At 40.9% G+C, this 144,179-nt stretch overlaps 1 protein-coding gene across 3 annotated transcripts; it reads left to right on the top strand.

The window, feature by feature from the left end:
• The first annotated feature begins 25,294 nt into the window (after window positions 1-25,294).
• Kiz (kizuna centrosomal protein) lies at window positions 25,295-128,738 on the top strand. Of its 3 annotated transcripts, XM_028754985.1 has the most exons (14): window positions 25,295-25,452; window positions 30,086-30,148; window positions 32,931-33,093; window positions 41,114-41,194; window positions 56,972-57,617; window positions 58,609-58,912; window positions 92,863-92,944; window positions 98,845-99,010; window positions 99,686-99,748; window positions 105,810-105,875; window positions 108,521-108,607; window positions 111,667-111,763; window positions 126,885-126,928; window positions 128,597-128,738. In XM_028754985.1, the coding sequence occupies exons 1-14, from the start codon at window positions 25,325-25,327 to the stop codon at window positions 128,698-128,700; spliced, it is 2,094 nt and encodes a 697-aa protein (XP_028610818.1). In that variant the 5' UTR covers window positions 25,295-25,324; the 3' UTR covers window positions 128,701-128,738. The 3 variants fall into 3 exon arrangements, with proteins under 3 accessions (XP_028610818.1, XP_028610830.1, XP_028610823.1); XM_028754997.1 differs by lacking the exon at window positions 41,114-41,194 and having other exon boundaries at window positions 25,308-25,452; XM_028754990.1 differs by lacking the exon at window positions 99,686-99,748 and having other exon boundaries at window positions 25,308-25,452.
• The last annotated feature ends 15,441 nt before the right edge of the window (window positions 128,739-144,179 follow it).

Here is a 144,179-nt window from a genome sequence, read left to right as displayed (position 1 = left end):
TTTTTGTTTTGTTTTTGTTTGTTTGTTTGTTTGTTTTCAGGTGATCTTAAAGAGCCTAGGTTTGCTTCTCAGCCCTGGGAGGAGGGAATCCTTTATTTTAATAAAGAACATACTGAATCTTTAAATCTTCATTCTACCTCTTGGCAATTAAAATTTCCCCAAGACAAAAGATATATATTTTCTTATTAATCTTTAGTGAGAAATTACCAAAGTTTGTGGGGTTTTTTTCTTAAATTTAAAACTATATTCATTCATTCAGTTAGAGAAAGAAAGAGAACACATGTGCCGTGGCATTTGTACGAGGTCAAAGGACAATTTGCGGGAGTCAGTTTTCTCTTTCTACCACACGTGGCTAGAAAATTGGAATTCAAATTGGCAAGCTTGGTGGCAAGTGTCCTTACTTGCTGAGCCATCTTGTGGACCCCAAGATGTTTGTCCTTTAAGTCACCAGATAATACTCCGTACAACGGCCCTGATATTTTGAAGTGCTCATGAGCATGAGGAGGAAGGGCTACTTCTTTCTTATTTGAACTTCACACAAGAAGTTGGTTACCTTCACACACACCGGACCAACTTCTGGTTATGTTCAAACCTCTCTCCAAAGATATACCTAATTTAGTAGACTGTTAGGCAATACATGTTTCACCACCAAAGAGCCAAGCATTTAAAAGGGCAACCCTTCCAAACTTACTAATTTAGATGGTGTCCAGAAAGCTTGTCTGAACAAGGTTTCATGAGAGAAGAATCTCAACTTTTCATGTTTCATGTCTTTTCTCACAGTCAAAAATATAATGTCATCTGCCTTCTTATTTACTAACCACCCTTCTGCCCTTGCTGCTTTAAAGGAAAAAAGTCAAACATTTAAGGAAGATAAATATGCATTGTAAAAGAACCCAAAGGGGTAGGTTGTGAGTATAAAAATGAGTAACATCAGAGCTGGAGATTAAGCAGTTGAATTTGTTGGTGTTTAAAATTAGAATGGCTCCCCAGAGAATTGATAATGTTCCATTTAAGAAAAGAAATGTGGGCTGGAGAGATGGCTTAGTGGTTAAGAGCACTGACTGCTCTTCCCAGAGGTCCTGAGTTCAAATCCCAGCAACCACATGGTGGCTCACAACCATCTGTAATGAGATCTGATGCCCTCTTATGGGGTGTCTGAAGACAGCTACAGTGTATTCATATATAATAAATAAATAAATCTTTAAAAAAAAAATTTAAAAAAAAAAAGAAAAGAAATGTTTTCAAATCATTTGGGGTGACTAAAGAAGTCTGAATCAAAGTCAAAAATTAATAATGATAAAACAGATACAGATAGATACCCCCCAATCAATAACAGAGACAATTTGTATGCATATAAAAGCCTTCAAGGTCCCACTGTATCTACAGTTCTGTGAAAGAAACCTAATGAAATGCAAGAAGAAAATGTTAAAAATAGAAATGGATGTGCCTAGTAGATATACTATTGTCCTATTCATATGACATGATGACTTGTTTTCTGGAAAAGGAATTCTTCAATTGAGCCCAGGCAAGCATTGTATTCATTGTAAAGTTGTATGTTTAGACCTATAGCCTGAAGGGTATGCCTGCCTTTAAAGCTCAATGCTACCAGGGGCTCATTAGAGTAGCCAGATAAAGGTCTATCGTATTACGAGCTCCACACTACTCAGAACTTCTGGGTAGTTTTCAGTAGCTTCAAGTACTTAAATTGTCAGCAATGTGAGAAATAGAAAGTAGAATGCTGAAGGTATGAGGTGTGTACATCAAACGTGTGGAAATGTATAGACGGAGATAAAGACTCTTTGTGGAACCTCCTGTTATATAGAAGTCAGTGCAGAACAATTCCAGGGTAAATGCATATGTGTTGTAAACAGCTGCAGTGTACAGGTTGCAAGAATTAGAGCAGTCTGAGTCTCATTCAAGATCAAATGGTTCCTTTCTAGACTTTATATCAGGAAGAGGCTCTGCTAAGGGTGGCAGGAGGATAAAAGCATAATGACAACCATGACATCTTCGGTGTTACAGACAGTAACAGTGAGGGGTTCCTGTCTAAATTGGGACTGCGTTTGACATAGGACAGCATCATCATATAATGGCTGGTTCTCTATTTGGGCCAACTTAAAGCTATTTTGGGGCCTTCTCCATTTGCCTTGTATACACCTGGGCTTTTTGAGACGCTCTTTTCAGGACACTGGTGGGTGAATCATGGTGGGAAGGAAGGGGTGTGTTCAAAGACAAACACAGGGACAAATCAGTCAAAGCCTAGAGAAGCCAACATAGCTCATCTACTCTCTAGGCCTGCAACTTTCTGTGTGCGTTTTAAAAAATAACACATAGGTAGAGAGAAAAATGAAAGATACTGGAAGCAACATAGTGAAACATTAATCTCCATCTCCTCCTCCCCCACACCTTGGTTTTCTTCTAGTCCATCATTCCACACAACTCTTCTCTGAGGTCTAGCCATGCAGGTGTAGAGGGGTTAAAGAAACATCCTACACCTCTCTGCACTCTCCCCAACACCCCAAGTCTTTCCTACACACAGTGTGCCCTTCACTCTGTCTGATCCCCTGCCTGTTTAGTCATCACAGGCGGAGTCTCTAACAAATGACCTGCCCTAACACTGTACACCCATCCAGGCTGTGTCTTTTTTTTTTTAAGGGTTAGGATTATTACTCAGTGATAATGACTTATTTTGCACATTGTCTTCTGCTGATGTTTAAAAGATAGGACATTTGTCAGGGCGGGAGCCTGAGCCCCTCAGAGGACTCTAGAAGACCCTGCCAAAACGTTTCCAAACTGAATAGTCATTGGGCAACCAGATAATTCAGAAACTATTTGTATGAGCTGTTTATCAAATTATTAACCGCACAGATGTTGTTTGGTTGAAGAGCAGCTGAATCCCCTCTCTGGCAGCCTCGGAGACAAAGGTCTCCAGGAATAATTGGAGATGTGCACGGAATATTAAATTAATTTACTGCTCTTAATTCTTATGCAAATTCTGACCTCTGATGGCGCCTATCAATTACCCCGCGCGCAGTGAAAGCGAAGGCGACAGTTTCTTTTCTTTGCTTTGCCTTTTTTTTCTTTTAAGAACTCGAAAAAGGAAATATTTGCAATAAGCAGACCGTAGGAGCTCTGCGTAACTGAAATTGTTTAATTGAATCTCCGAGTTTTAGGGATGTCCGTGGAGGATAAAACCCCAGGGTGCAGAAGAGGGGTGCGGGGGGAGGGGGGCAAAGGAATTTGAAGGTTTGGTTGCACTACAGAAAAATATAGCATGGAGTAGGGAACGATGCCGTCTAATAAAATGGGAATTTGCAGGCTGACTGGGGCCTTAGTCCTCAAGTCCGGGCGGACTTTGGTGGTGACTTGCAAGCCGGTGACAGAACAGCGCACTTCTACAAACCTACAAGCAGTGTCCAGTGCCTAGGCGCCTTTGCATGATGTCTACTGGACCGCTGTCTGCAGCGGCGAGGGCTCCCTTTGCTGCTTCTTTGACTGTTTTCTCATCCTTAGCGCCCTCAATAAAAATAAATAAATAAATAAATAAATAAATAAATAAATAAATAAATAACACTTTTAAAAATTCTTTATTTGAAAACCCAAACCTCTACTCGGTTCTCTCACATTCGGCGCCACTGAAATCCCGGGTGGGCCGAAAGAAGATGTAATTGTCTCCTGCTTGGACACCCAACTCGTTTCCCTGAATTGAGCAAATGCCAGGGCTTTGTCTGCGCTTGTGGCTTAAATGCGGTGTGCTTTCTGCGTCCGGGTGGTGAGCTGTAAAGACTGAGGTCTCCAAGTCTTTCATCATCGTTCTAATAAGGAAAACCAAATCGGGCGCATAATGTCATCAGCCCTGGCCCGACCTCGCGAGGACCTCCGCAGCCCGAAGATGTCGCAAGCGGCCCCCGGTGCAGCCACAACGCGTCGCCTTTCAGCTCCTGGCGGTCCCCACAAAAGCCAGACAACAATATCAATTAATCATGCAGCGGGCAAACAAGGAGATTTATCCCGCGACAAACAGCCCCACCGAGAGCCGTTGAATGGGCGTGATTAGCATGTGAAAAGACGAGCAAAACTCCGTGGTTCAACAGCTAAAGAGCAATTTGATGGGACTGGGATGGGGAAATTACTTGATTAGCGTCCGTCGGAGGAGAGCACGGTTAGAGCCCCTCAGCCTGGAATCCAACTGCGGAACAAAACGCGCTGGTAAACGCGGCGACCTGGAGGGACAACGCACTAGCGAGGGTGGCGCGGGGACCGACACTGACACGCGAGCGACCGTGGGGGGCGGTAATAGTGGGCAAAGTGGCTGCCCTACTTAGCCACTCCCCAAAGCGACAGGAGCTGTGACAGCTGTCCCACCTAGGCTCACAGGCCTGGACCGGGCGGGAATGACTTCCCCAGCTGATGTTGGAGGTCGGCCCTAATTTACACTCTCCGGACTCTGGCCCAGGAGAAGAGTGTTAAAGGCGTGTGAAAAGGGAAAGGTCCTTCCACATCCTCTCGGGAGTCTCCACCGGGGCTCCCGGGGCGCAGTCCGCTGCTCAGCAGCCTCTGCCAGCGACCCCAAGTCAGTTGCTACGGCGCGCGGCTGTTCCAAAAGAAGCTCTGAGGTTCAGTTTGCACAGACAGTGTGCCTTAAGACCGCTTTTCCTGAACCGCGGAATTTAACCGCTCTGTTCCAATCTCTTAGAAAAGCTGCCCTTGTGGCCTTAGCACTTGGCAAAAAGGAGGGTGCGTGGGGATGGGTTCTGAAGTCCATCAGGAAGAGATGGGGAGTTGAAAGGGGGCACTCCAATTGAGAATGACCGGCCTGGAGCCTCATGGGGTGGGCGAAGTGCGGCGCCAGAGACTGCACCGCCGCCTTAGTGTTAAGGACCGCCTGGAGCTGGCGCCAGAACTCTCCCTGGGATGTAGGGGTCAGTCTCAGACCTGCCCTGGATCCGGATACGCAAGACTGGATCTAGAGGCTAGGGAAGCTGAGTCCCACCTCTTTCTCCTCAGTTCCAGAGGGCAGCATTCAAGGCTCACAGGCCAGATTTTTATTGGGGGTACATTGGGGCTCCTGGATAGACTTTTATTGATGGGGAAGAAAAGCTGACCTGACAGAATGCTACGGAGCTACGAGGCTAAGGGTTCTCAGAACAAGGCCAAATGCAGAAGGAGAGCACAGTGAAACCCTCTGCTCCCCCCAACAGCCCATCTTAGCTGGACAGCTCACGTTTTCCCAGACACCACCGACCCTGCCCCAAGCGCCAGTCCAACACCGAGGCTCCTGGGACCTTCCCTAAGGGCTCATACCCATACCTCCCCTCTCCCTGGCTCCTCCCAATCCCACCAAAAGGGAAAAGCTCCCCAGTGGGTCACTAACCGCCTAGTATAACTGGCCCACCAAAAGGCTCCTTCTTGCTCCTGCCAGCAAAGGGGATGCGCCAGGGAAAGCCTTCAGGACTCTGCCTTCAGTTTACCTAGGAGAGGAAGAATTTAATCCACCTTCCGGAAGTATGTAAAAACAAATCTAACAAAGCAAGACTCCAAAGGACATGTTTGCCAAAACTGTCAGTCTTTAAAATACTCTGTCCCTTGGCAAGAAGGAGCCAAGAACTCTTTTTTCTTCCTTTCTTTCTTTCTTTTTCTTTTTTCTTTTCTTTTTCCTTTTTTTTTTTTTTTTTGGAGTACGTGAGGTGGGGACGGATCGCCCCATCCGCAGAACAATTGTCACTCAGTTGAACAGCGTCAATTAAGCCAGAGCAAAACGGTCAACTTCAGAGGGCTTAATTTTTTTTCTAAATGTCTATGGTGGTGCGTGTTCAGCGAACTAATGTTCTCTGCTGGCTTCTGGTCCTCTCCCTCCCACTCCACTAGGGCCTGATGCCCTAATGCAGCTTCCTCCTTCGGCCATCTAAGTGGACCCTTGGGGTCCTGGACCCCAGACTGGCTCTAGCCGCTAGAACAGAAAGAGTAGTGCTGGAGAGCGTGAAGCTTTGCCGGCGGAGGCTGTAGTGACAAGGCTCTGAGGAGGAAAGACCCGGGTCTGGAAGGGTGAGACACCGCTAGTGAAGCCCAGGCCAGTAGCAGTTATCAAGCACACTAACCCTTCAAGGCAACCTAGCAGGACACAGAGAACTCGCTGTCTCCTGTCCCGCACTGGCTTTCTCTGGTGAACACTTAAGCACCTTGTGACTCGAAGCGCTTCCTGGGGCGACCGAAGCTGTGCATTTTAATTCCAAAGTCAAAGTTGGGAGTGGGGGACAAGGTGGAGACTGCTCAGGGTTGGTTTTATAGTTATTTTTGTAAGTTTTGCCGGGTACCCACAGTATTGGCCTGAAAAGCAAAAGAGGCCGCTGCAATTTATTCCAATGGGCGGTTTTTAAGAAGCTGGCAATTTGAACCGGCTGGGTGTTATTTAGTGCAATATGAAATCAAATGATCCTATTTCTCAAATAACAGTGTCTGTGAGGAGAAGTGAATCCTCTGAAAGGGTAATTGTCTGCTGATGGTGTTTCCCATTATACCCGATCTTGGCCTAAATGATGCTGGGCAGCAGGGCGGAGAGTGAGGGGTGAAATCAAAGCACGCCAACTCGCGCTCCGGAGGAAGAAAAGGTCCCTCTAGATCGCTTACCCACAAGTCTAGCGAACAATGCGGCCGATTGCATCACCGATTTGAACGCTATTCTGCAGATCTCCGACATCATCAAACTGAAGTGATCTTGGGAATAAGAGAATAAAACTGACTCTCCTTTCGAAACTTTAGGAATCCTTAGTATCTTGGCATTGTTGAGTCAACAGATAACCAGGGTAATAAAAACCCAGCTTGCCACGCTCCCGCCTCCTTGTCCCAAGTTAATATTGAGAACACAGTAGTTCTTTCCAAGGCACATTGGCTAGGCCTTTCCCTCAGAGCCCACATTAGTTCATGCCTCCACCAGACAACAATCTGCTGTGTATGGTAGGGAGAGAAAGTTGACACAGGACTTTAAAAAGGATTCTCTGTAGATCCAAGCCACTGTTTCTGTCAGAACCCGATATGGGGTCAGCTGTGTCTGAGTAAAGCACAGATGAGAAACAAATGGAAGGAATGGGGTTAGTCACTGGAACAAAAGTGTCACACCGGAAACTACTTCTTAGCCTTAGGGCGTGACAGTACCCCAGAGTCGAACAAAGGCAATATTCTGGGCTTGCCTTTCTTCAAACTTCTGCCTTATCTACTGAGACAACAGCTTTGGCCTGAAACCCTCTCTAATTATTACTAACACACCTTGAGGGGAGTGGCCTCTTCAGAGCCTGAGCCCAGGACAGAAGAGCGGCCTTAGGACGAAGGTCTGTCCAGGTTTTAAGCCACTTAAGGCCAAGGACCAAAGCAGCTTCCAGGCCCTTCACCTCCCAGGCCCCTTCACTTTCCCACCCTTCAGAATTTTCCCCTTTATCAGCCACTCCCTCCTCCTTCAGAATTTTTTCTTCCTTGAGGAAGAATATCCTGCAATTGTGAGTCTACATCTTAGCTTGGAGGCATTTCAGGCCAAACCTCTGCGTAAAGGGTTTGTTTTTGCTCTAGATGGGTAGGTTTCTTTTAATCTTCTTTGAGTGTGTATAATGTGTCATATGTACATTTGCATGCACAATAAGATACATACATATACATACATGCATATAGCACTTTTTTCTACATCGCGACATATTTACACGTGTGCTTAGTTATTAGTGATTTTCTCCCCTCCGTGGTGCTATTTTCAAATGCTCAAAGAAATTAGGTGAGAGGGATGTCATTTTTCCATATCTAAGGAGATGTCCTAGGAAGCTTTCAATCTTTACTCCGAAGGAGACATAGCCACCACATCTACAGCCTAAAGCATAGAACACCAGGGCGTTATTCTCAGTCTCTTGCCCTTTCGTTCCTGGTTAAATGAAAGGAGGCATCCTGGTTTCCACCCGAGGTCCCCACCCCACCCCCACCCGTTACCATTTCTGGGCTGAAAGTTCAGTCTAGCTAGGGCCCTTCTGCAGTTCTAGACATGGTAATTTGATTTTTACCCTTCTGCTTTGGCTCTCAACACATCCCTAGGAGGCAGTTTCTTAAGATCTGGTCTGCTCCACCTCTGGCTAAATGGTAAAGCCTAAAATAGGGTCAGGAAATAAGAGGTGGCGTTCTCCGTCTCCCACCAGCTGCCTCTCAGGACCCTCTGAGGCTGCTGTTCCCAGCGGGGACACTTAGTCCTACTGAACTGCAAAAGCCGCTAGCCACCTGCCTCGCCGGAGGCAAAACTGTGTAGCTACAACCTCCGCCCTTTTACTCAGCTCGGCCCTGCGCTCACTCTTCTTGGGAGGTAAGAGGTAGTCACATCCGAATCTCAGCTGAACCCCTTTTAAAATGAAAAGAAGCCCCTTTCCCCCACGATTCCGGTTCAGTTCCCCCCAAACAATTAGGAACCCCCTAATTTTGTTGGAGTCACTGCAGACCCCGCACATTGGTACATTGATTGAGGCGGCTGCACACACCTTCCAGGTTGAACTCGGGGCTGGCGTGAACACCGCTCAACCCTAGATTGGGCCAGGGTTTGAGGGCTCAGGAAGAGTGGCTTCGGGTGGGTCCCACCCGACGGCCACCAGGCCTGTGTATAGGAAAAGTCACTCAAGTTCAAGATGCGTGGGGTCGGCGGCCAGGTGGAGACCCACAAGCTCCAGGCCCCGCGTTCCTTCTTTCCAGGAGTGTCGTAGCCCTAGAAACACCCTAGACTGCTGCAGAGGGAAGGAGATTTAAGATCTGACACTTCCTGCCTGAGACCGCGTTCCTGCGACCAGCTAGCTGCTTTGCCATGAGAAAAGAGGGCAGCGTTGACCCATGCTACCGAGTGTCCATACCTCCCCTCCCCTCGGCCAGCGACCCCTTCCCCCACCCGGGTTCTTCCTCCCTCCCACTCCCCAGATCCACTGACCTTGGGAAGGCGCCGACCCACGGTTGCAGAGCCTCTCCAGGCAACCTCACAAGCTGGAGTGTAAGGCTTGCGCGCTGCCGGTACCCGTTGCCTGGTCCGTATCCCCCACCGCGGCCGGTAGTGTGCGGAGCTCCCTTCCCCCACGCCTTATAATTTAATCACATGAGATATTAAATGATCAAGCCGCTCATTAATCATCACTGGAGTTATTGGGACTGAGCACGGCGCCTTGTGTTTTGACAGCCCAGAATGGTTCACCCAGCTCCAGATGCGTCTGGATTTGGGGGATGGGGGCTCTCTAACCACACTTAAGATATACGCAAGCCCCACGCGGATTGATGGAACCTCTTGCTTAGGAAAAATTTTTGGGAAAGCGTAGTCCCAGCTTTAAAGTTCAGCTAAGAGTTTGTTGAAAGCCCAAACACATTATCCGCAGCCCATTTTCTTAAAATTTAGATTTTAATTTGAGTGATTTACATAGACGATAGTCGACTTCAATCAATAGTATCCTTATTTGCAGTTTTTCAAGAGGATGAATTTGACCGAATCCCCGTGTCTGCTTTACTCACTGTAGATAGTGTGAGATTGAGGTGTCTGAAACACAGATGGTGCCATTTGGTGAAGACATTTCCAAGGATGGTTTTCTTAACTCCGGTGCGATGAGGCTGTCCTGTTTTTCTGAACACTACAAGCGCTAATAAAGAAAAATAAATAAATAAAGATTTTTCCGTTAAATATCTATTTGGGGGTTTCATTTTTAACCATAAACTCATTTTTATTTTCATGCTTCCCCCTTTCCTATTTTTATTAACTGGATCTTTTAAAATGAACAAGCCAATCAACGTTACATTATGATGTAATTATACATACGAGAAACAAGTACCTGCCTATCAAACGTTATCTTGGTGCACAGCACTGTGGGCCAACCCATCAGCATTTAGGCTCACACGCCTGCAGAAAGAATAGACAAAAAGGAAGCCATCCCTATCTTGGGAAGGAATACCAATCTATCAGCCAACATAGACATTTTAAACTAGTCTGAAATAAACTTTTAGAAGAAATCTCTCACACCTAGTTTCCGTAAACTGAGCCTGGAGTGCCAGGAGGGACCAATCTCTGTAGATAGAGGCTACAGTGAAGCCAGGGAGTAAAGTTTTCTGAGCAAATATTAGATCCAACCAATTTGTTTTCTCTTTAAAAATATGAAATAGGCCAGATGCTGCGGTGCCTGTCTGTAATCCAACACTTGGGAGGTAGAAACAAGAGTTCAAAGTCGTTCTAAGCTGAAAAGCTAGTTAGAGGTCAGCATGACCTACAGAAGACCTTGTCTCAAAAAAAAAAAGACTCACCTAAAATAAAGTAATAAACAAAAATATAAAATAAAACAAATGATATGCTCAAAATCCTTAGAAGCTAAATTAGATTTAATTTTCCTCCCAGTGTATGGGGTCAATTCAGTAAGCAAATAAGTACATAAATCCTGGTCCTGTGGTTCCACTTTATCACAGAATATCATCAATAATATTAAATGTGTCTAAGACTATTCATGAGATATTTTCTTTTCTGCTACTCTGTTGTCTGCATTTCTCTGCTCTGCTCACTAACACACAAAGAGATAGATAGGTATCAAAACTGAACACACACACACATGCACTGCTAGGTGAAATTCATAAATCCTACAGAAGCTAGTGCAGGGGAAAGAAAACATAATAGGGTCTGTTTTTTTTTTTTCCGTAAGCCAATGGAGAAAAAAAAAATCTCGACTATCTTCATCCAGGCAGTCATGCCAGCGTCTGTTCCGAATGACAGGGACATGTGTTGTCAGGGACTGAGAGATCACGTTGTATCCTAGGAGTTAAAGTGTGCTGTTGGCAAATGCCTGTATCTGAAGACTTTGTTCTAAACATAGAGACTTTGAACATAACCGGAATGAGACGGCTTGGTACTATCCTCTTCTGAAATGTGGACTGAGGACCTCGGTTACATAAAATGCCTTCAAAACAATGGAAACACAAAGTTTAGTTGACTACAAGCTTAAACATGGGAAAAATAATTCCATTTATTTGTTCATCTTGCCTTTTTTCCCCCTTTGTTTTGACTTTTTGAGATAAGGCTTCACTAAGTAGCCCAGACTGGCCAAGAATTAATGATCTTTCTACCTCTCTGGTCCTGGAATTAAAAGTCTGCACCACCATGTCAGTTTATATCGCTGCTTTTGCACACATTACCGACTGTTCCTGGAATGCCAGAGGTGTGTTTATGGAGTATGAACTTAACACCGGGACTTTATGGAGCTTGTTCACAACTTACAGCCAAAGCAGGAATTCACAGTTGTCCCTTCCTGGCCCAGTGCTCCTGTTTAAGAAAGCTAGTTGTAAAATTTTAATCAGTTCTGTTTTGAAAACTCTCTCCCTCTTTTGTTTTCTGAACCTCTTTCAGAAGGTAAAAACTACCAGGAAGTAGCCTCACTAATGCAAGTGGCCACAGTCAACCAGCTGACCGCTGCCACAGTAAAAGCAGTTTTCCTGAACAGTTAGTTCTACCTCAAATAAATTCCTGCTTGAGTTCCTAATGGACTGTAGATTTCAGCTTTGTCAAGCCTTGCATTCCCAGGTGCCAACACATTTAAAATATATATGCTTACTCATACACAATCATTCTTCAATATCTCTTAGATCTTTATTAGACCATCCGAAGACCAAAAGGAAAAAAAAATCCATGGGTATCCGACTGCTATGTAAAAAGTCATCATGTTTACATATAATCAGAATACATCTTTATATACTTTATTCTATGTATTTATTTGTGGGGAAGGGCTTCAGTATGTGGTTTTAACTGGCTTGGAATTTGTCACATAGACCAGGTTGACCTTGAACTTTCAGTGATTGTTCTGCCTGACTCCTGAGTACTGAAATTGCAGACGTGTAACCCCAAGACCAGCTTTTGGCCTACATTTTAAATCACCTCTAGCAAAATTTTTAAGTAGTTGTATTTGTATACTTATGCGTTTATATACTTAAGTACTTAAATACTTAAGTAGCAAGAATTTAAGTAGTTGTTACATTGTACTGTTTGGGGGTTGATGAAAAGAAAAACAGGTCTGTCTATACATGTTCAATAGAGGCCATCTTTGTTGGCCTAACTAAACACAACAGCAAAGGTATGACATTTTTACAAAAATACTCAGAGATTCAGCAGATAAATGTACTTGCTTCCCAAGCCTGGAAACCTGAGCTCTATCCCTTGAACCCAGGTAAAGGTAAAAGGAAAGAACTCACTCTACAAGGTTGTCCTCTGACTTCCATGTGGGCACTATGGCAAATGTATACCATGCCCCTCCCCAAAGTAGGAATAAACGAAATAATGAATGACTGATTTCTATTCTTCTATTCTCAGTTGGCTAAATTAAAAAAAAAAAAGTAATGTAAAACCCAAAGATTCAAAGGGATGACTGTTTCTCTCCCTCTCCCTCTCCTCTTTCCCTCTCCCTACCCCTGCTCTCCCCAACCCCCATTGAAGGTTGGTTCTCTGGCATGGCATGGTGGTGCATACCTTTAGTCCCAGCACTTAGGAGGCAGAGGCAGGTGGATCTCCAGTGAGTTCAAGGCCAGCTTGGGATCTACAGAGTGAGTTCCAGGACAGCCAAGCTACACAGAGAAAATTTGTCTCAAACACAGAAACAAAAACCCAAATCAAAACAAACAAACAAACAAACAAAACAGAACAAAAAGATTGCTTCTCTGATCTGATAAGAACTTTGATAAGAGCCATGGGCAAGACCCACCTAGCTGAACCTAGTGACAAAGAACCAATGATCAACCTTGGTCAGAAATCAGAAGGGAAGTGATGTTAGCTACCACACCCTGCACCCCATGCCTGTCTCGTGTCTCCATAGTGATTTTTCCTACACTGAACTTTCAGCTCTCCCCAGACTTCTTCTTCCCAGAAGAAAGAAATGACTTTTAAAAGTATATTTGTGTGTGAGTGTGTGTGTGAGTGTGCCCAAAGATGATGGTATCATAGTTTCCAACATGTAAGTTAGAAGTATATTCTTACAGAGAAATTCATATCTGAAATCATAAAATTAGCTAAAGAGAGAGAAGAAATTAGCCAGCTAATTGGCTAATCAGGAGGCTGTGTCAGTAAAATTGTAAGTTCAAGGCTCATCCAGGCAACTTAGCAAAAGCTTGTCTCAAAATAAAAAGATTTTTAAAAGGCTAGGGTTAGGCCGGGCGGTGGTGGCGCACGCCTTTAATCCCAGCACTTGGGAGGCAGAGACAGGCGGATTTCTGAGTTCGAGAGTTCGAGGCTAGCCTGGTCTACAGAGTGAGTTCCAGGACAGCCAGGGCTACTCAGAGAAACCCTGTCTCAAAAAAAAAAAAAAAAAAAAAAAAAAAAAAAAAAAGGCTAGGGTTGGGGGAAGCAACATTTGGGATGTAAATTTAAAAACATAATTTAAAATAAATAAATAAAAGGCTAGGGTAATAGCTCAGTGATAGAGCTCTTAGCTAACATGTGAGAGTCCCCAAGTTCAGTCCCCAGGAAAAAAGGGAGGGGGGAGGGAAGAAGGAAGGAAGGAAGGAAGGAAGGAAGGAAGGAAGGAAGGAAGGAAGGAAGGAGAAGGGAAAAGGAGAAGAGAGTAGATAGGAGAAAGGAAGGGAGAGGAGAGAGGAAGGATGAAGAATGAACTGAATCATAGAGACCACTGAGTTACTGTTCTAGCATTTTCTAGAGACTGAACGTGTTCTGTGTGTTTTTCAATAATTAGTTGGCTGAGTTTCTCTCATTTTGTATCATTACTTCCAGAGTATAAAATTATTTTGTCTCATTTACTTCGTCTACATTTTTTTTCTTTCTTTCTTTCTTTGTTTTTGGGGGGGGTGTAGATTCTCATGTAGCTCAGTCTGGCCTCAAACCCATTATATATCCAAGGATGGCCTTAACTCCTGATCTTCCTACTTCCTCATCCTCCCAAGTACTAGAATCACAGGCATGTGCCATCATGATCAGCTTCCTTTCCTATTTTAAATTCATATACTTTATATGAACTTAGAGTTCATATACTTTAGTTCATATACTTTAGTCTGGAGAAGAGAGCTGCAAAGAGTGTTATTTCTGATCTTAAGCCAGAAATTCAGCAGATCTGTGACATCTTTTGAAGCCATGGGAGGGCAAACATAAGGCTGGCTCAGGTTAGCACTTGCTGCTCATGTTCAAAGTCCTCCCTCCAGTGTCCAGAATTGTGTCCATTAACTTCCTCAATACAAATCCTAGGTGTGGTGGACACCTGAGATTAAATCAATAAATTATAGAAACCCCATAATAAGTCTTTTTAAAAATATTTATTTTTATTTTCTGCATGTGTGTTTTGCCTGCATGTTTTGTGCACCGTATGTCTGCTGAGGCCAGAAGAGGGCTCCAGATCCCTTAGAACTGGAGTTACAGATGACTGTCAGCTTCCGTATGGGTGTTGGAATGGAACCTGGGTCCTCTGCAAGAGTAGTAAGTGCTTTTGACTGCTGAGCCATCTCTCTAGCACCCATAATAAATCTTAAAATGGTCTGATTTCTTTCTTTTTTAAAGCTTGTCTTGGTGAGTTTCTTTTCTAGATCTCCGCATTTCATTTCTATATGAATTTTATAATAATTTTATTAGTATCTCAAAAAAACCTGCTGGAAATTTTACTGGGATTACATTGAATATTTAGTTTAATCTGGGGATATCTCCTCCCTCAGCCATGTTGAATAACAGGATCATTATTTTTCTCAACTTATAAATCTTCTCTCTCTCTCTCTCTCTCTCTCTCTCTCTCTCTCTCTCTCTCTGGTTTTTTGAGACAGAGTTTCTCTGTGTAGCATTGGCTTGGTTGTCCTGGAACTCACTCTGTAGATCAGGCTGGCCTCGAACTCACTGAGATCCACCTGCCTCTGCCTCTGCTTCCCAAGTGCTGGGACTAAAGGCATGTGCCACCGGGCTACTGGCAAATTCTTTAACTTCTCTCAGCAGGTCTCACAGCTTTTAGCGTGTAGGATTTTCACATTTTACAACAGGTTTGTCCTGAGATAGCTCATATTTTAAAGTGCTATCATATCTTACTCTATCTTGTATTGTTGTAACAGAATACCCAGAGACTGAGTAATTTATAAACAAAAGAATTTTATTTGGCTCATAATTCCGGATGCTGACAATCAAAGAGTAAACTGTGTCTGATGAGAGCTTTGTGCTGCTTGGGGACGAACAGAGGACAAGCAGGTGTTTCAGAAAGAAGACAACACAGAGTGGTCTCATTTTATGATAACCCACTCATTGTCAAGAGTCTACTAATGCCAGTCATCTGTTAAAGGTTGTATAGTCTCTCAACACTGTCACCCTGGGGAGCTAAATGACATGAGTTTGGGAGGTTTTTAAAGAAGATCATAGTGTAAGTAGTATGATAACCAGTTTTTTGTTTTGTTTTGTTGTTTGTTTTGTTTGGTTTCTGTTTTTGTTTTTTCAAGACTTGATTTCTCTGTGCAGCCCTGACTGACCTGGAACTAGCTCTGTAGACCAGCCTGGCCTCCAAGCCATAGAGATCCACCTGCCTCTGACCGCCAAGTGCTGGGATTAAAGGCGTGTGCCACCTCTATTTGGCAGTGATGATCAGCTTTGAGAAGCACCTGGTAGGTTAGTAAAGCTTACTTCTGGACTTACCTACAAGAGCAATTGCAGAGAGGGATGACCAAGGGAGAAAGACTCGATTTGAATATGGGTGGCACCATCCCATAGGCTCAGTGCCAAAATGGAATTAAAGCCAAAGGAAGAATCCTGCTAACAGAGAGACTCTACTTCCATGAGGCAAGCTGTTCTGAAACTGTAGTCCAAAAGACATCTGTCCTCCTTTTAAGCTTTCAGGTGTCTGTTAGGGAGATGGAAGCTTGGCTAACACAGTGGTATGTAAAACCTTTCAACCTCCTTGGTTCTTGCTGTTAAATAAAAATACAATTGGTTTTCTGCATTGCTCTTCATCCTCCCATGTTCTTAGCAAGTTAGGAGAAACCAGAAAGATATCACTTGGTTTTCATGTTCCCCATAAATCTGTAAATCTGTAGCTTAAATATTTTAAATTTTACTCTCTTTCTCTCTCTCTCTCTCTCTCTCTCTCTCTCTCTCTCTCTCTCTCTCTCTGTGTGTGTGTGTGTGTGTGTGTGTGTGTGTGTGTACACAAGCACTCATGCAGAGGTCAGAGGACACTCTCAGGAATTGGTCTCTCTAAAGAAAGTTTTGGGGACTGAACTCAGATCATGAGGCTTGCATGGCAAGTACTGTTACCCACTGAGCTATCTTGGTTTGGTAGCCCTGGAAATGTAATATAGATTATAATGGGCTAGCCTCAATTTCTCTGCCTCCTATGAGACTTGAACAAGAGTATAAACTGTTAGGAGTGTTAGGAAGAAAATACAGACCTTGTGGTGATGTAGCTCTAACCCTGTGTGGTCCTAAACGTTAAGAACATAGCCAGTGACTGAATCGTAGTCCAGGCTAGCCTCATACTCACAGCAATAATTCTGTCTTGACTTCTTGAGTGCTGGGGGTATAGACATGTACTACCACATTCAGTGCTGTCTTGAAGATTGTATTTCAGTCGACCTGTAAGCTTTGGAGGGACACAAATAAGAAGACCATAGCTGGGGAAAATTTCCAGGAGCAAATGACCCTCAGTGAGTAATGGGGGGTGGGCAGGTAGACTGAAAAGCCTGCTTACAGTTGGCTGTGTAGGTCATCGATAGAGCAAATGCTTAGCATGCACAAGACCTGGATTTCCCAGCACCAAAAAGGGGAAGCAAGTGCCTACTTCCTCAATCTTCAGTGAAGACAATTCTGTTTGTTCCCACAAAGTCCTTCAGAGGCTGAGCCATATGTAGCTGCCCAGTAAGGTTCCTAATATCTGCTGTCTACCCTTGTGTTCTCTCTTGGGGGAATTATGTCCCCCAAACCTCGTCTTGGGCTATATTTTGGGGAACTGAAACAAAGACAGGTCTTTGGGAAAATGATCAAGCTGATTAATAGTAAAGCTAGGATAGGAACTCTCTTAGTTGGGGTTTCCATTTCTATAAAGAGACACCATGACCAAGGCAACTTTTATAAAGGACAACATTTAATTTAATTGGTGCTGGCTTACTGGTTCTGAGGTTCAGTCCATTATCATCGTGGTTGAAAGCATGGCAGTGTCCAGGCATGGTGTTGGAGGAGCTGAGAGTTCTACACCTTGTTCCAAAGGCAAACAGAAGACTGTCTCCCATGTGGCTAGAAAGAAGGTTTCAAAGACTACCTCACAGTGACACACTGCCTCCAACAAGGCTGCACTCCCAATAGTACCGCTCCTTGGGTTGAGCATATTCAAACAACCACAGGAACCCAGGTCTTCAGACTCTACATTATATCTTTTAGCCATCCTATAAGTGGAATGGTGCACTCGGGTTACCGGGGACACTATGTCCAGAGATCTACGGTTGATACTAACAGTGTAGCACTAATTTTGTCAGATCTTATGGGTCTCACTGTAAGTGGCTTCCAGGAACCCAAAACAGCTGGCAATCAAAAAAAAAAAAAAAAAGATTAGGGTTTAGGTCTCAAAGCCACTTAAGGATAATATCTCAAAGACAGAGGAATAAAGATAGCATTGGGTGCTAAAAACAATCCCATGGAAATAGAGGGAGGGGCTTTCAGTGGTGGAGTACATCTGTATGCATGATGTAATGCTACAGGTTTCAGAAAGCCCAGAGATGTTGGTCAGTAGCATTTACTGGAATACATGTCTGTATTACTGGAGTTGTTAGGGTCAGATCCTGGGACTTGGCAGCCTTAACAAGCTAGGCTTGGTGACCTGTCCTCAAGATGCCAGTGAAGAGAGACATGTAACAGTGAAAGTGAGGAAAGGGACTTATTTGATGTGACCACATGGAAGTGGGACAGACCCAGTGTCCTCAAGTCCACCTTTGGGGCACTGGCAAAAGGTTCAGGTTCAGATAGAGGGCAAAAGGTATGTATAACTAAGTAGTCCTAGTGAAGCTGTGGTCCTGACCATCACTGACCCATTATTGTCTCTTTTGAAAGGCGGTCTAACGTGTCAGAGCTGTCCCTCTGGTTAGCACCAGGCTTAAACCTTTTCTTTCTCCCAGCGTGAGATTTGTGGGGAAATTCCCACTTCTTGGGGACCAATGATTTAATAGTACGAGTGCTAAAGGGAAAGAAATAAATGTCTCTTTTTAGAATATTTTTTTCTTGGGCTGTAGAGATGGCTGAGAGGTTAAGAGCACTGACTGCTCTTCCAGATGTCTCGAGTTCAATTTCCAGTAACCACATGGTGGCTCACAACCACCTGTAATGGGATCCGATGCCCTCTTCTGATGTGTCTGAAGACAGCTACAGTGTACTCCCATGCATATACTAAATAAATAAACACTTGAAAAAAAGAATACTTTTGCTCCTACCACAGTGATCACATTGTCACAAACACAGCACACAAGCATGGCTGGCAAATGACCTCTTGAGTAGTGAAGTCATGGGTGGGTCTGTGATGTTTTATAATGATGTCTACCCTGGTGACATTTCAAAGTTTATTTTTGAGTTTAAAAAATAGAAGTTACTGCATTTAACAGCACCATCACTATTACAGTATATGAAACAAAAATAAACTACCAAAGGAGGTCTGATTATGAATTATGTGAATCATAAAATCATATGATTATGATGAATTGTGTCAGGTAAGACCCACAACAGGAAATGCCTCACAGTTATTTAAAATCTTGAGGTATAGGGCTCAAGATATGGCACTTGCAGCTCTTATAGAGAGGACATAATTTCAGCTCCTAGCACCCACATTAGGTGGCTCACAACCATCTGCAACTTCAGCTCTAGGATATCCACTCTCTTTTGTCCCCCTCAAGCACCTGCCTATGGTATATATACACATACACCCCAGTGCACGCATATGTACATAAAGTAATAAAAGATAAAATGAATTTTGATGTAGATATATAGATGTCTATATATCTCTCCAAGACACACTAGCCAAAACATCGAGTAAGAAGGAGTTAGTGGGACTGGCCAGAAGGCTCAGCAGGTAAGAACACTATCATCAAGACTCATGACCTGGTAGAAGGAAAGAACCCATGAGTTGTCATCTGACTTCCACAGGCATACTGTAGCATATGTCCCCTCTACTCTAAAAAGAAAAAACAAAAAACAAAACAAAAAAAAACAAGAAAGACCTAAATTTAAAAAATATTTAAAGCAGTATCATATCTACCTTTAGACACAGACAGATATGTGTTTGGATCACTCAAGAAGGCCACATTAAGAAAGCAGGAGAGGAAACTGGAGGATTGCTGGCAGGGATGAGAGGATATTTTTTGAAATATATCTTTCTCACACCTGAATTTTCATGATTGTTGCCTCTGATACAATAATGAAGAATAAGAACTCCTGCAAAGTAGCCTCCATGAAAAAGCAAACAGCATACAATCCCCATCAAAATTCCAAATCAGTATTTTATAGAGATAGAAAGAGCAAATTGCAAATTCATTTGGAATAACAAAAAAACCCAGGATAGCTAGAATTATTCTCAACAATAAAAGAACTTCTGAGGGAATCACCATCCCTGACCTCAAACTGTACTACAGAGCAATAGTGATAAAAACTGCATGGTGTTGGTACAGAGACAGGCAGGAAGATCAATGGAATAGAATTGAAGACTCAGAAATGAACCCACACACCTGTGGTCACTTGGTCTTTGACAAAGGAGCTAAAACTACTGTCCAGTGGAAAAAAGACAGCATTTTCAACAGAAGGTGCTGGTTCAACTGGAGGACAACATGTAGAAGAACGAAAATCGATCCATTCTTATCTCCTTGTACAAAGTTCAAATCCAAGTGGATAAAGGACATTCACATAAAACCAGATACACTGAAACTAATAGAAGAGAAGATGGGGAAGACCCTTGAATACCTGGGCACAGGGGAAAAGTTCCTGAACAGATTGACAAATGAGACCTCATAAAATTGCAAAGCTTCTGTAAAGCAAAGGACACTGTCTATAGGACAAAAACGGCAACCAACAGGTTGGGAAAAGATCTTTACCAATCCTACACCCGATAGAAGGCTAATATCCAATATATACAAAGAACTCAAGAAATATATACAATATATACAAAGACTCCAGACAACCATATAACCCTATTAAAAATGGGGTACAGAGCTAAACAAAGAATTCTCAACTGAGGAAACTCGAATGGCCGAGAAGCACCTAAAGAACTGTTCAATATCCTTAGTCATCAGGGAAATGCCCTGAGATTCTTCTCACACCAGTCAGAATGGCCAAGATCAAAAACTCAGGTGATAACAGATGTTGGCAAGGTTGTGGAGAAAGAGGAACACTCCTACACTGTGGGTGGGATTGCAAACTGGTACAGCCACTCTGGAAATCAGTCTGGTAGTTCCTCTGAAAACTGAACATAGCATTACCTGAGGACCCAGCCATACCACTCCTGGGCATATACCCAGAAGATGCTCCAACATATAACAAGGACACATGCTCCACTATGTTCATAGCAGCCTTATTTGAAATAGCCAGAACCTGGAAAGAACCCAGATGTCCTTCAGCAGAGGAATGGATACAGAAAATGTGGTACATTTACACAATAGAGTATTACTCAGCTATTAAAAACAATGAATTTGAGAAATTCTTAGGCAAATGGATGGAACTAGAAAATATCATCCTGAGTGAGGTAACCCAATCACAAAAGAACACACATGGTATTCACTCACTGACAGTTGGATATTAGTCCAAATGCTTGGAATATCCAAATTACAACTCACAGACCACATGAAGCTCATGAACAAGGAAGATCAAAGTGTGAGTGCTTTGGTCCTTCTTAGAAGGAGTAACAAAATACTCAAGGGAGCAAATATGGAGACAAAATATGGGACAGAAACTGAAGGAGGGGCCGCCTGGAGACTACTTCACCTGGGTATCCATCCCATGTGCAGTCACCAAAGGTAGATGCTGATATGGATGTCAGGAAGTGTATGCTGACAGGAGCCTAATACAGCTGTCTCCTTAGAAGTCTGCCAGAGTCTGACATATACAGAGGTGGATGCTCACAGCTAACCATTGAACTGATCATGGGGTTCCCAATGGAGGAGTGAGAGAGAAGACTGAAGGAGCTGAAAGGGTTTGCAGCCCCATGGGGAGAGCAACAATATCAACCAACCAGAGCTCCCAGGGTCTAAATCACCACCCTGGGAGCACATAGGGAGGGACCCATGGCTCCAGCTGTATGTGTAGGGGAGGATGACAGTGTCAGGCATAAGTGGGTGAGGAAGTCCTTGGTCCCGTGAAGGCTGGACACCCCAGTGTGGGGGAAATCGTGGGTGGGGAGGTGGGAGTGGGAGGGTGGGGGGCATATCCTCATAGAAGCAGGAGGAGGGGGATGGGATGGGGGTTTTGGGGTGGGGAAAATGGGGAAAGGGGATAACATCTGAAACGTAAATAAAATATCCAATAAAAAAAAAGAAAAAGAAAAAAAGAGATATCAAAAACCTAGGCCATTGCTTGGTGTGGGACCATAAGGTAAGCAAGGCCCAGCCCTTTGGCCCCACTCTCTACCTCCTGCAGGGCTGTTTTCTTACCTTCCAAAGAAACAAAGCTAGCCTGTGTTGATTGGAGTAACTCTATGAGGCATAGCTCAAAATAAAATAAAATAAAATAAAATAAAATAAAATAAAATAAAATAAAATAAAATAAGCACATACTTTACCACATTTAATCTCAACAGCCTTGAGAGAGGAGGGCACTGATACTGCCACCCTTGTACAAGTGACAGCTTTGGGACACAGCAAAGGTAAGCATTCTGCCCAAGGCACACACTTTGAAAGAGCAGACAACAGTTTAACACATTGATGATGCGCTGAGTCAAAATTCTCAACCTCTCTTCAACCACTCCTCAAGGACGCAGTGTAAGTACTTGGAGTAGGGAGAACGTTCTCCATGGCTTCATCATTGAGGTGCCCCAAGAATGAATGGAGCCTACATTTCTACAAAGACTCACAGATAATTGAACATGATGAGAAGTGTAACATTCTCCACCAGTGCCTTCTCAACCCTGTAAACATGAACTCGTAGCTATCAAATTAAATGGCGTTTATAATGCAAAGCTCTTTAGTTTTAACCTGCCTGTGATGGCACCATCGTGAGAGAAGCTTGGAGTGTCTCTTTGTTCTCAACCTTTGTAGTTAGGAGTACTTGTTGAACCCTGATGAGAAGTGCATCCAAGTGGCAAACAATTATGAAATCCACCAAATGATTTTTGAGGAGAATCTTGGCATTGTAAGATCAATTCATGTGGGTTGTCAACACCTACAACCTGTCACTCACACACTCAGGGCTGCAGACCTGTCCCTGCCCGGTGCACAAAGCTACGGTCCAGCTCCTCAGGGAGCAAAGTCTACAAGAATTTGTTTCTAGCCTGTCAGAGGGCGCCTACAGAGCCACAGTCCTGAAGAACTCAGGGGAGATGATTTAAGGACTTAATTATAGGTAGACAAGGACAACAAGACAAAATGAGTCCATCTCATTAAGCAACACCTCTAACATTTCATTTTTTCTGCTACTACACTATTTTGGCTCTTATTTGGCTTTCTGGTAGCTCAAGTATCTTAGACACGCTTTTAGTAGTTGTAGGTTTTTTCTCATTTGGAACAAAATGAGGACATTTATTCATTGACCTCTTCATCTATTTACTTACTAATGTTGTCAGAATTGAAACCAGGACTTCACACATGAATTCTCTGTCCTTTTACTGGTCCACCAATATTTTACTGTCTCATTGTCTCTGAGCATTTCCATACCTTTCTATATTAGTCAAAATTTACAATCAAGCAGAACCAGCAGGCAATATTTGGTGGGAACTGACTTGCCAGATTGTAGGAGATAGCAGTCTTGTTTCTTAAGTCCTTTGAGTGGCTCAGACTCATCTAGTTATGGAGATGCTGTGGCTTAGATATGATTTCAATGTCCCCCCGAGTGTTCATGTTCTGGAAGTTAAGTCTTCATCATGGTCTTGGTCTTGAAATGGTAACATGTTTCCTAGTTGGCAATGCAGAGTAATTATGTTGTCTCTGTAGGTGCTTCTTTCAGATTGACATTCTCACAGATTGAGCTCTTGTGAGACCTCAGGCTGTTCTAGGAGTGTGCTGCTGCCAAAATTGCCTGGACCCTGAAACTACTAAAGCTCTCTGGCTTCCTGTGTCACCATGTGATCTTTGTCATAGCTGCTTCACCATTCTAATGTCATCTGATATTAGACCCTCGCCGAAACCCAACCAATGGGTCATTTGACTTTGGTCTTATGGCCTTCCAAAGCAAGCTAAGAAACCCTTTTCATCTACAAAGTTCCAAGCCTCATATATTTTGTTATAGCATAGAAAATGGTTTATTTGTGGCTGATCTACTTTACTCAAACTCTTTTGATTTAAACATTAAACACATCTAAGAGAACTGTTGGGGTCCAGGAGTCATCCCACAAACCACATAAACACTGATCTCAGCCAGACAGGGATGGTTTATTGAATGCATACCCTAATACTGACTGATCAGGATTATACCTCAGAATTCAGGGATGAAGTCATGGCCTTGAATACCTTTTTCTGTCAGCTTATAAAGGAAACAAACAAACAAACAAACAAAAACCATAATGAGCTCATACGAAGGTACATGAAGTGTTGTCCAGTGGTTGGCTCTGACTCAAGCGATTTTAGACACAGCAGTTCATATTGTCCTTCAATTTGATGGAGTCTACGTAAAGCTTTGTGGAATACCTAACTGCACAAGGCTCAATTAAAAAATTAAAAAGAACATATTTTTTTAAAAGGTAAAATTTTAATTTCAACATATTCCCAAAAGCCATGTCCTCACTTCATTAGATTAGAATAGACTGGGGGTTGAGGTTGGGGTCTGGTCACCCACAGACCTTGAGGGGTTTACAAAAGGTGTTTAAGACAAGACATGGACACATGCTGCCAGAAGCAGCTTGGATTCATTATGCTTTGATTTTCAGTTGAGTTTTTGGTCATTACACATTCAGGAATGGTTTACCATTGCTGAACTCTTTGACATCAGCTCCTCATCCCCACCCTTCTCAGATGTGGTACAATCCCCATGGAGTCCTGACTATTAAAGAAGCTTTGGTTTAAGTGACGCTTTGCATGAAAATAAAACTACTGACTTGAGAAAAGAAACCTAAAAAAAAAAAAAAAAGTCTAGAACAAGGAACCACATTGACTACAAGTACTTGTGTCCAACATTTTTTTTTTTCTCTTCCAAGTGGATTTTAGAATACAGTTGTCTTTCTTCAGTAAGCTTTTTACCATGTTGATGGAGGCAAGAATAAAAACTGATACTATGTTCTGGGCCCATAATCACTAGTTCCTCTGAAATGATCTAAGCTTAAGTTAGTCTTACCATAATAGCCTGTCCAATTCACTCTGGTGCACCTAGGCTCCTGTATGGTCACAGCTGAGCTGTGAGACGTAGGGTTTGTGCCAACGCAGTCTGGCTAGGGGCCTTGTTGGAGGATTGACTGCAGAAGTAAATGGTTTGATTCACAAGTAACTAGTTAAGTAACTAATTAGAAACCAAATCTCTCCTAAAAAGACTGATGGCAACCTGAGCATTGAAAAACATTCCAGTATGGGACGGCATATATCTGAGTATTTGTTTTCTTTTTGTTTGTTTGTTTGGTTGGTTGGTTGGTTTTTGTTTTGTTTTTGGGTTTTGGTTTTTTTGAGACTAGGTTTCTCTGTGTAGTCTTGGTTGTCCTGAAACTTATTCTGTAAATCAGACTGGCCTCGAACTCAGAGATCCTACTGCCTCTGCACGGAGTGCTGAAATTAAGGGCCTGTGCCACCACAGACCCGCATTCTTGAAGTTCTTAAATTTTGTTTTCTTCTAGCTTTTTGTTTTGCTTTCTAAAGTGCTAGTATCAAAACAACCTTGTCACAAGGTCTCTCACTGCAAATTCTAGGAAGGTAAATAAGAAATTGCATCTGATAAAATGAATGCAGTTAGGACGGATTCTGTAGCAGAAGCAGGGAAGAGAAACACAGCTGTAGCTGAGAGAAAGTGACACAGCTCTCTTGTCTTCTAGTCCCTAAGTAGACTGTACCTCCTGGGCAGCTGCCGCCTTGCCAAGCTCTCTGCCTTCGCCCTTCCCGGACCCGTACCGCAGCTAGCCCCGCCTCCTCGGCGCCCCGCCTCTGCCCCGCCCTCTTCAGGCGGCTAGGCGCCTTGTTTACCCGCGGTGCATGTCGGGGCGGTCTCCTTGGGCAACGCTGGCCTGCCAGCTGTCCTATGGTCATGCCGCGAGGGCGCGGTGGCGGTGGTAGTGGCCTGCGCCAGGCCCCCGCCTTATCTGCACCCTTGGCGAGCCCCGGCTACTACGAAAGGGTGGGCCAGCTCCAGCAGGCTCTGCGGGACAGGTACGGCCGCGGGACGGGTCAGGGAGTCAGCGGCGCCACTAACAGCATGGGGTACTGTGTCCGGCCCATTTCCCGCCACTGGTTCACTTGGCTCGGGACTCGCCTGCGACCCCCAACTAGCCCTAGATGGGGTCGGGAGAACAAGTTTACCACAGATGCCCCTTGTTTGATTAGGCACAGAGAGACTATAATCTCTCATGGCAGCCAAAGCCAGGTGACTCAGCCTGTGGATGCGGCCGGAAGTGAGAGTGGGGGTTCTTTTGCCTGCCAGTCTTGATCAAACCTTGTGAATTTCTCTAGTCCTCTCTAGTCCTACACGCTCTCTCCTCACTCTCTCTTCAAATTGTCATCCTACTTTGACAGTCACACTGCATCAAAGATGACAGGTCCAGGAATGCAGGCTGGAATGGTGTGTGCGTGTGTGTGTGTGTGTGTGTGTGTGTGTGTGTGTGTGTGTGTTTTCGCGCGCGCGCGCTGTAGTCTTCTAGAAGTGTGTGGGGCTGCCCAAATTTCTAGAAAAGGGATGAAATTTTCAACGAGTTCAGCTTCGAGGGTTGGGATTGCTTTTGATTAAGACATGAAAGATGAGAACCATTGGAAACAGCTAGTTCTAAGAATGCATAAGTAGAAAAAAGAATAAAGCAATTGACTATAAATAACCACATGGAAAGATAAGTTGTTGGAACACTTATTTAGCTGCCAAATTAATTGGACTTAGAAATCTCATTAGCTGACAAGAAAGGAAATAGATTTTTGGATCTCTTGATAAACAAAACATTTAATGAGTGTTAAAGTTACAGAATCACTAAATGGAACAGGAGGGCTGTAACAATTCTAAAATGATAACAGTAATTGCAGGTGCGGTAAAGTGATTTTTCAAAGGAATTACATTTTACTCTAGACTTATTTTTTTTGTCAGTTATTTGTAAAGTATCTCCCACAGGCCTTAATTCTTCTTTCCATGTTTTATCTTCTTTCTGCATCCTGTTTTTTTGTTTTTGTTTTTGTTTTTTTGTTTTGTTTTGTTTTTTTACACAGTACTGCTCACCTACTCTAGGGATCTCTTAATCTCCCACTTAAGAAAAAAAATTAACCAGTTGTAGGTATGCCAGTGTTGGTCTATGCTGAAGAGACAGAGATTGGAGAACCACAGGTTCAAGGCCAGCCTGGGATACATGAGTTCTAGTCAGCCAGGGTAGCATAGTGAGACCCTATCTCAAAAAATACACACACAAACACATACACACGAAGCATTTTTTTTCCTACAGAGCTTTTCTTTTCTCAATATTTCCTAATGTTTACACCTTCAGTGTGTGTTTACTGAGATCTCAGGGAGAATATGATATACTCGTGTGTGTGTGTGTGTGTGTGTGTGTGTGTGTGTGTACATGCGAGCGCAAGTGTGCCTACACTGAGAATTTTAGTCGAGAAGAGACAACATCTGAGATACCCCTTTGATCCCTGTGTAGTACAATGGTAGAGGGGGAGTTTTGTAAAATATTTGAATTTATGGGTGAAATCCAAGAGTCAATTAACTAGTGTCTAGGTGTTATGAATGCCTTATGTAGAATTCTGTGACCTCATTCTGTCACTAAATAGTGATCTTTTTTCCAGTCATCCAAGGTGGTATTAGATCTCTGCATACATATATCAGATAATTTAAAAGCAAGAACTTTAGTTTCAGTGCCTTCTTGTCTGTTGTAGTCCAAGAGTGGTGTCGTTACCTTGGGCCTTTACTTATTTGTGTTTTGTAGCCAAAGATCTACTCTTAAAATGCTACTGACTTAAATCACATTCCTTTTGAAATAGGTTCACAGTGAGTTATTTTTGCCTCCTATGCTAGGAACACCTGGTTCTTTATGGTCCTTATGGCACAATAACTGTGTAATGATTATCCACTTTATGTTTAGCACTTCCTTGCTTTAATTATTAAGCAAGGTAAGGTTGTTGAAGTTACATAAGAAATTGGAGTCAGATTTTATGGCTTGTTCATGGTCCTGCATTTGAAGATTTGTTTTATTTTTAAGTCAGTGTAAATCTGTTGTTCTATGTGATCATTTTTCATTTTAAGAATCTGTAAGTAACTCTAATTAATGCATGCTACACACAAGATAGAAGCAAATAACTTTAGAGAAGGTGCTGTACTAAATGCATAGTAAATAGGAAATGCATAGGAACATAGTTCTGGCCGTGACAAATCATGAGACCTTCAACAAGGGTCATACACACACACAGGCACACACACACACACACACACACTCACTAAATGTAATAGTTTAAAAATTAAAGGCAGTCTCAGCATAGGGACCACTATTTCCTGAAAGTCCATGGTCATCTTAAATATTGAGAATTGCGTAGCAGTTGGAAATGCTTTTATCACTTTAGAAACTTTGGGAAATCAGGAGAGTAACAGCAACAATACAGTTCATCCTTCTTGGCCCTTTTAGAGGAAGTCATTGAAATGTTAGCTGATCTGATAGCTGGGCTTTTTCATTGGAACTGTTGTATTTTAAACTCCAGTCATTTTCTGTGTATTCACACATAGGTGTAATTTTATAGCTTGAATGTTTTTCTATGTGTATGTAGTGCTTTCTCTCCATTGTTGTGAAAGTCAGTAATTGAATCTGAAAGAGTCTAATGGAGTGACATGTTGCAGTGTGTATAGTGCTCACAAGTGTGGTAGAAACATATAAGTGCAGCTGATACTTAACAATTACTGTATATAAAAACATCCTTTGAAAGGTCCATTAACCAGCCCCAGTTATTTTCAATGGTGATATCGATTCAGGGCAACATATCATAATGGTCCAGAATTGACACCAAGATATTAGTTGAGTACAGCTGAGGGTGATGGAAAATTGTGGTACTGAGGCACAAACAGAATAAGTGCCTTAAAATGTAGAAAATTCAGCCTTGTAAGAATAGGCTAGCTGTAAAACCCAGATGAGGGCTACAAGTGACTGAAACATAGACTCTCTAAGTCTCTCAGTTTTGGGCATTTCAGATATTCTGAAATAGAGATTTGATATGTAGGCATTACAGGGTCATCCCACCTATAAGCCTTCCCTCTGACTTTTCACTGTGGTAACGTTTTTAGGCCTTGTGATTAAAAGCCATATGAAGCATTATCATTTGGAGATGCAGCAGCATGGAGGAGGGAGTTAGAAGAGGAGTTTACAAGATGAGCACCATTTTTGCATGGAATAGAGAGCCACAATGTATCTGTGGTTGCTAAGATATGAAGTGTTCAGAGAGAGACCAGCATGTGACCAGCAGGTCTGCACCCACGAGAGAGGGAACTGAGAACAGAGATCTTTACATCATTATTAAAAAGAATTTGCAATTTTGGAGGTGATGGAGTTTCCAAACAAAACAAAACACAAAGCAAAACAAAACATGTCCCCTTTCCCCTAGATTGAAGATTCATTTTAAAAATTATCTTAAAATAAAGTCAAGTTTATGGCAAAATTGACAAGTTTATACAAACATGAGACAAAGACCCAGCATTTCCCTCACCGAGATTCTCCTGAAGTCCCAACAGTATTATATTTTTATTTTCTTTTCCCATATACCTTTCCTTTCTAAAATCAGTGCTTTTCTGTTAAATACTTGAAACTGTGATGTGAGTGTGTGATGGTCCATATCATTAAAACCTCGAGTGTACTTAAAAAAAAAAAAAGACAAGATGCTTTTTATATAACCATGGCTCAGTTCTCACAGTTACCCTTCAGCCTTGCTGTGTGTCCATCCACACACTCAGTGCCAGACACAAGTTGTCCCACCAATGTCCCTTTTTCTTTGTGGTCCTTTCTGGTCTAGGGTTTAATTGAGAAACATGGCTTACATTTGGTGTGCCGTGTTGCCTCTTTCCTCTTGGAATGATTTTTTGGTCTATCCCTGTCTGTCATGTTCTTGATAATTTCTTAAGCATAACATGTCTTCTAGAAGGTGACCCCCAGGCTGGGTCCTTTAGTTGATTCTGTTTGATCAGATTTCAGTCATTCAGTCTTGCAGTACTGCCATGGCAGCATAGAGTCCTAGATGTACTTAAAGATCTTCCTGTCCTTTTAATTTAAGCACAAGTCCCTGTACCATCTAGCCATTCATTTTTCATGAGTTAGGCACCCAATTGGTTATAAAACCCTTGTAGGTTTAATAATCAAGATGTCGATAAAGATTTCTAATGTGGAAATAAATATACAATGTTCTTTCCACTTATATTCTGAGTTCAGTCTTTTTGTTTGTTTGCTTTTTGAGATAAGGTCTCATGTATCTCTGGCCATTTTTCCTTACTTTGAGAATCTTTGTCAATTTTTGTTTTCCAGATAGGTTTTTCCCTATGTAGCCCAGGCTGGCCTCAGTGTACTGATCAGCTTCCCATAGCCTCTGAAGTGTGGGTCTACAAGCATGTATTACAGTGCTTTACTGATGTTGAAAGTCTTGAGTTTTTCTTCATACTGGTGTTCTTGTTTCTTCTACTTGCTTGTTGATAAGTCTTTTAGCCACCCATGACATTTTCTCCTTTTCTAAATAGATGGATGGGATAGTCCAATAAAGATGTGGTTTCAGAGGACAACATGGTCTAAACCCATTAGTTAATACAATACAGTGACTTATATTTTCTATATTACAGTGAAAAGAAGAGATTGGACCTGGAAGACAAGCTTTATGAATACAATAAGTCTGATAAGTGCAGGTAAGAGATGACAGTGATGGTTGTCCAGCTTTTTTTGCAGCTGTTAGCCAAAATTTAATCAGTACCGCAGAGACAGGTATTTCTCTGTGAGTTTGAGGCCAGCCTAGACTACATAGTGAGTTCCAGGCCATCAGACTACATAGAGAGACTCTATTTTTAAAAATACAAACAAACAATCCTACTATTATGTCATAGTTTTTATAGTTGGAGTATTTTTTATCATTGTTTTATTTCTAATGCATAATAATTTGAAGTAAATTCTCTAGTTTTATATAACTATTTTTTTTTTTTTTAAGACAGGGTTTCTCTGTGTAGCCATGGCTGTCCTAGAACTCACTCTGTAGACCAGGCTGGCCTCGAACTCAGAAATCCACCTGTCTCTGCCTCCCAAGTGCTAGGATTAAGGGCGTGCGCCACCACTGCCCGGCTTTATATAACTTTTTAATAAACATTTTATTTTTATTATTTTGTTTTTGTATTAGTTCAGGAATGTGGTTTTGCTTAAATATTTTAAAATAAGGCAGTATAGTCTTTTTTTTCCTCTCTCTCTCTCTTTCTTTTTTGGGTTTTTGAGACAGGGTTTCTTTGTGGAGCCCTAGAACTTGAGCAATAGACCAAGCTGGCCTTGAACTCAGAGATACACCTGAGCTTGGCTCCAGGTACTGGGATTAAAGGCATGAACCCCCACCACCAAGGCTGTCTTTTTTTTTTTTTTTTTGGTTTTTCGAGACAGGGTTTCTTTGTATAGCCCGGGCTGTCCTGGAACTTCACTCTGTAGACCAGGCTAGCCTCGAACTCAGAAATCCGCCTGCCTCTGCCTCCCAAGTTCTGGGATTAAAGACGTGTGCCACCACTGCCCAGCCAAGGCTGTCTTTTTGATTCTTATTTCAACATGTTTAGCTTCTGCAGAGAGTAAGGCATGTCATCGTTACAGCTGATCTGTTAGCTTTTGTCCATCTTTTAGCCCTTCCCTGAACACTTGCTGTTGCTGGAAGGGCCTCCGTGCTTCTTCAGCTAGGGCAAGTAGGTTGTTTTGAAAGGCTCCTTTTACTTTCCCTCAGAGTATTTATCACAACGCAATAGCCTGTTTTCCTGTTGACTGTGGGTAGACAGTTTTTATACTTGCACAGCAGAATATAGTAATGATTACTTGGACAGATGGGTGCTGCACATGGCCAGCTTTAGCAAGAATAACAAGAATGAGGGCAAGCATTTGGGTGGAGAAGGCATGGTTACTAAGCAGCTTTACTAAGTACCTAGATCTTAAGAGTATGTCAGGGTCTTCCTCCACTACTGTCATTTGAGTAAAAAATGCAGATATGGGCAGCAGGGAAAACAGTGGCAGATTGTATTATCCAAAAGGAAAACCAAAGTCAGCCAACCATAATTGAAGCACAGTGTCATTAGCATGATAAAAATTTTCTGGGCTGGGGAGATTTCTTAGTGAATAAGTCCTGGCCATACAAGCTGGAGGACTAAAGTCAGATCCTCAGAGTGCACCTAAATCCAGACATGATGGTGCATGTCTGGAATCGCACATGGAGATGGTAGGCAGAGACCAGAACATCTCAGGAATTTATGAGCCAACAAGTATATGTGATGATGAACAGCTAGAGACCCTGTCTCAAACAAGGTAGAAGGTGAGGACTGGCACCTGAGGCTGTCTTCTGATGTACATGGGAAAACACACTCACACATAAACTCCTCCCCAGAGATATAGGGGGATTTCTTAAAGCTTGTTAGCCTAGAGTTAGAGGTTTAATGTCTGTTGTTGATTAATTTTAGAAATTTCTAGCATCTTCAAAAATTTGCTGGGAAGGTAAATATATATGTGATTGAGAGAATATAAAATACCTTACTGGACCAGTAATATAAAATGCTCCATAATAGGTGCTCATTTGTGGTTCAGATAGTTGTGAAGAAAGAAGAAAATTAGCATATTGGTCTGAGAAGAGAAAGTTGTATACTTTGAGCTCTCTAGTTTGTCTTTTAGTGTTATAACTTGGATAAGAGTCTCCAAAAGTTTTCTCAGAGTTTATATATTATTACAAAATATTTCAGTAGTATGTTTGTTGTAATGTCTAATACATTTTTACATTATTTAAATGATAGATTGTTTTGTATTTTAGATTTTTAATTTTCTTAAATTTATGGACTATAGTTTATAGCTTCATTTTATATAAACAATTTAAAAATTGGTTGTCATATAAAAACTGCTCATAGGCTATGTATGCCTCTGAATATGGCCAAAGAGACGCCACTCTTGAATCCCTATTTCAGTTTAAGAAATAAATCTAGATCTGGGCATGGTGCTACACACCTTTAATCCCAGCCTTCCCAGGAGGCAGAGACAGATGGCCAGCCTAGTCTACAGAGAGAATTCTGGGGCAGCTAGGGATGCACAGAGAAGTCCTGTGTAAAAGAAAAAAGTAAACCAGACAAAATAAGAAAGATAGAAAGGAATCCAATCCATTATCTGGGCATGCTACAGTTGGGCATGGTACTGCACACCTGAAATCTGTACACTGGGGAAGCCAAGGAAGGAGGGTTGCAAGTTCCAGCCAATCCCAGGTAGTACAGTGAGACCTGTCTCAACATTGTATAAATCTTTGCTGTTACCAAATGGTATTGAATGCATTTCCTAACTATATATGCATTCTATTTCTTGGACTTTGAGTAAATTTCTTAGATTTTTAATTGTCTCATTAACACTTTTGTTAAAGAAAATTGTTCTTAAATTTGTTTGAATTCTGTTATTAATTCTGTTTTTTTTTCTTTTAAGAGCTAAGCTGAAATGTGCAAAACTAAAGAAATACCTGAAGGAAGTATGTGAGTCTGAAAGGAGGGCTCAGGTTCGAAACCAAGGATATTTAAAGAAGTTTGAGTGTGTCCAGACGTATGTTGAACACTTGACTGCAAATACAGAGAAGCTTCAAAAACTAAAGGTAACATCTTGTTTTCTGCAGTGTGTTTTGAAAAGCTTTTCCAGATCAGTGGCAGGCACCATTTTCAGTTGTCTGAATAGGGTTATTTGTTGGTAGAATATGTGAATTTAAGCAGCATTAAGTTCCTTTTTGAAACCAATTCCCTCTTTATATTACGTCCTTCGGTTTGTTTGTTTGTTCGTTTGGTGTTCTTTGTTTATTTCTATTTTTTGTTCTCTTTGGTCTGTGCTGCTCCTTTCAGGGCAGGAGTCCATCAGGGATGGGGAGCACTGAGGGGAGAAATGTCCCTGGGATATCACCTTCCTGCTCTGGGCTCTGGTGTACAGTGACTGCTGTTGAAGGCTCCCTTTCATTCTGGCCCCTCGGTCCTTTCCATGCATACCTGTGTGACCTTTGCAACTTATACCATCTGGAAGGCCAGATGTCAAGACTTCTTACTTGCTGTCTGCAGTGGTGGGGTCATTGTCTAGCTTAACCCAACAAAGTACTCAGAGAAGGTGGTTTGAGTGGATTTTTCTTTGTGGTCTATCAGTTCCTCCCTAGCCTATTATATTGCAAAAAATTCAGTTAGGACTATGTGTAAAACTCAGAAGTCTATTTCATTAGTAGTGACACAGAAGCATGGTGGGTCAAGGTAGGAAGCACACAGGGGCCTGAAATGCTCTAATGGAATCCATAGAGCCCAATTTACAGAAAAATGAAAGGACTTATTCTAATGGACACTGTCTCCACTAGATGCAACAGTTATAAATATGCTTCTGTATTTGCTTTATTATCTCATGTTATCATCCTTAAACTAAATAACTAATCCACAGTGTCATTTAATAGTCAGCTCATATTCAGAGTCTTCCACTTTCCCTAAAAAGTGAACCCATTAGAGTTTATGTTATTTGAGATATATATTGTTATCATCATGATCCTTTAAAATCTATTTTAATCTAATTTCAAATTTTTAAAAAACTATGTTTGTTTGTGGATTTAAAAGAGAACATAATGGAAAGGCATAAAAATCATGATAGGATATCAGTAAATCACTTTTACACAGTAAAGGAAGAAACATACATGCACATTTTACTACCATGAACAATTGTATTAATGACCATGACACACAGGTATGGCAACTACCAACAGACAAACCACATTCATAATGGAATTAGGTCAAAACAAGTAGAATAAAATGACTGTGGCTTGTGACTGCTTTGAACTTATTTATTTATTTATTTATTTATTTATTTATTTATTGGTTTTTCGAGACAGAATTTCTCTGTGTAGCCCTTGCTGTCCTGGAACTCACTCTGTAGACCAGGTTGGCCTTGAACTCAGAAATCCACCTGCCTCTGCCTCCCAAGTGCTGGGATTAAAGGCATGCGTCACCACTGCCCGGCTTTATTTTTTTTTAATATTTATTTTTAATTAGGTATATGTGGGTCTTGGTCTCTGTGTGGTTTTGTGCATGAAGGTGCAGGAGAACAGAGACACTGGATCTCCAGGAGCTAGACCCACAGGTGGCTGTGAGTCTCTCAAAGTAGGTTGTGGGAATCTGGGTCCTGTGCAGGAATAGTACCCACTGCTGACTAGAGCCATCTCTCTAGACTTGTGACTGATCTTATAAGTAACTGATAGTCAGCCTAAGCACTGGGAAGAGATCCCTTAGGAATCACTGTTGGTGACCTTGAAGACACCGTGTTCAGAAAGCAAGGATCTCAAGAAACTGGGTTCTTTACAAATGCCCATGTACAGAAGGCTGTCCCTTCTTTTATTAAGAGGATCTCAGTGTTTCTGTGTGTGCAGAATGCCTGTGCACAATGGCAGGGCTCTGATAATGCATTTAAGGAGAGTCAGGCTTTTCTCATAAAGAGAAGAAAAATATACAGGGGCCTTGTTCATATGCTGATGTGCAGGAATCTTGATAGCAGCCCCTGAGAAAAGAGAACTGAGTATAAGCCAACTGCTCCAGAAGTTACCATATTGTAAGAATTGGGCGGGGGGGGGTAGACCTGTCTAGTGAAATAAAACATTCTAGCAATTTTTGTAGTTTACAAAACACAACTACTCTAGGCTTCTCCTTTCTTGGGTTTTGTGTTATTATCTCATACATTTAACACAATTTATGTTGAAGTCCCTAGAATATATTTTGCTTCACTGATCTCAGATGTTTTTGTTTTCTTTTTTTCAATGGCATTAGCTATTTTGAGGAAGTCAGCCAATTGCTTGTCACTTAGAATTTGAGTTAATGGTTTCCTGATCCAGAATTTGCCCCCACCTCCAACTCCATCCCCTGTGAACTGGAAATGAGGTTTAGACTAGCACTGCCTACAGAACTTTCTGCAGTACTGAGAATGTTCTGTGTCTATGCAGTGTTCTCTGATACAGCATCAACTTAGCCAGCCATACATATCTGTCAAACCCTGATGGAGTAGCTTGCACTATGCTACAGTTTTAGTTGATTTGGTTTAATAGTCACAGGTGAATCATGCTTCCTGCAGAATCCATTAAAAGAGTCCTTGTCTTGTGGTCCTATATGAGTGAGGCAGTCTTTGAGTTGTTGGTTAAGATGGTAATCTTTAGAGACCTGTTTTAAGGTCCCTTAGAACGTAGTAACTAGTCTGTGGAGTGATGGCTTGGCATCACTGGAAGATCCTGTTTCCACTAGCTTTTTACCCACTGGTTTGGGGATCTGTGGATGGGCCTTCCTTAGAGAGTTACTGTAATGGAGGATGTTGGAGTAGCAATTTTCAGTTGTATCTTCCATTAACTGACTTTCTTCTGTAACAAAGAGAAATTACTTCCTTGCCCCCTTCCTCCTTTTCAATAGCATGATGAACATGTAAGTTTTTATTTAATTAGCATATTATCAATAGTTACTTTTGTTCCTCTTGATCTAAACATAGCCAGTGGAACTCTATTTTTGGTCCCTGGGATTGAAGCTAGTACCTTAAGCACATGTACTGAGCTATACCTGCAGCCACTGGGAGTCCTTAGAAGGCTCCTGTGCCCTTTCTGTATGACCATTTGGATTCTGAGCCTTCTTTCCTTTGGGGCATAGCAAGATGCTGTAAGTGTGCCTCATGTCTTCTCTGTTTCAGACAAACTTAGCCTTTACCCAAAGAGTTGTAGTGTCTTTAAGTGGGGAGCAGAGTTTAGAAACCAACTTCTGGGATTAACTGTGTTTAAGCTTTAGCAAGTATTGCCTCTTAGTATTCCAATCAAATGCTTAAAGCTAAGAAGCAGTTTCCATTATCCACATTGTAAACTACTCAGAGATTTTACATAGAAAATAAAGCAGTGGGCAAAACAGGAATAAAGAAAGTAAAAGAAAATTCCCTCTTATTTTTATATCATGCCCTTATCCGTTATTGATTTCTTCTTATAATCAAATGTAGGAGGAAAGAATCTTTTAAAATATTTTTTAGATTGAGAGCATTAGTTATATATAACAGATATGTCTTAGAAACTTGTATAATTAGCTAAAAAAGAGTATAAGCCCAGAAAAAGAATATGGAAAGTTTTACTTACAAAATGCTTCAAAAATCACTTAGATTATGTTGCTTTGAATTTTGGGTAAGAATTCCTTTTTTGGAACAATTCTGTTGATGAGATAAAAGAATAAGCCTGTAGCTACAGATGGAAGGACTTGGTATTCACGTATCACTGGGATTTAGCAGTCACTCTGAATCCAAAGATGTGTGCCTGCCACGTGTCCATGGAACCCAACACTAATGTCAGAAACCCAGCTAGTGACATCGTTAGTTTAGCTATAAGCAAAGGTTTGTCATGGGAGATGTTGATCTTTTAGGCCAGTCCCCAGCATTAACCATAGGTACAGCACAGCCATCTGTTCCTTCTTAATGCTTTTCTACTTTGATGTCAAGATCTTTACCTCCTTTGCTGAGGACTTTAGGTAAACTGCTTAAAGAGAAAGATATGCAGAGCACATTGCCCACACCTCCAAATGCTACAGAGTTTGTCCCTGAATAGAGGACAGTTAGTGTACATGAGCTTCAAATCAGTAGAATGCCGGGAAGGAGATATGGTGAAGGAGTTTTTGAGAGGTGGAGGGTTTTCTCAAGTTATATTTAGTCCATTTCTCCTCCTTTGTAGAGATAAGCCTATCCCACCTTAACATACACACACACATACACACACACATATACACACACATATTTATATACATATATAAAATGCTAAAATCTTTTAGAATGGCCTAAAAGCTGAAAAAGAGTTAGCTGATCTCATGGCTCATTTATGATTATCTACAGTGGCTTTGGAACAGCATGGGTTAAGAACTGGTGGGCAAAGGTGCAGGTGGTAGAAAGCTAGTCATGTACACCTATAGAGAGGGAAGCCTCCTGGGATTTTGAGAAGCTCTAGACATAGATACTCAGATACTAGAACTTAGCACTGAGAAAGATCCCAAACACAAGTGTGAGATATTTATTAACTAAGATATGCACAGCCTACCACACTGTACTAGATGTGGCACCAGCATGTCAGAGAATTCAGGAATGGTCATCACCAGAGCGAGACTCACCCAATTCCATCTGTCCTCAGGTAGCCCAAGTGTCTTAGGACAGAGCCTAGGTGCTGGTCTCTACTTGTGCACTACCTCCAGCCACAGCCTATGATGCACACCCCCCATACTTACATATACATATTCTCTTTCCCCCTCCCTTTCTTCTACCCTTTCTCCCACTACCTTCTCTCTCTCTCTCATCCCTGTGTCCTCCCACTTTTTCTCTACATCTTTTTCTACTTGCCATGTGCACCCTTTTTCCTGGTCACACATGCCCACAGCTTTAACCTGCTGAGCAATTTCCACTTCCTTGAATGCCCCACATTATCTCACACCTGCCTTTCTTTCTTTGTCTTGACTTAAGTCTGTGTCACCTTTGTACTTTCTTCATAGAATTCTAATTGTTTATGCATCTTATTTATTATTATTTTTCACTGTGGTTTCCTTGTCTTAGTATGTCAGTGCTCTGTGTCCCACCCAGAATGTGATTCACAGTGAGCACTCAGTAAGCAATGAGACTTGATTAAAAGTTAACTCTTCTATGTCTTGGGGCTGATTTTCTTATGGATTGTAACCACCTATGTGCATCCTATGTATACCTTCCCAGGAAGCATTTATGTTTAATATCGAGTTATTCTGAAGATGCAGTCTCATTGTTTGGAGATGTGATTTTCCTGGACAGTTATCAGGAGATTATTGCTGAAGAGGGAAAACATTTCAGGACAGATCTTTTGAGTTCTTATTTAGTTCCTGACTAAGCATGTAACAAATACTGTGGGCAAGCTATGATCTTAAGGGTCCTATAAGGCAAAATATGTAGCAAATCTCATTTTCAGCAACCATAATGTCTTTCTTGTTAGTATATGTGTTAGTTGAATAAAAGAATGTTCTCTCGTGTCTTCTAGTGAGATTCCACTATCTAGGAAAAAGCATACCTAATGGAAGAAATAGTGGGAGAGAAAGCCAAAGATTCACCTGAGAACCAAATTGAACAATTTGTCACTGTGCCCATCTTGAGTTATAACATATGGAAGTGGTCCTAAATATCTGTGTAGTTCAACTGTCCCCTCCCACTCCCAGTCTGTAACTGAGAATCAGCTGTGCAATTTCAGAAACCAGGGAAAGAAAGAAAGTAGTAAGGGAAAGGGGCAGTGAGTAAAAGGTAGTGCAGGTGGGAATACAGAGGAATGCAGTGGGAAGTGAGGCATGCTGTGAGCATGGAGGGATATCTCAGAGACCTGAAATACCTGTAAGAATGCCTGTCTCTTTTTCCCATGATCCATCCTGTTGTTAACAGCTCCCAGTGATTCAGCTGAAATCAATTGCTTGTGCATATGTGGAAGTGAACAGAGAGGTCCTCTTAAATTATGTGAGCAGCATCACTGGTGCCATGAAGCAAGCAGTACAGTCATTAACAGAGTGAATCAGCACATGGGTTAACTCAGTGCTGTTCATTTATTAAAACAGGTTTCTTAGGTTGGAGGAAATGATAAGGGGGTCATCCTAGGGATTCTGGACTAGGCGATGCTACGGGAACATGAGTTTCCCTGCCCGTCAAATCAATAAATCTAACCATGAAAAGTCCATGTGTCAGAAAGAAAACAAAGGCTGCAGGAGTCTCCATTAGAAAGGATATATTCTAAGCTCTGACAAGAGAAGAGATTAGGAATGAAACAAGAGAGTGACAGTTGGAGGAGAAGATGCAAACAAGGACATGTCCTCTGATGTCACATTAGACACTTTTAGCAAGAAAAGTCTTGGGATAATTAATTTGTATAATATTTTAGGACCAAACTAAAAAAAACAAAAATAAAAACAAAACTTTTCAAGACATGTCTTGTGCAGCCCAGGCACACCTGAATCCACCATCTTCCTGCCTTTGCCTTCCCCTAAGTGCTAGGATGTGCTGGTGTGTGTTCATCCTTACGTGAACTTTTAAAAAGAGTAGAACCCTTTGCTTAATTGCAGTTGGAGAGAAGGTGGAACTATGGAGCTCATAGCTGCAGTTGGAAATTTCCTAGCATTCAGAAGATCTGGTAATTACTAAATATCCTATAAAGGACAAAGAAAAAGAACAGAATATTATAGGTGGTGATTTTTCTAAAGGGTACAGAGATATAGTTTAAATTTACCATCAATTTATGATAGCATCACTCTGGTTTCAAAATTTATTAAACATTTTTGATCCATAATTTAGAAAGTGTTCTGTTCAATTTTCAACTGTGCTGAGAACAGTCTAGATTATGCTCTTGAGGACACATTTCTTACTGTTATTTTGAAACTCTTAGGCAGTTATCATGTGCATCTTGCTTCAACACAGTAAATCGAGTAAAATCGTTGTAAGATAAACTTTCCTGTGAGAAAATTGTCTGTGTTTGGGAAGTGTCTCTGAAATGATTCCCTAATGACCAGACAGGTCTAATACTGATCAAAACTGCCTTCTTCCATGATCTTTGTTTACTTTGTCATCTTACTGTATCATTTGTCCTGATCCTTTTAAAATTTTAGCTACATATCTATTTGATTATTACTGTCCTCTGTTATGTTAATAGCACCTGTTAGAAGAAAAAGTCCCTACATGTTATTAAAAATGCAGAAATGAGTAATATCTTTTAAAATGTTAAGGCAAATGTTCAGTTTGGGTTATTGTTGCTTATGCATTTTTTCCATTAAAATAAATTTCAGACCTATTTTATGTTCAGACCAAAAGCTAAGAAACCAGCCTTTAATTCATTATCTCATAGATATGTTTCAAATTGTTTGTCTAACTGCTTAATTCAGAAACATCCTTATACTTATCTGTGATGGGCTGCAATCAATGGCTTTTTAAGGCTTTGAGTAGTAATATATTCAATCAAAGTACTTTTCATGCTGTGCATTTTGGAGAAAGACATTTTGTGTTTGAATAATTTTCATCAGTTATACTGAGGTAATGATGTACACCTCTTGAAGTTACCAGTGCCAGAGCAAACTTGATTCTGATGGTACTGGTGACTACTTATACTATAATCTTACTCCTAGAAAATAAAACTGATTTGCTATGACTTTGAGGATCATGGTAATGTAAGATATAATATGTAATAACAAATGGTAGGACTTACTTTTTTCTTTTTTAGGCTTTGAAAATAGATACCTAATATCTAACTTTTATAATCAAATAAAGGGATTTTCATTATAGCTTAAAGAAAATATCAAGCTATTGGTATGTGTGTATATTGAGGATTGAGGTTTTATTTCATAAGCAGATGGAAGACTAAGTAAAAATCCATTAAGCTTTGTTTTACTTTAAAGTGTATGTAACATTTTGTAGAGTTCAACTCTTGGTATATATTGTTTGTGAAATTGCCTGTTTTCCAAGGTAAGCTGAATTTCTTGGCAATGTCAGCTTTTTTTTTTTTTTTTTTTTTTTTTTACTCTGTTGTACCTTTTATGTTGCAAAGAAGGCAAGATTTAGGTGGGTTTACTTGTGATAGCATCTACCACAAAACTCGACTGTTTTATATTTAGACGGGATATGAGGCTGAAGTGAAGAGGATGTGCCTCCTGTCAAAGGACAGCCTGGGGACGAGTGACGAAGGCCGAGCAAAGGTAGCTCAGGGAGTCGGGGAATTTTATGTTTCCAGAAAATTTTTAGAATGCTTATATATTGAAATGTTTAAATAAAATCATCTTATTATAGAGATTTTTTGATAGAACCATGATTATCTGAAGAATTTTACTTACAAAATATTGTTTTGATGTCTAATTTAATTAAATTTGCCAAAAGACAGTCACTTGGACTTAAGATTTCAAAGAAAACCTCAGGGTTGCAGAAAGTAAAATTGTATTTTCATGATTAGTGTTTTGTAGCTACTTTTTATTGGATCGAGAAATGTTTTAAATGAAAATAAACTAAGTATGGTGCTTTGATTCTTTCCTTTGTATGTATAATTTTGTACATTTGAACCTTTTCACAGACAAAGTGGAAAGAAAAGATTGCATATCTAAGCAATAGACAAAAAGACCAGCAAGGAATACTTAAATAAATTCTGCTATATATCTGCTGTAATACAGGCTTCTAATCCTTCTGCCTATCTCCATATAAATGATTCTGCTCAAGACCATAGATGTTTTCTTCACTAAAAGCAGTAAAGCTCTTTTAGATGAAATGTCTAAAAACATCTTGTAATAACTTGGAGCATGCTGGCAAGAGTAGTCACTTGTGACTATGTGTGAAACCCCCTCAGCCAGTCGATATTGTAATAAGCAGAAATGGTAGCATCACTCCATTATTCAGAGAAGCCAACAGCGTGCTTGTTCCTTAGGCTGCAGCATTCATTAAGAAAAGCTTACTGGGCTGAAAGCTGGAAACAGATGATAACGGGATATGATTTTCATATTTAATGCTTTCCTTGGAAGAGTATGTGTGCTACAGATTGATAGAAGAATCAACTGCTACTTTACTAAAAGACTTTCAGGTTTGCCCTATAGCTACCGATGGAATCATTCAGCCAAGAAATTAACTTTTTCTCCTTTTACCTGCTTTATATATCTGCTAAGCAGGCTGCCTGGCTGCCAGTAAATGTTATTATGCAGTTAACTGTTTGGTATTTAAGACTCTTATCAGAAAAGAAACAGAGGCCACACTATTTTGTTTTTATGGTAGAAGGAAGGTTTAGTTTTCCTTTCTTCCTTGCATTAGCAGGCATTAATCTGAGTTTACAGGAAGTTTTCGTTTTCTTTTCCCATAGATTAAAAAGTTAAAAAGCTAGAATTTAGAGCATTCTTTAAAAAGTAAGATACAAAACACCAAGCCCTGCAACCTTGACCTATATAAAAAGGCCTTTAATGATAAGTGATTCATACAGCATTAAATGTAGGGCAAATGTGGTGTGATGTGATAGACTCCCAAGCCAGACCAACAGAAACTGTTTGACGTTTGGTCGGGAAATAATTGACATACTTTTAATCTACAAACCAATTTGTTCTTTCTCTGCTGCTCTTGATAGACATATTCCATATTCCAGTTTATTCTTTCTCTGTTGTTCCTGATAGACACATTCTTAGTGTGGCTGTATCAATGACACTTAAGTAAAATGGGAGAGAGCCTCCTCACATACACCCCCCATTTGCACTACTGACTCTTTACCTTGCCTATAGTTATGGAGTCTCCACTTGATAATTAGAACAGGATATTTTCTTTGTACTGAAAGCTGTCATCGCCTCAAAAGCTTTGACTATTGGCTGCAATAAGAATCAATTAGATAACATTTCGAGGAACTTGTATTTTGCCTTTTCTAATTTTCCCTTGATATCTAATCAATTAAAAGGTAAACACACTGTAGCAAAACATGGCTTAGTTAATCCTCATTAAATGCTAATTCTTGAATGAGTCCTTATCTTATGAATTAAGTTGTACTTTTTATTGAAATCCAAGCTCCTCCCCTTTAGGCAGTCAGAAGAATTTGTCTCTGTGCCCAGTCACTGGTATCTGGGACTTTCTAATGCATAGCATAGTTGTTATGCAACTGTTCTCTTGAGAAGCCATGGTAGGCGTCTTCAAGAATGTCTTAATTCTTGCTTTCAAGATGTTTCTCACAAAGCAGTGTTCTTTCTGAGGCACAGGGTAGTGTGCAGTAAATGCCAGTTAGTTACGGGGATGAACATGAGCTGTAGGAGAAAGATGAGGCTGCTTCTTCTGCAGTATGCAACACAAGCCTTAGTAGAAGGAATGGTGCTTGGCAGGCCCTGAAGGTTGAGTAGGACGTTCGTCTTTGGCAATGTGTGGACACTATTGGTAGTGGTAGCACTACGAGTAAAAGAGTAGGAACAGGGAAGCCCAGAGGTCATTGCCTAGTCAGGCTGAATCTAAAGAGATTGTAGGACACACTAGAAAATGAACTTGAACAGGTATACCATGAAATTCAGTTACCCATAACTAAGGCTTCATGTTTAAGAACTGAGTTTTCCTCCTAGAACGATAGATAATGTGTATCTATATGTGTACTTGTATGTCTTGGGACAGATAAAGAAGCATACCACAGGAATAAAGCTGGATGAACCTGGGGAAATCAGGGTTAGATGAGAATGATCTGAGAGGTATTAGGGTAGCCATTGCAGAGGAAGTCACTGATGGAGGAGAGAGGTTAGATCAAAGCTATAAGACTGTATCATAAAAAAGATGGTTTTAGGGATGCAGCTCAATTGTTAGACTGTTTCTCAGCAGCAAAACTCCCTGGTTTCAGTCTACCAGTACCCCATAAATTAGGTATGGTACACACTGGTAATCTCTGTACTTGGGAGGCAGAGGCAAAAACTCCCTGGTTTCAGTCTACCAGTACCCCATAAATTAGGTATGGTACACACTGGTAATCTCTGTACTTAGGAGGCAGAGGCAGAAACATCAGAAGTTCAGGCAGTACAGATGATATTTTCCAGAGCTGGAGAACTGCAGAGGACCTAGGAAGCTCATCACAGGACTAAAGGTTACGTGGGGTATCAGCTCTGCTACTGTAGGGTTGTGGGAGGACAGCTCTGCAGATTGCTATCCCCAGTTCTAATAGCAGCCTTTGTTCTTCCTCCATGCCTAGTGGGGTGCTGCGGTGGCACTTTCTCTGCAGCAGTTCATTTAATCCTTTTGACAGCCCTGGTCTTAGATGTGATTGTTGTCCCATTTTATAGCAAGAGTAAGAAAGGTTAGTTAACTTACCCAGGGCTATAGAGTTGAACCCAAAATTCAGACCCAGGCCATTTTGCTATAATTCCTTCCAACAAAGTTTGGGGAAATGCTCATTGAGGTTAGGGCAGATTCTCAGTGCGATGAAGGAAGCTTTTGTGCTGTATTTTTACCTTAGGAATGAATTGATCTGTCTTGGTACTGTAAGTTCAACTGAATAAGATGAACTATAGTGAGCAGAGGCCCCACCTCCAAACTGTTCATGTTTCAATAATAGGATCATCTGTTCTAGTTGACTTGGTTCCACAGAAAAAAGAGTTTGAATGGAGAAACCCTTCACTGACACCAGAGTCAAGGTGAGCCTGCTGGGCATGATAGAGCGTTGCAGCAGCTTTAGCCACTACCTTGAGCTTACTAGCAAAGGTGGCCTGCCTGCTATTAGGAGCAGCCCCATGTAGGAGAGGCAGCATCTTAGTATTACATGGTGAAGACCATTCTTCCTTGCTCAAGGACTGACTACTGTTGTGAGCATCTGAGTAGTATTCATAAAATCAGGACAGTCTCTGCAGTGCCAGGTTCATCGCCAAGAGGTAAGGGAACAGATAGATACCTTGTGGAAGGGAAACTAGTATAAATACCCTGGGAAGAGAGAAAGGAATCCTAAAGCTATAGAATCCTAAAGCTATTTCTTGCCCCTATAGAAAGAGCAAATAACTTGGGAATCTTCTGGAAGCAAATCCCAAGATAAGGATTTATTGCAAGTAGTTACTTAAAGAGGTGGTTCCAGAGGCACAGTTAAGGAGGGAGGGTAGTGACAGAGAAGGGAAAGCAGCCAGTGAGTGTATGATTGAATAGGTTATCACTGTGAGCACCTGGCACTCAGCCCCACTGGGGACCCTGGGAAGACTGAACAAAACATGTTCCAGAAGTATCCTGAGTATCCTGCCCTAGGGGAAAGGAGGGAAGGAATTTGTCCTCCAGCTTAGCCACTGAGCTGTGTGTTTGACTCCACTTTTGGTTGCTACATAGCTGTCAACAGAAGCTCACGGGCCAAGAAGCACAGGTATGGCACAGGATAATAGCAGGCACATACTTAGATAGTGAGAGCCCGGGACTTTGGGGCTGGCCCTCTTCTAGCTGCTGAGGGAAATAAGCAGAGAAGGTTACTATCAACAGATATCTAGAAAGGCCAGTTTCTTACCTTACCAGTTCATAGTGCTACCCTCATCAACGGCTTCCTGAGCTGTCACTGCTCAAAGGGAAACATACAGACTGTTTCTAGAATGAGTCTCTGAGCAGTTGGTCTTTTGGTCATGTCATCCTAAAAGTTAGAATGACTTTTGACTCTGAGCCATGATGAGTAAAGATAGTCATTCTATGGTCATCTTGGTGTCTCTTCCATTAATACTTTTTTCAGTGCTAGGTCTGAACATAAGCCCTTAGAAATGCTTTGGGAGCACACTGCCCCTGAGGCACACCCCAGCCTGTTTCATAGCTTTTTAATTTGTATGCTGGTAATTCAGAAAACAAGATTGAGTTATTTAAACGAATCCAAAGCCTTCTACAAACTAAGTACACAGACCCGTTTTTCAGGGTTGTGTAGGAAATGCTCTTCTGTCAGCACACAGAGAGGGTGTTAATAGCCCCCTCAGAGCAAAGGAGAAAGCTCTGAGGCCCATTCTCTCTGTGTGAAAGGTGTGTCCTGTTTCACCTGAGTAACAGGCCAGATGGAGCCTGCACTATTGGCACCTTGCTTCCTTTTGGATGTGCCTACTGTGAAGTGTTTACTTGTAAGTGTGGGTCTAGTCAGCTAACATCTGTATTGCTCTTACTGTGTTTCTGCTCTCATTCTAGGGATTTGTGTGTGGGTATGTATCAGTGTGTGTGTGTGTGTGTGTGTGTTTGCACATCCCTACAAACAGCCTTATAAAACCCAAAGTATTTTACTATTTACTTTGTAGATTAGGAAATGAGTGCTCAAAGAAGTTAAGTATCTTGTCCCCTGGTTCCACACTGGTGAGTGCTAGAGTCTGAATCCAGATCCCAACAGAACAGACTGATCTGGAGTCTAAAAAAGAAAGAAAGAAAAAGAAAAGGAAGAAAATAAACATTTTTGTTTTTAAAGTTTATTTTGATCAAGAGTTTCAATATGTCCATCAGCCTACTTTTTAGTTACTGTATAAAATAATTTGCTTGAGAAAATAATGGGAAAGGGCCACTCTTAAAGGAACTTGTTTCCCACAGTCCAAACACCTGTTGTAGGAACTTTCTGCTAGATAGTTAGCTTCCTTTGCTCACCTCTGTGGTGGGAGTGTGTGAAAGCATGTGAAGTTGCAAAGGCTCATATGAGTGGGAAACTTACACTTATAGATACAGGGCATGTCCTGTGGAGTGAGGGGAAAGTGAAAAGAGTGTGGGGAGGGCAAGGGAAGCAGGAGCTAGCCTAACAAAGATAGCTGTGTGCTACGGGAAACCGGCCTTTCCTCTTCTGACGGAGTACAAGGGAAGCTCAAGAGAAAAACATATATTGATTTTTTTTTTTTTTTTTTGGTCGTTGTAGGGTCTGCTACAAATCTCAGTGTGCTTATATTCAGTAAAATACTGTATCACTAGAAAAGCCATTCTGTGTGCAGCTGGAAGCTTGCTGTGACAGCTTTTCTGTTCTGCATTCAGCTTGCTGCTTCTCATTCCCCTGGCTTTAAGGGGATAAAAAATTAAAATGTTCCTAGCAATTTTCAAAACACTGATGTAAACAAATACATCACTTCCAAGGAGAATAAAGACCAAGACTTACCTACTTTGAAATTAGTTTCTAAGTACATCAGTTCTAAACTTGTTGATATCCGTATGCCTCTCCCCTCAGTAAAAATAGCTGTTAATGAGCCTTCTGGTTGCCAGTAAGTATTTTCAGCTCTGTTCATTTGCTTTGAAAACATTATGCTAAGTGAGAAAAGTCAAAAAGATTATATACTGTATAATTTCATGTATACAAATTGCTCAGTATAGGCAAATCCATAAAGTGAGAAAAGTTAGCTGTTGCCAAGGCAGGGAGCTGAGGTGAAGAGCATTGAGGAAGACTGCTAGAACATGTGCGGTTTCTTCTTAGAGTAATTCAAAAGGTTCTAAAATTATAACAATAGTAATATAATTCTGTGAAGACACTAAATACTAGACTACCCAAATGTGTGCTTAGAAGAGGTAGATTTTATGATATGTAAGTTCTATTCTGATAAAGCTAGTTTTAAAAGTTCAAATCAAGTTGAATTTATTAAATTGAAAGAACAAGATAATAACTATGTTTACATTCCTTACGGTCTTACATGAGCACATTTTATTACTGTTTAGAATGATCTTTACTTAGGTACAGCTTTGTTTCTTTGTTGTTTGCATTCACCACATCTGAGCATTTCCCTCATTATTTCATTAACCTTCATGTGTCTCATTTTGATACTGTCATAATGCTTCCTGATCATGTATTTATAGGTTGTGTCCAAGTTCTCTTGATTACAAATGATCTGTACGTGAACTAGCACGTCTCTGTAGTGTTTTGTTGTTGTTGTTTGGTTTGGTTGGGTTTTTTGTTTGTTTATGTGATTTTTCTGTTAAGAGTTTCCACACAGAATTACTGAATCAAAAAGAAGTATGTTTAGGACTCTCAATGCTAGATTTTTTTCAAATATAAATGCATGTGGGGCAGGCCTCAAATTTACAATCTTCCTGCCTCTACTTCCCTTCCAAGTGCTAGGAAACGTTACAAAACGTTTATGATTATGGTCATCTTATAATTTAAACAATTTTAAGATTTGCAGAAAAGTTACAGAACTAGCGTGGGGAGGGCCTCTGTTCCTCACACCCTGTTCTTACCACCATTATCATCTTATGTTACAGTGTCAGAAGCTGCTTATCTAAAAAAGAAACACAGGACCATGGTTTGCTAACAAGTAAACTTCTGACTTCAGTTAGATTTTTGCCAGGTTCTCTGTTAATATCCCTGGGCCCAATACAGTGTTTAACATAATTTTATTTCTGCTTATTTATTTATTTATTTATTTATTTATTTATTTATTTATTATGCATGTGTTTACTGTGTAAAAGCATGCATACACCATGATGCACATGTGAGAATCAGAGGACAGCTTATGGGAGTTGGTTCTCTCCTTCTACACAGTAAATCTCAGGGATTGAACTCGATCAATCAGATTTGGTGGCACTTTTTCTCAATATGATTTTTGAAAGTTTAATATAAGACAGATAAAATGGTTTTATATTGTTTTTAGTCTTCTTTTAAAGAAACCACTTTAGAGCGTATTCCTAATTATTTTGTTTACTAGTTTAAAAAAACTAGGAATCTTAATCTCTCTCTCTCTCTCTCTCTCTCTCTCTCTCTCTCTCTCTCTCTTGTTTCCTTCTTCTTCCTCCTTATAAAGTAGAAACAAAATGAATAATATGAATGTAACCTTAAGGAAATATCAAATACACTGAGAAACAATATGTAGGCAGATAACCTATATTCTTGAACAATGTCAAGGTCAAGAATAAGAAAGAAAGGCTAGCCGTCTACTGCAGATTAATGGAGACTCAGGAGACAGACATGACCCTAAACTGAGTCTTCAACCTAGAACAAAGGTAACTAGCTATATAGGACATTATTTGGACAATTGACACAAACTATGAACTACAAAATAGGCACAAAATTATATCTGCATTAAATTTTCTGATTGTAGTAATAAAACCCACCCACTGGGACAAAGAGTGCCCTTCAACACAGAAGTGTACAGAAAAAGCTATACATATATATGTGTATATATATGTATGTGTATATATATATACATATGTATATGTGTGTGTGTGTATGTATATATGTGTGTATACATATATATGTGTGTGTGTGTGTGTGTATGTGTACATGTTTATATGTATAGAACATGGAAGAATGGCCAAGAAATAAGGAAAATGCAAACAATTGGTCAATCTTGTTAAAGTGCGTTAGGCTACTTTTTTCTAAGACTGTTGTAACTCTTCTCTAAGCTTGAAATTGTATCAATTCCAAAATCTCATATAGATATACATATGCAGTCACACACATCACTTCAGATGGACAATGACAGCTAGACATTCAACAGACCAGATTAACAACTTAGGAACTCCCTCTTGAGTCTTCATAGATCCTCAAGAGTTGCCTGGCTGAATGATGTCCCACTGTGGACTTTCATTTTTATGAAACTCCTAATTTACCACAGGCCTCTAAAATCTGATATCTTCATTCATTAGTATATTGCTAATGAATGTTTGTGAAGAACTCGGAATCCAGTGTTCTGGGAATTCTGGCCATGCTGGGATGAATCAGAGAGCACTGAACCACTGCTGCTGTGAGCTGTGGCTTCTCTTTGCTAGGAGTAAACTTCTGGTAACAGGGCATTCATTGCTTTCACTTCCTGTGGGTCAGAAGCATCACTGTGAATAAAATTCCTTCATGTGCTACTTTCTAGCATTTGGGTTGGTTCTCTGGGTTTTGTCCAACGGGAATGTACCTGAAGTCTTTTGTTTCTCTTAATGGGTCAGAGAGAGGTTTGAGAATCACTGGTTGTGTGGAATTACTCAGTGACACTTCAGTTGGTCTTTGCCATATGACTTTTTGCACCTGAGGTAGAGTTGGGCTTTTGTTTAGTGTCTTGGTCTGTCTTAGAACAAAGAAAGAAAGAGACCATTAGAACTGCTGTATCCTCTGTGTCCTTGGGTTGGTAGACAATCTGGAAATTCCCTAAATTGGTCTTAAAAGTGAAAAACCAAAGGCCTCTGAGACTTAGATTTGCGATCCTTGATTTGCCTCAGATCAATGTTAAATAGCTACTGCTATGCCTCCAATCAAGACCTTGGCAAGGTTGGTTAGTCGTAGTCCATTCCTTGGAACCATCTATTTGAACAGTTGTTTGTTTAGAATAAGGAAAGAATTTGTTGAGCTAGAGTAATAGTAACAGGTAATTTTTACTTACCAGAGATGCTGTCTTTGGGTTGAAAACTGAAGAACTGAAGGGAGACTTTTTCTCTTTCCTCTAGACAGCTTGTCTGTCCCGCATTTTCATATTCTTTCACATCATCAATTGGCACAAGCATACTTTTCCTAATCCTTTTTTTTTAAGGTTTATGTATGAGTACTCTTTGTGCATGTCCACTTGCATGCAGGAAGAGGGGATCAGATCCTAGTATAGATGGTTATGAGCCCCCATGTGGCTGCTGGGGATTGAACTCAAGACCTCTGGAAGGGCAGACAGTGCCCTTAACTGCTGAGCCATCTCTCCAACCACCCCCCCTTTTTAATTTATATACTATGTATACAGTGTTCTGCCTGCATATAGGCCTGCAGGCCAGAAGATCTCATTATATATGGTTATGAGTGACCATCTAATTACTGGGAATTGAACTCTGAACCTCTGGAAGAGCAGCCAGTGCTCTTAACCTCTGAGCCATTTCTCTTTTTTCTAATCCTAAATTAGACATATGAGTTATTTCATGGTAAGATCTTGTTTCTTCACCCCTCCCTAACTTTTTATCTAAGGTGGCTGCACCTTTTTATATTCCTCAGTGATAACTCTACTGTTCTCACATCCACACTTGTTATTGCTTGAATTCCTACTGTAGCAGTTACTGTGGTCTGATTCATTGTGTTCTTTTCCCAGTGCATATGCTGAAAACCTTACCCCAAGACCATGCTATTGAAGGTTCATACTTGGTTCTAGTGCTCTCTTGAAAAGGCCCCTCAAGAGTTTGAGCCTTGCACCATGTGCAGACATGGTGAAAAGGCACAGTCCATGAAAAAGAGAAGTCTTATTGAACCCTAAATCTGCTATTACTTTTGATCTTGCCCTTTGCAGCCTCTCTAACTGTGGACAGATCTGATATTCTGAGCTCCCTACCCTTCTTTATGTGTGCTTGGTTCTATTTGCTCTATTTCACTGGGAATTATTCACCTACAAGCATGGTAGTGATCTTTAGTTTCTTTGTGAGTCGTTGCTTCATTTTAGTGTGAAGAATCAGCTTCAGAGAGTGAATATTTCTTCCTTGTCTGTTTTTACAAGAGCTTGGAAATGATTGGCATAAATCCTTCTTTAAACATGTGGTAAAATTCACTGTTCCTGGATTTGTCTTTGTGGGAAATTGTGACCACTGAGTGAATCACTTGACTTATAAGTCTGTTCAGATTCTGTACTTCTTTTTGAGTCAGTTTTGGTAGTACCTTTCTAAGAATTTATCAAATTCGCTGCAGTGTTTCTGTTTATTAGTATAAACTTACTCCTGAATTTCTCCTCTAAATTTTTTAATGAAAGATTAGTAGCAAATTACCTACCCACTTACATTTCTGATTGTAATGAATAGAGTCACTGCTCTTTTCTCTTGACAAACTATTCAAGGTTTTTAATTGGTTGATCTTTTCAAAGATTCTCCATTTGGCTTGCTGCTTCCCCTTTAGTGTCTTTGTTCTCTGAGTGACATCTTTGCTGTTATCTTTACTATTTCTTGCCTTCTGTCTTGCTTTGGATTTAATTTTCCTTTGGAAGCTAGTGAGTATAGACATTTTTTTGGTTTATCCTTTGTTGAGCTCTGTTATGTAGGGTCATGTCTTTCATCTAATTTCGGAAGTTTTCCTGTTATTTCTTCAGAACTCTATTGTTGGAAAGCATTGTGTGGAACCGTGCTGCTTGACCACCTTCAGAATGGTGGGTTTTCCTGTCTCAGCTAAGCCATGTCTTTTCCTGAGTCTGCAAAGAAGACTGACTCAGTTTCAGAGGGAGATGGAACAGGTTTGTCAACATTCGACAAAGCAGAAATATCAAGAAAAACATTACTGGGGCTGCAGAGATGGCTCAGTCAGAATGCTTGGTTGTACACGTGAGGCCCTGAGTTTAGATCCCTTGCATCTAATGTAAAAAAGCCCACACAGTGCTATACATGTGCAATCCCAGCACTAGTGAACAGAGACAATGGAGATCCCTGGAGTTTACTAGTCAGACAGCCCCAGGTTCTGACAGACTTTGTCTCAAAAAATAAGAAAAAAACCAAGGAAGATATCTGACATCAATGTCTGGCCTTCTTGTGCATACATACACATGCACAAACATGTATACATATGCACATGACTCCCATTTCCTGAGCAAGCTGGAGCACCTCCCTCCAGAACTTTTTAAAAGTTAGATCCATGCATATTTCTCCCACTTTGGCACTATTACAAGATTCAGACTGTCCAGAAGTAAAAGGATTTGGAAATAGCTGTAGCTCTGCCTTTGTGGAGTGGGAATCTGAGGATGTTGCCAAGATGGTTGTGGAAACAATGAACAACTACCGTTTCGGTGAAAGACTTCAGCTGTGTTGTTTTATGGCAACAGAAAAAATATGCGTAGAGCTTTTTAGAGAGTAGAATGTGCCATTTCCTTCACCATCATATCCAACAGTGAAAAGGAATAATCAGAATTGGAAATGTGGGCCAAAAATAGAAGAGTGATTTAAAAGGAAACAAAAGTTACTCCGGAAGAGATTAACTGAAGAAAGAATTCATTATAGTGTTCCCCATCCGCTTTACCTTATATGAAAGAGGAGGCTTCAGGCTTCTAGAAGGAAAAAGAGAAAAAGACTTCACAGGGCGCTCCTAACCCTCCTGTGAAGCCCCGCGCCAGCTAGGGCCCAGCCAGTTTGTATGCCATTTTTAGAAAGACAAAAAATCAGAAGTGGCTGAAACAAATGATGATAAAGATAATGGGATTGTTTTTAAACAGGCTGTGTCCATTGTAAAAGAAAATGTCCAAGAGCCTCTACACCTCTCCACTCAGAGACAGAAAGGCAAAGAGAAAAGCCTTCAGAGATTCTGAGTGCATGCATATAGCATGTATTCTGAAAAACTGTGATGCTCCCATCATGGGGCAGACTATTTTTCTACAGTGAAAGACAAGCATTGACAAGCCTTTTGAGGAAACCATACTGTTTGTTCTTGTGAGGAAGGAGAGTAGAGAGTGGTTTTGGCTGCTGCATCCCTCCTGAAGTCTAGGGCTGAGTTCCAGTGCAGTAGTGGGACTTGCTCTGTCTTTACCTGGTATCTTCTAGTTTTCAGATGTCATGGTTCCCCTTAAATCATAAAAGGATCACCAATAACTGTAACCTTTCATGACCAGCAAGGAAAGATCCCCAGTCCCCTTTGACCATCTATGCAGTACTTGTGACTACTTAACCCAGAACCTATTGAGATGTCAGCACCTGGTGGCTAGAGCCGTAAGGTATGTGGGAGTGAGAAGACAGTTCAAATGTTAGGACAGTTTGGTTTTGTAGTCAAATACTAATACAGATGCAGAAAGAGTCTGCTTTCAATGAAACATTACTTCGGGTTTTGGTGGGCTAGCCTGATTTGGTAACTACCATATTGTGTTAATATCATTAGTATGGATTGTGCTCTAGATTCAAACCATGAGTGAAAAATAAACATTTTTCATAAGATTTGTATACTGGTCAGGCTTAGGGTTTATAGAGAATAATACCTTTTCACTTGTATTTAAGTTTTTGGTGCCCTTGAAATGTGCTTATTCCAAAGTTATAAAGATTATCACTTCCTGCTTCCCCCATAGCCTTTCCTTTCATCTGGGCTTTAATGCACTTGCTATTGTAAATGATGTTCTGAGGCTCAAAGTTTTCTTTGTTCTTTTTTGTCTCAGGTTACATAATTTCAATATACCTATTTCAGCATTGCTAATTCTGTCTGTTTAGATCTGCTGCCGAGCCCTTCTAATTCTTCATTTCAGTGATCGGACTTTCCTTTTTAAGTGATTTATGTCTCTTATGTATGGTTTAAACCTAGATTTTACCCATACTTAGCAAGTGAGCTACATCCCTAGCCCTATAATTTGTTTGTTTTGAGACAGTACTTCCACTGTGTAGACAGTACCTCACTGTGTAGGCCTGGCTGGCCTGGAATTCTCTACATAGACCAGGCTGTCCTTGAAACCACAATCTGCCTGTCTCTGCCAGAGTGCTGGGATTAAAGTCATGTCCTACTGTACCCAAGCTAGCCCTAAAATTTTTAAAAATTCTTTTGAGATAGTATCTCATATATCTCAGGCTGACTTTGAGTTCTCTATGTAGCTAGATTGGCCTTGAACTACTTGTTCTCCTGCCTCTACCTTCTAACTTCTGGGATTACAGGTATACCCAGCTTTAGCCCTAGAATTTAAGCATCTTTATAATGTTCTCTATTGAGAACATTGTATTCTCATATTTAAAATCTCTGTCTGTGTCTCTCCTTCTTCCCTGTACATCCCACTTTTGAGGTAGGTTTCAGTAAACATATCTACTGGCTTCAATTAAGGTCATTCATTTATTTGAGTGCCTCAAGAGCCAGCCTCTGGATGCTAGGATACTTTAATTCTATGGACATGATTTTCTTTAACTGTTTAAGCTTATTTAGCTAATTCTAGATAATTTGATGTCTTTATCTAGTAAGTTTAACACCTGGACTTCCTCAGAGATAGTTTCTATTGATCTAAATGCCCACTGTCTATATTTTCTTTTATTTCATTTTTAAGTAATAATTAAATGTGCCAATTGTGACAGTTCTACCCTCTCAGAATCTGTTGTTAATTGCTGTCACCTAGTTATGTTGAATGTGTGTTATTTTTCATGTATGGTCACTGAGGTTTCTGTTAAGTTTACTTAATAACCATCAGCTTTCTTTGATACCTGAGACTATGATTCTTATCATCTTTGCTAAGAGGTTCTAGGTATACACTGGACATACCCACTCCGCTGAGCAGTTCATAGCTCCACCTTGGCCTTCACTTTTTGCTTAGAGCCTCAGAGTGAGCTAGAGGTGAGAGCTCAGGCACTTACTTCATGGAAACTTTTCTTGAACATTTCCTCCAGCTGGGGCATGTGGATGGTCATCTGGATAGAGTCCCAGGCGTATACTAGAACCTTCTAGAGTTCCTTAACCCAATAGGCAGCACTTTGACCAGCTTTCTCTTTAAAATGTATGTAGCCTTTTGTTTACTTTGAGTGGTACTGCCTACCTTGGGCAGCTTCCACTTTTAAAAACTGGTTCTGATTATTTTCAACAAACTTGGCTTGGGATCACAGCTATTTGCAATGGGTCAATTCAAAGCTGGGTCAAGTGAAAACAGTCTTTTGCATGGAGTACCCCAAGGAGCTACCAGATAGTCAAATGATGACTGTTGTCTGGAAATGGTGCTTCAAAAGAATTCTGACTCCATTCCTTTTCCAGTGGCTGCTTGGCTGGGTTTTTTCTGTGAGTACAGTGGTTATGTTGGCCAGAACCTGAGAACCCAGAAGCTTCCTGGTTTTTCAAGATCTAACTGGCTCTCTTAAATAAATGCTCCCCAGGTTTCTAGAAAGCTGGTCAAGTTCCAGAGTTCTGAAGAGCTGTTTGGGGTTCCTCACCTCTGCTATAGAGCAGAGATTATTTAGTTCTCTTGATTCCATTGCCTTGTTCTGGCATCCTGGATTTGTTGACTGTGTGTGGAGTAGAGGGGTTAGTGTTTTTGTTTTGTTATTCCAGGATTAGAAGAGACAACATTTGAAGAGAAATATGGCCTAGATTCTATTGTTGTTCTCTCTTGATGTTTCTAAATTTTTTTATTAAAATTTATTTAATGTATATGAGCATCCTGTTGCTGACACATCGAAAGAGGGCATCAGATTCCATTACAGATGGTTGTGAGCCACCATGTGGTTGCTGGGAATTGAACTCATGACCTTTGGAAGAGCAGACAGTACTCTTAACCACTGAGCCATCTCTCCAGCCCTCTCTCTTGACATTTCTTATCTTGCAGTTTGGATGTTGATATTTCTATCTGTGGAGGAAAGGTGCAGATACATTTCACATTTCCCCACCTACAGTGTGAACCTCTGGGAAGGAGTACTTCACCTGTGGGAGTGCTCTGCTCCTTCTGGAAGAAAAGCACTTAACTTCTAGAAGACTTCAGCTTGTTACTTATAGTTCAGCTTGGCACCATGTCCCCTGTCCCAGCCATGTTCTCTGCTCAGCTTGCCTCTGTCTCCTCTCCTTTCTCCTACCCTTCAAAGACCAGGCTCAGATTTTCTCATACTAGTAAATTTCCCATACATGCTAGTAAATTTAAATTATTTAAAAATTTCTTGAAGATGTTCAGGAAATTTTGATGTTAATATTCTATATATGTTGTGATATGCTTTACTCTCATTATGAAGGTCACCACTGGTAGTTTTTATTTTCTATATAGCACTAGAAATAAGAGTTTGAACCCTCTTATTCTCTGTCCTATATTCCCCTGGTTTGCTTTTTTTTTCTTTTTTTCTGTCAAGTTTCTTTATAGCAGTGCTGAATGAGTCTGTATAGAGTACATTTAAAACTCAGCACTTTTCAGGGATTGGCACTGGGGTATAACCTAAAATTTACTAATGCCATTTCCTTTTAGCTACATACTTCAGCTGGGCTAAACGCATGCATTTCATTCTTCAGAAATGAGTTCCATAGTTCCTTGGCAATAGTTGCTGTATACGGCAATGTTGTTATTACAGTAACAATCTGGGCTGTAGTCGAGCTGGCTAATTCATGAAGTGGAAAGGCATGTTTGTCAGTGGTAGGAGTCGATATCTGTGGTTATGCTTCCTTTCCCTCCTTCCCTCTCCACTTCACTGCTCATATGCAACATGTTTAACTCTCACCTCTTTTGCAGGATGCAGTGCAGGCAGGAATTAATTCAGGGACAGCTATGTCAAGAGGATTGTATCAACCAGCAACAATCTTTATGGGCCGCCAAATGTCAGCCATCTCAAGCATTGAAGATTTCAGTGCAGAGCAGAAATCTAACCAACCCACAAAGAACTTTTCAATCTCTGACCCACATTCACACCAACAGACAGCCCAGAACAGCTGTGTGACAGACAGCTGTGTAGTGCAGACTAATGGTGACATACAGTGCTTAAATAAGTCTGACAAAATACATGGAAAGACATCTCTTCAGACTGGTGAGAAAACGCCAGTCACAAGCCGTGTATTGTCTGAGAAAGAACAAACTCATTGCTTGGAGATAGGAAGCAGCACACGTCACAGCAAGAGTAATTTATCTGAAGGCAGAAAGTCTGCTGAACTCCATTCCTCGTTACAGGAAAGATTAAGTCCAGAGAACAGAATCACTGATTTAAAGTGTGACAGTTCCAGCAGATCAGAGGGATCAGACGGAGAAATACTGACACAAGAACATATTGAAGTCGGGGAAGAAAGAGCCAGCCCGCTGGTCCCTGTGATAGCAGTTTCAGAACACTGTACATCTGCAAATAAGTGGGCTGGAGAGAAGCATTCTGCTTGGGAAGCTTTCTCAGGTGAGATGACAGACCGAGTTTGTTTTCTGATTTTTCTTAGTGCCTAGCTTTTCTCATCGTGATCTATAAATTTATCTCTTTGGACAAAGAAGTAACTTCATCAATGAGTTCCATCCTAATGACTTCTTATATGTGTTTATGGAAATGTTTCAAAAGATGAATTCACTTATTTTAAAAATCACGTTTAGAAAGCATTTAAAATATTTTTGAGGTTGAGAGTGTTCAGCTCAATAGTGTTTATGAGGAGGCCCTGAGTTCATTTGATCTTGAGCACAATTAAACTTACACACTTTTTAAAAGAACAAATTTTTAAAAGATTTAAATACTATTAATTGTAAATTGTTTCTACATTTTTTATGCATTTGTATATGTGTATATAAGTATATTTATCTGGGGACAGTACATGTGTGTGCGTGCAGGGAAACCAGAGGACAAGCCTGGGTGTCAACTTTAGAAAGAAAGGGTACCTAATTCCTTTGAGTCTGGGATTCTTATTGACCTGGAGTTCACCAGTTAGTCTAGTCTGAATGGCCAGTGAACCACAGAATCTTCCTGTCTCTGCCTCAGCAGCGCTGGGATCCTAAGCATACCATGGAGCCTGCCTCTTTATGTGCATATGCAGGGCATTGAGCTCAAGGCTTCATGCTTCTGAGGCAAGTGCTTTGTTGACTGAGCTATCTCCCAGTCCTGTGCTTCTGCATGTTTTTTGCTTTGGGATTTTTTTGTTTTGTTTTATTTTTTGTTTCTGTTTTTTTTTTTTTTCTTCTTGAAACAGAGTCTCATTGTGTAGCCCTGGGAGGCCTTGAACTCTCTAAGTAGACCAAGTTGACCTTGAACTCAAGAGCTCTTCCTGCCTCTGTTGAGACCAAAGGTGTGCATTACCACACCACACAGGTTTCTATATGTTTTTTAAAGGGATGAAATTCTGTTCTATTTTCCTTGGACTCTGAGAACTTTGTGACCAGCAATGCCCACACTTCTCTTCTTGCAGATGGTCTTGACCATGGGGACCCAAAATCACAGAAGGCCTTCCCAGAAGTTCAGGAAGAGCAGGAGGAGGAAAGCTCATGCAGCAGCAGTGACCTCACAGTTTCTATAAGTGAAGATGATCTGATTTTAGAGAGTCTGGAGGCACTGTCAAATCCAGGAGCCAAGATGGCGGGTAAAGATGGACTGCAGGCCTCACAATCAGTCCACACTGAACCGAGACAAGATTTGTTCTTCCCTGAATGTGTTTTGCAGACCCAAAGCTTTCCTGATTCAAAAAGGGAACTCTCCCCAGATTCACCAAGACAGTAAGGCATTCCTTTTATCATAGTCATTGTTTTCGTGTCTTTTAGAGCCCCTTCTGCATGGAGAATATTATTGAACACCCAGCAAAGCTCACTTGGGTTGCCTAATCTTATAAGTAGGCTTTCAGGTAAACTCTTACTTGCTTTCTATCCTTCTTTCTTCCTTTCCTTTTTATAAATGTTAATGTAGCTTTTAAAAGTTTGAGTGCCATTGAACTGTGATGATTGACAGTTTATAATTGTACCCAGGCAATCCCGGTAAATGTACAAGTCACTTGACCTAACCCTTACTTACCCTTATTTTTTTTTTCCAATCCCTTACCATTAAATATTGACATTTTACCCCCAACAAAAGAAAAAAGTAACCCAACTTACTAGGAAATTCAACTTTGGGAACTCAAAACTTTATATCTAAATATACACTTATCTTTGTGTTGCTTCTCAGGATATCTTTTATTTCCCCATGCCATTAAATGAGGTAGTACTTGACCAAAGATATGGCTCAGTGGTTAAGAGCACTGACTACTCTTCCAGAGAAGACCCAGGTTCAATTCCCAGCATCCACATGGCAGCTCACAACTGTATGTAACTCCAGTATCTGACACCCTCACACATACATCAAACAAAATACCGATGCACATAAAATAAAAACAAATTATTAAAAAATTGAGGTAATACTTATCCTTGTTTCTCTAAGTCAGACTTCCCTTTCTAGGTGTAAATATGAGAATCACTGGTGTTCAATTAGAGCTTCAGTGTGGTACATTTTGAGCATTTAACAAATGTCCAACTCATAAAAGGCAAAGTATGTGTTTTTACAATTAATTGGAAATTTTGGACCGAATAGAAGGAGTTTTTCTATATTCTCTTGAGTAGAAAACTTACTAGATATTGAAGACAAATTCTGTAATTGAAACAAACCAATCAATCAGATTTCTTTTAGGAGAAGAAAGAGCCTGAATAAATAGCTTAAGATAGGCTTGTACTCTGCCTTCCCTTTTATAAGTGAATAAACTAAGACCAGGAATGCAGCAGTGTCACATAGACCTGGGGGGCAGAACACACACACACACACACACACACACACACACACACACACACACACAGAGAGAGAGAGAGAGAGAGAGAGAGAACACTTACCTCCCTAACTTCTACCCCCAGCTTTCAGTTGTACCAACCTGTTGATGGATGGAAAATCCTAGCAGTGTGGGGCAGTAAATGTCAAAGTGAATGTTCTTCTAAGAGCAGGAGCAGAGTACAAGCCCTGTGCACAGAATTGGCTGGTTGCTCTCCTTGAGAAATTGAATCCTTAGAGAGAGAAGCCTGGAGGACTTTTCTGTTATTATGCTTCTCACATCAAAGGACTTGTAAGTGTTACATCATACAGAAGTACATCAGAAACTTTTTAACTAGAGAGAGAATGTGTCTGTTTTGTTTGCAGGCTCTTTCTTTTGGTAACATGCTGAGCAGGATTGTACCTCAGTAGGCTAACTTAGGACTGTTAAGGTAACGTTTTTTCACAATGTGTGAAGTTGTTCCTCTGTTTTCAGTTGTAAATTCTAAATGTTAAATGTTGGCAGGATTTTGGTATTGCTATTTCTATGCCCCATCACTAGATTTTCTATTTTGTAAATATTTGTCCTTCTTCACCTGCCTAAGGCAATCCAGGCCTGTATCAGATTGTCTCACTACTGGTTGGTTGCAGTAAAGAGCTGATGGTCAGTAGCTGGACAGGAAGGAGGTGAGTGGAACTTCCCAGACAGAGAGAGTCACACAGGGGATGAAGACATAGTTAGAGATTCAAGAGCAGACACTGAGAGGAACAGACACCAACTGCAGCAGAACAGAGAAAGATAGACCTAGCCACAAGACAGGTTGTAGACTAGAATAGTTTAAGTTAAACACTAGCTGGAGATTGTCTCAGCTAAAGACCTAAGCTTTACATAATATTAATAGCCTCTGTGCCATTATTTATACCAGTGGTGTCTGGCAAAAAGCCCCACTATATAGGACTTGATGATTTTCTGAGGTAAAAGAGTTGGAAGATGGTGAAATCAAGAATATTCTTTGTCCCAATCTCCTGCCTGAATGACTTTTTTCTATAATCCCAAATCTAAGTACCTGAGTTTTTCAATATAGTTTTCAAATAGTCGTTGGAAAATATGGGCATTTGGTGAATTTTTCAATATTAGTGCTGAAAACCTCACCTCCTCAAAATGAAGAGGTCAGTCAACAGTGGTTAACTATCTGTGCTGTTAAATTTGAGCCTATTGATTTTTGGTGGTGAAAACACTTTCTAGAAATTAGGTTGAAGTTTTTTTTACTTTTATTTATTTAATATGCATGTGACAGTGGCTTGCACATGCTATGGAACAAATATAGAAGTCAAAGGACAACTTGTAGGAATCAGTCCTTTCCTTCCACATGTGGGTCCTAGGGGTGAACCCAGGTCATCCATCAGGTTTGGCTGCAAGCACCCAATGAGTCTGGTGCACTGATTTTTATGCTTGTAATTAAAAAAAATAGTTTTATTAAGATATAGTTCACAAGCTATTCAACTCTCCTGAGTATACAGTTCAATGGGTTTGAGTATTTTATACCATTAATTTTAAGTCCTGTAAATATATATAACATGAAATTTGCCATTGTAAAATATACAATTCAATAACACTAATTACATTCATGGTGCAGAGGTTAAATTGGTACTCTAAATAATTCTTGTAAGTACAGTTATTCTTGCCCCTTTTATGTCTACCTAATTCTAGTTAGCATATGGTATTGAGGTTCATCCATGTTATGTCATGTATCAAAATCTCATTTCTTTTTATGGTTGAATAATATTTCTATATAAGGTCATACCACAAATCATTTATGTATTTAACTCTTAATGATACTTGGGTTGGTAATCAAGTGCTTTAAGAGTCTGGAGAGATGGCTCAGTAGTTAAGACCATATAATGCTCTTGCAGAGAACCTGAGTCCATTGTCTAGCCTGTTTTCTCACCACCTCCTGTAACTCCAGCTCCAGGATATCTAGTACCCTCTTCTGGCCTCTATAGGCACAAACCTACACAAGCACACATATACATATAAGTAGAAAAATAAAATAAAATCTTGCTGGGTATGGTAGTGCACACTTTTAAATCCAGCACTTTTGAGACAAAGACAGATAAATTTCTTTGAATTAGAGGCTGTCCTGGTTGATGTAGTGAGTTCCAGGACAGTAGGAGCTACGTAGTGAAACCCTGTCTCACAGATAAATAATAAACAAATAAATAAAATCTCTCTTTTTTTAAGCCAAGTGTTTGGGTAAGTTTTCAGACCTAGTCCCATAGATGCTTTCAGATATTGAAAACTGGTTCATACAGTTTCTTCAGTATAAGTCTAATGAACTTACTCTTCTTCCAAGAAAACATGCCAAGAGCTAGACAGATAGCTCAGCATTTAAAGGTGTTTGCTCTACAAGCCTGACTATCAAAGTTCAATCCTTGAAACCCACCTAAAGTTGGAAGGAAAGAATCACCTCCAAAAAGTTTTCCCCTGATGTGTACATGCACTCTGTGTCTTGCCACCTTTCACACCATACATGCATGCATGTGTGCATAAGCACACACATGAATAGTAAATAAATTTTAAAAAACAAAATATATACTAAAATGAAACAGTGAAGTAATTGTTACTAAAAAGGGTGATTTTGAATCTCCTCATTTTAAAGAATAAATAAATTGAAGTACAAGTTGGAATATAGCCCCATGGTTTGAAGAACTACTTTTGTTATTTTTCATGTTTCAGACCCATGGTCACTTGGGGCCTATAGGAGTGACTTGGCCTCATGTTTCTCATTATTTGGAAGGTCAGTATGGCCTGTCACTAATGGTGGCATGGCCCCAAGACAGCACGAAGGAAAGCCTTATTTCCCCAGTGCTTGCTTTGTCTTTGTTCTGTGCTTTTGGCTAGAATTTGGCCTCCTCATGTTAGGCAAGTGCTCTGCTACAGAGCTGCACTCAGCCCTGCACAGATGCTGTACAGGTGTCTTCTTGCATCATGTTTGCTGACATTGCATTGGATAAAGAGTCACATGATCCAGTCTATCTCTTAGGCTTTCAAAGTTGAGTTGCAAAGGCATGTGCACATGGGATGGGAAGTGTATGGTTTTCTTTTTCAGTCTGTTCTAGTACTTCAGAGCAAATTCAGATGAAGAAAAGTTCAACAAGGATCCAGAGAGTCAGGAAAACTTTTGTAGGAGGCTCAGTGAAGCTTCTTGAAGTCTGAATAGGCTTTAAATTAGGAGGGAAAGGGTAGGTATACAGACATAAAGGACACCAAAGGCATGGGCTTAGTCCCACCCCTTATCCCTTGTGAGAACTCACTGCTGAGGGATTCTAGAAGCTAAGGGTTCCAGCATCTACTAGGGCAAGGGGAGATGGACCTTGAATAATTCAATTTCTGTGTCATGTGCAATGGTTGAAGATTATTTTAAGAGGACAATGTGAGGAGTGGCCTACTTTACAAGGGTTAGACAGCATTGACTTCCTCAGGATTAGTTCTCTACATGGTAGGCAGAATTCTAAGATGGCTCCAAGTTTCCTGTCTCATGCTGCACATCCCCTGCATAATCCCGTAGCCTCAAATGTCAGAGAGTTTGATAGATTTCATTCTGACCATTCTATATTATATGAAAGATAACAGGTTCTGCAGATTTCCTGAAAGTCCTGAATCAATAGACTTTGGGCTAATCATGATTATTCAGGTGGGCCTGCCCTAATCAGAAGAGACTTTAAAAGAGATTAGATTTTGAGGAGGTGAGATAGACAAAGAGAAGCAAAATGCCATCTAGTAGCATGGGATAGTTTTTATGCCTTCCAGGCACACAACATTTCAGTTCTCCAGAGGTAAGAAAAGGAATGCGTGGATTTGGACCTTGGGTGAGATTGCAGCCCCAGCAGACACCTTAGTGTCAGGCTGGTGAGACTTGAGCAAAGGGCCTTAGTTACCCATATCAAGATCCTGATGCATAGAAACTGTGAGCTAATAAATTTGTCTTAGGTGCCAGAGTTGTGGTGATTTGCTACACAGCAGTAGAAGGTAAATATAAGAATTGGAAGTGAGATTTGCATCTCTTCAAGGATTGTGTGATCAGAAGCATCTGTCTATAATGACAGAAGCTGAGTCATATGTTTAGGCTTCAGAGTGAACCCTGTGAGAGCACATGGTGACAATGGATGTAGTCAAGGGGAGCCCGCCCGGTAGCCAAGGTAACTCGGGCTTTCCCTCACCTCTTGTCCCCATGGTCAGATCTGAGTGAGTAGAGCATGGCAGGTAGAGACCAGAAAAGTAGTTGTGCACATCTACATCAAGAGCAGGTTTTCTCCTATTGTGCTGCTTCTCTGCTTTGTCTCTAGGAGGTGTGGTGTGTATTGAACTTCTTTGTCTTTTGTTCTCCTTGCAAACACATATATCCACTTCACAGGAGTATACAGAATGGGTTAGAATACTTTCATTGTCTAGAATGCCTGTACTCCACCTACACAGCTCTCTTCTCCTCCTCGAGCCTCAACTGTTGGCAAGTACTATCCATTCTTAAATACTGAATTTCTAAACATTTTTTGAGATTATAATATAATTACACTATTCCCTTCTTCCTTCCTTTCCTGCACCTCCCATGTACCCCTCCCCTTGCTTTCCTTCAAATTCATAGCTTGTGTGTGTGTGTGTGTGTGTGTGTGTGTGTGTGGTGTATTCCTAAACTCATAAATATAGCCTATTTAGTCTGTATAATGTTAATTCTCTGTATGTTTCCTGGGATGACCATTTGGTGTTGAATAACCAATTGATCGGGTCTTCCCTGGGGAAGACTGTTTCTCTCATTCTCAGTATTCCTTAGTTGCCTGTAGTTCTTGGTCTAGGGATGAGGCTTTGTGGGCTCTTCCCTGACTACTTTCTCATATATATTATTGTTCCTGTTCAGGTCATATTTCAACAGCCATGTTGATGAGACATTGTGTGTATAGCTTCAGACATTCCTAAGAGACACCATCTCATAGCAAACTCCCCGTTCTCCCAGCCCTTAGAGTCTTCCTGCCCCACTTCTGCAGTTACTACTGTGTTGTAGATATAGCCATCACACTGGCTATATCTGTACATTCTGATCAGTGTGGTTTTCAAGCACTGTTCTTACTGTCTCTATGGCTTTGGCTATTCAGTGTACCAGAGGCAAAAGAATGTGGCACACAGCCTTTCAGACTGGATTTTTGAGCAGCATTCATCTTAGGTTTCTTCTTGTCATTCTGTGGCTTGCTGGCTTATTTTCTTTCAAACAATGAATTATATTCTAGTATATGGATATGTCACAATTTATCCACTTACTTATTACTGGACACTGTAATGGCATATAGGTTTTGTCAGTTATAAAGAAAACTACTGTAAAAGTCCATGTACAGTTTTTTTTTAGACATACGTACTTTCAACTTAATTGGGTAATCAAGAGAGCAACCACTGGGCTGTTGAGCCCAGCTAGGTCTCAGTTTAGCTTTAAAAGAAACTTCCAAATTACTGAACCAGTTTACATTCTCACCATCAGTTTACATTCTCACCATCAGTGAACAAGAATTCTAATTGCTCTAGTTTGTATCAGCATTGCATTTGGTTTTCTTGTATTTCGCTTTGTTGGTTCTGTTTTTAATTTTAGATATTAAGTAGATGTGTAGTATCATTAATTTGTACTTTATTAATGTGAAATGATATTGGGATTCTTTTCATATACTTATTTTGTACCTATGTATCTTTAATGAATCTATATAGATCTCTTGACCATTTAAAATTTTTATAATTTAAAAAACATATGTATGGTGTTCTGCCTACACGTATGTTTCCGTATTACATGTATCCACACAGAGGCTAGAAGAGTGCATTGGACTCCCTGTAACTAGACTTACTGATGATTTTGAGCCACCATGTGACCACTGAGAATTAAACCTAAGTCCCCTTGAAGAGCAGCAACTGCCCTTAACTGCTGAGCCATCTCTCCAGCCCTCTCTTTTCCATTTTTAATTCTGACTGTTTATTTTTCTTATTGTTGAATTTTAATTTAAAATTTTCTATTTTGAGTAGTAGCTTTACATTTGAAGTTCTAGTTCTTTATGAAAGGGGAATATGTCTTCTCTTGGGCTTTGGTGTTTATTTGTTTTGTTTGTTTGTTATTTTTATTTTCCAGGAAGAGATTCCAGAGACTTGGTAAAATTCATTTTCTTACTGTTTGCTAGCATTCACTAGTGAAACAATTTGGAAGGTTAAACATTGATTCAGTTTATTCACTGGCTGTAGGCCAATTTAAATGATATATTTCTTCTTGTATGTGATAGATTCTGCCCTTTAACTCATCTGTCCATTTCCTCTAATTATCATATTGGAAGATATATACTTGTTCATATTCTCTTCTTTTAATCTCCTTTTGATGTTTGTAACATCAGTAATGAATGACAGAATAGACCTGTCATTTATGAGTTTTGTAACTTCTGATATTTGTTCCCTGTCCTCTGTTAGCCTAATATAAATAAATATTTGTCTTCCAACTTCCCCCCTCCCACATACCAATTCTTTTGTTGAAACTCTTAGCTACCAATATATGGAATAAGGCCTGTGAGAAGGTCCCAAAGATCACCTGAGGTCATAAAGGTGGGACTTTAATCTCAGGGCTGGTGCCTTTAAAGAACACTAGAGCTCTTCTCTGCACATAAGATACATAGAAGGTGGCCACCTGCAGGCCTTCTCAGGAACTGAATTGGTCACCCTGATCTTGGACTTCCCACCCCTAAAACTATGAAAAATACAATTGAGTTCTACCCACCAAGTCTGCAGTATCTCTCATATTTGGCTTAAAATCATACTTCTTAATCATAATAATTATTTTATTATTTTAAATTTGTCAAGGCATGGTGATGTTCTTGGGATGTTCTCCATATGCTCTGTGTGAGTTTGAGAATAGATCATGGTGGTATTGGATGAAGTGGTCCACACATTTCACTGATTTATGTTTTATGTCACTGATGCTGCTGTTTAGTTTCCCTACTTCATGACTGACTGCACACTGGGTCAGTCAGCTACTGGATAGAAGTAGATTCAAGTCTTAAACTGTAATTGTGGTTTTATCTCTTTAAGATTCTTCCTGTTTTAGTCTATGCATTCTGATTTCATTAAGCATGTACACATTCCTATGTGTAGAATTTTTGGCATTTATCTTGGCATTCTGTGACTTTTCCAGTTTCTGGTTTGAGGTGTACTAGTTATTTTGACTTCTTAGCCATTGTTACTTAGGTATTTTCTCTGTTTCTCTACTAGTTTGCTCTCCTCCTGGTATCTCCACAGTGGGCATGCATATCCTTTGTGGTAGTTTCACAGTTCTTGTACATCCAGTTACCTTTTTTTTTCTTCTTTCTCTTTACATGTCAATTCTGGTTGATTTTGACGTTATCTTCAAGTTCACTGAATCTCATGCTTTTCCTCCCTGTCTTCTCCATTTTGCCCATGTTGACTCCAAATTCTGGTGCTCAAGGAAGAAAGAAGCAATAACCTTTGTCTTGAATCTCACTTGGCCACTGATTGCTTTCTTTCTTTCTAATTATTTTTGTAATGCTAGGAATCAAACCTAGACCACATGCATTCTAGGCAAACTGCCACTGAGCTACATCTTTAGCCACTTGGATTTTTTTCTTTTTAAAAAGCATGTTAAAATTTTTATTCTCCTCCACTACCGTGTGTGTGTGTGTGTGTGTGTGTGTGTGTGTGTGTGTGTGTGTGTGCAGGTGTGTCCCAGTGTCACTGCACACTTGTGAAGCTCAGAGGACAACTTTTGGATGTCAGTTTTCCTCCCCATTGTGAAATCCAAGGATTGAGCTTAGGCAATCAGCTTTGTATAGTGGGCACCTTTACCTGCGAAACCAGCCTGTTGCACCTCTCCTCCAATTTTTTTTTTTAATTGTCTTCTTTCTACTAGTAAACTCAGCACAGACTTTTTTTAAGGCAGGGTTGGGGCTTCTCATAAAGATTTTGACGTAAAGATTTAAGCATGAGCAGGTACACAGAGATGCTCAGGGATGGTATAAAAGGAATGCACTACTCAACTGCATCACAGACCTCCTCTGAATTTGCCTCTTACCTAAGTTTTTGTTTTGAAATTATGTAGATGAGGTGGACATGGCGTAAGTACTTGGGAGGCTGAAGCAGGCAGACTGAGCCAGCCTAGAATAATAATGTGATGGAGGGTTGCCTAGGCTCCACAGTGAGACCATGTCCCCATAAGTAACAGTAACAAAACCAAAGAAGTGGTGAGGAGGAGGAGAGGAGGATAGATCATTTAAAATTATTCTGTGTCTATATATTAAAACTAAATTATTCTCTCTTCTAGTTATACTGTCATAATTAAAAATTTAGTTTCTTTAAGTTTTCACTTTAATCTAACCAAAATTTCCTGACATTTGCTAAGCCCAACACTCTGTACTGTGAGCTATGGGGTTTTCTGACTCTTTAAGCTGGCTTCAGATTCTTCAGTGTTCCTTTGAATCTAGGTGGGCCTATATCTTCTTTAGACAAGTAAGGCATGATGGAATAGCTGCTACATGGCTTGTAACAGCCATGTTTAACAGGCAGCTAAGTTATAATGGGCCGTGCACCTTTCTACCATGTTTTCCAGAACACTCAGTTTTTGAGCCATGATCCATCCTATTAGAAATCTGACTTGTGAGGTTGCTGTGCTAAAGGAATGATGTGTAGATGCACTGTATTCCCAGCTGAGCCTTCCCATTTCAGCTGTTCCCACCAAGGTGCCAGATACAAAGGAGAAGCCTTCTGGGACTTGGTTAACAGGTCATTCTACAATATCATCAAATGATCTCTCATGATAATGTAATACAAAAGCTCATTCAGCCAAGCTCTGACTGGTTCCTAACTTAGAAAATTGTGAGATACAATAAGTTGTAGTTTTAACCTACTGAGTTTTGGGTGTAGCTGGTTAGGAACCTGTAAGTACCTGAAAAGGCAGTATGTTAATTGAACAATAAGCATTAGCCTCTGATGTATACCAGGATTGTTTTTAACCCTGTGGTAGTATTGATCATGCTTGTATAGAAGTGGGAAGGTAAAAATATATATGGATGAACATTCTGCATAAAAAGTATTATGAAAAAGAATAATGATGCTGAGTAGCTAGGAAAGACATGGGTACCTTTAATAGAAGATAGGAAGAAAAAGTCCTTCTGTTAAGGTGGAATTTGAGTAGAGACCTGAAGTATGTAGGAAGGCCATATTATTTGTGTTCCTATATTCTCTGTCCACTTAATTGCTCTGTTCTTTATCATTTTATTTTTGACCTGTTGTATTTTTTCCTTTATTTATAGTCTCTCTTTCTGCATATATCTGAGAAAGGGAAGGAAGAACATACCAAGTAAAGGGAACCACACAGTCAGAGACTGTGAAGTAGAGTATATTTGGTGTTTCTAAGAAGAGTAGAGACCAGTATAGCTGGCCCAGAAAAGGTGAGGGTAGAAGAAGCCAAGCAGAAGACAGCACCATCATGAAGGGTTTTATTGGACATGTGCAGAATTTTAGATTGTACTTTAGTGAAAATGAAGAACCACTGTTGCAGAACTCAAATAACTATTCAAGTCGTCTGGCAATGGCTATGCAATCCTCACTACCTGCCCCAATGTTCTGGGTCCCCGAACAAAAGACATACAGGGGGTGGGGGGAGACAGAAAGAGACAGAGAGAGAGACAGAGAAAGAAAGACAGAGTGGGGGGGAGACAGAGAGAGACAGAGAGAGAGCCTTAAACAGCTCAATGGCTGGGCCACTTCCAAACCTCAACATGGCTAACACTTTCCTCTCCAATGTTCCTGAGTTATTACTTACTAAAACCTAAATCCCATCTTAACTGCCCAGACCCAGACCTGCAGCCCTCTCTGGCTGGGTTCTCTAGCACCTACATAGTTGCTGTGTTCTCTGTCTGGCATTTCTCAGGTGTGTCCTCTGCTCCTTTCCCAGCATGGAGGCTCTATCTTCCTGCTTCTTCCTCAGTCCTTGGCCAGGAATCCTAAAGACCTGCCTCTGTCTCCCTGCCCCAGCCATTGGCTGCCAGCAACTTTATTTACCGGTCAAAACCAACTGAGGGCAGGGTCCCTCAGTGTCTTACATGCGGATTCTCTTTGGGGGACCAAATTAACATAATACATGTAGCATTAGACCAAATCCACAATCAACTACTGTGTTAGAAAGTAACTGAAGAAAGGGTACAAGCAAGGAGCCCTGTGGTCTGTGAAGAGACACTGATCTCGTGGACTAGGATGGCAGCAGTAGAATGGTCACTGTCTCTGCCTCCCCAGCACTGCAAGTGCATGCATCACACCTGGCTTTTTATTACCTGGGTGCTGCGGATTGGACCTGAAGCTTGTCAGACAATTTACTCCTTGAGCCATTGTCCCCAGCTTTCTCGCTCCAATGCTTGATTTTTGTATGTTGGTTAATCCTTGCATAAATTCCACTGAATACTGGTATATGATCTTTTTGATATGTTGACACTGGGCTTGACAGTTGGGAGGGGGTTGTGTTTTGTTTTAGTTTTGGTTTTGGTGTTTTGAGATAAGGTTTCTCAGTATAGTCTGGGCTAGTTTGGAACACATTAGAAGACCAGGCCTTGAAGTCATAAAATTCACTTGCCTTTCCCTCTGCTTCCTGAGTGCTGGAATTAAAGGCATGCAACACCACACCCAACTATTGACAGTTTTGCCTTAGGAATATCAGTTTGTACTTTTCTTTTTTGATGTATCTTTGTCTGGCTTTGGCATCAGGGTAATGCTGGCTTAATAAAATGAATTTCAAACTTTTCATTTTATAAGAGTTAGAGAAGGATTGACATTAAAATATTTTACAGAAACTACCAGTGAGGCATCAGGTCCTGAGCTCATGCTTTAGTGGGAAGCTGTGAGTACTGATACAGTCTCCTTACTGGATAATCTAGCCAGACTTTATGTCTTTCACGATTTGTTCTTGGTAGGTTTTCACACTTCCTCCTCTATTACTAATTTTTCTTGAGACTTTTTTCAATGTGGTATCATTGTTTAACTTAAAACATTTTAATAAAGTTAACATCTAAAGTATTAATAATAGTCTTCCAGTACTTCTGTTCATGATTGTAGAGAGGATCTCACTGTATATCACAGACTAGAGTTGAACGTCCACATACATCTTCCTTCCTTAGCCTCCTGAGTACTGGATTTACAGGCATACATCACCACACCTGATTTTCAATTCTTTTATCTTTAGTTGGTGAATAATAGTAAATATTTTAATGGATATATTATGATATTTGAATATATGTAATGTTATGATAATATCAAGGTAATTGACATATATTAAACATCCCTTTTTCTTAATTTACCTAGTGATTTGTCAGTTTGTATGTATGTATGTATGTATGTATGTATGTATGTATGTATGTATGTGTGTGTGCCTCTGAGTATGTAAATGCACTGTGTCTGTAGGTGCCTATGGGGGAGGTGCAGAAAAGATTGTCAGATTCCTTGAAACTGGAGGTATGGCTGATATGATTGCTAGGAACTGAACTAGGTCCTCTACAGATCAGCAAATGTTAACTGCTGAGCTATCTTGGTAGAACAATTCTCTAGCCTCTCAGAGAGTTTTTTTTTTTTTTTTTTTAATAAAAAAGACATTGCTGTGGTTTTATTAAAGTACTCCATGCCAGCATGCTAGAAGGGAATGGAGAGAAAAGGAAGGGGGAAGGCTTAAGGTGAACAAAGACCAGTGATTAATGAGCGAACAAAGCTGATTTCTATCTCTGTCTACCTGGGAACTAACTATCAGGCCAGATACATAACAGGAGCACTGTGTCAGAATGTCCTAAAGAACAGGCACATTTGTTCTGCCAGAGGTATAGTGTCCCTTGGCTCTTTATTCACTTTTGCCCACAGAAACGCAGGTACTTTCATACTTCATTTCTCTGTCTAGTCGTTTTCTGTTGGTCTTACCCTGAGGCCACGAGTAAAATGGCAATAGGAATTTTATTGTGAATGGAATCCATGATCTCTTGTGTGATGGTATGTGGAGGTGAGGCCTTTGAGAAGTAATTGGGATTAGATGAGGTCACAAGAGGAGGGTCCTCACCATAGAATTAAGTGCTCTCAAGAGATGAGGACATAGGAAAGCTCTTCCCTCAATTCTGGAAGACCATAGGAAGAAGGTATCCATTTGCAAATAAATCTAGGAGTGGTTCCTCTACAGGCCTCCCCCTTGATTTTAGGCTTCCCAGCCTCTGGAAGTGAGAGGTGTAGATTTGGGTCACTGAAACTTCATGTCTACAACACTTTATTGTAGTTCTCTGAGAAGTCTAATTTACTAGATCAGCCAAGGAGTTCATGTAGACTCTTCAACTTTCAAAGATAAGAAGATATCCCCCCACCCCCGCTCTCTCTCTCTTCCTCCCTGCCTCCCTCCTTCTCCTATCTCTCTCCTTTTTTTCTTTTGTGAAGAATAGGGAAAACCTTCAGCTGACATCTCTTCGTATCATATTTGGTCATAGGTTCATTATGAAAATAACCTTGGCAGTGTATATTATAATTGACTTGAAGTACAAAAAACTTTTTTTTGTAGAAAACTAAATATCTTCTACACTAATAGTTTCCTGACCCATGGCTTAGATTTTTTAGAATCTACATCTGACTCAAGCATGGAGCTTTTCCCCTCTGAGTATAATATGAGATGCTGATTACTAATCAAAGATGAGGTTCCATGAAAAGGAAGAAGGGGAAGGGACATTGAACTGTCACTTGCACTGTCACTAAAGTTACTCAGAAGAGGAGCTTATAGGGCAAGGGTGTGGTTGAGTGGCAGGATGTGCATTAGCACACATGAGGCCCTGGAGAAGAAAAAAGAGGTCATGGCTGCAAGAAGGACCCAGACAAAGCAACTCTACTTAGGGAGTTTTATTTTGCTTTTGGTACTAGACATTGAACCTAGAGCCTGTTCTTACTCTGAGTCATTTAGACTAGCCTTAAACTCACCTAGCTCAGGCAGCCCTTGAACTTATGGTCCTATTCTCTTAGCCTGGTTTGCAGGGACCTTGATTACAGGCCTGTGCCACCAGGCTCAGGTCTAGGAAGAATCTTGACATGTGACTATGTTGGCTTTATAGTTAGAATGTCACATTTGACAATGTTATAATAAAAGGATATTTTATAATCAAAGGAAAAAAGTAGAGTAAGCCTTCAAAATCATGTTTTATAGGTATTCTAAACTGAAATTGTATGGTAGCTGTACAACACAGTAACTTATTGATAAAAATTGCTGACATGTTTACTTTAGATTTGTTAGTTTTATAGTATATGAATTATATCTTCATAAAACTGTTTAATAAACACCAGAGAAGTTGCTCAGCAGTTACGAACACTTGCTTTTGACCTCTGCAAGAGGTTCATTTCCAAGAATCCACATATACAGCTCACAACCATCTGTAACTCCAAGGGATCCAGTGTCCTCTTCTGACCTCCATGGGCATGGGGCACACACATGACATGCTTATATATATGCAGGCAAAAACCATTCATATACATAAAGCATATTTTTTAAAGATTTATTTACTTATTTATTTGTTTTGTGTATGAGTGCTCTGTTTTCATGCATACCAGAAGAGAATCAGATTCTATTCCATAGAGTTATAAGCCACCATGTGGTTGCTGGGAATTGAACTCAGAACCTCTAGAATAACAGTCAGTGCTCTTGACTGCTGAGCCATTTCTCCAGCCCTACAAACAAATATTTTTTTTACATTAAACAAAACAAAACAAAAAAGAAAAGAAAAAAAAACTGTCTCCTGAACCTAAAATTTAAATACATAGATCACAGCTATTCGGTGTCTGCTCATGGAGGCAAAACCACTTTTGGTTCTGTGTTGGTAACACATCACAACTGTGTTTCACTGGTGGCCTTGGAAATCATATAATGGGAGTGCTTTTAATGATCATTAAACAGACACACACCCCAAATATTCTTCATGCTGTTCAAAACATGCCATAGTTTATAGTCAGATGTTTAGCATGCATATAGTAAAAGTAAAACAGATGAAGAAACAATAAGTTATTATGTAGTTTAGCCTTGATCTCTTTTTATCCTCTATGTATCCGTTGGGGCCTTTTCTGTTTCGTATTGTAGAGAATCTATCTATTTTGAGCTTTTTTAAGTAAGGGGGGAGGGCAAGTGGACAACGCTAAGACTGTCAGTGAAACGCAGCAGTCCAGTCTTCAGACTGCCTTTGTCCAAGGACCAGAAGGTAGGAACTAATGGACTCAGATTTCTGTCTGTCTCTTAGCTCCATTCCTGGATATGGTCAGCTCTTGGGGACTGTAACCAGGTCTTTGTCCTGGCATGCATGCTAAATCATAACCTCTCCTTGACTGTGAGCACAGCACATGTCCACCCCTACATAACCACACTAGCAAGGGGAGTGCATCATCAGTTTATACCTGGACCTTATGGTTCACCTTGAGCCCTGCCCAGTGTACATGGGTTTGGGGGCACAGGCAGTGGGTAGCTCATCAGAATCTGCATTTTGCTCCTAGTGGCTGAATGACAACTCACAGCTCTTTATCCCTCTTCGTCATGGCCTCACTCTGCCTTTTCATTGACATCCTCCTTTGGTTCTGCGTTGCCCACCTTCCCTTTTATTCTGTTTAGTTATTACCTTTGAAGAAAAGTCTTGGAAGCCATTGGCGACAGACTTCTGTAAAAAAGATTCGTTTTAAAGAAAGGACTTGATGTCTTCTATTAATGTCAGCAACTACACCCATGAAGTCTTATCAACATGACTGCCCAAACATGAACAGAACAACGATGGCATGCCAAAGTGTATGGGAAAAGCCCACCAGACCTCATCCTTCCACAAAGAACAACAGGGACTCTCAAATGCTGAGAGCTGAAGAAGTCTTCTCCAGGGAAGAGCACAGCAAGTGGTTGTCCAATACCAAATGGTCAGCCCTGAAAACGTGTGTGTGTGTGCGTGTGTGTGTGTGTGTGTGTGTGTGTGTGTGTGTGTGTATATATATGTCACATTACATAGGCAAGCAGGGTGCATTTAGGAATATATATATATATGCGTGTGCACACGTTCACGCACGCACACACACATCCACATGTAATAGCAATGAAAATGAAGCTATGAATTTGAAAAAGAGCAAGGCTGGTCTACAGAGTGAGTTCCAGGACAGCCAGGGCTACACAGAGAAACCCTGTCTCGAAAAACCAAAAAAAAAAAAAAGAAAAGAAAAAGAGCAAGGAAAGATATATGGGAGTGTTTGGAGGGACGAAAGGGAAGAGAGAAATGTAATTATAATCTCAATTTTTTTTTTAAAGAAATAATCATGAGCATGGAAAACAATTTTTTTTAAAAAAAAGAAAAGGGATTTGAAAAGAATATTCAAACTTGGTGGCTGGAATGGGAGTGCTGCCCTTCAGTGAGAGGCAAGTGTAGGCAGGTAGGCCACGTGGACAGACTACGGCCTATTGTGTTCTCTGTACTTCTGTACTGACTCTTACTACTTTGAATCTTGGTAAGGATAGAGTATTGCCCACAGGGGAAATGTGATGAGCTGTTCTGTAGCCCTGTCTTTCTCAGCTTTCAAAGGTTGTCTAGTTTTTTCTTTTTCTTTTGCCAATGTAAATTAGTCAATGTGGCTGTCTTTTTCATACTCTGTATGAGTGAATGTGGTAGGAGTGATTTTAGATTTGAACTTGTCTCCTTTTTTTCACGGTGATTTTTAAATAAAGTCCTAAATTTTAAAGGAAATGTATCTTTGTAATTTAGGAAATTTTGTCAAAATCACCCTACTAGAGTCAGAACCATTCATTGGTCAATGGTTCTTGGCATGACATCCTGAGGAGGTGTGAACAAATATCTATAAATCCCAGATAAGGTACCAACATAGACTAAAGGAATTATTCCATCCATGTCCAGCTTGGTGAACCAATGAGTTTATTGGGCTTAGTTACAGGAATATGAGTGAAGCCCCAAACAGCTGTGTGCACCATTGAAGAGAAACATGAGTGAAGATGTCCCACAGCTCCATAAGTGAAGCGCAAATGCCCTCTTCAGTAAACCTACCTACTATGCACTCTAGCACTGCCCAGAGGCTTCTTGCATCTGGGGCAGGAGGGAGAGAGTGGCTCAGATGAGTGTCTAATGACTTCCCTGCTCTTATCCAAGGGAGTGTTCATACACCCATTTTGCATGGGTAAGCACTGCCACTCCAGTTGCAAGGTGGGAAGAGCATTGTGATGCTCATGATCATCACAATGAAGATCATGAGGTTAGTGACCCACAACAGTGGTAGAAGAGTGCTTGCCTAGCCTATGAAAGGCCACACACTTCAGTCACCTGAAAAAAATACCTTTACTACAATCTTGGTACCTGCTAGAATTTGCTTACTAGAAGATAAAATTTAAAAAAAGAAGATAACAAAATAAATGAAAAAATGAAAAAGAATAACATTCTGGAAATAGATGATTTTGTTAGCGTTGATAGATTTTTTTTTTTTTTTTTTTTTAGAAATCATGGGCATATGTGCCAGTGTTTTGGTTCTTATAATACATACACACACACACACACTCACACACACTGCTTGCTAGTAAATGTTTTCCCAATTTATATATTCAGTGATATTTTGAAAAAAAAGAATTGTTAATTTGAGTGTTCTACATCTCTGTGATTAAAAATCACTGCTTTCCAGACAATTGAATTTTCTTCCAATGTTGGGTCCAGTGCCTTGATACTCTTTGCTGCAAAGCTGGGCATGTTGCTGGTCACAGTTGCTTCAGTAGCATCATCCCATCTTCAGCTGAGGCTGCATGTGAAATTGGTATCTGCCATTTTGAAAAATTAAAACATTTGATCAACTAACCTGGGCCATTAAGGACTCACAGAGACTGAACCACCATCCACAGAGCCTGCATGGGCCTCACCTAGGCCCCCTGCTCATATGTAACAGTTGTGTAGCTTGGTCTTCATGTGGGACTCCTAACATCCAGAGCAGGGGTTGTCTCTGACTCTGTTGCCTGCCTTTGGGACCCTTTCCCCTAACTGGGCTGCCTCATCTAGCCTCAGTAGGAAATGATGTGCCTAGTCCTACTGCAACTGGATATGCCAAAGCAGATTGACTCCATGGGAGGACTCCTGTTTTCTGAAGAGAAAGGGAGTAGGAATGGGGAGGAGGTGGGAGGGAAGGACTGGGAGGAGAGGAGGGAGGGGAAACAGTGGTCAGAATGTAAAGTTAATTAATTAGGCAATTAATTAAACAATAAAAAAAATGGAAACATTTGGGCTGTGCACACATTACCTGAACTCTAATACTGATAGGAGTAGTGTGTTCATCTGGCTCTCAGACACTTTATGGAGGAGAGCCAGTAGCTTCTGTTGTTTTCTTACTACATTGGCTTGCTGTCTTTTACAATTCATCCATCTGTTTATTCACTACGATGTGGTTTTCCACTTGTTCCTTATCTTGTCTTTTTGTTGGTAGCTCCTTTCAGCAGCTTCTTAGGTGAATGAACATTTGAATCATAAATTGATTCAGCGCTTTTAGTTTAGCACAGTGCTGTCTGACTCTGAAGGGTTCAGCTATAGCCCAGCACAGTCTTTCAGCAGTCTTCTTTTGCTTCTACCGTACTCAGAAGAAGAGGCAAATGTTACTGGCGTTGAGTCCTTTGGAGGGTACTTTCCCCTGGATGCTCTCACTTCCTTATAACCCTAAAGGTTGGCCTAGTGCAGAGTCGGAACACTGGGGAGCACTTGCCCCCCTTTTCTTATCACCACGCCCCTAGCAGAAGATGAGGCTCTATGCTGAACTCATTCTCATTCCTTAGAGTTAATTGCCCTTCATAGAGACAGACTCAATTATCCTGAAAAAGTGATATATTTTGAGGACGTGTACATTTCAGTTTTGTATCTTCATTTTGTTTTGTTTGAGATAGTGTCACTTATAACTCAGACTGGCCTTAAACTCACTATCCTTCTACCTCCACCTCTGAAATGGTGGGATTATGGGCATATAGCACTATGCCCATCTTCTTTAAGAGTTGTGAATATTGCCTGAGGCCTCAGCCAGCCGACCTGCAATTCTCCTTTTCTATTTAGAGAGCATAACCTTCACGTCTGCTCTGAGCACCTCCACGTGCACACGAGTGTGTATGCAGACACAGAGTGTAACAAAACAGCAGAGTCAGTTGCTTTACTTTTTGCTGCTGTATGAGTCACTAGGCCCCAGCAAAGATGATTCTACCTTGACCATATGAGGTGTCTGTTTCCCACAAGGACGTTCTAGAGCAATGGTTTTCAACCCCTTTGGGGGTTGAATGACGACCTTTTTTACAGGAGCCCCCTAAAACTGCTAGAAAACATAGTTGTTTATAGTATGATTCACACAGTAGTAAAATTACAGTTCTGAAGTAGTACCAAAAGCAGTGTTATGATTGGGGGTCACCATAGCATGAAGAACTATATTAAACGATGGCAGCGTTATAGAAAGATTGAGAACCACTGCTCTGGATGAGCTTGCACAACCACTTAAGATAGTATCTAGTATGTACTTAAAAGTAATATGACTATAGTGCTTTTAAAACTTTTCCAAAATACAGGGCTCAATTATGTTGAATTTTGGAAGGATATGAAATTCTATGATTATAAAACATTTACCCTGGACACTCTGTTTTTCATGAGATACTAAAACAAGGTAAGATCAGCCTCTGCATGGCCCAAAGATCCATTTCTTCTTCCCTGGTGGAAAACTCAACTAACACCCTTATAATTAAACCCCTTTGCCAGTCAGTGCTGTTTTAAAAGAGACCCATGGAAGTAAGAATACACTTTTCACATCTTCACTTGCAACCATCTGCAGCTAGGGTTTTGTCAACCTGTATATTAAGTGTGGAATCCATAGTTATCAAAGAGAATGGCCTGAAAACACTTATCTGTTCCTTAAAAGACATCTACAGCTGTCACTAATGATTCTTGGCTACTAGAAACAGTGACAGGTTCAGGCTGCTTATCTCTGCTCAAGGGTGGAGGGAAACATCCATTATAAATTCTCCCAGGCCTTCCAGCTCCTCATTAAGAAACTTTGTGGGGGGAGGTAGAAGAGGAGGGGGCTGGTTCTGAGGATGGGAGTGGAACAGAATGATGAGGTCTATTGGGAAGCTGAAGGTGGGGGAAGGCCAGGGTGTTACTGGTGACAATGAAGGGGACCTTAGCACAGCCGGATGGCACCCTACAAAAGGTAGCCCATAATTCGAGCTGTCAGCTTAATCACAGTGCTTCCAGGTAAAGAGAAGGAGCCCTTGTTTCCTGGGTAAAGAGAAGCAGCGATATTTGCTGACCCCTGCTCTTCAGCCTGCCACAGACCGCCCTGCTCTGTTGGCCTTTGTGTTGCTGTCCCCTCCTTCTCTCCTTCTGGGCATTGTGCTTCCTTCAAGTGGCCCCCTGGAAGGGACCACCCAGGGGGCTGTACAATAGGGACGAGGTAGCTACCAAAACATAGGTTTTTGTAAGAGAACCCGTCAAAAGAAAAATACTGTTTAACTATGTATGTGTTTGTCCTTTCTACTACAATCTTTAGTGTGTGTGTGTGTGTGTGTTTGTGTGTGTGTGTAGCAAACAAAACTGGGTATACAAACTTCACAGTGGCTTCACATACAGCAGTTCCGGCCATTGGGTGTCAGGCTTGAGATAGTCACAATCAGTTTATTTTCCCAGGGCACTGATTCTTGCTGTGGTTCTTTACGTTCTTGGATTTATGGCTAGGAAATTTGATATCAAAACAAGCAAGTTTCTCTGGCTTCATTTAACTGTTTTATCAGTAGTCCTCAGAGCTGGTGGCTGGACCCTCCTCTCCAGTAAAATTTGTCTGTGGTACTACTCAACAAAAGCCAGTAGCCTGGAATTCAGTTCTCAATGGCCATTTACACCTCTGTAAAAGGATTAGCTCTAGCCAATTGTTCCAGTGTTTAAATCTTAATTTGCATCCTTACAGACCTCTTGGCCCTGTTGTGTTTGTGTACCTGTGGGTGGGAGGTCACAAGACCTCTCTCTGACTAGCGAAGGTGCTAAACAGTTTTGGGTAACAGTATGCCACACAGATTGGATTAGCGTCTCAGACTTGCTTTGGCTCATTAGTTATATGTTATAGCAGGTGGGCCCCTTGTGTATGAATATATTCTACTACAAATATTTAAACCTAAGAACCTTCATGGTCTTTAGAGGATTTTAAATGTTGTGAATTGTAGTCAGATTTCTTTGGGACTGAAACGTATGGAAAAAGAGAAGGTGAGGAAATGGTAGTTTTAAAAAGTAATCCTTTCTGTCCAAACTATATAGTTTCAATTTAAAGGTATCCCTTGTTTAGTGTGTCCTGTAGGCATCAGATGAAATTGTCTTCTCACCAACACAAAGCAGTGAGTGGCTGTGTGAGTCTTGGTAGCCCAGCACTGACCTGCAGTGATTCTGGATACAGAAGGGCTGCAAAGGAAGCTAGGTCATGAGTATAAAGGGGAAGCCACAGTTATGATTTATCTGGATTTAATAAAAGATGCTTGGTGGGAATGGAAATAGAAAACTTGGGATATTTTAATGGCTACTTCATCACCAAAGCCATGATTTCTCCATCATAAAACAATTGGTCATTTATTCACAAAACATGTAATTGTGCCCACAAGAGACCCTATTCTAGCCACTTAAATCATGGAGGCGAAAGGAGTTGCATGGATTGTTGATATTATAGTATTCATGATAGGAAATATAATTTAAATGGGTCCTGCAGTCTCCAGGGTCTCCATGTAACATAAGCCACACAGAAGGAAGGAAGACACAGTTATCTACTAAGTGCTAAGAGAACTGTGAGACAGGGTGACACGCACCCATCACCCCAGCACTAGGTAAGCTGAGGCAAGGGCAGTACTAGTTCCAGACTGCTCTGAAGTTGAATGCATAAAGTGAAAGGGTATCGGAGAACTTAAGGGTATTTGGAAGAGACAGCAGTGTCTTGGTGCACTGAGCCTTGGAGAGTTGTCTTCGGGCATTCCAGGAGAGCTGAGCCAGGCTCTAAAGAGCCTTTGGAGACTCCAAGTAAACAATTAGATTAGTTTTTTTTTTTTTAACTTTTAGAGTTTGTGAGACAATGACTGAATCAGCCTCATAAAGACAAGAGATTATGTTTTAGGAGTGAAATAATTATAAAGGAATAATATCTGCTCTTTTTAATTTTGTATATCTGTGCATATGGGCCAAATAAGAACAGAACATCAAGAAAAGAACCCATCTTTAATTTAAACTTTAAAAAGAACTTCTATTATATGAGCTTGCCTAGAAAATGCATTTTAATTAATTAATTAATTAATTAAAAACCAAAGACAGAAAACATGGACATATAGACCAAGTTTCTCAACAGACCCTTTGGTCTTTTTGTCTCTGTGAGGCTGAATGAAGTTTAATGCAGAAAAGCAAACAAGCTGCCCAGAGCTCTTACAGGAAATGTCCTAGTTTTCTACTTCTGACCTTTCCCTATTCCTGTTGAGAACTGCTGCTTACCGGTTTTGTCCTTCTCAGAGAGACAGCTTAACAGAGGAAACGCTGATTTGGGTTCATAATTTTTAGTCCATTATGCCAGCGTCTGTAGCTGCAGGGACATGAGGCTGAGCTCCTTATGTCACGGTGAACATGAAGCAGAAAGGACAAGAAATGAGGCCAGCTTTTAACTCTTAACTCCCCCGCCAACCCCTTTAGTGGCCTCTGTCCCCTAGCTAGATCCAAAAGCAGCACCATCTGTGGGGATATTTCACATTCAAACCACAACAGGAACCATTTGACCCCACCTCCAACCAAAGCAGAGCACCGCTTTCCTCATAGCTCTGTCAGTGATTAGAGGACGGGAGGACGGGGCTTCTAGAACCTGGACCAGGAAGAAAGATGGGGCCAGAAATTCTTATCAGACACTGGAATTGGAAGGTCAGTTGCTTTATTCCTTTCTTACCTCTGTGGATATGGGCTGTTCCTAAGCTTATCACTCAGGACATTCTCTCTAAAAGATGATGCCTTTTGTTGTTCTTCATTTGGAAATTGAGTTTCCTTCCTATGGTGGTTTGATTAAGAATGAACCTCATAGGCTCATATATTTGAATGCTTAGTCTCCAGGGAGTGGCACTCTTTGAGAAGGATTAGAAGGATTATGAGGTCTGGCCTTGTTGGAGTAGGTGTGGCCTTGTGGGAGGAACTGAGTCACTGGGAGTGACACATCAAGCCCAGGCTCTCCTCTTTCTCTTTGCTTTAGGATCAGGATGTTGCTCTCAATTAGTTTTTGAGCACCACTCCTGCTCCCTGCCATGATGATAATAGACTAAGGCTCTGAAACTATAACCAAGCCCTCAAGTTTTCTTTATAAAATTGTATTGGTCATGGTGTCTCTTCATAGCAGAAGAACATTGACTAAGGCACTTCCTTAAAATTTTATTCTAGGTATGAACAAATACAATGTTTTATGATTATTTTGTCTTATTTAAAATATTATTTAAAACTTTAAACAAGTAATATTGTGTGATTGAGCTCAACACTATGACCATTTGAGACTGCTTTTACCCATGGAAAGTAAACCCACCAGGTCAAGCATACTTCACAGCCACTGAAACACAAAACTGAAGTTTTCCAAAAGATAACGTGCACAGAAACATGGAAGTCATCAGGTAGAAATGAGAGCTTTATTTCTGTAGCCCTTCACACAGGAATTTAATATAGTCATTACTATGTAATCCTCAGTTTGCAGTACTGAAATTAAAAAGCACAGTATCTCTTTTCTACAATTAAAAAATTACTTCTTATTCATGTGTTTAGAATAGGCTGCATTGGCATTGCTTTCTTTCGAGTTGTCTCCAGGGTTCTTTATTTTACCTCATAGCTCCAGCTAGTCTGTTCACCTGCCTGGTGACAGTCACCATTGACTCTGGAATCTCCTTACTGCTCTGAAACTGACTTACTTCTGGGGGACCCTCTTCTTCTTCAGGGCAGGCATCTTCTGGAATGAAGTGGCTACTTGTTGAACTCTTCCAAGAAGACCCAGGATCCAGATTCTGCTTGAGCAATAAGAAATTTTCTTAGGTACAATAAGTCAGACTGGCCTGGGGTCTGGAAGGTTTAAGGCAGTAGACCTCAGTGGTAAAGGACCCAACACAGGACTTGGTTCAGAGACTGAAAAACCCAGGCTATAGGCTTGGAACTTGGCTGCAGTTGGAGCACCAATATCACAGATTACAGTCAAGAACGGGTTTGAATCCAGCGGCTCACTTACATTTTCTTTCCTCTAAAGACCTGCTTCAGAATTGGAGAGAACAAGTCTACATGGTCCTCACCCTCTAGTAGCCAGCCTACATTCTTTATCTTTGTGATACCAAACACATATCACATTAGTTCAAAAACATGCCTAAATATATTACTAATTACCAACAAGCAGGTTCGCATAGTGCTTTAATAAATAGTTTTATAAATAATCATCATTTTCTTTTCTGTATATGTATACTGGGTATTCCAACCTCACAATGTGATTAGCTACTTCGAAATAGAAACACTGTTTTGGCTTTAATATTTTCTCCCATAGTAGTTCAGAATCATGCTTTCCACCAATAGACGTTGTTTGAGGTAATAATTACCCAGCCTTCTGGGAGGCTTCCTGGTACAGTGACAGAGCTAATCTAAAGTAGTGGCCAAATTGATTCTCCTATTGAGTAAAATTGGCACCTTTACTCTTCCATACCTTCCAGTTCTTACTAAAATTAAAGAAACTTTACAGCAGAGGAATCTGAATAGAAAATAATAGTCATTTTCTGCACTTCGGAGTAAAAGATGTAACCCACACTTCAGCTAGAAATTGCGATTTCTTAGCAGTGACAATTTAAATAAATTTCATAGGCTGTGGAGATCTAACTTCATAATGATTGACAATAGAAAATTAGCCTTTTCTGCTGTTAAGATTATCAGCATTCCCATCAGTTATATGGAATGTGGAATGAGATTGCCTAGCCGTGGATTTGAACCTCATTAAAGTTATCAAAGAGTTAAAAGTTACTTCCTTCAGTACATGTAAAACTGTCACAAACACACAAACAAGTTTTTCAAATTGCCTCATTTTACATCTTTGTGGAGAGACATATAGTTGCTGCATTTTTTATGTCTAGATTATATTGCAGATATATTTCAATAAACCACAAAGAACCACCGGAGCCTCTAGAAATAGGCAGCCTGTGCTTAAATAAACATCGCCGGCAGCACCTGTTTTATTTTATAGGCTCTGTAATCACAGTGACATTCTGAAGGAAGACCTTGAAGTTTGCAGAACAGCTGTCCTTCATAACTTCCCAGACTTGAAGCTGGGGCAACAGCAGTGAAGAACAGGTACTTGGCATGAGATGGTTGCTGTGGCAAAGCATCTGTCTTGTCCCAGTGCTTTAAAATCAGAACATTGATAAGTGATGAAACTAGTCTACACTGCCAGTTTAGCCTTTTGATGGACAGCCTCATCTATTTGTCTATAAATGCATTTGTTTCTTATTATTAGTGAACTTTGATACTCAGTACCTTCTTGTAGCAGTGTTTCTGAGATTGGATTTGTCCATAAATATGAAAACATTTACTTTAGTGGGCAGAGGGAGGTGTCGCCTTTGACTGATGTACAGTCAAGTAAGCAACCCAGGATTTATCCACCATAGCTATCAACAAGGAGGTCCTCAGCAGGTCTAAGCACCAGGTGGGTTCCCAGATTTCCATTTTCACTCTAGATTTAGACCCAGTAGTCCAGAGCTGGTTCTTGAAATGTGGTTTCAGGACCAGCAGCATCAACAGGAGCTGGGAACTTCTTTTTAAATGATACAGTGACTTGGAAACTTGAGCTTGGGGCCTAAATGAGCTCTTATTTAAAGCCCTTAGTTTAAAAACTTTAAATGAATGTAAAGCTGGGCTGAGAGAAAGTGAGAAGGCTACTGGTTTCAAGAGTAGGTGCAGCGTGAGCCAAGATTCATATACCTCCTTGCTGTGTCAGAAATCTATTCCTAGTTATTTTTCTATAACAATGATAGAAATGTGTGAAACACCAATACAAAGGTAGCTTACATAAGGCAGGGTTTAATTCCAAAGAGACAGGAGCCATCGTGGCAGGGAGCATGGCCGCGGGCAGAGAGGCAGATGTGGCACAAGAGCAGCAGCTAAGAATTTACATCTACATCCACCAAGCAGAGACAGCTGCTAGAAATGATGAGAATCTTTAATACCTCGAAGTCAGCCCCAAGTGACACACCTCATCTAATAAGGCCACACCTCCTAAGCCTTCCTAAATAGTTCCATTATCTGGGGACCAAGTACTTAAACATATAAGTCTCCAGAGACGATTCTTATTCAGACCACCACAGTTGGACGCTATGGGCTAAGAAACAGAGCAGTTTTGTATCTGTTTGGCTTCCATCTAACCCTGTCTCCTCTATCTTTCAGGGGCCACTTAGGCTATTTTATGTGATGTAAATAGGAAAGAGAAGTACATTTTTTTAAGAGTAGAATTCACCTTAAGTCTAGATATGTGATTTCATCATGGACTAGGTAGAAGTCAGGATAATTGTCTCTTGAGAGATCTTGACATAGAAAACTTAAGTGGATGAGATGGCCCCAATTCACAATACTTCTCCATTTCCATTTATGATCTCTGAACTGGAAGAGGCTAGAAGTAACCTTCCGGGTCAGTAACTTTTCATCTTCTATCATATTTTTTATCATACAGAATAAAACCTGCTATCTTAAAATCCTGCTTCACAAGGTGATGAAGGAAGCTGACTTGGGAGGAGTCTTTCTGAGTATTGTGGGTTGTTTGGTGATTACAGGTTACAAGGTTCTCTAACCAATCTTATGGCTTTTTACCGCTGCCTTTTATATCTCTTTATATACAATTTGGTATAACCTACATTTGTGCTATGGAAAGTACATTTGCATTTATAACAAATGATGCACTGTGTAACTTTAAACCTGAGAATACGGTGATAAGATAGGTCTACATTGGCTAAACTAGGATTGTTCATCCATAATAGGGCACTGATTTCCATTATAAATGATTTCATATGACTTTCAAGCTACACTTATGCATACATCAGTCTTCTGTAAGATGTGATTCTTTATGACCAACACAGATTATAAAATTAATAGTCTTCAAGATTTTTCTTTACTGTGATCATTTAAAGACAGATGAAGTCAGTAATGTCTGCTGTCAACATTATGCTCTGCTACAGTGTACGTTGTCACTAAAGGTGTTGTTTATAGAACACTAAGATCACCAGCTCACTCTCTAGCCTTGGGAAAAAAATATTGTTTGTGTCCTGTGGGAGACAAGCAGTCAGATTTTGAAACACAAATTCTTTCTGGTGAATTTGAATCACCAGGCTCTCCTCTGCCTTCTTTGCAACAACCTTGCTGTACCCACTAGTCCCCAGGAGTTGTAGTAGAGAACCTCCCTAAATAAAGTACCCCTGTGAACTTCCCAGGGCCCAAAAAGTCAGCAACCCAGCTTGGTGAGCCATTCCAGAGATACAGACTTGGGGAGAGTGATTTACTTCTGTTGTCTTATAGGTAATGACTCAAATGTCATAGAATTGTAAGGCAGGAAAGGCAAAAAGGCTTAGCAGGTTATAAAATCCTTAAAGCCTTTGAATAGATGAATATTGGTATGATTGTGGCCCTGCCTGGCTCTTGGCAAAACATGGCACTCATAAATGTCTTTTTAATCTTACCCATAAAGTAGAACACCTACCCTAGAACATACTCCAGAAGAAAATGTGAAGATTTGAATTCCTACTCACAAAAAGAAGCAAATTAATAATAAGAAGAAAAAAGATAAAACAACTGATTTCATCATTATCAGTTTAAGCTAAGCCAAGGATTAATTTTGTGTTATGCCAATAGCTTCATATACAAAGCTTACTATTACTAGGTAGAGGGCCAAGTTCTTATTTTAGACAGTTAGGGATTAATATGATTCACATCATTCGGATATTGAATTATTTAAATTTGTTGGTTTTTTCCAACAAAAACCTTGAAATTTTATCATATGAAAAATGTAGTAAGATATTCATCATTTTTTGTAGCTTTTCCAGATGTATCTAATTCTCTTTTAGTATCTACTTTCAAATATAATTATTCTCTTAAGCTTATGGGGTAAGCTTTACATTATTTGCAAAGAATACAAAATTTTCTTTGTTTTATTCTACTTAAGTTCAGAATAAAACTCAGGACAATTATTACTGTGTCTGCATTTAAAACATTGGTCAAATTGTCAATGTGTAATAAGTCAGCTATAGTTAAGGAAAAGCTGATACATTTGTTTGGATTATAATTAGAGAAGTATTTAAACTATGTGATATCAAACAAATTTTTTCATTATAAAGCAAATAAAATTCCTTTTAATTTTTTGTGCCACTTTGTAAGTTTTCGCATATAGTGTGTTTATGTAGACATGAGAAAGATACCATTCAAGGACAGTTGTAAACTCCTTGACCCAGGTGTCCTAAACAAACCTGCAGGAAACCTTGATGTTAGCTTAGCTTTTCAAAGTCATAAAGCTCAGGGGCTCCAAGTTAGAACTGCACCATGTTCCACATACTGAAAGTCTGGTCTGAACCATTAACCAAACTACAGTGAAACTTACTAGGTCTCTAGAAAAGGGACAAGCAGTCCTGGGTTTAAGACCCAGGCTTAAAAGTGCTAGGATCTAAGGAAGGCCAGCAAAAGGCTTGCTGACAACCTTTCCGACATCTGGAAAAGACACCTCTAGTTATGGTACCCTCTGCCCAGCCCATATACCCTATGATTTCAGGGCCAACAACACAAAGAACAGCACAGGAAGTGTAAGTATCACAGAGGTTCTGACCCAAATAGCCAGAGAAAGAAAAGCAAGGTAGCTATAGATAGTCCATGTCTGCACTTGGGCGAGTGACCACATGACAGATACCATTTAATATCCAAAATGAAATGTTGAAGATTACTTTGTCTTGTATATTTCTCTGTTTACAAATCTTTAAATATAGACCTCCTCAAAGAGTACATGTTGGCCTGGAGCAGAGGGGCTCCCTGCTTTTTAACCTCCTAGGTGTTGTGATTGTTTTAGGTTACATGATCATTACGAGATCAAAGCAGAAAGTAATGAAATGAAAACCAAAATAGCAATACCAAGCATTAATGAAACAAAAAATTAGTTCTTTGAAAGATAAGATTGCTTAGCCCTTAACCAAATGAACAGTGAGAGACAGACCCAGTTGTGTTGTCCATAATTCGCAAGAGGATATAGTACGCAAGAGGATAAAGCAGGAGTATTGCAGTAAGTTTGAGTTCAGCCAGGGTAATACAGTTATAGACCAGGGGTGTTAGTGGGGAAGCCAAATTAATAAAATTAGTAAACTTTAAGATGAAAAGTTAGACATTAAAACAAATATCAGTGATAAGTCAGAGGTTAATTAAAGCGTACTTTGAACACCTGTATTCAAATGAACTAAAAAATGGACACCTATGATCTATGAAGGGACACATATGATACACAAAAATTAAATCAAGGAGATATAAGGAGCTTAAGTCTTAGGGTTTCTATTTCTGTGGTAAAATACCATGACCAAAACCAAGCTGGGTATGAAAGGTTTTTTTCATCTTACAACTTGTTCGTCATCCAGGAAAGTCAGGGTAGGAACTCGAGGCAGAATCCTAAAGGCATGAATGAAGTATGAGCCACAGAGGGTCTGCTTCAGGCTTGCTCTGCCTGCTTTCTAATACACCCAGTACCACCTGCCCAAGGGTGGCACTGCTCACAATGGATTAGGCCCTCCCACATTAGTAATTAAGAAAATGCCCCAAAGGCTTGCCTCCAGGCTAGTCTTATGGCTGCATTTTCACAGTTTTAACAACCTCTTCTCAGATGACTCCAGCTTGTGTCAAATTGACAAGAGCCTAGCCGGGGTAATAACTAATAAGAAGTGAAATTGAAGTAGTTCTTTTCCTTTTGTTAAAAGAACAGTACTCATGTAGATACATTGTTAAATTCTACCAGAGCCTTAAAAAACCAAGATCAGTGCTCCTCAAACTATTCCATAAAACATAAAGGAAAGGCACTCAAACTCACAGAGGCAGAATTACCTGGATACCAAAAGCTTGTTTAAACACTCAACAAAAGAAAATTAAGACATAGGACAGTCTCCTCATGAACATATGCAGAAAATTTCTCAATAGATTACTTGCAAACTGAATTCTACTCCACCTTGACAGGTAGCCTTCATTTTCTGGTTACAGGGATGGTTGAACATATGAAAGTCAATGATTGTAACATAATGATTGTAACATTAATACTCAAGGACAGGAGTCCAGTGGTGACCTTAGGAGTTGCAGAAAAAGCATTTGACAAAGTACAACACTACTAAACATAACTCAACATGTTACAGGCTGTGTTTGACAAACATTACACGAAATGAGGAAAAACTCCAAGCATCCACTAAAATTAGGATAATGTAAAAAATGTCCACCCTTTCCATTCTTATTCAATCTAGGCTTAGAATAGTAAGGCAAGAAAAAGAAAAAAGGCATTCAGATAAGAAAGAGACTATCCATTTTTGTGGATGATATGATCCTATACGTAACACACTCTAGAGACTTCATCAGGAAACCTTAGAACTGAGAAAAACACTTGGAACAAAGTAACAGGATGGGAAATCAACACACAAACCCCAGAAATTTTCATATATGTCAATAATAAACATGTTAGAAAGAAGAAGGAAATATTCCATTAACAATATTGTTTTTTTAAAAATACCTAGGAATAAATATAACCAAAGAAACAAAGAAGTTTTATAATGAAAATTTTAATAAAATGGGGGGAAAAAAGACAAGTGAAGTCACCAGAAGATGGGAAGACCTTCCATGGCCACAGATCAGCAGAACTAATATACTGAAAATGTGTGTTACTAAAAGCCATCTACAGATTCAGCCCAAAATCCCAGTGAAAGTCTTCAAACAAATAGGAGCACATCTAAAATTCATATGAAAGTACAGAAGACCTTGAATAGTCAAAACAATCCTGAGCAAAAAGGAGAATGCTAGTGGCATCACAATCTCAGTATACTACAAAGCCGTGAAACAAAACAGGCACATGGATCCATGGAGTAGAATAGAGGACCTGCATTAAACCCATACAACCACAGTCCCTTGCTTTTTACAAAGTGTCCAAAAATGTACATGAGAGAAAAGATAGCTGTCTCAACAAATAGTGCTATAGTGCTAGAAAACTGGATGTCCACACGTAGAAGAATAATACTTGACTCTGTCTTTCACCATGCAGGGGGAAAAAAAGGATTTAAGTATTTTAGTGTAATATTTGAAAGTCAGAAATTGCTATAGGAAACTATATGCGGGGGGACCTCAAGACATAGGCCAAAGCAAGGATTTTCTGGAAAGAACTCCAGTGACTCAGTAATGTAACTGCATGAACCAAAAAAATTACACACAAGAGGAAATGATCAAGTCAAGAAGCAGCCTACTGAATGGAGAAAACTGTGCTAGCTATCACCTGACAGCATTAGCATTTAAAATGTATAACTATTAAACATACATGACTACTAAAACAAAATGAAACACACCCTGTGGTGGTTTGAATATGCTTGACCCAGGAAGTGGCACTATTAGGAGGTATGGCCTTGTTGAAGGAAGTGTGTCACTGTGGGGGTGGGCTTTGAGACCCTCTTTCTAGCTGCTTAGAAGTTCCTGGCTTCCTTTAGATAAAGATGTAGAACTCCTGCATGCTGCCATGCTCCCACCTTGATGATAGTGGACACAACCTCTGAACCTGTAAGCCAGCCCCAATGAAATGTTGTCCTATAAGAGTTGCTTTAGTCATGATGTCTCTTCACAGCAATGGAAACCCTAACTAAGCAACACCCAAACCGTCAATAAACAAATGAAATACAGGGTTCTCAAAAGATGAAGTATAAAGGGCCAGTACACATATGAAAAACCGTTAAGCGTCCTTAGCCATGAGGGAAATGTAATTAAAGTTACACTGAGAGTACATCTTACCCAATGAGATAGGCTGTCACTAAGCAGACAGATATAAAGATGGAGGGAGTGGGAAGGTTGGAGGGAGAAACTTTTTTATCCTGATAGTGGACTTGAAAGTTACTCCAGCTGGGCGGTGGTGGCGCACGCCTTTAATCCCAGCACTTGGGAGGCAGAGGCAGGCGGATTTCTGAGTTCGAGGCCAGCCTGGTCTACAGAGTGAGTTCCAGGACAGCCAGGGCTACACAGAGAAACCCTGTCTCGAAAAACCATAAAAAAAAAAAAAAAAAAAAAAAAAAAGAAAGTTACTCCAGCCACTGTGGTAGTCAGTGTGGAAGTTCCTCAGAAAAACTAAAGATGGAACTACCATAGAATCCTGGATACCATTGCTAGTATGTATCCAAAGGACTCATTAAGTCAGCATGCCATGGAGAAACTTGCATGTAGGTATTCACCGTAGCACTTCATAGTAGCCATTATGAAACCTTAGCTGTCTGACAACAGATGATGGATGAACAAAGTCTAATATTGTGTAACATTCCACCATAAAGAATGAAATGATTATGTTCTTGGATGGGAAATAAATGCAGGTGGCGATCATCTTTATTAAACAAAATAAGCCAGACTCAGACATGAGTATGCACATGGTTTTTCTCACTTCTAGATCCACTTCTGCATCTTACATTATATAGAACTGCATTAAATAATACTCCTCATACGTGTGTGTGTGTGTGTGTAGTTCAAAACTTTATAAAGGTTTCTTTATATTTATTCTTAAATGAACCCAATGAGATTTACTGTATTTCAGTGCATTACAGTCAATATCACTTTTGCTATTCAGATTCTCCCACCACTAGCAGGTGGAAGCCCCTTCAACACAGGCTGAGTCTTCACTGTTGAGATCATCCTTAGTTTCTAGTACTGCATGATGCTTCGGGTCCATCTGATGAGTTTCCTGCAACCAGGCTGGAAGGGAGCCTTTTGTTAAAAGAGCTGCCTTTTAGTATTAATGTTGTGGCTCACACATCCTTCTTCACTCTTCCAGAATAATGTCTCACTTATTTTCAATTTAAGTAGGTCATAATAAAAATGCCACTAAAAGGTGTTGTTGAGATGAAGATATGATTGATATTGCTTACTGACATGTAAGAGACCATACCATGCTTTCAGGGTACATGTCTGTGCTTTAGAATGATGCTGTGAGTCTTAAAATAGACTATGTCTGGATCACAGTATAGACCGTTTTGTGAGACTCAGTAGAGTGCCATTAGGTATCCAGACTTTACAAAGTTGGCTATTTCTGTGTGCAGTCAAAGTTGAGAATTCTTGTTAGCAATAATATCACAACAAAATAAGTTTTAAAACAAAAAGAGGAGCTTGGGAAAGACAGCTTAATGGGGTCAGGTCAAAAGATATGTGGATCCGGGACTTATCAGATAGCCAGTCTAGCTAGAACAGCAAATTCCAGATTCATTGAGAGACCATGTCTCAAAAATTAAGGTGGAGAGTAACAGAAGACACCCAATGGCCTCTGACCTCCACATGTACACACACGAGTGAGTACAACCAGACATACATGCACACAGATATGCACACATATACACAGACATACACATACTCAACCTATGGAGGGGATTTGAACACAGTTTTGTAATTCCAAATATGTTAGGTGCCAGATTTTTCTTAATAAACATTGTTCTAATAACTTAAATATAAGACCTTTAAAAATGTAAGAATATTCTAATTCACTCATTTATACATATATTTACAGATTTATAGTGTCTTTCCTATTTCTATTTTACAGAGCTGAAAAAGTACCAGATTGTCACTTATTGACGACACGAGGGCAGTGTATAAAGGAACATGATAATTCTCTTAAAGAAGAGGTATGTGCTGAGGCTATTTTCTTTCAAAAACAAGGGTTGGGGTTAGTAGTAACTTTTATTTAAATGAGTTCCAAGATTATACAAACTATTTGTTTGGGGAAATAACATATTCTGAATGATAAACATTTGAAAAAACGGTAACAGTAGTAAGTGAGGTATCATAACTGGCTGATAATATTTTTAACTTTCTGATCTTAGATCTTTTACAGGTTTTGTGGAAGGATCTAACTTCTGACTTAATATTAATTCAGGTCCCAGAGGTAGCTTAAATATATCTATACAACATCTTCAGAGTTTAGAAGCATCTATAACATTCTGATTTTTTGTCTATATGCCATACTTTAAAATATTATAAAGTTATTGATTTTAAGCCAACAAATACATTTTGGCCATTATTGTACATTATACACAGGTACTAGCCCAGATACATTAGAAGGAAAGAAATACATGAAATGCATCCCTCTCCTTCTGAGAGCTGGTTACCAGGATGCACATAATAAAATGGCAAAGAATGTGTGCTCTCAGAAAGGGAGCCCAGCTACGTGCAGAAGCAATGGGAAGAGCTTATGATGGAAGAAGTATCGGGACATGTAAGGTGACCCTTTACAAATAGGCTTTTGACAAAGTGAGACTGGGGAAGATGTTTGGAGTGACAGGGAAGGGCTGTTAGGAACCAAAGAACAGACTAGGAAGCCTGACACATGAGGCAATGGAACCATTCTTTTTTTCTCGTTTATTTTATTTTTAATTGTGTGTATGCGTGTGTGTCTGTATGTCTATATGTAGGTATGTGCAAGTGTGTGCAGGTGCCTGTGGAAGCCAGAAGAAGGCTGCGTAGCTCCTAGAATTTGAAACACTGCTGCAGACTTTTGAGCAGAGCTAGAATGGTTTCTCCTTAAAAATGGGAGTAAACAAGCAGTTTCTGAAACGTGGAGGTGTGGCTGAAGAAATGCACAATTCCAAAGAACAGTGTTATCACCAAAATGATGAAATGCCCTATAAACTTCAGGACAAAATGCTTTTGTAGTTTCTGAAGCTGTTTTGGTTTATGTAGCTTGCCTGTGTGCATGAGAGAGAAGGGTGAGGAAGGAGGGAGGCAAGATGGAGTTGGGGGGCAGGGGGCTGGGAATTGAATTCAGAGTCTTGTTCATGTTAAGCATATTTTGCTGTTACTCTCTATATATCTCAGCCCTCATCATCCTTCTATGATTAGCTAACTAGGGTATCTGAGTTGCTTCTGTGTATTGAAAAAGGATAGATACGTAGTAGAAACCATAGGTTAAATAGCTCTCTCTTTAGAGAAAATCTTAAAAGTAAGTGATTTTCAAAATTTAAGAAAGCTCTATTAGAAAAATCAAACTCTAATGAAGCCTAGAAGTATTTACTTTGATCTCTTGGGTAAATGACTAATTAAACAGCCGCATGTAAATTATGTTTACCTGTGGGTCTCTGTGCTGTCAGCTCTAGTCAATCCCTTCTCTTGAGTAAACACATGACCAAAGCCATGGAAACTCACTGTCCTCTGGAGACCAGATAAGATCTGTCAGCACTGCATAACCTGTTAGGCAATTACATAATTGAGCTACGTGCTTTTAATTCATAAAAATATGTAATTACTTTATGTAGGGGAAAAATGAGTTGAGATTGTCATTGAAATACAAAGTGGTTTAACATTCCTTTATTCTGATGAGGTCTGTTTCCACATGGGAGAACTTTAACACAGAAGAGCAACTTTCTGATGTCACTCAGAATGGGTCTGGTCCTGCCCCCACACGGATTTTATTTACCAGAAGACATAGTTCCTAAATGATATATTGTTTTCTGATATCTCATACATATTCATATCCTGGCTCTTGTGATTATTTCTCTTTTAATTGCTACATAAATAAAATTCCTTCCTTTAACTTAAATATAATCAGTATCAGTGCCTGTGTTTTTCTTTAAACACTGCAAAAATATTTCTCTGTAACCAAGAGGAAACATTTTGAGGACGTGGTAGTTAAATCTGGGAACTGTCCTCCACTGCCGTTATGTGTCAGTAGCTGTGTGAGTGGAACTGAGTAAAGACGAGAATTAATTCTGCTAAATACATTCACACTAAGTGTCTCTTTGGAGTTCTGCTGCCTTTATACAAATCAGATTTCTTTAGAATTATATGTCATTTATTTGAAGAAACAAGCAGAAAAATAAAAACAAAACTTTGAAATGTTTAATAGAAAAATGCTACTGCCCATAAACAGTTCTGTTGACATGTGATATGGCTTTTAATGTTAAGGCATTTACAAATAGGGTTAGGAGTATAGCTTGGTGGCAGAGTGCTTGCTTAGCACACACAAAGACCTGGGTTCAAGCCCCAGTAAAATACACATATACACACATACAGACACACTCACATACACACACATACACACATTGTACTGCCTGGGTATGAACCTCCATTTCCTGCTTGCCACAAAGTGAGTTTCCTTTAATAGGATCACATATCCTTCTGTTTCATTTTGAATGGCTTTATGTACTCCCTCCACTTTGCACAGTCCTCTGACTGCTTTTCTTTTAATTGCCTGTTGAACATTTCAATTTATTATTTCCCCCCTACTAAAAGAGGCTCATAGAGTATCTATGCAATTCAGGTTTTCAAACATTCATATTTCCTTATAATGAACTCATAGGCATAAGACATAGAATTGTCAGGTGTAGATTTTGCAATACTAGAGCTTACTCTGAAAGGGTCACGGAGTTAAAAATAATGGGTGGATAAGGCATCTATACAAGTTCTTTCTAAAATTAAATAATCAACTTCTTCTGAAGCTGTTTTGAGCAGTTAAAATGGCATTGCATTTCTTTGTGTTCACGTGACCATCATGCTGTGATGTGCTTAGCTCCTTTCCTACTTGTTCACTGTTCATTTTTCTACTAGGTGAACAATGTCTTTTCCTTATTGACTTACAAGAACTTTTTTTTTAATAAGTTTAGGAATACTACTTAGAGAAACTCAGAAAAGTTTAGACATCATCAGCTCTGAAAGACGGAAGTATCAACACCAGTCATTTTACAGATGGTGTATCCAGACATTTCATTTCCAAACCCTGTTTCCTGTACCCAGGCAGACCAGGGACCCAGCTAATGCTTCAGACTGCTGAGAGTAGCGGGCCATGCCCCAGCTTCCTTCCTGAACTCCCAAGGTGCCTGTTTAAAAGAGAGCCTTTATTAATAGCAGACGAGCTAAAGCCTGTGCGTGGCTCTTCATAAACATGATCCATGGAAACAAAGGCCAATACAAAACTTGTTTCAGGAGGTGAGTCTCCAGTCTGCAGAGCCCATTCAATTCTAGTGTGCAGTGTGCAAAAAGGCTTGTTGTTCTAACGCTGCCACTCTGGGCCTGTGCTCCTTTGCGGTTATGAGAGTGCCTTGGTAATGATAAGCTCCTTTGAATTGGGAGTTCCTCAGAAAGTGCACATTTTTTGGAACATCTGCAAAAGACATGCCTTAAGAATCATTACATAGCTGGGAGATGGCTCGGTCAGTAAAGACAACCCACATTTCATCTCCAGAACCCATGTTTAAAAAAAAAAATCTGAGAATGGTACTGCACACTTAGCAATTTTATTTTTTTAAATGTATACTATGACAGTGTTATTAAGAGGTTAAGAAATTATTACCTCTGGGTGGTGGTGGCACATCATTAATTCCAGCACTCAGGAGGCAGTGAAGGTGGGTCTCTGTAAAGTCATGACCAGCCTGATCTACAAAGTGAGTTCCAGGGTAGCCAAGTCTATTTAAAAAAAAAAATGTCTTGAGAAGAAAAAGAAGAAAAAAAGAAGAAGAAAAAGAAATTATTACCAAATATATTACATATTATAATTTAGAAATATACACTCAAAGTTCTATCAAAATGTATAGATTGTTTTAAACCAAAGAAAATAAAAAGTTCTAGGTTTAACTACAAAACTTTTAAAGGTGAGGTTTTGTTTTTAATTCATATTTTAAAATACTTTGCTAATATATAGGAATTTTGGGCATTGGCAGATATGGTCAGGTTGGATCTAAAATGCACTGTGGGCTATATGAAGATACAGTCTAAGGAAGCTTGCTTTCCTCCATGCAGACCTGAGGAGCATACACAGTGAAGATACATAGGATGCTGGGCTGTCAGAATAAGAGCTGGTGGGAGCCAGCTTGGGCCTAGCTTCAGGGGCAAGGAACCACGTCTGTAGCCAGTCTGCTGAAACAGAAGTCCTGAGTAGTTCACCTGCATGGACTTGTCAGAGCAGAAGTAAAATCCAGGAGCAGTTGATACAAATAAAGGCAAAGAACCTAATCATTAGCCCTGCAGCCCAGGTTTTAGCTACAAAGCTAACAACTCCGGGGCCTTTGGGCAAAAACTACAACTCTTTCACATACCACCCTAGCCCAGTTTCTCTAGCTTCTGTCATAAGCCCTAGGTCCATGAGATCTACCTAAGTGATATTAGTGCCAAGGACAATAGCCTTAAAGGATTTTCTGAGCTAAATGCTCAGGGCTGAATCTCCCGTTCTCTGCTTCTGTGACCCTTAGATCAGAGCATCTTTTCCTTTTGCTGTGCTAACTACAAAGAATTGTTCATTTCCTCCTTGGTGACTGAACAATTGCTTGTTATCCAGTTAACTACACAGAACCTGAGGACCTTTGTCTAGTTCTTCCAGTCGTATTGGCTTGTGGTGTTTTGGGCCCATTTCTTGCAGATTGAGTGGACATTACCCATATTTTCTATACTCATCAATCAACAGGCCACCACCACTGTCACCAGGATGGAGCAAATCACTACTCTCTAATATAGAGTGTGTATTCTGGCAGTGGGACACTGCTAGATAGTCACCTCTTGTTCCTAGCATATTTTTATGTCTTAGGAGCAAAGTGCTGACCTAGAAATTAAAAGGCTTAGTTACCTCAGATCACATTCATTGCCAGTTTTCCTCACATTGCTTCTCAGGGAGGCTGAGATTAAGTTTGATTTCCCTGTACAGATGGGATAGTTAATGTTCTTTGAAAAAAGATATTTGGTAGCAAGTGAGTTTCTCCAGCTTCTCAGGAGACTCAAAGGCAAGCCTAGACTTTTATCCTTGGCTAAAGATTAAGACTCACGAACAGGTCACTTATCCTTTTGCTTAGTATATTTCTTCATTTTTATTTAGGTATATGTGCCTATACATATGTCTATATGTGTATTACATGCAAGCAGCATCTGTAATGGTCTGAAGAGAGCATCAGATCCCCAGGAACTGAAATTACAGGCTGCCTGATGTAGGTGCAGAGAACTAAACCCAAGTCCTCAGCAAAAACAGCAGGTGCTTTTACCTGCAGAGCCTTGTCACCAGCCCCTAAACCAACTTTCTGTTACAAGTCTAGAAATCAGGATTCATGCAATGCAAGAACAAATCTTTCATTCAGAAAGGATGTCTGAGGGTCTGCTTATGTATACCAAAGGGAGAACAGGCTAGCTCAGATAAGCAGAGGTATCTTGTCTCACAGACCTACTTTTCAAGTAGGACATTTGTGTAGTACATAAGGTTAAGTCTTCAAAAACATTGTGAATGAAAATTGTATAGAATTAAATTATGCTGGAAAATAACCAGATGTTATTTTTTAATTAAATGTTTTCCATATATTTTGATCATAAACTCTTCCCATATTTTTCCTATCTCCTTGCCCATCCAACTTCATGTTGGTTCTCTCTCTGCCTCTGCCCTCCTCTGCTGTTTTGATCTTGAGGACATTTTAATGTCAGGAAAGAAATTAAATTCTAAGTAAAGCTTAACCTAAAATTGTATTTTAAATCTGAGTCTTTGAGAGCAAGAGGAACAGGGTTCCAGTTTGTTTTGATTTTTTTTTTATGTGTGTGTGCTTTCTTTGAAACACTGTAGGCAACAACATTATTGAAAAAAGAGCTTACAGAAGAATGTGACCATAGGTCAGCTATTCACAGTAATGAATCATCTTGCAGCATGCCATCTATTCTGAATGACAATAATGGAATAAAGGAAGCAAAACCCGCTCTGCGGCTCAACAGTGTTCTTACAAGGGAACAAGGTAACTATTGTTTGCAGTGTCCACAGCAAAAAGGCATTCAGAGTCAATGCAACATCCTTTCTCAAGGCATACATATAAAATACCGTTAACCAAAGCCCATCTTGGGTTTTATGTGTATAGTATGTTGCTTGTTTTATGGTATCTTTCAGTTAATGTGTGTGTTCTCAGTGGAAACCCTAAGTATAGTTCTGTTGAGCTTCTAGCAAAGAAATCTTAAGCTAGTCACTTATGCTAACAGTACCTTTTAGACAAGAAATAAATTAACAAAAACTGTAAGTGAGAAAAGAATGAAAAAATAAAAGAATTATATTAAAAACTCCACGTAGAGGGGCTGGAGAGATGGTTCAGTGGTTAAGAGCACTGGCTGCTCTTGGGGAGGACTCAGGTTCAGCTTGCAGGACTCACAAGGCAGGTCACAGCTGTCTGTTTACTCTTGCTCTCTTCTTGCCTCTCACAGGCACCAGGCACAACATGTACATGGTGCACATGCATGCATACAGGCAAAATGCTCTTGCACATAAAATAAATCTTAAAACAAAGCACGTGGGGCTAAGAGTGTAGTTCAGTGGAAGAGAGCTTGCCTAGCACGTGTGAGGTCCTAGGTTCCACCCCCAGTGCCAAAGAACAAATGTTACTTAATTTTGAAATGTATTTATTATGTTTTTAATTTTTTAGAAGTTTCAAGTGGCTGTGGAGATGAGAGCAGGGAAGAAAGCATAGCTGCAGCCCCAGTCACAGGTAAAGCGACCAGTGCTTAACACTTTTAGTCACAGAATGCAGTCTCACTGCATGATCAGAAAATTCAGGGTTAGTCATTGCTGGCTCCAGTGACTTCACGAGGTAGAGAGAGAATGCACTCAACTTCTGCATGCGAGCTGTGCTAATATAACCCAGTCTGGTGAACAACTGAGCTTCCTGTGTCCATTTTAAGTATTCAGTCTGTAAGCATCCCCCATCATGCAGCCTTTCAGCACTTGTAGGCACGAGAGGATATCAGTTGGCCACGGTAAGAGACTAGATGACAAACTGTAGGTGTTTCTAATTTTACTTTTTTTCTTTTCTGTAGAAATTGAACTTAAAACTGATATTTTTAAAAATGCACTAGATCGAGAGTGTGCTTGTGCCTCAGGTATAAAAGCCTGTCTGGCAATTTAAGATTCTCACTAATCATGCTTCATCCATCAAGACCTATTAAGACTTGTGCACATGTATTAGGTGTGTTTATAGGTGGAATCTGAAATGTGTCATTACAGTTGTTTTGGCTTGGAATATCAGCAAGCAGCAATTAGTATTCTGAACAGAACCTTATTTGTTGCACATCTAAATTTACTAGATCCTTATTTTGTAAAGTGGTATGTTGCTTCATTATAAATTCAAAGGTCTGACTTTAAATATTTATACACATAAACACACCATTGCTGAGGTACTGAGGCATGCATCTGCATATGAGGTTGTTTTGTTCTTGTTTACAAGCAAAAGAGAATGGCTTACTTTATGGTAATATAATTCATGGCATGATGATTAATTTTTAAACTCAAGTTTCTGTAATGAACTCTTGTTTTGAAAATGGAGTTTACAGCAGAGCAGTTATTATATATGTGTACTATTTCACTCATTATACAAAGATGTTCTTTCCTTTTAAACATTTTTTCCAATAATGTTCATTGTGTTTTGGTTTGTCATTTGGAGGAAATGTTGATAGGGTTCTCTCCGACTTTTGTTTGTTTTTGTTGTTGTTATTGTTGCTGTTAAAAGAAGAAATATAGATAATCCCTAAGCTGCAGATATCCACGAAGTCATTTGGTTATATTTTTCTTATATTTAATTTTGAGTGCAGAAGTATTTAACTGAATGTATTTCAGTTAGGACTGTAAGCCTGTGATCACAAAGGTTCATCTGTAAACTTGTTTAAAATAGGTGGTAATTCTAACAGTCCACCCTCCATCTATCAATAGTTGGCAGAGAATAGTATGCCTTAGCACACTAAAGCACTACCCATTATAAAATACCACAGGAGAGTCAGGCCTCGTAGTGGTGCACACCTTTAATCACAACACTCAGAAGACAGAGGCAAGCAGATCTCAGAGTTGGAGGCTAGTCTGGTCTACAGAGCAAGTTTCAGGACAGCCAGAGCTACACAGGGAAACCCTGTCTCTAAACAAACAAACAGACAGACAGCATGAGAGTCCTGGAAACTTTAAGATATTTTTACTACAGCATCACTGTCCTGTCATTGCCACCCAGGCCCTTGTCCTTCTAAGCACCCTGGAGCCTCCCACAAGGTTCACGTCTAAGTGCCTCATACACCTTGCAGTACTTTCACCTGAGGTGTAGTCACTGAAGGGCTTTTGGCACAAGAACCAGAGACCTACAGCATGATCGGTAAGGTCCCAGGAGCTAGCCTGCAGTTCATCACTAAGTCTACTTTATGGACTACCTGGAATATCCAAACATATACAGAAATCTTCCAAGACTTTCTTCTGATGAGTTAAAAATATCTTTCTGGAGTCAAATTATTAGCTGTGTTCTCAAGTGACTATTTCTTGAAAGAGCTAGCTCAGCAGTACTGCTGGAGGTGCCATCACCAAGGAATCATAGCGGCACTGTCCTCATTCACCTTGTGACTCGGGTACAAAGTGACAGGGTAACACTGAAGGCAGCTAGACATCCTTCTGGAGGCCACATGATGGCTATGCAGCAGGTATTTCATGATGTGCTGTCTTGTAAGTGTCGATGGACAGTGCAGCATTATCCAAAATGCACCCTGTACAGAAAATACTTGGGGAAATAACATATTTTGAGGCCAACCCCTGGGTGATCTCTTGTTTTCTGCAATGTACATAATACATAGGATCATGTTGAAGGCTCTCAGAAGAATTTGAAGGAAACTGAAAATTGGGAGCTGCTATTTCACAATGTATCATGTAGCTGAAAATAAAGTCCTTGTTTGTTTGTTCGTTTGTTGAGACAGGGCTTTTTGAGTAGCCCTGAATGTCCTAGAACTCCCTGTATAGACCAGGCTGGATGAAGTCCTTAATGGCTGACAACTTTTTTTTTTTTGAAACATGCTATGGAATACACATAGGCTCATATATGGGATCTTTAAAAAAAAAAAATAGCAGGTCCAGTTGGGATATCAGCTTCCTCTTAACATTTGAGCCATCTCTCCAGCCCCTATATCAGCTTTCTCAGGACATTAAAATTATCCTTGTTGTTTCTCTGCATCCCATCCATATATTGGAGGGAACCTCCCTAGTAGATGAACTGCTTTCTAATAAGACTCGGGGCAACTCTAATCAAATCACATTGGAGTGTTAAGATTGAAAGCTACTGATAAAATTGTCCCTCGAGTGGCCAGAAAGTTATAATAGTAACTTTGGTATTCAGAAGTGCTCTTCAGAGTTGGAGAGACAGCTCAGCAGTTAAGAACACTGACTGCTTGTCACTTCCCCTCCTTGTTTATATCCTCCCAAACTTAAGCCCCCTTAGCCGAGTTCATCCTTAAAGATTCACTGTCCCTCCAAAGGCATCTGGCTCATTAGTCATCATAGAAAAAGTGTTTTCAATCTAATAAACTTTTTAAAAGAAAAAAAATAAACAGCCTGGTGTAACAGAAAAAAAAAAGTGTTTTCTCCCCCAAGATTTATATGGACTGTCCCTTGTACAGCACATATTCCCAGTTGACAAAATTGAGTATTCCCACAGACTATCCTATTGTAACAGTCTACTCCCTTATATTTGCCTAGAGTTCTTACTAAAGAATCCAGATAAAACAAAGATTAATGTTATATCTATAAATGTATTTCTGTATATGATAGGTAATACACCATTTAAATGTTTAATATATTTAGCCCATTACTAGGATTAAATCTTGGGATACCAAGAACAGAAAAGACTGCCCCTGCCTTCAGCAAGCCTCAGACATTTCTAACTTTGATAATAGTCCCTTAGGACTCAATGTGAATAACTCAACCTGCTGGTCAGATAGAAACTTAGAAAGGTTGGGACCAGCTCAGTGGATGTGGAATCCAATTCAAACTTGATAATTCAATGTTTCCATTTCTCCACTCTGACTCTTGTTCTACTAACAGAAAGGCAGCTGTATCAGGGCTTGTACCTGGGACAAGTAGACCTCAGTGTATATCAAGCAACAGATGAGTTTAACAAGGCTGTTCTGGGAAGCAGTGATGAGTAGCCATACATTTCTTTTCTCTTTGGCTACACTGAGAGAAGTGAACAGCTTACAAAAATGTCCGCTGCTATACTAAGAGGTTTGCTTTTTATAAAGTGGGACAAACCTGAGCATTGCTGGACCTCTGAAACCATGTGAAGGATGCAGGATGTTGTGGTCAGTTTCCCTGGAAACATGCAATCAAGGAAGAAAGTAATGCTTAGTAAGATTATGGGAGAATATATCCCTCTGAAGTAAGCACATCCACAGTGATGGCATTTTTATTTGCATTCACACCAATGTCCCTTCAGTTCCAACCTTTCATTTAAGCAAATGATACAACTTATATTAAATCATAAAAACCCAGCACCTTACATAGTATGTGCCACACAGTGAACCCTTAATTTGTCAAACAAATGAATAAAAGTGGGGAATTAAGGAGTTTCCTTAAATGCTTGTTGATTCAGGCCAGAACAGTATCTCTTTCAGTCAGTCACTCCACCAGCACTTTTCCCACCCCACGTGCCCATCCTGGCAAAACTCATCTCCTTAAGCTGCATGTGAAAAGGGCCCTCAGCTTTTATCTCAAGAGGATTAAGCCTCTAAGAATGTCCATTCAGCCTCTCATTCTCTTAACACCAATTCTGATGGTCAAGCTGTGTTAAAAGTATTGCTTCGCTGTGCCCTTCCTCCTCAATATTCTTTGGCCAGCTGAAATACTCTTCATCGTCACACTGAAGCATCCATGGAGAGGCTGTACAGGTCAGCATCTACTTGCAGGGTGCTGCTTGGGTTCTGGGTTCCAGCACCACCTCCCCAAACATTACAGCTGAAAACATACAATGGTCAGGTTGTCATTGGTGACTGGATTTACCCCAGGAGGAAAGAATGCAGTGACAAGTTTGGGCCACCCAAGTAATGGCATATAACCTCCAGGACAGCAAGTTCACTAAAAATGCTTTTTTCTTGCCTTGTCCCAGAAGTGCTTTACTCGGAAGAATTAGTAGAGACATATTATCTGCTGTGCAGGTCAGAGAACTTCCAACAAATGTGAAACCAGGGCATTATTTGTTGTATTGTTGTCCATGGTAGTCAGCACCTCTGCCCCTAGGCAAGAGTCAGCCTGCCAGCACCTCTGCCTCTCTGCCATAGAGCCTATTGCCTGCTGCTTGCAGGTGGGGAACAGAGGCTTTTTAACATGGATGTGAAAGAATAAAAGACCGTTCTGAGGAGAGCTGTTGGTTAGTGTCCTACATTTGAGCACATGAACTTCTAATTGAGGAGAGAGTCTCCCAGTACATGCGCAGTAAGATTCCATTTGGGCTTTCTGTGCTGTGCTACATCAGACTAACCAGCATAAGCATTTTATGACACATCCAAGTCAGTTTCTAGGTTGAGAATTGTGGAGGAGTCTCAAAGCTGGGAGAGGCTCTGTGGATCAATTTGTAAAAGGACCTTTATTTTACACAGGCAATTCAAATTGAGAGACGAGGTGAGGATTTAGACAGTTTGATAAACTCGGGAGTCGGGGAGAGCACTGGCTTCTTTTCAAGTTGCTGTGATGGTGCCATAAGCTTACCAGCTGCAGTGCCCTGCACTTGTAGTCCCAGATCCTCAACAAGCTGCAGCAGAAGCAGCGTTGGTGTTAACAGGAAGCTTCCCTGAGCAACAGAATTTCAAAAGTGAAAACAAAAATAGTAAACTTGGTCTGTCACAGTTCAGGATGCAAAAAACCAAGGTACTATCAGACCAAGCTCTGGGAAGATTTCTTCCCAGTGGTTCTGGTTCATGATGGAATCTCTTCAGTGTTTATGTTTGCCTCTACTTTCACAGCCTCCTTTCTGTGTTTTTGTGTCTGCTGCTCCTGTGGAATAGACACCAGTCTTTGGGCTTCAGTGAAAGTAAAGGGCAATCTCATCTTGCCTACCTTAACTGATGTGTCTATAATAATCTATTACCAAATAAGATCATATTCTGAGGTTTGAGTGGATTTAAATTTGTACGTGAGGAAGGCAGTATTCAGCCGACTATAGGGGTTTAAGAAGGGTTTTCTTGATACTTTACATTGCTAGCATTTGGGTCACCTCACACCCATTATTCCCGGCCATTCTATAAGCAAGAAAGATATGTCAATATTTCTGATTCCTCCCATCATACAAATTATTGAGTACTGATTGCTAGAAATATTTTTTCAAAACTGTTAAGAATGAGAGTGTGGCTCAGTGGTAGAGCTCCTACTTAGCTTTCATGAGCCTGTGGGAAATAATGAAAAGCACTGGATTATACCATTAAACCCAGATTTTAACAGAGGTCACTCAAGTGTTTTAAAAGTCAAATGTTTCCTGAGTTTGATAACTGAAAATTCACCTCCTATGATTAAACAGTGGTAAGCAGCAGCAGTGCAGTTGTCATGTCTAATGGCTTGGTATTCCCATACTCTACATGCATCTTCTGCATACTTGATAGATTACTTTTAACACATTATATGATGTAAATGCTATATAAGAGTGTGTCATTTAGGATGTAATGACCAGAAAAAAAAGTTTGTATATACCCAATACTAACACATTTTTTCCCCAAATATTTTTAATCCATGTTTGGTTTTGAATTGGTGATGTGGGACTGAAGGACACAGAGAGGCGGATCTGGTACCCTCAGAACTGTTTCAGTTCAGCTTGGGAGCAGCCATGAAAGGTCAGTTTCAAGCCTGGCATTGATTTTCAGATTTAATTGTTGAATTGATTCACAGAGATTAAACTAGAATGTAAATGTCTTTCTGACATTGCCCCAGTGCCCTGTGAATTAGGAGTGGTCCTTGTCTATTAGCAGCACTCATGGGGAAAGCAGGTAGAGAAACCTCACAGTGGATTTGCTGACCCAAGGCTCCTGGTGGACAATTTTAGCACCAGAAATCCAGATGTGAAGATTCCTCTGTGTAGACCTATGCTGAGACTGCCCACATTCAAAGACATGTGGCCTTTTTTTCTCTGAAATCTTAAATATACAAGCATCTTCTGTTATATTTTCTAAATTGTAAAGGCACCTATATTCAATTTTTTTCATTTTTATTTGAGCAGATTATTAGATAACCAATTTATGGGCTTAAAGTGATAACGTGTCTTTTGAATTAATTTTAGAAATACTGTTTTGCTTTTAATGTTATTTTTTGCAAGAGCGACCTCATTTGTTTCATCGGTGGTGCATCTAATATAATATGACAAAACATTTTTAACATGTGTAGAAAGACATGAAAAGTAATAAATAGAACCGTAGCATTCTTTCTACTGAAAGCATTCTTCAATTTTAATTTTAGAATTTCTGCCCACTTCATATAGGAACAGTACTTAAACAGCCCTAGTTGAACGCCCTGGTTCTTTGTGGGTTCAAGGTCTGGTTCCCTTGCAGCAGTGATAGTATTGTCTGTGTCTCCTTTTGTTATTCCTTTCCAGACCCAACTCTTCTTTTTTTTTCTTTTTCTTTTTTTTTTTTTTTTTATTATTAAGGATTTCCGCAAAAGCAATGGGCAGTTCCTTGCCTCCATCCACTCCTTAGAGGCTGGGGAAACACATGTGTATCTTGTAATGGGCTGTTAAAAGCACTTGTTCATCAGATATTTTCTTTTTATTTGTAGATTTAGGAGTATTTTAGCAGGTGTACATTTGCATATAAAAGAGAATAAAAGATAAGAAGTTAAGGCTCTCTCTTTCTCCTCTCAGCATCCTCTCTGTCCTACCCCCTTTATTCAGCACATTTTCACCTTTTTTTCTCTAGCTGCTTCTATTTTCTAGACCCAAAATGCATATCAAAAAGGGAAAAAACCCCTTAGTGCTCCCTCAGCTTTGCAGGAAGATGGATGATTGGGCTCCGGCAGCTTATGTAACAAAGTGGAGGAAATATATTTATCTCATTGTGTCATCAGCATGGAATTAATAAACAGAATAGGTTTTAATCTCTTGGCTGGATACAACGTGGGATGTAGACCTCTTGCCTTGTATGTTTTAAACTGCAATATTTCCTACGTCTTAAGCTAAAATTTGACATAGAGTTAATATATAATAATGCTTGACTACAGGATTTAGAACCGAAAACTTGAGGGTGTGTGTATACATATATATGTTTCTGTCTATGAAAAGCATTGGCTTCTTTAAAAATGTTGGATTCACCTAATCATTTTAATTATTCCATAATTCTTGAGTGGTTAACATTACAAATGAGACAAATGTTTCCCTGGAGTTCTAAGGCACAGGCTATGGCGTACATTAAGCCCTTTACAGCTGCCTAGTCCTCAGATTTTCAGGTTTATGCCTTGTTTGCAGCAGGGATGAGCTTAGATTCTTCGACTCTTAGTCCTGTGTTTACAGCAGGCTAGCTTTTATTTCTGCATGTGACTTTTTCTCCTTTATTCACTTGTAACCCACTCACTTGTAACCGGATTGGCAAGGCAGCAGCACACTGCAGGTTTAACTCCTTGCTCGTCTTCTTTCCTTCTAGAGGAGCCTGGGCCCAAGTTACACAAAAAAAAAAAAAAAAAAAAAAAGTCATGCATTGTTTGGCCTTTTTGCACTGTGAAGTTGGCTTCCTAGCTAAGCCTTCTAGACTGTTGCAGAAGGGTTCTGCACTGTTCAAGAAAAAAATATACTCTTGCCTGCAGAGTCTGAAGCTGGCCCACCATCACTTAACTCACATAGCCTCCTGATAGTGTTCAGGTCCTCGGTGAGCGCTTTCCCTAGCATCTAATCTGTAACTGTGGCTGCAGCTTTGCTGAGCCCTCTGTGCACCTAGCTTTGCTTTCTGTGGGCAGCCACTCTCTCCTTAGCCCTTAGGATTAGATTTTTCACTGAATCCGACCAGTAGGTCTGCCTCTAACACTCCTGAGATCTTTGCATTCTCTCTCCCCTCTCTCAGAGCCCCACACTCTAGCATAAGAGCCTGAGAATCAGGGGCTGGAGCCCAGAGATTTTCCTACCAGGATGCTGCTTCTGCGAGCCTGGGATAGAGAGGAGCTATTGATTTTGACAGTGAATCTGCACAGGGATCCACTGAAATGATGAATTTATGACCTCAAATAAACCCTTAAAGTTCGTCCCTAAGTCTTAAAATTTAGATGCAACTCAATTTTTATTTGAGACATACACTTATGAGGTAGAGGTAGGAAATTACAAATTTGAAGCTAACTTGGGTTCCATAGGGAGACTGTGCATTTGAGAAATATTTGCCTCTTTATAGGGAGACTATTAGGGAGCCCATGCATCTGAGAAATGTTAGCCTCGTAGAGGAATTTAAGAAACACTTATGAACAGTTGAAAGTAGAATGTTTCTTTGCTTTTCTTTATCTATAGAAACAAAAGCCTACCAGTTACTGAAGAAGTCTACCATTCAAGACAATTCAAATCAAGCTGAAGAGAGATTTGAAAGTCAGTTTTCAAGTAAGTTGGGGCAGACTCAGCACTTGAATCCTGTGGCAGGGGCCCGAGGGCAACAGCCAGGACGATGTTCACAGAAGCGTGGTTTTAGAGTTTGCTTTATAGTGAGTATTACTGAGTCTGAGTGAGCAAGAACATTTTCATCCTTAGCAGACAAGCATCTGGAAGGGGCCTCACTTCTGCATACGTGGAGCCCAGCATTGGTAATAGCTTTATAGACCCTACAATTCTATTTGGTGTTTCATGAAGGTCTCTTTTCACCAACTACCACAGAAGATACTCCAGGCTTCTCTGTCTATGCCTCCTCATCTAATAGGCAGGACAGCCTTGTGCCGCATGTCCACTCTTATGGGAATTCTGGGAAATTATCCGCTATTATAATGAAAGGACTGTAAATTCCAAGAAAACTAACATTTAGACTTAAACATAGTTTCTTTAATCTAGGATTTTGTTTCCATTTTAATTTTCTTACATTCTCCCATGGAACATGTGGTTTTCATTTTTATTATATCTTCTTTTCATGTATTCAATTGAACACCCATTATAAAAGGTACATAGTGTAGAATAAAGTGTACAGTGATTTTTTTTTAATTTTAGACTTACGTGTTCTATTTTATGTGTATATGTGTTTTGCCAGTGTGAATATGTATAATATGCATGCCTGGTGCCAATGGATGTCAGGAGAGACATCCATGGTTACATTGATTGTGAACCACTGTGGGGGTACTTGGAATTGAACCCAGGTCCTCTGGAAGAGGAACAGTACTCACTCTTAACCATCAGTTGAGCCATCTTTCTAGCTCTGTGTGGCTTTAATTTTCTATGATCAGTATACTCTGTTTTTCCTATCAGCGTTGTACAATGAGTTCTTAATGTCATATAATTCACAGACCATATTCAGGTTTCCAGTTGTCTCAAACTTGTCTTCCTCAGACAGATACTTTTTCAAGACATGTGCTATCTGCCTGTATTTGGAGAATACATTTTTAGTAATATCAGTGGCACTGTCATTTATTTTGTTGCTTTAACGATTCAGTGAGCCACTTTGGATTAAAGACCAGCCCAGGCCTGGAAGTGAAAGGCTCCTCGGGAGAGCCGACCATTTTGGTGACTATGATTTAGCTCCAAAAATGTAGAGATCATAGTCTCTTGTGTAAAGCAGGGCCTCTGTCCCGAAGAAGATCCCCTATTGTTTTGGAAACATCTCAGTGTGGGTCAGCTTTCTGTCCACATTTGTGACATACAGTGTGAATTGAGATAGACTGTAGATGGTGTTTTTCCAAACCCCCCCCCATTTTATAAATAAGGTCTCAAGAGAGTAATGCCTTGGCTCAGAGCATAACTGCTTAGCAGGTACACATAGTTGAAAAGGCAGCAATGCAGATATTTTGGGCAAGTGTATTTTTGTTTTTGTTTGTTTGTTTGTTTTTTCAAGACAGTGTTTCTCTCTGTAACCCTGGCTGTCCCAGAACTCTCTTAGTAGACCAGGCTGGCCTTGAACTCAGAGATCCACCTGCCTCTGCCTCCCAAGTGCTGAAATTAAAGTTGTGTGCCGGATGACAAGTGTATTTTGATACCTAATTGGCAGGTACAAAAGCTAAGTTGTCATCTCTTGGTTATCTATAAAAATTATGCTACTATTAAATATATTAATAGCTTATTTCAAATAATATTTATTCTTTGAGCAGTTCATACACTTACACAATGTATTTTGACCATATTCTGTTAAACTTTTCATAAATGAAATGGCACTTGACAGGTTGTACAGCTAAGCACAGGCAGGTTCAGTTTCCTGGGTCTATCTCACAGTCACACCTTGAAGGATCCCAGTACTCTGATGATAGTATTGACAGGAGCTTCTGACGCTGTTGGCTGCTCTTAGAGTGGACAGTGCCCTGCATTCACTCTCCACTCACCACTGCCTTCTCCTGTCTACTCTCCTGTATTCCCCTGAGCTGCAGTGAGCAGAGGGTGAAGGGAAACTTGACTGCACTGAAAAGCAGAGAGCGTGGGAATCTCATCCTCACTTCTCACTCCTGTCTCAGTTACTTTCTGAGTTAGATGTTTTAGGTCTCTGTCTCCAGATCTGTTACTGAGAAAACCCACTTAAGTTCTGTACCCCACTTTTCATAACCCAAAGTCCTGTCCTATACAAATGTGGAGACCCTGTTTGGGTTGAGCGTGGACATGGTGCCGAAAGAGTTATCCTGCTACAGAGATTACATGCAGGCAAACCATTCAGAGGTTAGTAACTCAGCACGTCTGTGGCAAAGCTGCTTGTGCACACTCTGGGATCTGGGGTGACTGCCCATTGAAAACAGAAGTGCCACAGAAATATCCAAGGCTGAGAATAGTAGGGACAGCCTAGCCTTCATCCTCAGGGAAAAGGGTGAGTTGTGTATTCATGTCCTCAACACAGGCTGAGAGAGTGGCCTTGATGACTTTTAGTGGAAATTTATTTTTCTTTGTAGGATAAGAAACAGGATTTAGCCAAAGGGCTTAAGAATAGATAGTGTGGGAGCCTGTCATCCAGGAGTGTCAGTTTATGTCTGAGACCTGGTTCCCTGTACCTGTTGTCTTGGTGAGCCATCCCTACCTTGTCCTAACAAAGTGAATTATTCAGCCTCTTATTTGTACCTGCTGGCCATTTCAAGCAGAGCTTGCTGAGGACTTTTACTTAGCTCAGGTCATATCCTTGCCTAGCATACTTGAGGAGGTCTCGGGTTCAGTCCCCACACCACAGGAAAGAACTGAGGAGTTAAAGTGAAAAATAAAGCAGAATGCCTTGGGTAGTTTTAGCTTTTTGTTTTGTTTTGATTTGATTTGATTTGATTTGATTTGATTTGATTTGATTTGATTTTTAGTATTATAAAGAAAATTCCCCATTTCTTTTCAGTGTTCTTGAGTATTTTGTCGTTGGGCCTAGAAGCCCTGAAACCTTCTGTGTGACTTAAACAGAATATTCCTCTTGATTTTCCAGTATTTCTGGAAGACTGCATGTGCGTTTGTCTCGTGGCTGTGAGGTGGCTAACTCTCACTCTCCTTGGCTGTGTTTGTCACAGGTTTGGATATTGGCAGCAGCACGTTCAGGACAAAGACAGCCCACAAAATCGCCTCGGAAGCTAGTTTTTCATCTAGTGAAGGAAGTCTTTTGTCAAGGTAAAGTCGTGAAAGGCTTTCTGAATAGCAGTAACAAGATGAGAAATGTCACTACGCAATGAGTTCAGCCCTGGCTGTGTGTTATTCTGTGTGTGACTTGATGGAGGGTTATGGTTTGAGTTTTTTGTTTATCTAAAATAACAGTCGAAACTTTAGTCTACCTTTGAAAATATTTGCACCAGAGCCAAGTATTGTTTTGCAGCTGTTGTTTCTTAGGTTTAAGACTCAATTGACACCTCAGTGAACCACAAATTAGCGTCTACAGCTGCTCGCAGTAGGACTGCTTAGAGACCACACAAAGGAGGCTGTCAGGAAAAGGGCAGGGAGAAGACATCAGGCCTTAAGAGAAATAAAGTGGCATGTTTCTTCTTTCTGAGACAATTGATAGACGACAGGCAATTGCTCTGTATTAGTTTTTGTGTATGGATTCTTTTTTTTTTTTTAAAGCAAGTCTTCCAGCCACATTATTCAGTCCTTTTCTGATGGGTTCTTGCTTACTCTCCTTAAAGGACAGAACGTATCTTTTTAACTTGTTAAAATGTAACACTTTTTACAAGTTTTGTAAGCTGTAATAAGCGAGTTCTGTACTGAATTTGCCATCCGCATCCAACACTAATCATGCAGTGACTTCCAGTCACTTAGGAAGCATTTATAATATGAATTTAAGCAATTGCCCGATGTACCTACTCTTTTACTTTGGACTAAATACTATTTCAAATAGCTTTGCAAATCCCCTTTGCGCTAGTATTGCTCATTTAAAAAGTATCCTTTAGATGACTGCATTACCTTTGAATTTACTACTTGACCCTGCTAAAATGTTAAAACATGACCTTTACATTACTTCTGCTGTGCATAATGTCCAAATAACCAAATGATCTGATCCAGAAATGTCATATTAAACAGAAATGAAAATGGAAAAAAAATCTGTTCATTTGTATTTTACAAAAGCATGGCAATATTTTAGGACCTGGACTATTCAGAATTTTCTCAAATTCTTGCTTTTAGAAACTTGATGAGTATCCAAAATGCTTTCTTGTTTATAAGAAATTACCTTTAGTACCCGGTTTTTGTTTGTATTTTTGAGAAAGTAGGAGCATACTGGGTTTGGGAGAGTGCTGAATACTACATATTGTTGGAGTTACACAGTAAATTCAAGTTGTGGGTCTTTTAAGAGAATTTTTAAAGGTCAGTAAATTCAACAGATAGTTCCCAGTTTTAATGTTGCCATTTGGCTTTAAAATGTATCCCTTTAGTTTTTAAGATTGTTAGAAGTATTTGTCCCCATTATATTTTAAAGATATTAAAACAAGTCCTACCCCATCCCCCATGCAGAGACAGAGTTTCTTTCTCTGTTTAGCCCTGACTGTCCTGGAACTCAGTCTGTAGACCAGGCTGGCCTCAAACTCATGGGTTAAAGGCAAGCACCACCAGCGTCTAGCATTACGACAAGTTCTTTATGTATGTTCTTTGAAAAGTTCTTAAGCACACTTAGACAATAATAGGATCAGATAGGATGTTTTCTCAGCCTGGTCATTTATACCTGGCTACAGTTCACCAGACTCAAATTAAACTTGATTTTTCTACAAATTAAAGTAAGGAGCCTCTTGTTATTGTATTTCTGTATGAAATTAATTTTCAAATAAATCATAAGTAATCTCACCCCCTTTAAGAAGAAGAAACCCACTAAAAGGTCTTCCAGGACCCCTCAGTTCTAGACACTTGATAGTAATCTAGCATGAAAGGCTTGGGACGCTAAGTGAGGCCTGACGTGCTGTTCCGCACAGTTTGGTTCTTGTGCTGGGTCTCTTATTGTTAGTACCCCACCCTGGGCTTTGGAGAGCTCAGGTTTTGCTGTTTGTGCCTGGCTTCACTGAAATTTCTTAGAGGCTTACATTTAAGGATCCCACTTACTGCAGTCACTCCTTGTGCTTTATTGCTTTTACAAGTGGTCTCGAAACCTAGTACTTGAGAATAAACATAACAGTGCTGCGCTGCTGTAGCACTTTTAAAAATTCTTCTTTGCTCTATTTTGTCAGTGAGCTGATGAGCAATCTCAAAAAAAAAAAAAAAAAAAAAAAGACCCTGTTGGACTTAAAAAAAAAATGGCTTCCTCTGATGTCCTAGAGACAATAATTATGATGTGCTAGTTAAGCCCAAACTACAGCTGAGGGATTTTACTTTAAAGCAGGGGCTTGGGCGCAAAAATGCATTTATAGCTCTTTGTCTGCACCTCATTATGTGTGGGCCTGATTCATTAAGTAATTGGTTTGCAGTTGTTTACATGAGTATTAAGGCCTTCTTTTCAGCCGCCTTTGAGAGATACATTGTGCAAATGTTGCCTGTGATGAATGCAGAATGAGGGCCAGAGGGTCCCTCCTATTGGCTAAACAGTGCACTCTGTTGAAAAGCCAGAGAAAGGGATTGGGTGCTGCTTTGCATAGCAATGACTTTCTTAATAAGCGTTACAGATTAATACACACAAGCTATAAAAGATGCAAAGAGATACTCTTAGCACATTTATACATGCTCATTTCATTGTGACGGTGGCGGCGTCCCTGCTCTTTCATATTACGTTTTGCAGAGCAGAGGCTTCAGTGTATGAGCCGTAATAGAATCCGATGTTTATTGTATTATAAATCACGGGCAAGTAGGCCGATCGGCAACAGTTTATTATTAAAGATTCTTTCAGTGTAAATCTTTTTCTACCATTGTAGTTGCTTCAGTAAAATCATTTTGTGGTTGAGTGGGGATGAAAGGCATGATGTACGAAGGAGTGAGTCCTAATAGGAAGCTGTTCTCCGAGTAAAGACCACTTGTTCCCTTTTGTTCCCCGGTGCATGCCAGAGCTTCCTCTCCTCTGCAAACATTGTCTCTCTTTACCTTCCCCAGGAAGCGGCTTCACTCTCCAGGATCCATTTATTCAATGGAGAGTGTGTCTTCACAGCTCCCTTGTAAGTTCAGCTTACCGGTTCCTGTGTAACTCCAGCCTTCTGGTTGAATCAAGATAAGATTTTTGCTGAAAGAAAAGAGTGTGTGCTCACAACATAATTGCCTGGGGGAAAGGTACTAAAAGTCACCGGGCCACCCACACGCGGTTAACAGGGCCACCGTGGGTGGTATTCCTTGCCAGCCCTGCAGCCCTGGGATCAGCCAGCGGAGGGCGCCAGCATGCAGCTGATCATCAGATGGTGGCCGCAGCTTTTCTTTCTTGTCTGGTCATTTGTTATTTTCCCCGGATGATATAAAGATATTTAGACACTAGTTGTCCATTGAAATGAAAACAAAAATTTTCTGGCAGTCTTTTATGTACCTTTATAAAGTGCACACCTCCATCTCTGGCTTAGGAAGTCTGCACTGACCTTACATTTTGCTAAATTAGAAGCTTCCTAAGCATTACAAACTCACTGTCAAAAACCCATAAATTAATTTTTTTTCCTGCACAGAACACTTGTGCGTAAGAAAAAAAATCACTTTATTTGACAGGAAGAAGTAAGCTAGCTGGCCCAAGGACAGCAAAAATTACACCATATGCTGTAGGAACTCCAACTGGCCATCAGGGGGCACTCAGACTCAATTTAAACAGCCTCTGACTTTGGCGTCCTTTAAAACTTAAGACTGATATTTGTGGAGATTTGTTGATATGGTCATTTGTACTTTTATTTCTTTCTGGATTGCTTTTCTTCTATATTTTTCCCAGAAAAATGTCTATTTTTGAAGAAAAAATCCAGACAAAGATGCTATTTGAAAATTTTTAATACTGATTACAAATCCACAGAAATTTTTGTGGTTTGCAGCCTAGATACCATATCTTCTCATAGGTGGGCATGCCTCTGCTTTCATGAGTGAGAGAGAGTGTGTGTGTGTGTGTGTGTGTGTGTGTGTGTGTGTGTGTGTAGGCCAGAGATTAATGATGGATGTTTTTCTTGATAGCTCTATAACTTATTTTTCAATACAAGTTCTCAATGCACTTGAAGCTCATCCATTTGCCTAGTTTCAGCCACTGAGTTCCAAGGAGCTGCCTGATTCCACCCCACCCTGACCCCAACGCTAGAGTTACAGACGAACATCCAGTTTTGACATGGGCACTTGAGACCCAAACTCGTGTCTTCATGTTTCACAGTAGACATGACTGACTGAACCATATCACTGGCCCTCCAGTCTTATAATTAAACCCTAGAACAGGATGATGCATCCCACTGACAGCCATTTTTTAATTGTCCTCAACGTCACAAGTTGTATTCTTGGCAGAATCCTCAGAGTTAATTGCCAAATTCAAGTGGACCCCAAACGCAGTAATTTAGGTGTGTTTGTTAATGGGATGTGGATTCCCCTCCTGTGTGGGGGGATTGGCAATCAGTATGTTGCTAACATTTGCATATTCCCCAGGTCTTCTAGTCTCCAAATTTGTCCACCTTTCAGGACCAGAAGTGAGTAGCCCCATCCCAACTCTTCTGCTGTTGCTAGTCTTGAGGAGGCTTATTGCATGCAACCCCCTCCAGCTGGAACAGTCACATTCTAGTGTTCTTGCTGGCCTACTGTGTAGACTTATGGGGTGTCCTTCATGGTACCAGGTCAAATGTCATGCCTTAAGGCAACATGCTATTCCATGCCTTTGGCTTTTTTGTTGTTTGGCTGGGATACACCTACCCAAATGCTTCCCGGGCAGAGGATGGCTGTGCCATATGCCCTTCTAGTGGCCTCATGGCATTTCTGTTACCACATAGCTTGTTATAGGAGCTGTTGAGGTACCTTGTTTCCCCTCCCCATGTGAGCTTCTTATTGGTCTGGCAGGTTTATCAACAGAGCTGGGTAACTGCTGAACTTTCTGAAAGAGTGCTCAACCATTCACTCAAGCCTTCTTCATTATGCAAGCCACTTGCAAAGTGCCTCATCTCTGTGTGGCGTCACCTTCCTGGCCTGAAGGGCAGTATGCATTCTATCAGTTGTCTACAAGTAGTGTGTGTAGGAAAGGTGTACATGTTTTCAAATGGAAATCTTAGCTCACTTCAAATTAGGTCTCCAAACTGTTCCAACTGCAGTCTCAGTTTCAGGAAACAGGAAGGAGGTAGGCATGCTTACAGAAAGCCTTAATGGAATCTCTCCTGACTGTTGTCCTGTATGCTGATGGAGACTTGTCTTGGTCTTGACCTTCATGAGGATGTGTAGGCTCTTGGCACGTGTCAGGGACCTGAAACAGCATTCCCAATTGTGCCCTTCTTCTGGTGCCCTTGTCTTCAGTGAGAAGGAATACTTTTGAAGGCAGAGCTGGAATATGTTCTACTTTTCTTTCTTACAAAGTACCAAGTTTCCTATGGTGTTTTCATTTACACTTAGTGTACTGGTTAGTTTTTGTCAACTTGATACAAACTAGAGTCATTTGGAAGAAGGAACCTCAATTGAAAAACACCCACATCAGATTGGCTTACAGTCAAGCCTGTAGGCCATTTTCTTGATTGATGATTAATATGGGAGGGCCCAACCCAACCCAGTGTAGGCAGTGCTAAGCCTGGTCCTAGGATGTAAGAGAAAGCAGGCTGAGTAAGCCATGGAGAGCAAGGCATGTAAGAAATGTAACTAGTAAGCAGTGTTTCTCTCCATGGCCTCTGCCTCAGTTCCTGCCTCCAGGTTTCTGTCTTGAGTTTGTTTCTAGGTCCCAAAATCACATAGCTGTAGCTGTGGATCTGTGTGTCTGTTTTATGTCATTACCATGTTATTCTTGTTACCATAGCTCTGTAAGATGCCTTGAAATTAGGTATGATAATGCCTCTAACCTCCCCCCCCCAACCCCTTCAGGATTGTTTTGGCTATTGGAGATCTCTTGTGCTTTCAAATGAATTTTAAGATTGATTTTTCTATCTCCATAGAAAACAATATATGAATTTTGATAAGGATTGCACTGAATCTGTAGATTGCTTTTGGTAAAATAGCAATTTTCATAATATTGATTGTTGATCCCACTGGTCCATGAGCATGAACACTCTTTCCATCTTCTGGTATCTTCTTCAGTTTCTCTAAAGTATTTTAAAGTTTTCATTAGAAAGGTCTCTAACTTCCTGGGATAGGTGTATTCCAAGGCTACATATGGTTGGAGGGCGATTGTGAACGGGCTTGCTTCCCCTGATTCTCAGTGTGTTGTTAGTGATACGTAGGAGGAGCTACTGAGTGTTATACAGTAATCTTGTATTCTGCCACCTTGCTGAAAGTGCTTATCAGTTCTAAGAGTTTTCTGGTGGAGTTTGTAGGGTCTCTTTTTTATAGAATCTGCAAACACAATAACTTGACTTTTTCATTTCCTACTTGTTCTCTTGTGTTTCTGCCCTACCTTAGACCTTCAATACATTTAATAGAAGTAGAGAAAGAAGACTGCTTTGTCTTTCTTTTGATTTCACTGGAACTGCTTTAATGTTTCCCTGTGTACTATAACAGTGTTGGGTGTAGGTTGTGAGTGTTTTCATTTTGATGCCTTGTTGAATTTTGTTGGCAAGCTTTTTTTATTATTGGATGTTTTATTTACATTTCATATGTAAATATTTATTCCCTTACCCCATTCTCTCCCCCTTGCCCAGGAACCCCTATCCTATCACCCCAACTCCTGCTTCTCTGTGGCTGTGCCCCTATCTAACCCCCCCCATTCCCACCTCCCCACCCTCAAATTCCCACCCACTGGGGCATCCAGCCTTCATGAGACCAAGGATCTCTTCTTCCACCTATGCCCAACAGGGCCATCCTCCCTTACACAGCTGGAGCCATGGATCCCTCCCTAAGTGCTCCCAGGCTGGTGGTTTAGACCCTGGGAGCTCTGATTGGTTGGTATTGTTGCTCTCCTCATGGGGCCACAAACCCTTTCAGCTCCAACAGTCTTCACTCTGACTCCTCCATTGGATCAGTTTAATGGTTAGCTGTGAGCATCTGCCTCTGAATATGTCAGACTCTTGCAGACCCCTAAGGAGACAGCTATATCAGGCTCTTGTCAGCATGTACTTCCTGACTTCCACATCAGCATCTACCTTTGGTGACTGTACATGGGATGGATACTCAGGTGGAATGGTCTTCAGATGGCCCTTCCTTCAGTTTCTGTCCCTCACTTTGTCTCCATATTTGCTCCCTTGAATATTTTGTTATTCCTTCTAAGAAGGACCGAAGCATCCCCACTTGGTCTTCCTTCTTCATGGGCTTCATGTGATCTGTGAGTTGAATCTTGGGTATTTCAAGGTTCTGGGCTAATAGCCAATATTCAGTGAGTGAATACCATGTTTGTTCTTTTGTGATTGGCTTACCTCACTCAGGATGATATTTTCTAGTTCCATCCATTTACCTAAGAATTTCTCGAATTCATTGTTTTTAATAGCTCAGTAATGCTCCATTGTGTAAATGTACCACATTTTTGTATCCATTCCTCAGTTGAAGGACATCTGGGTTCTTTCCAGCTTCTGGATATTATAATAAGGCTGCTATGAACATAGTGGAGCGAGCATATGTCCTTGTTGTTAGAGCATCTTCTGGGTATATGCCCAGGAGTGGTATAGTTAGATCCTCAGGTAATGCTATGTCCAATTTTCTGAGGAACCGCCAGACTGATTTCCAAAGTGATTGCACCATCTTGCAGTCCCACCAACAATGGAGGAGTGTTCCTCTTTCTCCACACCTTTGCCAGCATCTACTATCACCTGAGTTTTTAATCTTAGCCATTCTGACTGGTGTAAGATGGAATCTTGGGGTTGTTTTGATTGGTTTGCAAGCTTTTTGTAGTGAACTTTTGTGCCTATGATTGGGGAGATTAGCCTATCATTCGTTTTGTTGTTGTACCTTTATTGATACAGGAAAATACTGGCATTACAGAAAGAATTTGGAGGTGCTCCTTTCCTGTTTCATCGACTAGTTTAAGAAGAAGTTTAAGGAGTTTAGTTCTCCTTTGAAAGTCTGGTAAAATTCACCAGTGAATCCATCTAGGCCTGGCCATTAGTAAATCAGACTTTTTAAAATGCATTTATTATATTTTGTGTGTATGATGTTTGCTTGCATGTATGTGTGTGTACCACATGTGTGCCTGTTGTCTTCAGAGGTCAGAAGAGGGTGCTGGGTCCTCTGGAAGTGGAATTATACATGTTTGTGAGTGCCATGCAGATGCTGAGAGCCATACCCATGCTGCAAGAGCACATGTGCTCTGAACTGGGGAGTACTCCCACAATGCAGGGATTTTTGTTTTGTTTTGTTTTTTCAGTCAGTCTCACTGTTTGTTATTGAGCCACTGACTTAGTCATTGTTCTATTGCTATGATGAGACACAGTGACCAAGGCAATTCCTATAAAAGAAAGCATTTACTTGGGGACTTAGTCCATTATGATCATGGCAGAGAGCATGATGTCAGGCAGGCTTGGTGCTGGAAAAGTAGCTGAGAGCTATACCCTGATCTGAAAGCAGAGCAAGAAAGACTGGGCCTGGCATGGGCTTTTGAGACCTCAAAGCCCACTCCCAGTGATGCACTCCTTCCAACAAGGCCACACCTCCTAATCCTTCTAATCCTTTCAAACCATTCAACTCCCTGGTGACTAAGCATTTCAATATATAAATCTATAGGGGCCATTCTTACTTAAACTGCCACCTTCCACTCCCTGGCCTCCATAGGCTTGTAGCTATATAATAATCCAAAAGTGTATTCAGTCCAACTTCAAAAGTCCCTGTAGTCTATCACAGTCCTAGCACTGTTTAAATGTCTAAAGTATCTATTGAGACTCATGGCAATCTCTTAACTGTAACTCCTGTAAAATCAGAATTAAAAAGCAGGTCACATACTTCTAACATACAATAGCACAGAATACACTTTACCATTCCAAAAGGACTGAAAGGGAGCATGATAAGGAAATATTAGAGCAAAGCAAGAACAAAACCAGCAGGACAAACTCCAAGTCCTGCATTTCCAAGTGTGATGTCAAAGCATTCATCAGCTCTCCAACTCCTTTCAGCTTTGTTGACTGTAACACATTTCTTTCTCTTAGGCTGGTCCCCACACCAATCTGCAGCTCTCATTGGCAGGTATCCCACAAATCTGGCATCTCAAACACAATGTAGGCTTCACCTTCACAGCTTCATGTAGCAGCCTTTCTCAGCCTCCAGGCAGGAACACCCCTGCCACACGCCTGGTCTCAGTAGCTTTTTTTTAGCTATGGAGTGAGATCCCACAACCCCTTTCTTGTATCCTTGACTCTAAGCCAGAACCAAATGGCCAAAGCTGCCAAGTTCTTCTTATTGGGGCTGGAACTGGGCCCCCTCTTTCAATGACACTGCACCAGCTTTCGGTTGTGGATGGGTCCCTTCATGGCTTTAGTGTTCCTTTAACTCCTTTTTACAAGTTGGAAGCTTAGTCAGCCAGGTCTTGCCCTGAGGTCGCACTCCCTCCATTCTATTTAGCATCAGGCTTTTCTTTAGACGGTTTATCTCCTTGAGTTCAGGACTTGGCTCCAGAACCTCCTTTCCTGGTGTCCCTTTTCTCCTCACACTGTACAGTTTGTATTTCTCATTGCCCCACTTGCTCCTTTTCATTGAAGATCTGCATAAGAGTGACCACAACCACGTGCCATAGTCAATACTAGGCTGTCTTGAAAGCTCTGCCAACACTATTAGTTTTGGTAGGCCGTGTGTTTCTAAAATTGTTATCTGTTTCTTTTAGATTTTCCAATTTAGTGAGTGTTTTAGTTTGCCTGGATAAACACCAAGACCAAAAGCAACTTAGAAAGGAAAGGATTTATTTGATTACACATTCCAGGCATGTCACTTAAGGACCTTAGGGTAGAAGCTCACAGCAGGAACCTAGAGCAGGACTGAAGCAGAGGCCATAGAGGAATGTAGCTTAGAGACTTACTTTCCAAGGCTTGCCCTGCTTTCTTATGCAACCTAGGAGCACCTGTTCAGGAGTGGCACCACCTACAGGGGCCTGGACCCTCCCACATCAGTCCATCATTAGTGAAGATGCATTACAGACCTGCCTACAGGCTCTTGAACTCACCACCTTAATTTCACACCCATTCCAGTCTGCAGCTGCTGCTGTTAGATTTCTGAGGCAGCAGAACGAGTCTGACTTTTGACTATGTTTATTGGCATACAAAGCAAGGGAAAGTGAGGGCCTGGGAACAGCGAGGCAGGCTGCAGCCCTTTATACAAGCGAGGGGCTCGGAAATGAGGGAAGTGTTCCAGCCTTAAGAGGCTGTAGGTGTTCATAGTCTCTTTCTGGGAACTGTCTGCCTCTAACAGAACAGATTATTTTGGGAGACAGGCTATCTCTGCAAACATTCTTTTCTGGATTGACCAATAATGGCTGACTAAGGTCATCTGTAATCTAGTGGGAATCCTCTAGGCATCCCACTACCATGAGTTACTCTATCGCCTGGTCCCTGAGTCACTGTACGCTTACACTTTCATTGCTTCTGGTTTTGACCTGTCTTCTTTAGATTGTGTGCTTCTTAGCTGCAGGAGTTTTCCAGCCTCCTACATTTTTAGCATCCTACAGTGTTGAGTGTTTATAAAGTTCAGGTGGTAATATGAACTGCTAGGTGAGATTTTGCCCGTGTGGATCCTTAGAAGGCCATGTTGTTCCACCTTCTTTCCTGAATTAATATTGCAATTTATACCTCCCTTGATAAGACCATCTGCTTCTCCATTACAGTAATGCCAACACTGTTCTCTCTGAATCCCCTGCACTGCAACTTTCAGTAACAACAAAACTGTAGTCTGCATTACTCCTTTGTGGACCAGTTCCCAGGGAATCCTGCTCTCTACTTGGAAGGTGCCTGGAATTTTGTTCCCTGCTGACCCAACTCAAAACATGACTCATGTTTTCCACACCATTCTATTTATTTGTTCTTGCTTAGAGAAGGACTGAGTGAGCAACAAACTCAGACTAGATGCCATGCCCACCACTGGAGGAAGGCAGCCGAGCAGTTTTCCACCTCTCAGAGTCTGACATGTCACCTTCAGGGCTCCTACCTAGTGGGCTCCTTAAAAAGAAAATGTGTATTAAACCTGTCTCCTCTCAGTTCAGCCCAAACCTTAGTTTTCTTTTACTCTGTGCCTGACTTATCTCTACTTGGAATTCATACCTGCACACCAGAATGAACAGGGACTTTTGTTCATCTAGATGTGTCAAAAATGCCATGTCACTATTTGCTAAAGTCCACCTTATACAGGCTGTCGAATGGGATCATCTGTAAACTTCCCAGAACACTAGAAGGAAGGCATTGCTGACCCATTTTATAGGCAACCAGACTGGTGCTCAGAGCGCAGAAGAACTGGCCCAGGGCACATGGTGAACAGAGTTGAGTATTGGAAGCTCTGCGCTGTTATGTCCCAGATCTGTAAGAGGCTCTGTAAATGACAGCCAGGAGGGATTCTGTACTATGAGCTGAGTGGTTTTTATACTTCTACTTTTTGCTTGCTTTTCTATCCTTCTTTGAGATGGGAATCTCTGTGTAGCCCTGGCTGTCCTAGCACTCACTATGTAGACCAGGCTTGTCTTAAACTCACAGAGATCTGCCTGTTTCTGCCTTCCTCCAGTGCTGGGATTAACCACACTGCCTGGCAGCTTTTGTACTTCTAAATGGTTGTAAAATTAATCCAAACAAAAGTTCTGTTCCATGACATGTGAAAGTACATGACATTCAAGTGCCATTGTCCCTACATGAAGTTCATTGATGTATAACCATATCCATTACTTACAAACATCTGTGGCCACGCACCTGAGGAATTGTGACAGGCTAACTAGAACTTACAGAATTCCTTGGCCCGCCTCCGCCTAACGAGGTAAGAGTATTCCTTTCACACTTGTGGAGATTAGCAAGTCTGATTCCAAGCAGTTTGATGGAGTGATAGGCTAATTGTGCGGCCTGGAACTTCAAACCCAGTTTCTTACTCTGAAAGGGGAAGTTCACATATACTTTGCTCTATATGACTAACAAGCTGTCCTACCGTGTCCAGCACTTCAAGGAAAGTCCTTCCTCTGTGGCTGTTTTGTTTTTTTTTTTTTTTTACATGTTTGGAGAGACACATGAAAGAAGTGTTAACCCTAAGAATTGTACATAATAAAAGTTGACCTTGAATCACAGTGTCACATCCATTTTTAGATATGAGTTTCTACAGAGAAACATTGTTTCTAAGACACTGGATAGAGTAGAAAACACTTGAGAGCATCCTCACCTTTCTCAGTGATAAACCATGGCATATGTAATTATGAAGTAGGTTTCTTGTAAGAAGTCTAATAAAACTGACAATTAAGAACCACTGTACAAGCTGGACAGTGGTGATGCATGCCTTTAATCCCAGCACTTGGGAGGCAGAGGCAGGTAGATTTCTGAGTTCAAGGCCAGCCTGGTCTACAGAGTGAGTTCCAGTACAGCCAGGGCTATACAGAGAAACCCTGTCTTGAAAAACAAAAACAAACAAACAAAGAAACAAAAGAACCACTGTACAATGAATTGACATTTCACTCATGTTGTTTCCTGCTCGCAATGGTTTAAATGATTCAAAGCCACACAGCATAACCATAGAGCAAACAGAAAAAGTACGTTCAAGTTGTCTCATAGAGACATGACATACCTAGAATACCTTGTGCAAAGCAAGAGGGTCCCTGGCATGCTCCCAGGGTCAACTCACCACAGTGGGACCTGACCTTGCTGCTGGCTCAGTTCACTTGCTTTTGATGAGTTGAGTGATTACAAGCATTCACATGCATAGAGGACACTCACAAAAGGCCATGGCCACATTCGAAGCACTGTGTTGGACATTTTCTTTCCTCTTTTCCTCTCCTGGATATTTCTTCCTGCATTGGCAGGGAAAACAACTCAAACAACTTGATTCTGAAGTCATATGCTAATCAGAAACACGCAGGTCACATTCTGTATCATTGAATATGGATCAAGAGCCTTTCAGTAAGGCCCTGTGCTTAGTAAAGTTTACTTATCCATTTTACCCCAGGCACCTGCTAATTGCTAAGTAGTGTGTGTTCCAAGTGAACTGGAACTTGCAGCCTGGAGGGTAAGGAGGAGCCTATCAGTTAGCAGAGGGAACAGATGGCAAACAGCAACTTTGATGAGGACTGCAGTGGATGGGGCAGGGGGATGCAGAACTAGGAAGCCCAGCTCTGTTTGGGAGCCCACCTTGGGAAGCACCATTCAGTGTTTAGGTCTTTATGCAGAAAACAATGGGGAAGTTATTAAAGAGTTTTCATCAGAAAATGTAAGATTTATGTGTCCAGCATCTCACTCTTGCTGCCAAGTGGAAGGTGGATAATAGTGGGACAGATTAGATGTGGTATCATCAGTGAAGCCATTGCAAACATCCATGTTGGAGTTTCTTGGTGTGCTTGCCAGTGTGATAAAAGTACGTGATGAATTGCTAAGGAGGCCAAGTTGTCAGGACATAGATGTTGACTGTGTTTGGCAAGGGATATTGGGGAACCAGAAAGTTGGGGGTGCCACATGCTGAGATGAGAGAAAGGACTACCCTGGTGGGGCGGAGACCACACTAGAAGGATGGTGAGTTTGACTACGAGTTGCTTTGAAAGAAGGCAAGGGAGGCTACCAGGTGAACACTGGACTTGTTTTTGGAACTCAGAGTAGGAACTCTGGAACTCACGGAAGCTGTAGGGACCTGGCCTGGGCTTCCTGCCCCTGTCTTTTTTGCTCCTGCATCAGGACATTCAGCTGCCACATCCCAGTCCTCAGTCCAGGCCTGCAGTGTCCTCTGTCTCAACTAGAAGCACCTTGCCTTCTGGGGTCCCCGCAGCTCTTTTGTCACCAAGCTCTTTGCCCTCTCAGTCCCAGCCAACAACAGGTTTGACCTGCTTCCTGTGCATCTCCTTACACAGACGACAGCTGTCTGAAGACTACCTGTCTCCCAACATTTTAATAATCTGCCTTTCAGCACCTAGTCCAGCTACCTAGCACATGGGTAAAGGGAGTAGGTAAATAGTATCTCAGCTCACATGGGTTCATTGTGTGTGTACATACTTTACATAAAAGGGATTCCCTGAGGCCCACTTTGTTGATGCCCACCACCGTGGTAGCTTGATTATTGGCTATTTGTTGGCCCCTTTCAGATGGTCACAGGGATGTTGTCCTGTTTGTGGAGAATGACCGTGGGCACTACTGCTGGATCCTGGTCAGCAGCAGGTACCAAATGCCAAGGGAGCATGGAAAATGGGCCCCCTAAAGCCTTTTTTCCTACGATGAGTGTATTAGGAGGCATATGCATAAGCTGTAGGTTGACAAGACTTGGACGAAGGGGGGCATGAACTTGAAGGTTCTCCCATCAAGATGAGCAGGGTCCTAGCCATGAGAGGGCAGAGACGTCACCTTGTTTAGAAAAAGTAAGTTTCTCCCCTAGTGTCTCCGTTGACCACTTATCACTCAGCATGAGACTTGGAGAATTTAGGTATAATTCAAAATGTAAGTGATGCTCCCAGAAGGGCTCTTTTAAACTCTCTAAATTGCACAAGGCTCTGAAAAGTCACACTGAGAAATTCCACTCCGAAGAGCCACTGTCTTGCCCTCTTACATTCAGCAGAGGAGGCTAGGTACCAAAAGCTATAGACACTAGCATTTGTATTGATGGATACATGGAAAGCTCAAGTTGGATGCCTGAAACACTTGGCTGTTTCCTACAATGTGTTTGCTGCGCCTGCCTTTGTTACACTGTTAGCATTGTTGCTGATTTGACTGAGGTACTTTCACTTCCTCCCCAATGTCTTGAATTCTCTTCAGGTTTTTCCACTGAGTTTGCTCGAAAGCACTGACACTTGGTACACAGTGTTTTCCAGAGGACTATTGAACAGACACCATCCCCTGCCTACTGCTGGCATGATGACCCTCCAGCAGAGCCCACAGTACACGAGGCTCCCCCAGGGCAGGGGCTGCCGAGAGGAGTGCACTGTAGGCTGGTGAGGCTGTGAGAGGCCAGTGCTTCTTCAGCAGATGCCTCTAGCCACCTGGAGCCTTGACACATTTATGCTCTTCAAACCTGGGAAGGACATATAAAACTTCTCTCCTTACCGTAAACACCACCGCTTCTTCCCCAACAGCTCCCTGTAAAAACTCTCAGACCAGCTGTCAACTTTCACTTTCTTATTTTATAGGCACGAAAGCAAAAGGGACCCAGTGACCACTAGAAAGTCAAATGGTAAGAAATAAATACTAATTTTCATTCCTCATCTTAACTAAAAGAGTTGTGTTGTCTGTTTGTCTTCTGTGTCCTTGTGTGAGGTCTCTGACTTGTCCTGTTAGCCTAGGGGCAGGCAGCCCACATAGCTACCTGTGAATAGGGCCTTCAGTGAAAGGACCATGAAGGTGCCAAGGGACCGAGTGCCAGTGCAGGTTGTTTGGCATTGACCATTGATGCTCTCTGCCTACTGATCGCTTTGCAGCTCTTTCCCTGCCTTGTAGGCGGGGCCCACAAGTGTCTGTCAGTCATTCCCAGTAGGACTCTTGCAGCAACTCTAACTGGTTTCTTCATATCCACTCCCTCCTGTTTCTCCCGGGGCACTAGCATTTTAAACTTGATTCACTCTATTCACTTTCTACTAAGTAATTCCCAGTGTCTCATTAACTACACCATAGGAATCTAAGTTTTCTCGGGTGGTCTCCCTGGTTCCAGCTCTCTCCTTGCAAGGCCATAGCCCCTCTGCCTTTGCTGTGCCCCTGCTTTGTGCCCTGGCTCATGCTGTTCCTTTCATATGAAGTTCTTTTTCCTGGAACTTGGAGCCCCCTTCATTCTTCAACACCCAACCCACACTGATGCTGTAGTTCTCCTGTCACAGTAACACTGGGACACTTCCCTCTTGTGCCTGGTCACCTTGCCTCCCATCCCCCACTTGTAGTAGTGGAGAGCACACGTCAGGTGGGCTGGGTGTGACTGAGCTGGACCACCGTTGACACCAAGATTGTGCCAGATACCTACCTCTGTTCAGCTTCCATTTGCACAGTAAGGTGCAGACATTAATAGTATTCTAACTAGGGTTGGTGAAAGGATCAATTCAGGTCCTATAAAAGAAGCCACCTAAGAGCTACCAGGTTATTCTCTGTAGATGTCAGTTATCTGATTGTCAAGGCAGAAGATGCTGTTGGTACCCTACAATGCCCTGTCAGCTGCCTAAAGGTCACCTCAGCTCCAACTGACAGATATGCCCATGGCCTTCTACAGGATACAGTTATATCTCTCCCCAGGGCTTTCGCAGGCTGCACAAGGCTCTTCAGCCCTTACAGAGAGCCAGAAGGTTGGCTGCTAGGGTTAGGACATAAAGGATCAGTAAACACTGTCTTACTCTGCACTGGAACTTGGGGAAACCTCTACAGAGTCTCTCGGAAGAGCCTCAGGAGGACTGATTCAATCCCAGTTGTTCACTGCAGGCACCCAGACCTTTCACCAGCTTCCTCTCTTCCTGGGCCACTCCTATTGTCCTCACCTGAGTGCCTCCTAAATAAGACAGTAGGTGTTTAGATCAACCAGTCTTCCACCACTGCTAATTCCTCCTCCTTTCCCTTTTCTGATCTTCTCTTACAAAACTGCAAACAGGGAGACAACAGTGAAGCAGCCTCAATGGGGTGGTGATATTCCTGGTAACCTGGGTTTTAATGTCTGTCCTATAACAAACAGTTAGACATAATGAAAAAAGGATTCTGCAAGGATTTCTCTGGAACAGTGCAAAGAACACAGCATGAAGTATGTAACTTTGTACAGGTGACACAGTGTTGTTAGACTGCAGTGCTCCAGCTAAGTATTTACTTTGCTGTTTTGAAAATTCTCCATCCGAATATAAAAGCTAACAAGCTGTGTTCTTTTCTCTTCCAGCCTTCTGGGGGGAGTCTGAAGACAGTAACTCTGAAATCGAAGCTGCTCTTCGTCCTAGAGACCATGATATGCCTGATGATTTTGATGATTTTTATGACACATAAGCTGTTGCATGCTTAGCAATAAAGTCTTTAAAACAAGCCATCACTGTGATTATGTGTAATTCCCAACATAAACATATCCTTCTAAGTTTGCTGGTTGTGAAAGGGGAGAAGAGACTATCATTCAACTGAGACTACATGATACAAATGTGAACAAGTTCTAGGAAGTGGCTGAATAGTACACTTGCCTAGCATGAGAGAGGATCAGGGTGTTGATCCCTAGCACCAGGCCGCCCTATGGGGAGCCAGTGTGATGGCACACAGCAACAGGATTCTGATTCCCAGGCCATCCTAAGCTATCTAGCCAGACCCTGCCGGCCCAGCACTTGGGAGGTGGAGGCAGGAGGAACAGAAGTCCCAGGCTTGTATCAGCTATATAAGACCCTCTGGTAGTTAGAATGAGAACGGCTTCCATAGTCTTATGTATTTGAATGCTCGGTCACAAGTTGGTGGAACTGTCTGGGAAGGGTTGAGAGATGTGGTCTTGTTGGAGAAGATATGTCACCAGGGGTGGGATTGGAGGTTTCGGAAACCCATACTATTTCCAGCTAGCTTGGTCTCATTCTCTGTTTCATGGTTGTTATCTTGTAAGGATAAAAATTAAAACAGCTCAGCAGAGACCACAAACAACTTGGCAAAGACCGCAGGACAGCTTGCTGAGCTTGCTGAGAATAGCCATAATAAAAATATCAAGCCCCTCTAGGGACGAGGTGACCAGAAATGTAGAAACAACCAAAGACATATCTTGACCAGTCTAAACATGCCCAAGTGAGTAATGGGCCACCTGGTGTTTATCCTAGAAGGTCTGAGGCTTCATGGTCAAAAATAGTGGGCCATCCAGCCTGTCAAAATGATTGCTTACGCCAAGTGCTGATGTTTGAAATATCCGATCATATGTAACCGCACCAGAATTTCCCGCTTTTCCCTTCCCCCTTGTGTCTCCCCCTATACACAAAATTCTCTCCCCTGTGTGGGATGAGTTTCGATCCAAGGGCCCTTGTTAGTAAACTGCCTTTTGCCATTGCCTCAAGTCAGTCTCTCGTGTCTCCTTGGGTGTGCGCTGATCGGGGACTGGAGTTGGGGGTCCTCTTTCTGTGTTCTTACAATCTCAACAGGTAAGCTTTCAGCTACTGCTCCAGCACCATGCCTGCCTGTTGGCTGCCATGCTGCCAGGCATGATGGTCATAGACTATCACCCTCTGGGACCATGAGCCCCAAATTAAATGCTTTCTTTTATAATTTGCTTTGATCATGATGTTTTGTCACAGCAATAGAAAAGTAACTAAGGCAGGCCCTGTCACACAGGACCTGACTAGACATCACTCCAAAGATATATTGGGCCAGTAAGCACACTAAAAAGCTATTAGTCTTTGGGGAAATGGAAGTCAAAATCACAGAGAGATAACACTGGGATCTAAAGAGACAATATAAGTATTTATGCAGATGTGAAGAAAGCACATAAACTGCTGGTAGGGTTGGATAAGATATGGTACAGCAGTTTGGAAAACAGCCCTCAAAGGGTTAGACACAGACTAGCCACGTGACTGAGAAACACAGACTTGCCCTGCCATCTAACCATTCCACTCCAGGAGAAATTGTATCTATGTCAAAATGTGTTTTAAAATGCCCATAGAATGTTATTAATAGCAACTAAAATGGAAATAAATGCCCATCACCTGGTAAGTGATAAATAGTGAGGTCTGTCCAAACAGTGGACTGTCAGCACTCCATAGAAAGGAATGGAAACTGATGTTGTTCTACATGGGTAACCCTTGAAAATACCACACTTAGGAAAACAAGCCATGAAAGATTGCTATAATTTGTTTATATAAAATGTATTCAAGGCTATCCTGGTCTACATAGGGAGTTCTCAGCTAGATTGGGGCTATGAAGTGAGATAAATATAGATTTGAATAATAATAATAATAAATTTTAAAATTAAAAGATGAAGTATCTGTGATGGCTATTTCAGTTGTCAGCTTGACTACATCTAGAATTAGCTAAAACTCAAGCAGCTAGATACAACTCTGTGGGGCTTTTTTAATTAAGTCATTTGAAATGGGAAGACCCACTTTTAATTGAGATCTTTCAAGGTGAGAAGATACACCTTTAATCTGGGCCACACCTTCTGCTGGCAGCTAGAATCATCTTGGGAGAGGAATCTCAGTTGAGAAAATGCCTCCATCAGACTGCCTGTGGGCAAGCCTGTGGGGCATTTTCTTTATTAGTGATTGATATTCGAGAGTACATCCCACTGTGGGCAGTGACATCTCTGGGCCCATGGTCCAGGATAGTATAAGAAAGTCTACTGAAAAAGCCATGGGGAGTAACATATAGAACAGAAATTCTAACATTTCTACAGGTGCCAGCATCGGACAAGGTCTTTATGCAGTATCACATGATAGAGGAAATGGGTAGTGAGTCAGGGGATCGGGGGTGGGGGTAGGACCAAATTTAATCCTCTAGCCAAGTGGCATTCCTCCATGACCTCTGCTTCCATTCCTACCTCCATATTCCTGCATTGTCTTCCCTGGATGATGGACTACAAACTGTAAGATTAAATTGGTTTTGGTTATGGGGTTTTATCATGGTAAGAGAAACCCTAACCAAAACAGAAACTGGAACCAGGTCTGTGGAATATTGCTGTGACAGGCCTGACCATGTTTTTGAGAGGGCTGTGGAAGGATTCTGGAACTTGGAGCTAGAAAATTGAGTGCTCATGGGTTGAATGGCCTGTTCTGTGGGAGCTTGGAAGATAGCATTCAGAGTGATGCAGACGATGGACTTGTGAAGTTTTGGAGGGAAGCATAGACTCCTGAGGCCATTTGTGTGATATTTTGTGTTAAGACTGTGTAGTGCTAGGCAACTCGCCTGCTGAAGAACCTGCTCTGATTTACAAGAGACCAGTGAAAACCTTTGCAATGGATGCTGGTCAGCTGGAGCTAAAGAATCATCTGTGATTAAGAAGAGATCATCATGATTGAGGGAAAATCCAGGAATTATTCCCTCAGGGTCAGTACACAGAATCTGTAGTCCAGAGAAGGCCAAGGGTGTACCTTGTGCTGACAAACTTGGTCATGTCTAATAAACTCCCCGGGGTGGTACTGGTTTTGAAGACACGAATAGCCATGGAGAGCAGCTGAGGTTTGACACCAGGAGGATATGAGAGAGGCCACTGGTGAAGTTACAGTAAAAGCTCCAGGATGAGAAGTTGAGGCTTAATACCACATGACAAGATCCAGATCCCTGAAGAGAGCCCAGAAGAAGCAGGTGGTAACAGTGCAGCCCAGTTGGAACAGGAGACTCCAGCATTGGAGAAGCCAGCGTGATGAGACAATGATCAGGCACAGCAGCAGCTGTGCAGCACAGCTGGCTTAAACAAATGAGATTAGCTGTGAGTGCTGTGGAGGGCAGAGCTGGAGAATAGAACTGTCCAAACCCATGGAGAGTAGAAGACCAGGAATGGGTCCTACAAGTCTGGGCTGAGCTTTATATCGTTGGACTTGTTTTGCTTTTAATTCAATTAACTGCCCTTGTTATTCCCTCCTGGAAGAAGAAAGTTTCTTACCTATTTTTTTATTTTATAGGAGTCCACAATTGAGACTTAGAACTTTTAAAGAGACTTTGGATTTGCATAGAGAGTTTGGAATTTTAAAGAGACTTTGGATGTTTTAGACTGAATGTCAAAAAAGATTTAGATGCTTTAAAAAGACAACTTTAAAAGTATTTGGTTGGTTGGTTTGTTTTTGTTTGTTTAAGGCTGGTCCAGGGAGTGCCACGGGACACAAGCCAGTAAGCAGCATTACTTCATGGTCTCTGCTTCAGTTCCTACCTCCAGTTCCTGTTGTAACGTCCTTTGATGATGAACTGGGACATGGAGGAGAGTAAGACAAATGAACTCCTTTTTCTGGAACTTTCTTTGGCTAAGGTATTTTATCTCTTAGTTAGAACCCCTACAACAGACAGCCAAGAGAAGACAGCATAGGTACAAGAAGAAAACAAGGACGTGGGGAAGAGTTGGCAAGTGCTGAAGGGAAATATTTGACTTGCTTTGAACAACTGTGAACAGAAATTTAAGAACCGTGTGTAAACCACCATGTCCTCAGTTAGTAATCATAGACATGTAAAACAAAATGGAGACAGTCACTCCCAGCCCCTAAGGTCCTAAGGTCCCAGGTCCTAAGTGACCAGGATGAGCAGATCTCCCTTGCTGATGGACAGTCAAACCAAAAGGCTAACCCGGCCTGACCAATACTCTTCCATTTATGCAGAGACAGCTTGACATGTAGAGTTTAGATTTAAACTGATGAGACTCCCAACCCTCCCTAAGTCCTCACTGAGTAAATACCAAACTTTTGAATACAACTTTGAAAACAAGAAAGTGGATCCTTAATTTAAATATATATATATTTGCCATTGAGACCCTTGAGAATTGAACTTCCAACAACTTGGTTAAGGTAAGGTGTGATGAACAGATGAACGGAGGCCCTAGAAGTCCTCCCAGGCACAGAAGCTGAGCCTGTGTGATCACGCAGTCCACACGTGGTCCTGAAGTCAGTGAGCTGCAGCAGACTCTTGGGAGCTGGGCTGACTGATGATCCACATAGCAAAGCAAGGGATGGATTTTACCTCAGCATGAAAGAAATTCTAGTAGGAAAAAGTACTAAATGTGAAGAAGAAAACTTGGAATTTTAAAGAAAAAAAGGCAACTATCATTATGACTTGGAGAAAACGGGAATTTATTAACAGAAAAAGCACAAACTTGTGAAGGGAAAGCATCAATAAATATCATTTCTTTAAAACTTTTGGGGCAGTGGTGGCGCACGCCTTTGATGCCAGCACTTGGGAGGCAGAGGCAGGCGGATTTCTGAGTTCAAGGCCAGCCTGGTCTACAGAGTGATTTCCAGGACAGCCAGGACTAAACAGAGAAACCCTGTCTCGAAAAACCAAAAAAAAAAAAAAAAAGAATCTTTCTTATGGGGCTGGAGAGATGGCTCAGCAGTTAAGAGAACTGACTGCTTTTCCAGAGGTCCTGAGTTCAAATCCCAGCAACCACATGGTGGCTCACAACCATCCATAATGAGATTGGATGCCCTATTCTGGTGTGTCCAAAGACAGCGACAGTGTACTCATAAATAAAATAATAAATAAATTAAAAAAAAACTTTTGGGTAACAAAATTGCTACCAGTGTAAGGACATAAATCATTGTTGAAACATTGACATTTGTAAGATACTTGTTTACTGAAATCTGCAAAGATCAATGAGAAATATATAGCTCAATGGGAAAACCAGGGGGTCAGGAGAAATTTCTAGAAAGCACAATCAGTAGACATAATAAGGAGACCAAATTCATAAGCTGATTAAAGACAAGAGAAACACAGTGTGATGCTACCTCATAGCCAATACACTGGAAGGGTTAGGGGGCAGATCATAGTTCTGAGAAAGACTTCAGGAAAGGAAGACTCAAACACTGTCGAGAGTATTCTTATCACACCAAGTAATTCGGACAGCCATGCTTGCCATTCCTAATGTAAACTATAGAACAGTGGTTCTCAACCTGTGAGTTGCAACCTCTTTGGGGGCCAAACAACCTTTACCCTGCATATCAGATATTTAATTTTGTGGTTGGAGTCACCACATAAAGACTGTATTAAGGGGTCTCAGGATTAAGAAGGTTAAGAACCATTTCTCTAGTGCTTCTGTTCTATACAGTTGTCACCAGCCATGAGTAACTTTTTTACTTGAAATGTGATTAATCTACACTGAGAAATGCATCACATTTGTTTAAATCCATATTTATATAAGAAATAATTAAGAAAGTTTATTAATTTTATATTGGGTCTATATTAAAATGGTTATGTTGGCTATATTGGATTAAAACAACATATTTTAAGCGCCAGTGAATGCCTTGTGGTGGTGGTACACGCCTTTAATCTCAGGACTTAAAAGGAAGAAGCAGGTGGATTTCTAAGTTTGAGGCCAGCTTTGTCTACAGAGAAAGTTCTAGGACAATCAGGGCTACACAAAGAAATCCTGCCTCAAAATAAAATAAAGTAAAGTAAAGTAAAGTAAAGTAAAATAAAATAAAATAAAAATTAAGGGCCAGTGGGATAGCTCAGTGAGTAAAGGCTCTTGATACTAAGACTGATGACCAGAGTTTGATCCCTGGGGTCCATATGGTGAACTAAACCATTTCTCAAAAGTTTACCTCTGACCTCCACATGTGTGCCATGGCACATGTGCAGTAATTCCCCACCACACAAAATGCATACACACACACATCATTTTAAGCTTACTTCTTTCTTTTTCTGCTGTCTTCTTGTTACATCTTCTAAGGCAGTTCTTGGAAAGTGCTAAATGACATATGTGACTTGTTCTTACAGTTTTATTATTCTCCTGGCCAAAGCCACTCACTGGGGAGAGCTCTCAAAAGAAACAGTCAACAATTTAGTCAACGTTAATTGAAATAGCAGAAACTGGGAAACATCAGTGCTCCAATAAGAAAATGATAAGAAGAATTACTCATTGCCAGAGGAATTATTAAGCCTCATTGCTGGAGACTGGGGAGCTGGATCAGTTGGTAAGAGCACTCACTGGATACGCACGAGGATCTGAGCTTGGATCCCAGTACCCACATGAAAGGCCAAGTGTGGTGACATGCACAGGGTTATGGGGGAATGGAAGCAGGAGCACTGCTGGGACTTGCTGGTCTTCAGCATAGCTCCAGGTTCAAGTTGAGATACTCCATCTCAAGGGAATATGGTAGAGAGTGTTGGAGCAAGACACCTGACATCGGTAGCCTCTGCATCTGTGCATAGATCTGTACATACACACACACACACGTTTACACATACCATACGCATATACATCAAATATCTACACATTCAAAATTAATTAATTAAAAAGAAACACATTGCTGAATATTTTATACAATTAGTAAATTATATACGACACAACAAAAGGACACCTGACTCCATGCACTGTGGGTGACACTGTGGAGCACTGACATCAGCCACTCAGAATCAGAAATGACTGAGAGGAGGAAGCTTCTACATGTCAAGGAATTTGGGGAATCCATTAGCTGACTTGGTTGTCCTGGGTTTTCTTTTCTATACAAGAAGAAGAGTTAAATCATTCTTTTTCATTTTTTTAAGTTCTAGTAAAGGCTGGGGATGTAGCTTGTTTGACAGAGTGCTTACCTAGCGTGCATGATGCCCTGGTTCAATCCTCAACATAGCATAAAGTCAGACATGGTGATGCATGCCTGTAATCCCAGCACTTGGGAGGTGGAGGTAGCAGTATCAGGAACTCCAAGGGATTCTTGGCTACAAGGTAAGTTTGAGGCCAACCTGGACTATGTGAGACCCTATTTCAAAAAGACAAAAAAAATTGATAAAATTTAGCATCTTATCCATTATTATGTATAGAGTCAATGTTAATATTCACCTTGTAAGGCTGTCACCAGGGTTAAACTGTTACTTCTGTTCACCTCTTGGTTAGGACTCAGAGTCTCAATCCTCTGGAGCTGCCATACTGCCTGCAGGTGGTACTGTGATCTCCAGATTTCCAGCTTTTGTGAGCTGTTGTCCATGATGTGTGGTCTACTGGTGATGCAATTGTCTTTGAGCTAAACTACTCCTATAAGTAACTCTCATAAGAAGTTTTCCATAATAAAACATTGGCTCATCAAGTGGACTTTGGTGGAATCCTGACTTTGGTCTATAATCCATGCCCTATCTGGAATGAATAGATATTTGTTAACAACTGCCCAGTCATAGTGTCATACAATACTTGTTCTCAACAGAGAAACCCAATTCCAAGGTGAGTTATGTAAACCACTAAAATTAAGTTCACTGAATCCTATCCCTAGGAACCCATCCCTGTAACTGCCCACACCTTATCAAGGCACAAACCCTATGAAGATAGGTCTTACCCAGAGACCTTAAGCCCCACACAGTTGCCTGTAGCTGCAGCCACCAGATCTTCATTATTCTCAAGTGTTTCATTTTAGTGAATTGTTGTTCTATGTTCAAATTCCTTTAAAGTGATCAGCATGCCACCCTGCCCTCTCTGATTTTCTTCAAGACCACGAGGGTTGCTATGCTCAGCATTTAGTTGTGTTGTTGATTGACAAGATTCATTTAGGCTCCAGTTCTCTGTCTTCATCTTTTCCTCAAACAAGAAAGACAAGACTAAGCAACTGCGAATCCTAACTGCTTTCATTTAATTCTCAAGCTTCTGTCCACTTTCAATATCCCTGTCACCAATGGTTGTGTCCTTAGCAAAGTGTTCTGGTAACAGTCAGGTTTCATTGGATCAGTTGGATAAAGCTGGCAAAAACACATTAAAAATGATTGCAATAATTCCAGCCCCAAATCCAGGCAGATAAGAAGGATATTACTCTAGAACGTAACCCGAGTGACAGGCAGACCTTGTCCAGTGGAAAGGCTCATTGGCATTCAGCAGCTAAGATTTCAAGTCCAACCGCTTTAGGTCGTAGTTGTAGATATTTGCTTCAAAAGCATCTGGAAATCTCTGGCTCCTTGAAGTAGCTCCCTTTAAGTCTTTTTGAAAGACATGGTGCCAACATGTACCTCCTTCTGCTGATGTTTTCCATTTTCTCAAGCCAGGCCAGCCATGGACACAAAGACTAATATTTGATGACAGATGGCTCTGGTAAGTCCATATCTCACTTTTGGAATGCAAGTGATAGCCACGTTCCTCTAGAGCCTTATTTATTATACTATCATTGTGCACAGATTCATTAGATGTAAAGCATTCTGCCAGTCAACTTGATCCTACTCTCCCCCAGCTGTCATGCTGGCAGCTCAAAGATGGTGACAGATGATATTGATGGACAGTACCTCTGCCATCTCTCACTTTCCCAAATAAAGCTACTCAACTAGGAGAACATGTTGGAAAAAGAACTAGGGAGTCACTGTGCAGTATGCTACTTTTAATCACCACAGTGGTCACTAAACAGCACTCCTGGGGTCCTGCTGGCAGGCCTTCCTAGCATTGGCAAGTGCATACATTACCACCATATAAAGTAAACCGGGATCTGACTGCATTCCTCCCTCCAGTCCCGTAAGGATGCTGCCAGTTCCACATGCGGTCTGGACTCTGACTAAGGACAAGTCTTTCTCCTGTTTCAGATATGCCTGCATCCAGTCTCAGTGCAAAACACTTCTCGTTGGCATTTCGGCAACAGTATAGTAATCATTTAGTTAACTACTCATTCCATAGGAGCATCCATCAAGGAGAACTTGTGGTTTGCCAGATTCTACTGCAGGCCAGATATAGAAAGATGGATTTGCTCTCGGCTCCCATGGACTTGTCTGTCTCACAGAGGGGAAAAGAAGAATAGATCACCTGAATATGAATTGTTCAGAATGGTGTTTCAGTTGCTAGGACAAATGGCAGCCAAATATAGTGAGTCAGGGAATACTGAAGTTTGTTCTCTAATCACAGATTAGTGGCTCTGTTTACTTGGTTTTTAGGCAGACTTCAGAACTCAAGAGTTCTTTCCGTTTTGTTCTCCTACCATCGCCAGGTTACCATATTGGTCTATGTTGCTGTGGTGGTTTGAATGTGCTTGGTCCAGGGAGTGGTACTATAAGGAGGGCTTGTTGGAGGCCTTGTTGGAGTGGGTGTGGCCTTGTTGGAGTGGGTGTGGCCTTGTTAGAGGAAGTGCATCACTGTAGGGATGGGCTTTGAAGCTCTGCCCAGTTCGGAAGAGCCAGTCTCTCCTGGATGCAGTTGGATCAAGATTTAGAACACTCTCCTTCTCCAGCACCATGTCTTCCTGGACACTACCATGCTTCCTGCCTTGATGATAATGGACTCAACCTCTGAACCTGTATGCTAGCCCTGATTAAATGTTGTCATGGTGTTTGTTCACAAGCAACGGAAACCCTAAGACAGTTGCCAAGCTGGGCTATAGGCAGTAAAAGTAGGTGTCGTAGAAAGGAGAATTCCTTCTTGCATTCTGTCTTAAAATATGTCTGGAAACCATCTTCATCTGGACACATGCTGCTGAGAAGAGGGAGGAATTTTGCTGGGCAATTGACCATCCGCTACATCATGCCATGTGCTCAGTAATGGAAGAGAAACATATCCAGAGAGTCATGTAGTGATTAAATGTTCAGGTTCAGGGCCAGACAAATGTATACTGGAATCCTAGAGCTCTGCACATTATCTGACATCTGAAGATACTTAATAGATTACCTGTGAATAGAAAGTATCAAGCTTAGATAAGGACATAGCCTTTGGGCTGAATCTCAAAAGGCCAGCAGTTCAGCAAGAGGACAGCTGGGAAGCTGAGTCACCTTGGGTGTGGATGAGCCACCTCAGCACACCATCTTTCCAGTAAATGATGAGAATGTTCTCATACAATAAGTGAGGGGTCTGTCTCTTTGTGAAAGCAATACCTGAGGATGGAAGTGCCAGCAAACTGAAGTGTGGGTGACAGTCTGTGCCAAGAGCTAGGAAGACAGCCAGAAGAGACCCCAAGACCACACAGAATACCACCTCAAAATGTAGACCACATTATTCCAGTTCATTCCAGGTCTGGTTTGGATAGGCCTACCAGGCTGAGAGACTCTTCAAGGACCCCAAGTTGCTCAGCACGGACAATACTGTCCTTATGGTTTTCAATCAATGGTTCTTCCTAGGGGCCATGAAGACTTGAGTGAGCCAGTGAGCTGTTCTTCTGTCTTCTCTCTCACTGAAGCCTTTCTCCAGTTTCTGGCAAAACTTTTTTTGTGGGGTAGGGAAGAAACAGGTAAACTCTTGGGTCCCATTTAATAGTAGTGGGTCCCTACCGCACTGGATGAAGGAGAGGTGCTGTCTAACCCAACCTAAGTATTATGGTCCTTTACCCTGCCATTCTAACTTTTTTTCTAAATCCATTTTTGACAGCTCACAAAGCAGTAGGTTTCCACAGGACTCTTTCATGCATCCTTAGTTTGGGTTAACTATCTCACCTCCTCTCCTTCTTCCCAACCCCATCCTCGCTTAAACATGTCTGTAGGAGGAGCTAAGGTGGGAGGAGTAAGGAGAGGAAGTGAAGGAATAAGAGGAAGAGAAAGAAGAGGGGGAGCTAGGGAGAGAGAGAGAGAGAGAGAGAGAGAGAGAGAGAGAGAGAGGAGAGAGAGAGAGAGAGAGAGAGCGCACACTTGAGAGTCAGAGGCAGGCGGATCTCTGAGTTCGAGGCCAGTCTGGTCTACAGAGTGAGTTCCAGGACAGCCAGGACTACACAGAGAAACCCTGTCTCGAAAAACCAGAAAAAAGAGTGAGAGAGAGAGAGAGAGAGAGAGAGAGAGAGAGAGAGAGAGAGAGAGAGAGAACATGGAGGTGGATGTTCAGGTGTCTGTAGCAGTCAAAGGTAGTTGGTATATCTAGGTTGGGTATTGGGTTACACTTCTGATTGTATGGGCATCTTGTTACTGATCATTACCAAATACATAAGCTTTGGATAATTTAAGCATTAGAGTCTCATTTTCCTACTGGGCCCGGGTGGATGGCAGGATGGTCTGGGCAATGGCCAGCCTTGCGGAGACAGCGTGGAAGATTGGCAGAGCCATCTCTCACGCTGGCGTCTCGTGGGTGGCAAGGCTGGTGTTTCTGGCTGGCTGTTTCTAGTTGCGGTGCACACGTGGCCTCTGGTCGAGAAACATGGCGGCTGAGCTAGGCAGAGCCGCAGCAGCTTAGTCGGTTTGGCCAGCGGCCGTTTTAAATAATTACTTCAACACATGTCCACCCCAGTACTCTTTCCCTCTAATTTCATATCACATTATGCTCTACTGTACTCATCTGTAATGCTTTCTCCCATTCCTCACCCGTCCAGGCTCTTACCTATCCGGAATGCCTTCTCCCATTCGTCACACACACCCCCCCCCCCCAGGCTCTTACCTATCCGGAAAGCCTTCTCCCATTCGTCACCCCCGTCCAGGCTCTTACCTTCTACAGTCATTCCAACTTAAACATACAAATCTGAAATTTCTTACTTAAGATATTTCTCAGCTCCGTGCATATTTCTGCAACGTCCACAGCTTCGTTTTTCATTGCAGCAGAATGAAATTCTGTGCGTGTACTGTCACATTTCCATTATCCACTCATCTGTTCATGGACAACTCAGCCAGTTCCATTTTCTAGCTGTGGTGAACAGAGCTGTAGCAAACAGGATGAGCAAGTATCTCTGTGTTAGGATATGGAGTTCACTGGGTGTATGCCGTATGCCTAGGAGTGGTATAGCTAGATCATGTGGTAATTCTATTGTGGTTTTTGTTTGTTTTTGTTGGGTTTTTTTTTTAAACTCCACACGGGTTGCTGTATTGGCTGCACTACTTTGTACTCCACCAGGAGTGAATGAGGCTTTCCCTTCCCACACATCATTTGCCAGCATTTCTCCTTTGTTTTCTTGATAATCATCCTGCCTAGGGTTACTTGGAATCTAAAAGCAATTTTAATTTGCATTTCCCTCGTGGCTAGAGATGTTGAATACAATTTGTTGGCTATTTATATCTGTTCTTCTATGAATTTAGTTCTTGACTCTATAATTTATCTTCTTGATAGATTTGTTTTGTATATTCTAGGTACTAATTCTCTGTTATGTGTATATCTGGTAAAGATTTTTCTCCCGTTCAGTAGACTTGTATAGTGTGAGAGGTAAGTATCTAGTTTCATTCTAATTAATTCTTCTATATATAGATACACAATCTTCCCATCACATTTATGAAAGAGACTGTCTTTTCTCCAGTAATTTTTGGCTCAAAAAACATATGGTTATAGCCACACAAGTTTATATCTGGATTTTCTATTCTATTCCATTGATTTATGTGTCTGGTTATTTTTTTTGAGAGGGGTGTGTGTGTATGTGTGTGTGTGTGTGTGTGTGTGCCATCACCATGTTGTTTTGTTACTATGCCTCTCTAATATGATTTTAAACTAGGTATGGTGATGCCTCCAGCTTTCCACCACCCCCTTGGAATTACTTTGTCCACCTAGGTTTATTTTGGCTCCAAGTGACTTTTAAAATGATTTTGGAGCTGAAGAGATGACTCAGTGGAGAATAGCACGTACTGCTCTTGCAGAGGACCCAGATTCTGTGCCCAGGACCTACAGTTCACAGCTGTCTTTAACTACAGTTCCAGGGGATCTGACAGCCTCTTATGGAGTCCAGAGGTGCATGTGCACATGACACACATGACTCTGTCCCCATCCCCAAATAAATCTTTAGAATGACTTGTCTACTTCTGTGAAGTTTGAGGTGGAGTGTTCTGAGTCTGCAGATCTCTTGTGGTAAGATAGCCATTTTTACAATATTGATTCTTCTAACCCATGAAGATAGGAAGTCTTCTCATTGTCTAATTCATGTCTTCTTCAGTTTCCCTCCTGAGTTGTTTAAAAGGTTTCAGTGCAGAGCTCTTTTACAGCTCTTCTTAGGCTTATTACTAAGTAGCTTGTGTGTGTGTGTGTGTGTGTGTGTGTGTGTGAATCATGAATGAGATTGTTTCCCTGATTTCTTTCTGGACTTGTTTGTTTTTGTGTTAATTTTGTATCCTGCCATTTTGCTAAAAAAATGTTTACCCATTGTAGGAATTTTCTGGTGGAATCTTACTTACTGTACCACCTTTCTGCATGACTTGGCATTTCTTCCTAGCTCGGCATGCACATGATGTAAGGGTTTCTTTTTAGTTCCTGTCTACTTGGTGCTCTTTGTGCCTCTTAGACCTGAACAGTTTCCCCTCTTATCCTAGGTTTTGGGAAAGTTTCTGCTTCAGTTGTATTGAATATGGTTTTTATGCTTTTAGTATGGAGGACTTTTTCTTCTATGGCCTTAGTTGTGAATTTGGCCTTTTTGTGATATCCCAAAGATCTCACATGTTCTACTCATGTATTTGAAATGTTTATCAGTGTCTTTTTTTTTCATTTTTTTTTTCTTTTTTTTTTTTATTGGATGATTTATTTACATTTTCTATGTTGTCCCCTTACCCCATCCCCCACCACCCCCTCGGAACCCCCAATCCCCTCGCCCCTCCTCCTTCTTCTCTGTGGATGTAACCTCTATCTACACTCCCCCACTCCCACCTCCCCACCCTCAAAATTCCCACCCCCTGGGGCATCCAGCCTTCATGAGGTCAAGGTTCTTCCACCTATGCCCAGCAGGGCCCTCCACTTTTACATATTCAGCTGAAGCCCTGGATCCCCCCCTAAGTGCTCCCAGGCTGGTGGTTTAGACCCTGGGAGCTGTGGTTGGTTGGTATTGTTGCTCTCTTCATGGTGCCACAAACCCTTTCAGCTCCTTCAGTCTTCACTCTAACTCCTCTATTGAGAACCCCATGATCAGTTCAATGGCTAGTTGTGAGCATCTGCCTCTGAATATGTCTGACTCTTGAAGGCCTCTGAGGAGATATCCATATCAGGCTCTTATCAGCATGCACTTCCTGTCTTCCACATCAGCATCTACCTTTGGTGATTGCACATGGGATAGATACTCAGGTGGGGTGGTCTTGAGACGGCCCCTCCTTCAGTTTCTGTCCCTCACTTTGTCTCCATATTTGCTCCCTTGAGTATTTTGTTGCTCCTTCTAAGAAGGACCGAATCACCCTCACTTGGTCTTCCTTCTTTATGGGCTTCATGTGGCCTGTGAGTTGCATCTTGGGCATTTCAAGGTTCTAGGCTAATATCCAATAATCAGTGAGTGAATACCATGTGTCTTCTTTTGTGATTGGCTTACCTCACTCAGGATGATAATTTCTAGTTCCATCCATTTACCTAGGACCCTCTCGAATTCATTGTTTTTAATAGCTGAGTAATACTCCATTGTGTAAATATACCACATTTTTTGAATCCATTCCTCAGTTGAAGGACATCTGGGTTCTTTCCAGCTCCTGGCTATTATAAATAAGGCTGCTATGAACATAGTTGAGCATATGTCCTTGTTATATGTTCGAGCATCTTCTGGGTATATGCCTAGGAGTGGTATAGCTGGATCCTCGGGTAATGCTATGTCCAATTTTCTGAGGAACCGCCAGACTGATTTCCAAAGTGGTTGCACCATCTTGCAGTCCCACCAACAATGGAGGAGTGTTCCTCTTTCTCCACACCCTCGCCAGCATCTACTATCACCTGAGTTTTTAATCTTAGCCATTCTGACTGGTGTGAGATGGAATCTCAGGGTTGTTTTGATTTGCGTTTCCCTGACGACTAAGGATGCTGAACATTTCTTTAGATGCTTCTCGGCCATTCGAGTTTCTTCCGTTGAAAATTCTTTGTTAAGCTCTATACCCCATTTTTTAATAGGGTAATTTGGTTGTCTGGAGTCTAATTTCTTGAGTTCTTTGTATATATTGGATATTAGCCCTCTATCAGATGAAGGATTGGTAAAGATCTTTTCCCAATTTGTTGGTTGTCGTTTTGTCCTATTGACAGTGTCCTTTGCCTTACAGAAACTTTGCAATTTTATGAAGTCCCATTT

The sequence above is a fragment of the Grammomys surdaster genome, unplaced genomic scaffold (genome assembly GCF_004785775.1).
Source record: "Grammomys surdaster isolate TR1022 unplaced genomic scaffold, NIH_TR_1.0 129, whole genome shotgun sequence".
Lineage (NCBI taxonomy): Eukaryota > Metazoa > Chordata > Mammalia > Rodentia > Muridae > Grammomys > Grammomys surdaster.
The sequence above is the reverse complement of the archived record's forward strand: the minus strand, read 5'-3'. Positions and strand labels throughout refer to the sequence as shown.

Coding starts and splice junctions, on each gene's coding strand:
- Kiz (XM_028754985.1), top strand. CDS start 25,325: ATGGTCATGCCGCGAGGGCGCGGTGGCGGTGGTAGTGGCCTGCGCCAG. Junction 57,618..58,608: donor TGCTTGGGAAGCTTTCTCAG/GTGAGATGACAG, acceptor CTCTTCTTGCAG/ATGGTCTTGACCATGGGGAC. Junction 99,749..105,809: donor AGCTGCAGCCCCAGTCACAG/GTAAAGCGACCA, acceptor GTGGGACTGAAG/GACACAGAGAGGCGGATCTG.